At 33.3% G+C, this 112563-nt stretch overlaps 1 protein-coding gene across 1 annotated transcript; it reads right to left on the bottom strand.

Moving 5' to 3' along the window:
- Window positions 1–32910: 32910 nt before the first annotated feature.
- LOC126885033 (acetylcholinesterase-like) lies at window positions 32911–96563 on the bottom strand. Its single transcript, XM_050651450.1, has 8 exons — window positions 95914–96563; window positions 93083–93211; window positions 85620–85959; window positions 72018–72214; window positions 59805–59982; window positions 53035–53198; window positions 47178–47310; window positions 32911–33295 (listed from the first exon to the last, which is right to left on the bottom strand). Exons 1-8 carry the CDS (start codon window positions 96145–96147, stop codon window positions 32979–32981), a joined length of 1692 nt encoding a protein of 563 aa, XP_050507407.1. The 5' UTR covers window positions 96148–96563; the 3' UTR covers window positions 32911–32978.
- Window positions 96564–112563: the final 16000 nt, after the last annotated feature.

Below are 112563 nucleotides of genomic sequence, written 5' to 3'. Positions count from 1 at the left end.
TATATAAGCAAATATAGTTCAGGGAAATTAGGATTTTCTCAGGACACTGACTTACCCAGGTACCTAGGTATCTGACAATTTTTTTAGTTATTTAGGAAAAAAACCTACCTGTTTCGTGCCTAGAGTTCCGAGCCGTTTTTTAATTATTAACTATTTAGTGCTAAAAACGAGATTTTTTCGAATGTTTTCACTCCAATAAAAAGATAAATAGTTGACAAAAAACTGCAAAATTTGATTTTTCAGAACATTGAAAAAGCTTCAATATGCCGATTTTTGAAATTTAAAAAGTCAATTTTGTACTTAGCAAACTGCAAAATAAGTGAAAATCGTTATTTGTTAATACATTTTATTAACACTAAAGTAGAACTTTGGTGTTTCACCCAAAGTTGTGTATTGGGGTACTTAACCAACCCTCAACATTTGAGGCCGATCCATTATCTAGTTTAAAAGTTATTACAAAGTTTACCCCAGAGACGTATTTTTTGTGAGAACATAAAACAGAAAATAATGAAGATAGGGCAATTCTGCAGGTACCTAGTGAAAGTAGAAGACTTATATTATCAATTTGTATTAAAAAAAGCATAAAAAATCACTTATTATAATCAAAAATCCTAATGCCAAATTTTTTAAATTTTGTAGTTTATAAACATTTAGAATAACTTTAAGAGTTACATATTCGCAAAACATATTCATTTTAACATGAATTTTCGAACAAAAATTTTTGCTAATTTTAATTAATACACAGTCTAATTTGTTTAAACAATTTTTTAAAAAATATTTTTTTCAAAAAATCTATTTTTTAATCATATTATCATTAATAATCATAGAAAAAGTTAAAGTACACTTTAATAACTAAATTGTTTTTAATAAATAAGTATTTATTGAAGATAATTTATTTATTAAAGTGTACTTTAACTTTTTCTATGAAGAATAGATAATAATAGTATAAATAAAAAAATGTATTTTTGGGAAAAAATTATTTTTTCAAAAATTGTTAGGCTGTTTATTAATTAATGATTGTCTAGACAAATTGCATATTTTAATGTACACTAAAAGTACATACAAATTAAAAAAAAAGAAAGGTCAAATTCCATTCAGTAGATCTCGAGATATAGAAAATTATTGAGTAGTTTTAAGTTGGTTTTTTTAGTTTTTGAACCCATGGATTTGTAGGCTCCCAACTTCTCCTTCACTTACCACGACTAGTCACCATTTGAACTACATTTTTGAAAATTGGTGTAAAATACCAGCTTTTCAAATATTATGTGTTTAAAAAGATTTTTCTACGCACAATATTTTTAAAGTTATTCTAAATGTTTATAAACTACAAAATTTCAAAAATTTGGCATTAGATCTTTTGACTATAATAAATATTTTTTTAATACATTTTGATAGTATCACTCTTCTGCTTTCTAAGCAGAATTGCCCTATCTTTTACCAATAGCCAACTTTGGGTGAAACACCGAAGTTCTACATTAGTTTTAATTAAAGGTAGATATTAACAAATAACCATTTTTACTTAATTTGCAGTTTGCGAAGCCACAAAAAATTGTCTTTTCAACTTTGAAAAATCGACGTCAATATTCTAAAAAATTCAATTTTGTAATTTTATAGAAAGAAACTACATAATATAGCTTTTTAATGGAGTGCAAAAAATCGAAAAAAATCAGGTTTTTTGCATTAAATTGTTAATAATTAAAAGACGGCCCCGAACTCTAGGCAGGAAACAGGTAGGTTTTCTTACCTGGATTATTCAGTGTCCCGAACATGGACTATTTATTTCCCTGGAGTAATATGGCAAAACAAATGAAAAAGAGTATTGGATTCTTGTTCTAGTATTCGAACAAGTAATAGTAGGGGACTAAGTATGCTAAATTTGCAGTCACTCGAGCGTTATGGGGACCAATTGGATTGTGATTATTTGGTCCTAAAATCAAAAAAAGTTAAGTAAAATTTTCCATTTTAGCGGGCGCTTGTCATTTTTTAATTTAATTTTCCATTTCCAACAATCGTTTTTTCCGATTATAGCGCCATCTATCCATAATTCGAAAAAATGTCTCGAATAAAAGTTGCTTATTTTTACGTAAAGAATCCAAATCTGCAATAAAAATTTGGGGGTCCTATTTAAGATTTTAAAGTAACCCCCCACCCCGTCCCAGTGGGGGGCCGTGTTTGGTACCATTCGATAGATTTTTCAAAATCATTTTGAAAGTTCATTTTGCATTTTTTCGATCTGATGTTCATTTTGCGAAATATCGCGGGGTTTGTATTTAAAATTTTAAATTTACCCCCCACCCCTCTCCGTGGGGGGTCATGTTTAGTACCATTCGATAGATTTTTGAAAAATATTGAAGGCGCATTTTTTAGTTTTTCGATCTGACGTTCATTTCACGAAATATTCGCTTTCCTTTTGTGAAATTTTTGACTCGCCCATTTCCTTACGCCCCGCTCAAATCGTCAGATTTTTTAAATATACACTCTTTTGCATGTACTTAACTTACCTTATCTTAATCTGACAATTTCGGGTATTGTTAACCATAGCTATTTTTTTTCGGGCCCCCCTTAACGAACCTCCCTGTGTTAAGAGCCAATATATGGTAGAGGTACATCTGCAGGGTACCAGGTTTCTCCCATATGATAATCTGACGCGCTCGAGTAACTGCAAAAATCCCCGCTTGGGCTCCCCTACCATAAGATGTGTGCCAAGTAAAATTAAAATCCAGTTTACCTAACCAGTAGTAATTAGTGTATCTAATTTCGGTTTAATAGGGTATTTTAAAAGTGATTTCTGTACAAATTTTTTACGTTTTGTTTTAATTATATTATTAAACCACTATAAATTATGCATATTTAATTTATACAAAGTGCATACCAGCGCAGCGGCTGGCTTCACCAGTCTGCTGGTTTTTGCTGAACATCCAACTGACCTATTAATACAATTATTCTGATAGCAGAAACAGTAGTTAAAGAAGAGACGAGATTATTATCTGTATCTTCAATAGCAGTACAAATGCACACAATAATCCTACTGTTTCTATCTTAACCACGCCCCTTCAAAGTGCTACAAACATTCCAGCAACTACATCCCGCTCATACATCTTCTTCTTACGGTGCCTATCCATTCCGGATGTTGGCGATCAGCATGGCTATTCTAACTTTGCTTGCTACTATCCGAAACACTCCAGTTGTCGAAGTATTAAACCACTTTGTCAGGTTTAAAAGCCAAGATTTTCTTCTTGTCCCTGGTCTCCTCTTTCAAAATACCTTGCCTTAAAGCAGTGGCGTAGCGTGAGTGTCGGCTGCTCGGGGCGGAAGACAATTTTGCCACCCTCTTATTTAGATATTTTAATTTAATATATACTATATAATACAGACATACATTAATTATTATAGAGAACTTTTCGGTGAGAACAGTCATCATGATTTTGCATTATACAGGTTAGATTTTAAATAAAAAAGTTTGTCTAAGTTTTACAATCACGTTTATTAATACAAAAATTCTTTTACTTTAACCAATTAGATACATTGATATAACTTAGGTATCTATCACTTAAAATTAGGTATACCTTGACGATCGACAACATTAAATAAAATAAATTTTTAATTAGAACTAGAAAAATACTATAATGTTATATTTTTATTTTTATTGAAAAGTAACATGAGTATTTGTTAGAATTAAAAACAAAACTTCCGCCTTCAATTAAAAATTTATACGTCTACTTTTTTTAAGAGCAAAGTCTTTTATTGCACCGTCAATGCCAATAGTCCGTATACTGGACCTCACTTTCTATAGGACCTCACTTCAACCCCAGTTTCTTTTGATATGTGGCTCACTTCATACGCTGAGAGTAAATATATATATATATATATATATATATATATATATATATATATATATATATGTATATATATATATGTATATATATATATATATATATATATATATATATATATATATATATATATATATATATATATTGATGTGATCTTGATTATTGATATGAGATAATATTCTTATTTGTTTTCAATCTCAGGGCGAATTATAAAATTAATTACTTACTTACGTGGCTTCTCAGTATTTCTCAATGGTTCCTAATCGGGATAGGAAAGAAAAGAGTAAAATAATACACACATATGGGTTACAATTATAATCAAAATATTGTTTATTTTATTTAAATGGCAATCACTGCTTAATATGTGCTAGATCTTATTATTCTTAAACATAACATTTACAAATGGGAATCTTATTTCCTTTTGGTTTCCAATTGAAAGTTTTTATTAACATTTAACTATTAGGATTTATTAGCAACAATTCTATTTAAGTTTGATGAAGCTTTTCTGATATTATTGATTATGTTCTTCAATTTATAATGTGGTATTTAATACGAAAAACCATACATTCATGTCCAAACAAATGAGACTGACCTTTTTCTGGTGAACTGAGAATGTCTTCACACAAGACCCGTTTCCTGCTATCCTTGGCTGCGATCAAAACCTCGTCCTGGCTTTCAGTAATGTTCTCCTTTGAAGATTAGCTCGTATAGCTCTCGTTCCTGCTTCTGTCGTGATGCTGTGTTCTACCTTTTTCGAAACTGCAATCAGCTACCGGGACACTCTTGGCTCAAGGAGGTTCTTTACTCTCAACCTGGCCTACCTCTCGTTCCACGATAGATCTCCACACTCACGGAACTACACCGGCTTTCTCACTCTCCGTACACTACCGTCTACTACTGGACTTCCCTTCTCGACAGCTCAAAACATTCTGATCTATATTTGTCATTCATTCCCCTACTTTCTAAATATCCCTTCCAGATTCACAAATCAACCTTCCACCACCAACTCTCATTCGCAGTATTCCTCAAAACCAATTTTTAATCTTTCTAAATATGCTTAATGGATTTCAAAAAAAAATAGTTAATTCCCATTCTAAAATTACTTTCTACTATTTACAAAATTTAATGACCTATTATCTACTTCAACTGAGTCTTATTTAGCATAGGCTAATGATCGAACCTTCCGCGAACAACGATAATGACCTATTATTTATTTCAACTGAGTCTTATTTAGCATAGGCTAATGATCGAACCTTCCGCGAACAACGATAATGGTACGCGCCATTCACTTTGTTTATTCTCGGCGCATTGTCCCGAGTTTCGTAAGCTTCTTCTAATCACTTCTTAAAATTAAACATAACAATTTGTTGTATAGAGGTTGTTCTAAATTTATATGCCCGTGGTTGAGAAAATTGAAAATATTTTATATTAAATTGAACTTTGTTTATAATTATCAAAATTTAATTTTCATATCAAATAGAAATATAACAAATCCCCGCCTTGTATTCGATAAAATTTATCTGCATTTTTAAATAAATTTTCTCGAGGCAAAACCAAATCCCTGTATATGTCCTTACTTTAATCTACGTCTTATATCCTAACTTACTATCTACTTCATGTAATTCTGTCTTTTATTCGTGATATTTGTATACATCGTGAATATTATAAATTCCTCGGATCTTTTCCGAGTTCCTGTGCCTCAACTCATAACTATTTATCCCATTTTCATTATTTACGATGTACGGGCCTTCGAAAACAGGCATCAACTTTGCGCAAATGCCCCCAGGAAGATTTGATACTCGTAATGCCCTCACGAGTACTTTTTCACCCTTTTGGAAAGTCACTGGTCTTCTTTTTCTATTTTGTTCTTGTCTTTGGATATATTTTTCGTTGCTTCGCCGTAATCTTCTCTGTACGGTTTCAATCACCTGTTGATATTCTTTTGGCTCTTGGTCTTCCCATGGCCTTATCGGCAGTACACCCTTCATGATGTATTCTGGGGTCTCTTTTGTTACTGTGCTCGGAATTGTATTTAGATACCTTTCTATTTCCGCCATTTTCCTGTCCCAGTGGCGATGTTGACCATCTGTTGCAATGCGAAGAAATTTCGTCACTTACTGTATGAATCGTTCCGAAGGATTACTCTGTGGATGCCTGATGCTGACAAAATTTGTCTCTATTCCTCGTTCTCGAAGTTGTCCCTTGAAACGATCATTTAGGAAATACGTTGCATTGTCCAGTAGAATCTTTTTTGGTGTTCCTACTATGGCTATAAAATTGTCGATTTTTCTTAATATTTCTTCCCCCTTTGTGGTGCGGCAACTATATAATTTTACGTATTTTGAAAACACATCCACCATTACCAGAATATGTTTGTTCCTTTTAGTGGTCATAATTAGATCGCTTAACATATCTATTGCTACAATGTCTAGTTTGTTTCGGGCTTCAATATTTTTGGCAACATTTTCGTTTTTGAAATTCCGACTCTTATATTTTTGACATATATCGCACTTCTGGGTAATTTCCTTTGCAATGCGGTAATCCTGTCGGCTGATGTAATTTTCCCTAAAAACGAGCCAAACTTTTCTGCTACCGATATGCCCATTGTCCTCATGTAATTTCTTTATTATTTTTTTGGCCAATGTCTGTGTCACTAAATATAGTTCCTTTCCGTCTATTCTCTTAAAATATATGTTATTTTCTACTTCCGCTCTTCTTTTCTCTCTTTCCTCTAGGTCTTCCTGGTTTGTCCTTATCTCATTTAACGAATATATCCCTTCTTCTTGTATTAATCTATTTAGTCCCACCTGTAGAGTAATTGTTTCCTTTTTTCCGGTGTCCTCATCCCGTGTTAGAGCGTCGGCTATTATGTTGTCTTTTCCTTTTATATATCGGAACTCAAAATCATACTCCTGTAATAATAGAATGCCTCTATGTACTCTATTATTTACTAATCTATTCTTCATGATATGTACTAAAGCTGCATGGTCTGTTTCGATTGTGAATTTTGCTCACAATAAGTAAAACCTCAATTTGTTTACGCAATATAGTACACTGGCAAACTCCAATTCTGTAACACTATATTTTCTCTCATGTGTTTTAGTCACTCGAGATATAAAACATATCGGCACTTCTTGGTCGTTTTGTATTTGAGACAGAACTCCTGCAAATTTTTGTATGGACGCATCAGTTCGGAGTATAAAAGGTAAATTGTAAATGGGGTGGTATATTTTCGTTCCTTTTGCGAATTCTCGTTTTAATGTTTCGAAAGCTTCCTCCTGTTCTTCTTTCCAATTCCATTTTATTCCTTTTTTAAGCAATTTTATCAGAAGGATTTCCTTTTGGCTCAAATCGGGAATCAGCTTTTTAAAATAATTAATCGTGCCAAGAAAACCTCTCAATGTTTTCAAATTCGTTGGTCTTGGGTATTCATCTATGAGCTTGACTCTGTCTTCGGCTAATCTTACTGTTTTGGTGTCCAATTGAAAACCCAAATAAATGACTTCTTTTTGAAAAAATTGACATTTTTCAATGTTTAATTTCAATCCCGCTGTGTCCAATTCTTCCAGAATTATTTCTATGTGTTCCAGATGACTCTGAGTATCTTGTGAAAAAATTAATAAATCATCGATATAATGAACTATGAAATCTTCATGGCGATTCAAAATGGTATGTAGAGCTCGGACGAGTGCAGCACAAGCACTCTGCAATCCAAATGGCACTACCTTAAACCGGTAGACAATACCATCAATAGAAAAAGCGGTGTAGTTTCTACACTTTTCAGCTAACGGTATCAACCAAAAACTGTGTTTTAAGTCAATTTTCGAAAATATGTGTGACCCGGTGATTCTTCCAAAAATGGCCTCGATGTTTAGAGGTGATTCATATTGTGATACAGTGTGCTGGTTGATATTCCTGGCATCTAAACATAATCTCAATTCTCCATTGCTTTTCTTTACTATCACAATCGGGTTAACATACGGTGAATCACATCTTTCGATGATTTGATCTTCCAACATTTTATTTATTTCTTCTTTCACCTCTTGTCGATACTTGTATGGAATCGGGTAAGTCTTTGATCGAAAATTTCCCAAGTTTTTCACCTCAAATGAATGTTCGTACTTTTTAGCCACTCTGTTTTCCTCATTGATCAAATTTTCGTAGTTTCTTAACATCAACCGCAATTCTTTTTCTTTCCCTTCTCCACATATCAATTTTCTGTCTTTTTTCTCAGATTCTTCACACATGTTTACCGTGCATTCTGCATCCTCGTTTGCATATACCTCCTCTTCAAATACCACTGTTTCAATCATATTCTTTTCACTTTCATTTTTTAGCTTTATTTCTTCTTCTCCTGAGCTCGTCTCTTCTTTTGAGGAATCCCAGGTTTCCTTTGTTTCTGATACTCTCAAATTTTCTTCTTCTGGGCTCAACTCTTCTTTTGAGGAGCCACAGGTTTCATTTTCTTTTATCTTTTTCTGACCTTTTCTCCTTTTTTTTCTTTGTCCTTGCTTCGCTGCCAAATTCATTTCCACTGTTTGTTCTTTACCTGATTCGTCCGTATTTTGTTTCTCATGTTCCTTGTCCTGTTCTTTTTCTTTTTCTTCTGTTAGTTTCATCGTATTATTTTTAAAATCCATCACTACATGTTTTTCTGCCAATTCGTCAACTCCTACTATCATGTCATGTGACATGTTTGGCATTATTACACATTGTAGTGCATACATATTCTTACCCAGTCGTACCATTACTCGTATGCCTTCATTTATAGTTGCTAATGTCCGTTTGTTTGCGCCCACTAAATTTACCCTAGGTATTTTGTAAATTAAATTTGTTAAGGTAACTTCTTCTATTAGTTTTCTGTTGACCAATGTTATTTCAGATCCAGTGTCTATCATAATTTTAATTGGTTTCTCGTTGATAAATCCATCCACAAATTTTAAATTAACTCCATTTTTCTTTTCGTTGTTTCCTGCCAATTTAATAAATTCCTTGGGGTGACAAAAGATTCCTGTTTGATTTTTGGTTTTTAGTGAGCGCCGTCGTGAAAAGACGCCGGTTGCTCATTGTTGTTTATATTTTCGTCATAATGTCTCTCTCCGTCATATTCATCTGTCTGGGTATTATTTACTTCTCTTCTATTTTCTCTTGGTCTGTCGGATCTGTTTCGGTTTTCTCGATATCCCTGTTCATTTTGTCTACCATTATTTCTGTTTTCTTGATTTGAGCGTGTGGTGTTTCTATTCTGGTATTCTCGATTTCTGTCCTCATTCCATTGCCTATTTCTTTGTTCATAATTTCCTCTTCCGTTGTCTCTATTTTCGTTTTCCCTTCTGGGATTAAAATCTCGTCTTGTATAGTCCCTCCTATTTTGATTTCTATCTCTGTAATCTTGTGTTTCTCGGGGCCTGTAATCTTCTCGCGACCTTCTTGATTTTCTTTCTCTTAGACGTGATTCTCTTATTTGTAAGAATTGGCATAGACTATCTATGTCTTTGTAGTTTTGCAATGTTATATGGTCTTCCAGCGTTTCTTCGAAATGTCTTGCAATCAGTTCGACTAATTGTTCCGATGAGTAATTATATTGTAAATGTTTTGCATTATTGTAAATTTGTAAAGCATATGTCCTTTCTGATACCCCCATCCTATCATTGTATTTCCCATTTTGCAATTCCTTGTCAATTTCCAATTGTTGGACTTTTCCCCAGAAATAATTCAAAAATTTTTGTTCAAATTGTTGCCAATTGCCGAATTCTTCTTCTTTACTATCGAACCATAGGCTTGCTTCATATTTGAGATGGTTTCTGATAGTTTCTTTTGCTGTTTCGAAATTTCCGATGTGTTGTATTTTCTTTTTCAGGCTATTTATGAACGGCACTGGGTGTAATCTTCTTACATCCCCGCCAAACCTTATCTTCACGTCATCTGTGCTATGTATAACCATTTCTCTTCTTTCTCCTACATTTTGTTGCGTCCGGTTTTCGGTGACTTGTTTTTCTATTTCTGTGATTCTTTTTTCCACTTCTTCTCTGTCTACTTGAATAGCATTTTCCAACTTATTTTCCAAATTTTCTATTTCCTTTTTCTGGCAATTCGTTATTTCCTTTATTTTGCTTTTGATTTCTTTAATCTCTGTCTCTTGTTGTCCCATATCGTTCTTGATCATTGTCAAACATCCTTTTACTTCCTTTTCATACTTTCCTATGCGTTCCTCCATTTTCCTGTTGTTCTATTCTATTGCTTGTTTCATTTTTTGTTGTGTTTCATCCATTTTTTGATCCAATTTTTGTTGTGTTTTATCCATTTTTTGTTGTGTTTCATCCATTTTTTGATCCACTTTATCCATTTTCTTTGATGCTTCATCCATTGCTTGTTTTGTTTCTCTTTGATTGTCATCCAGTTTTTGTGACTGGAGTTGCATCAGTTGTAATAGTTTATCTATTCCTGATAATTCTTGCTGTTCTGATGCCATGATTGTCGTGTCTAAAATATCTTCTTGGTCTGACTTATTCTCTTGATTTGAATGTTCTTTTTGTTTTTTGTTGTCTTTGCTTTGGCTTCTTGTCACAGACATTTGTTTTCAAGAAGTACTGTCCCCGCCAAATATGAAATTTTACTAGTATGTTACCAAGACGACTTTTTCTCACCCAAATATTATAAATTGTCAATAAATATATCAAATGTAAATATCGTAAAAATAAAATATTAAATCAGTTATGTAAAATTTGTACCTAAAGAGATCTAAAATTTTATGTTATCAAATGTAAGTATCTCACTTTTTACCACAGGCATATAAATTTTCAAATACCGGCTTTACTCTTTCTATCCTTCAAATTTGCCACTAGAAATACTTTTCAATGCCCCACGTTGGGCGCTAGTTGATGTGATCTTGATTATTGATATGAGATAATATTCTTATTTGTCATTTAATTTAATCAATGCATTAATAATAATTTAATTAATTAACCAGATCACATATCAATATGTTTTCAATCTCAGGGCGAATTATAAAATTAATTACTTACTTACGTGGCTTCTCAGTATTTCTCAATGGTTCCTAATCGGGATAGGAAAGAAAAGAGTAAAATAATACACACATATGGGTTACAATTATAATCAAAATATTGTTTATTTTATTTAAATGGCAATCACTGCTTAATATGTGCTAGCTAGATCTTATTATTCTTAAACATAACATTTACAAATGGGAATCTTATTTCCTTTTGGTTTCCAATTGAAAGTTTTTATATTAACATTTAAATATTAGGATTTATTAGCAACAATTCTATTTAAGTTTGATGAAGCTTTTCTGATATTATTGATTATGTTCTTCAATTTATAATGTGGTATTTAATACGAAAAACCATACATTCATGTCCAAACAAATGAGACTGACCTTTTTCTGGTGAACTGAGAATGTCTTCACACAAGACCCGTTTCCTGCTATCCTTGGCTGCGATCAAAACCTCGTCCTGGCTTTCAGTAACGTTCTCCTTTGAAGATTAGCTCGTATAGCTCTCGTTCCTGCTTCTGTCGTGATGCTGTGTTCTACCTTTTTCGAAACTGCAATCAGCTACCGGGACACTCTTGGCTCAAGGAGGTTCTTTACTCTCAACCTGGCCTACCTCTCGTTCCACGATAGATCTCCACACTCACGGAACTACACCGGCTTTCTCACTCTCCGTACACTACCGTCTACTACTGGACTTCCCTTCTCGACAGCTCAAAACATTCTGATCTATATTTGTCATTCATTCCCCTACTTTCTAAATATCCCTTCCAGATTCACAAATCAACCTTCCACCACCAACTCTCATTCGCAGTATTCCTCAAAACCAATTTTTAATCTTTCTAAATATGCTTAATGGATTTAAAAAAAAATAGTTAATTCCCATTCTAAAATTACTTTCTACTATTTACAAAATTTAATGGCCTATTATCTACTTCAACTGAGTCTTATTTAGCATAGGCTAATGATAGAACCTTCCGCGAACAACGATAATGGCCTATTATTTATTTCAACTGAGTCTTATTTAGCATAGGCTAATGATCGAACCTTCCGCGAACAACGATAATGGTACGCGCCATTCACTTTGTTTATTCTCGGCGCATTGTCCCGAGTTTCGTAAGCTTCTTCTAATCACTTCTTAAAATTAAACATAACAATTTGTTGTATACAGGTTGTTCTAAATTTATATGCCCGTGGTTGAGAAAATTGAAAATATTTTATATTAAATTGAACTTTGTTTATAATTATCAAAATTTAATTTTCATATCAAATAGAAATATAACAATATATATATAACTTACTATTCTGATAAGCCTCTGGGAAGTAGGCATTTTCTGAAGGTGACTAGTTAACTAAAATCCGTTGAGATGCTATAAAAAACTTAGCTATCAAATACAATCTCAGTGACCACAAAGATAAGATCGTGAAACCCCTTCTTCTTCTTCTTCTTCTAAGAAGGTTTGCAACCATCATGACAATTCGTACTTTCGATGCCGCTACCCTTAAGAGGTCAGCAGAAGTGCAGTTAAAGCAAGCTCTCAAATTGTTTAACCAGGAGATGTGCCTTCTTTCAAGATTCCTTCTACCCTGTATTCTTCCGTTGTATTATTAATTGCTCGTCCCCCAAGTTTATTAATAAGTTATAATTATTAATAAGTTATAATGCTCGTCCGTCAAGACATGTCCCAGGTATTGAAGTTTTTTAATTTCAATTGTATTTAAAACCTCTTCATCTTTTCCCATTCTCAACACTTTGACATTCGTGACTCTATCTACCAACTTATTCTTAATATCTCTCGGTAGGCCCATAACTCGACGGCTTCTAATCTCTCATCTCTCCGAAACATTTTTCTTTAATGTTCATCTCACGAGTCTTACTTTAAATAAATTGTAATGTCCCTGCTACAGAATACTTTTTTCAGTTTGTTAAAAGCATTTCTTCTTCTTTTTTTTCTTCTACGGCACTACAGCTCAAATTGAGCCTTGGCCTCCTTTATTTTTTGCCTCCACCCTTGCTTGTCTGTGGCAGCTCTTCTCCATACGCACGGACTCCTAAAAGGGCTTATGCGTCGCTGTTTACTGTGTCTTCCCAGCGCTTTCTTGGCTTTCCAACCGGTTTCTTTTTCTGCATTCTAGCATTCAGTGCTCTTTTTGGTAGCTCTCCCATTCTTATCACATGTCCGGCCCATTGCAATCTTTGTATTCTAATGAAGTCTGACAGGGGTGCTTCCTTATAAAGTTGATAAAGTTCGTTGTATCGACTTCTGACGATTCCGTTTTCCCTCACAGGTCCCAGTATTCTCCTCAGTACTTTCCTTTCGAATGTATTGAGTTTGTTTTTGGATGTTTCTTTCAGGACCCAGGCTTCACTGCCATAGCATGTTATTGGTCGAATTAAAGTTTTATAGATTCTCATGGTATTTCGGTGGACACTTTTAGACCGAAATATATGGGAGAAGGCAAAATAAGCTCTGTTTGCTTGAGTTATTCTCTTGTTGCGTTCTCTGCCTGTTGATGTTCTACTCATAATATTAATATCATCGGCATAAGCGGCCAGTTGAACCGTTCGGTTGGTCAGTATAGGTTTCCTCGTCCAGTTTGCATTTGCCTAACCGCATACTCCAGTGTTAGGTTAAACAAAGTTGGGGCCAGCCCATCTCCCTGCTTTAGTCCCTGCGAAATTTTGAAAAAGTCTGTCCGGTGGTTTTGTATTCGTACACATGCCTGAGTTTCATCCATTGTGGCTTTAATAAGTCTTATTAGCTTGTGTGGTATTGCCAATTCAGCCAATATATAGTATAATTTGTTCCTTTTGGCTGAGTCGTATGCCTGTTTGAAGTCTACGAACACGTTGTGACCATCAATGCATGAAAGCATTTCTTGCCTGTCCTATTTCCATCATATGTGTAACCTGTGTAAAATTACAATATTACAGTAAAAAGGAAAGATCTACAATGAAAGATGTGTATTGGAGATGATTCACATAACTAACAGAGGATCACAGAGATCGGTTTCAAAATAAATATTCCCTAAACAAAATACATGACAAACCTCGTGCCCAATAAACAATTTACAAATGCAGAAACACGAATAGAAGTAGAACTTGATAAATACATATATCTTGGACAAGAAATGTGAATAGACATCAGGGACAAGAAAATAGATGAAGTATTAATATTAAGAAGAATAGCACATTGATAGGCAGCACATTGATCTCTTTAAAACGTATTTAAAGAGGGTCTAGCAAGGGCGGATCCAGGGAGGGGGCTATGGGGGCCATGGCCCCCTCCGAGAATTTAAAAAAATAGAAGTTTAAATATTTGCAGTTCAAATATTTTTAGTTTTAAACACATTATTATATATGCAAAAAACAGGGGATACATATTATGTCTTCTGGATTATAATTGAACAAAAGCAGTAACGGAAGCTTCAAGAATGACATAGGATTTTTGGTAAATAAAAATGTTGATCATTTTACAAAGTGCCATTTGTTAGAACGAGTTTGGCAGCCATCAATCGTATCAATTTCAATATTCTGTACACACCAAGATAGTCCAGAAAGGCACTGCGCATCCGCTAGGAAAAATATTCTAATTCGGATTTTTTGCTCAATCTTACTCAAAAAGGACTCCTTTTAACAAATTTGCATGTTGCCAGGACCAAAAGGTGGTCAAAAATTTTTTAAACGTTTTTTTTTTGTTTTTTCCTAAAATTATTTTTTTCGCATGGAAAAAAGTTTTTTTAGGTTTTTTGGATTATTCCAAACAGAAAAGGTCTTTAGTGACTTTTCTCTGAAAATGATAGTTTTTGACATATAAGCGATTAAAAATTGAAAAATTGCGAAATCGGCCATTTTTAACCCTCAAAAACTATGTGAAAAACTGAAAATTTGAATGTTGCCAAGGCAGGTAGATATTTTTCAAACATCGATTGATGAAATCCCGAAGAGTTTTTTGCAATACAATATTCAAAACTCTTTTGTTTTTTAATTGCTAATCAAGCGTGCGCGACACTATTTTCCACCGACATCGACAGTATGGTGCAAATGAAAGGAATAAATTCGTTATTTCGTAAACCGGCGAGATTCAGGAAAAATCCCGAAACAGGTCGATTTTTATTTTTAAGGTATGATATTGTGGTATATATGGTATACTAGTGACGTCATCCGTCTGGGCGTGATGACGTAATCGATGATTTTTTTAAATAAGAATAGGGGTCGTGTGGTAGCTCATTTGAAAGGCTCTTCAATTCTCTATTCAGTAATGTAAACATTTACATAATTATTTATACAGTGTGTCCTTCTACTTTTGTTTTTGTCAAATAATTTAATTTAATAAAAAATTTTTGGACACCCTGTATAAATAATTATGTAAATGTTTATATTACTGAATAGACAATTAAAGAACCTTTCAAATGAGCTAGCACACGACCCCTATTCTCATTTAAAAAAATCATCGATAACGTCATCACGTCCAGATGGATGACGTCACTAGTATACCATATATGCCACAATATCATAACTTAAAAATAGAAATCGACCTGTTTCGGGATTTTTTCTTAAAGTCGCCAGTTTATGAAATAACGAATTTATTCCTTTCATTTGCACCATACTGTCGGTGGAAAATAGTGCCGCGCACGCTTGAATAGCAATTAAAAAACAAAGGAGTTTTGAATATTGTATTGCAAAAAACTGTTCGGGATTTCATCAGTCGATGTTTAAAGAATATGTACCTATCTTGGCAACATTCAAATTTTCAGTTTTTCACATAGTTTTTGAGGGTTAAAAATGGCCGATTTCGCAATTTTTCAATATTTAATCGCTTATATGTCAAAAACTATCATTTTTAGAGAAAAGTCACTAAAGACCTTTTCTGTTTGGAATGGTCCAAAAAACCTAAAAAAACTTTTTTCCATGTAAAAAAAATAATTTTAGAAAAAAAAAACAAAAAAAAAACGTTTAAAAAATTTTTGACCACCTTTTGGTCCTGGCAACATGCAAAATTGTTAAAAGGAGTCCTTTTTGGGTAAGATTGTGCAAAAAATCCGAATTAGAATATTTTTCCTAGCGGATGCGCAGTGGCTTTCTGAACTAAAGAATAAAAAAAGAAATTAAGCGTTACTTGGTTCACCAGCACTTAGAACAAAGGAGTTGTTTGGTACTTTCGCACATTAAAAAAGGGAATGTTTTGCAAGTTTTGCTTTTTATTTTTTGGTTTGCAATTAAAAAATATGGTTACAATAAAGGGATGACAGCCCAAAGCCTTGTCACGAAACCTTTAACATCTTTCGCCAAACTCATGGGCAAAGATGGAGCCATACAAAACCATGAAGTTATCGCAACCCGCAAAAGTCAGATATTAACCAGATAGATCAGATATTAACCAGATAGGTCTTAAATATTTATTTTTCTTGATATAGTAGTCATGTTGTGGTTGGCTGATTGACATAAAGTGCATCCCATTAAAAAAAAAATCAGATAGACTCTCAGAGGTCTAGAAAGATACAAGCAAATAGAGAAAGACACGACCAATTAGAGTCTATAGTGTTCTTAGGTGGACAAATTATTCCTCTAAGAGGCCATCGTGATGATGTCCTTCTGTTTCTGAAAGAAGATGCTGGACCTAGCAATGATGGAATTGTTAAGGTTTAAAATAGCATCAGGGGATAAGACTCTTAAACAACACCTATCCACAGCATCCTCCCGAGCAACATACGTTAGTGGCACCAATCAAAGTCAATTGATAACATGTTGTGGTGAACAAGTGATTGAACAAATAATGAATCAGGTTCAAAGTGCAAATTTTTAACCTATCATATTTGACGAAACGACCGACGTACCCAAAGTGGAACAGCTTTTTCTAAATTTGAGATACATATTATGTAGGAAAAATGAAAGATTACCCATGAGCGATCATATTAAACACATCTGTTCTATGTTTCAGAAAATAATGAACTAGTACCAGGACTATAAGAACAGCTTATATCCGCAGAGAACGGCAGTTCTCACCAGTGGCACACAATACCCCTACATGCGACACTATATATACACGAAATTTTTGATTTTATAAACCTGACTGAATCGAAAATTGGGCCAAATCAAGGGTGTGGATTTTACGGCCCTTCCCATTTAAAACCTGTTTTTCGTTCTCGTCCCCAAAACTCCCAAAAATTTTAAAAATTTAAGCCCGACCTTTGCGGTTTCTAATAGCACAGATAATTACCTTTCCAACGCATGTTTAATTTTGAAAATCGGTTATACCATTCAAAAGTTATCGAGCTTAGAAATATGACTCAATTTTTATTTAAAAAATGGAAAATGTTTGTGGATATGTATGTTTGTATGTATGTATGTATGTGGAAAAGTTAAACCGATCTGAATTTTTTTTCTGTGTTTCAAGAGGGTGTGAGGGCCGATTCAGAACCGGTCTCATTTTTGACTTCTGACTACCCTTAAGCCAGCTAGAGGGCTAGGTAGATACAAAATAGCATATTTTTTGGGCGTATATATCTTAGGTTCAAGGAAAGACAGGAAAACCGCAAATACACCAAATCAATAGGGTTGAGTTAAGCTTTTAAATAGTGCCTAAGCGATCAAGCTGAGACATACACACTGCTCACCATAGCCAAAAAACTGAAAAATTAAATGACTAAGTTTTCACTCTAATGGCATATAAAACAACATAATGCTATTCTACATCCCACCAGAATGAAAACAGTGGGAACCTTCTCTGGTTACACCTCCCACTTAGGTTCCCACGGTTTTCATTCTGGTGGGATGTAGAATAGCATTATGTTGTTTTATATGCCATTAGAGTGAAAACTTAATCATTTTGTAGCAGTTGCCGCTAGGGCATCTATGCCATTTCGTTATTTGCGATCCGGGACTGCACGCTGGGGTTTGTTTTGGTGGGATCAGAGAGAGCAGCATATGTGCCTCCTGATGAGAGACTAATAAGTTTCGAAACCGGTAGGGGTGCTTGCAGCACTCTCTGATTGGACTAGAATATGGTTCGGCTGTGTTTTCGTTTTGCAACGAAATTGAAAATGGTTATTCATTTTTGAAAAATTAAACTTTGAAAATTTTGGTTTTTCGACAATTACTCAAAATTTCAACCTACGATTTGCGCCAATAACTAAGCCTTTGTAGAAGGACTCAGGACGCGTCTAACGGTGTATACCTCATATCTGGGAAAATTCGAATTTTTAAGTTATAGGCTTCATAAGTATGATCAAATCTATTTCTTATGGGAAAAACGGATTTTCAAGCTCAATAATTACTGTAATACGTTCAGTTATCATACTCGATCTTGGATGCATCAGATACTACTTGTCAATACGTTTCAAATTCATGTCTAGTGATTAACATCAGGTAAGCCGTTCAGAAGTTATAGAGCTCCAAATGTATAATTAGTCCAGGAACTGAAATGTTTCACTTCGCAATTTTTACAGAATGGATAGATTTGCTTGAAAATGTGACAATAAGTAGTGGATAGTCCAAGGATCAAAATCTATATGATGCAGAAAGACGCTTTTGCCATGGGGTGGTTGCCACCTCATCTCGAGGGTGGAAATTTTTTATTATATTTTGACCGCAAACGCTGGTAAAAACATTAATTATAAGCAAAAAATGTTCACTATACATTTTTTTGATAAAATTAATAGTTTTCGATTTAGTGGTTATCGAAGCTGTTAGTTTTATATCGAAAAAATTACCAGAGAACGGCAGTTCCCGCCAGTGGCGCAGAAATACACCCCCTACACGTGACACTATTATATACACGAAATTTTCAATTTTCTAAATCTGACTGAATTGAAAATTGTGCCAACTCCCATCTTCAAGTTCAGAAAAAGACTCACCCATTCATATGCCAACCATCCACTTTGGTCCAAAGGTGTCGATTTTACGGCCCTTCGTATTTAGGGTCTGTTTTTCGTTCTGGTCCCCAAAACTCCCAAAAACTTCGAAAATTTAAGTCCGACCTTTGCGGCTTCTAACAGTACTGATCATTACCTTTCCAAAGCATGTCTAATTTTGAACATTACCAGATAACGGCAGTTCTCGCCAGTGGCGCACACCCACACCCCCCTACACGCGACACTATATACAGGGTGTCCAGAAACTCTACCGATAAACGAAGACAAAAGATTCTTCAAATAATTCTAAGACAATTTAACCCTATTCACTTAGTCCGAAAATGCTTCCTAAGGGAGCTAGAGCTCTTTGAAGATGGCGTCTTGTAATGAGTTTTTCTTAAATACCTCCAGAACGCTTCTATTTAGAAAAACAAAAATTGGTACGCGTATTTCTCTTCCAGAGATAAATCTATTCCATTCTTTGCGAATTTTTTGTACCGATCATAGGCGTCCGTTTTGGGCAGGGCAACGGTTATTTTATCGCATAACTTTTTTGTCTTTAATTTTTAAGCATTTTTGACACTGCATTATTAAATTGTGAGGTATTCTAGTGCTAAAAGGTACTCTTGTTTTAAGTCGGTAGGACACACCGTTTTCTAGAAAAATCGATTTGAACATTTTTCGTTCTTTAAATTTCAAAAAAAAAAATTCCAAAAAAACCTTTTTAGAAAGACGAAAACTGGTACATTTATTTATATTCCAGAGATAAATCGATTTCATTAATTGCGAATTTCTAGTACCGGTCATAGGCGTCCGTTTTGGGTAGGTCAACAGTTATTTTATAGCGTAACTTTTTTGTCCTTAATTTTTAAGCATTTTTGACACTAGATTATTAAATTATGAGTTATTCGAGTACTAAAAGTTACTCTTGCTTTAAGTTAGTAAAATACATCGTTTTTTTTTGAAAATTTTTTTCCATTTTTTTCAAATTCCCAAAACGAAAAACTTTCAAATCCATTTTTCTAGAAAACGGTGTGTCCTACCGACCTAAAGCAAGAGTACCTTTTAGTACTAGAATACCTCACAATTTAATAATCCAGTGAGAAAAATGTTTAAAAGTTAAAGACAAAAAAGTTATGCGATAAAATAACCGTTGCCCTACCCAAAACGGACGCCTATGACCGGTACTAAAAATTCGCAATAGATGGAATAGATTCATTTGTAGAAAGTAAATAAGCATACCAATTTTCGTTTTTCTAAATAGAAGCGTTCTGGAGTTATTTAAGAAAAACTAATTACATGACGCCATCTTCAAAGAGCTCTAGCTCCCTTAGGAAGCATTTTCGGACTAGGTGAATTGGGTTAAATTATCTTAAAATTATCTAAAAAATCTCCTGTCTTCGTTTGTCGGTAGAGTTTCTGGACACCCTGTATACACGAAATTTTCGATTTTCTAAATCTGACTGAATTCAAAATTGGGCCAACTCTTATCTTAAAGTTCAGAAAAAGACTCACCGATTTATATGTCAACCATCGATTTTGGTCCAAGGGTGTAGATTTTACGGCCCTTCCTATTTAGGGTCTGTTTTTCGTTCTCGTCCCCAAAACTCCCAAAAACCTTAAAAATTAAGTCTAACCTTTGCGGCTTCTAATAGAACTGATCATTACCTTTCCAACGCATGTCTAATTTTGAAAATCGGTTATACCATTCAAAAGTTATAGAGCTTAGAAATGTGACTCAATTTTTATTTAAAAAGGGGAAAATGTTTGTGGATATGTATGTATGTGTGTTTGAAAGTGAAACCGATTTGATATTTTTCTGTGTTTGAAGAGGGGGTCAGGGCTGATTTAGAACCGGTGTAGTTTGTGACTTTTGACCACCCATAAGCCAGCTATAGGACTTGGTAGGGACAAAACGGCATATTTTTTGGGGGTATATAAATTCGGATCAAGAAGAGGCAGGAGAACCGCAAATACATCAAATCAATAATGTTGACTTAAGCTTTCAAATGGTGTTTAAGCCGTCAGGATCAGACATACACACTGCTCAGTATAGCCGAAAAACTGAAAAACTAAACTTTGAAAATTTTGGTTTTTCGACAATTACTCAACATTTTAACCTACGAATTGCGCCAATAACTTAGCGTTTGTAGAAGGACTCAAGAAGAATCTAACGGTGTATACCTTATATCCGGTAAAGTTCGAATTTTTAGGTTATAGGCTTCATAAGTATGATAAAATCTATTTCCTGTGGGAAAAACGGTTTCACAAGCTCAATAATTCCTTTAATAGCTTCAGTTATCATACTTGACCTTAGATCCATTAGATACTACTGGTCAATACGTTTCAAACTCATGTTTACTGATCAAAATCGGTTAAGCCGTTTAGAAGTTATTAAGCTACAAATGTTTAATCCAATTAACGATTATTACCGAAATGGTTTATGTAGTTGTAGTGGTTACGACGCTAAATTTGATCTGGCAACGGGCAATCCGACTTCATTTACCGGCCATCTAAATATTTTTGTTTCAATCTATTTCGAATAGAAAAAAGTCTAGTGTACATTCGATGGAAACTAGATCATTTGGGATATAATTCAACAAAGGTGACCATTTATAAAGCTTGACGTGTAATAGGGGAACATTGCATTCAACTTCATACATTTAATTTATAAATAACTTTGAAAAACTCCTGATACAAGAATAAAAAACCGCTAAACGCCGTAAAAATGAGTGGCGCATAAAATATTCCAGCTACAAAAGATCTGATATGAAAATTACGTGGCGCGAAAATGTATTTTCATTTTGATGCAAAACAAAATTCTAGTTTTATTTTAAAATATTTTTCCATAATATTTGCTAAATTTGAAGTAAACGCGCCACAAAAGAGTTTCAAAATTCAAACTGTATCAAAATTACTCTTTTGTGGCGCGTTTACTTCAAATTAAGCAAATATTATGAAAAAATCTTTTAAAATAAAACTAGAAATTTGTTTTGCATCAAATGAAAATCCATTTTCGCGCCACGTAATTTTCATATCAGATCTTTTGTAGCTGGAATATTTTATGCGCCACTCATTTTTACGGTGTTTAGCGGTTTTTTATTCTTGTAAGTATTATACATGTAATTGCGTTGGCCAATTTTTTTTTGTGACACGGCGACAGAAAAATACAGATCGTTTTAATGTTCGTTCATGGGTAATCTTTCATTTTTCTATCTGTACAAAATAACAACATTCGCGAAGACTTTGTCAAGTTCATTGAAGATTATGAGAAGATAAAATAATTAGTGAAAATCAAGAATGAGGGGAAGAAGAAGGCCTGACAGGAGAAGCATTGGGAAAAATAGTAATAAACTTGTTGAAAGAACTGCACTTGGATCCGAAAAAATGTGTAGGAATCGGTACTGACTTTAATAATACTTTAAAAACGATAAGTTTTGAATATCTTTATGGCACTCAATAGTGTGTGAAAAGTGCCTTAAGTACTCACTATTGTAACCCAAATTTTTTAAAAGCCCTCCAGTTCATCGCCGTCAATTCATCGCCGGCCGATTCATCGCCGGCCGATTCATCGCCGGCCGATTCATCGTCAGTCAGTTAATCGCTAACTAATTTATTTCCGAATTTCCGACCAATTTTCGACAGTTACATTTATTATTTATTTTTAATATTAATTAGGAATTCTAGGAAAAACCTAACCTAACCTAACCCAACCTAATACTACATAAATTTGAAATATACATATTATTTCTACAAAGGCCATTTAACACTACAAATTTAGTACTATTTAGTATAAAATTTAAGGGAAGTAGAAATAGAACAGTACCTAAATATAATAATATTTTTTATCTGTTTAATTGACAGATAAAGTTTTGAACTGAATTTAACCTCGTGTCGAGTTATCTCCCATAATACAAAATCAACTGACTAACTGGCGATTAAACGGACGGCGATGAAATGGACTGACGATGAAACGGACGGCGATGAAATGGACTGGCGATGAATCGGCGGCATCGAAACGGCAGCGATGAACCGGCGGCGATGAAACGTACCATTCCGTTTAAAGACGATTAATCTGAAGCGGAAAGTCTTCGACCAGTGAATTGTGACAGTAATAACAATAACCTACTGGCAACGGGATAAGACAGGGAGATACCCTGAGTCCTTTATTGTTCAACCTGGTCATGTCTCTCTCTTGTCGTTTCCCCATTACTGAGGATCGTGATTTTTTCCAATATTCTTAACAATTTTTTCTCGATTGGTCTCTATCTTCAGCTGCTCTAAGAGCTTCGCAGAATGAGTTTCCAGCTGAATGCTTTATTTGGTCAGACCATCTAGTTGGTGATCGTCCTCTTGATCTTCTCCCCGGAACGTTTCCAGAAACAATTAATCTCTCCAAACTGTCGTCACCTCTGCGAACCACGTGACCAAAGAATTGCAGAATTCGTTGCATTAAGAGCCAATATAATGGTAAAGGTAATCTGACGAGCTCGAGTAACTACAAAAATCCCCGCTTGGGCTTTCCTACCATTGGTTTGTTTATTTCCAGTGCATCTTTATTGTGATTTTAGTACAAATATACAGGGTGTAACAAAAATACAGGTCATAAATTAAATCACATATTCTGGGACCAAAAATAGTTCGATTGAACCTAACTTACCTTAGTACAAATGTGCAAATAAAAAAAGTTACAGCCCTTTGAAGTTACAAAATAAAAATCGATTTTTTTCAATATATCGAAAACTATTTCAGGTTTCCTATTGAAAACGGGCATGTTGCATTCTTATGACATAATAATCTTAAAAATAAATTATGGTGAAATTTGTGCACCCCATAAAAATTTTATGGGGGTTTTGTTCCCTTAAACCCCCCCAAACTTTTTTGTAGGTTCCAGTTAAATTATCATTGTGGCACCTTTAGTTAAACATAATGTTTCTAAAACTTTTTTGGCTCCTAGTACTTTTTCGAAAAGCTAGTTTTTATCGAGATATTTTGAATATTTTTCAAATCCACCACATATTTCTATACTGTTACGTACAATTAAAGAGACCTGGTAATAATATGAAATTTTTTTTATAAATTACAGTTTAAGGTATATTTTGAACCATATTAGAAATAAAGCCACATCTCGATAAAAGGTGTTTTATCGGAAAAATAATAAGAGGGAAATTTTTTTTTAAAACACTGTGTTTAACTAATGGTACCGCAATAATAGTTTAATTGGAACGTATACAAACATTTGGGGGGTTTAAAGGCACAAAACACCCATACAATTTTTATGTAAACATATTAAAAAAGAAGCCGCATCTAGATTAAAATTGGTTTATCGAAAAATACTAACAGGCAAAAAAGTTTTAAAAACATTGTGTTTAACTAATGGTACCACAATAATAATTTAATTGGAACGTACATAAAAGTTTTAAAATTTTTGTGGGGTGCACAAATTTCACTATAATTTCTTTTTAATATGTTCCTGCCATAATAATACCACATGTCCATTTTCATTAAATAATCTCTAATAGTTTTCGATATATCGGAAAAATCGATTTTCATTTTGTAACTTCCAAGGGCTGTAAATTTTTGTATGTGCATATTTATACTAAGGTAAGTTAGGTTCAATCGAATTATTTTTGGTCCCAGAATAATGCGATTTAATTTATAACCTGTACTTTTGTTACACCCTGTATAAACATACATATACTTATTAGAAAATAGATTTTAGAAGTAGCTATCCCCTTGAAGTGGTACATGTCAAGAGACATTTCTCGGCCGTCTGTTTGAGAATTATTGGTATCAGTCCACTTCTCTGACGATGCAGAGATATGCTGAAACAACTTTGTGGGACCCTATTGATACAGAATTCACATACAGAGGCTTTGATGAACTGCGCTCTTGCGCCTTATATTTCCGTCTGATTTAAGAGGTAATAGAAACTTAAAAAGACAGTTTTTAATAAAACTCGAATTTTTTGTGATAAAGTAAATATATTGCAACTAAATATATAGGTCTGGATCCCGCGTATGAAAAAAAAGTTGATTAATACCAAGCTGAAAATTTGTTAATAGCTTAAGGGTGTCTAGTCGGACAAACTTTGATATATGGGAACACTGGAACAGGGGAAGTTTTAATTGTGGAACAGGTTAAAAATTTGGAACATTCAGACCACGAAAACGGAACATGTATTTTGTCCGACAGAACAGACTTAAACTCTCCAAACAGAGATTAAACTCTCATGCAAAAATCAGACTGCTATTTATCACCAAATGGGCGTTTTAATGAGTGGAACATGTAGAATATGTCAAATGACAGGAATTATGACAGGTGATAAATAGCAGTCTGATTTTTGTATGAGAGTTTAATATCTGTTCGGAGACTTTAAGTCTATTCTGTCGGACAAAATAAATGTGCTGTTTTCGTGGTCTGACCGTTCCAAATTTTTAACCTGTTCCACAATTAAAACTGCCCCTGTTCCAGTGTTCCCATATATCAAAGTTTATCCGACTAGACACCCTTAAGCTATTAACAAATTTTCAGCTTGCTATTAATCAACTTTTTTTCATACGCGGGATCCAGACCTAATAGTATGGGCCATTTCACGAACATACGCCTGTTTTGGATTACTTCGACAACGAATATTTTACTGTGCAACATAAGAAATAAGAAAGTAAATGGCGCTAATAATTATTCCAATAAACAACAATGTAATTTGCAATTTACTTTCGTTCTTCTTATTTTGCAATTTTTTCAATATGTAAAATATTTGTTGTCGAAATAATCCAAAACAGGTGTATGTTCGTGAAATAGGGTATACCTACAGAAGAGTATTAGGTACATACTATTAATGTTACAGGGCTGTAACACCCACTTTAAAAAATGTACTATCTTAGACTATGAGTATTTCTATTATAGTCTAAGAGCTGGGAGAGGATTTTGTGCGTGATAAGTAATATGTAAAAACTATACGGGGATATGTTAAATTAGTTGTGTACATGACTTTCCCCAACGGCCGGAAACCAGAGTGGGGGACGAGGATAGTTATAAGGGGTCAAATTCGCGGTTTTTATTATTTGTTTTGTGACGCTCATGATCGAGATAGTGCACCAAAATTTGGGAATAAGTAGGTCATGACGTAACTAAGTAAAATCTCTAGGGGCGGAACTCTGCGTGGCCGACAAAGGGGTGGAGCTAGGGGTGAATATAAACAATATAAGGGGTTTTTTGCGACGTTCGTGATTGAGATAGTGCAACAAAATTTGGGAATAAGTAGATCATGACCTAACTAAGTAAAATTTCCAGAGACGGAAACCAGAGTGTGGGAGGAGGGTAGTTATAAGGGGTCAAAGTCGCGGTTTTTATTATTTTTTGTGACGCTCGTGATGGAGATAGTGCACCAAAATTTTGGAGTAAGTAGGTCATGACGTAACTAAGTAAAATCTACAAGGGCGGAACGCTGCTTGGGGTACAAAGGTATGGTAGGCAGGGGTGAGGATTTTTTTGCCGTTAGTTATCGAGATAATGCACCAAAATTTGGGAATAAGTAGATCATGACGTCACAAAAAAATAATAAAAACCGCGACTTTGCCCCCTTATAACTACCCTCGTCCCCACTCTGGTTTCCGGCTCTGGGGATTTTACTTAGTCATGTCATGGTCTACTTATTCCCAAATTTTGATGAACACGATTAATCTCAATCACAAACGTCGTAAAAAACCTTTATATTTTTTATATTCACTCCTACCCTTTGTCGGCCACGCAGCGTTCCGCCCCTGGTGATTTTACTTAGTTACGTCATGACCCACTTATTACCAAATTTTGACCCCTTATAACTACCCTCGTCCTCCACTCTGGTTTCCGGCTCTGGAGATTTTACTTAGTTATGTCATGGTCTACATATTTCCAAATTTTAGTGCACCATCTCAATCACGAATGTCGCAAAAACCCCTTATATTTTTTATATTCACCCCTGCCTCACCCCTTTGTCGGCCACGCAGCGTTCCACTCCAGGAGATTTTACTTAGTTACGTCATGACCTACTTATTCCCAAATTTTGGTGCAGTATCTCGTTCATGAGCGTCACAAAAAAAATAATAAAAACCGCGACTTTGACTCCTTATAACTACCCTCCTCCCCCACTTTGGTTTCTGGCTCTGGGGATTTTACTTAGTTATTTCATGGTCTACTTATTCCCAAATTTTGGTGCACTATCACAATCACGAATGTCGCAAAAAAACCCATTATATTTTTTATAGTCACTCCTACCTCCACCCCTTTATCGGCCCCGCAGCGTTCCGCCCCTAGAAATTTTACTTAGTTACGTCATGACCTACTTATTCCCAAATTTTGGTGCAGTATCTCGTTCATGAGCGTCACAAAAAAAAATAATAAAAACCGCGACTTTGACTCCTTATAACTACCCTCCTCCCCCACTTTGGTTTCTGGCTCTGGGGATTTTTCTTAGTTATTTCATGGTCTACTTATTCCCAAATTTTGGTGCACTATCACAATCACGAATGTCGCAAAAAAACCCATTATATTTTTTATAGTCACCCCTACCCCCACCCCTTTATCGGCTCCGCAGCGTTCCGCCCCTAGAAATTTTACTTAGTTACGTCATGACCTACTTATTCCCAAATTTTGGTGCAGTATCTTGTTCATGAGCGTCACAAAAAAATAATAAAAACCGCGACTTTGACCCCTTATAACTACCCTCGTCCCCCACTCTGGTTGTTGGCCGTTGGGGAAAGTCATGTACACAACTAATTCAGCATATCCCCGTATAGTTTTTCCATATTACTTATCACGCACAAAATCCGCTTCTATCTCTCCGACTATAAAATACTGATATCGACAACGTGTATTTCGGCCTATATTTTACCCGCGGCAAAACCCGTTTTGCCACGAAAATTTATAACGTTTGAAAATCTATAGATACATATAAATACAGTAACTGAATACAATAATAATTTGGATTGGTTGATACATACTTAAAAGTTGAGCCAACGGCGGATCCAGCAACCTTGCAAGGAGGGGGCAATGAAATAAAAATTTTCTCGTCACTCGCGTACGCAGGAGTCTTTTTCGGCTGTTACTTTATTTTTCTTCATGTACCATGTCCTTTCAGAACGTTGGTTACTATCATAGCTATCTTAATTTTATTCACTGCCACCCTAAATCAACCACGAAATGCTTTTTCGTCCTGGACTGCGTTTGCCTTCTATTTTCACTTGCATAATATTTTGTAGCAACCTATATTTGAAACTTCTCATTACATGTCCAAATTACTGCACTTTTCTCTTCTTGATGCCTTCTATAATCTCAGTAGTCTTGCTGAGACATTCTAGTATTGTGGAGTTTCGAATCTTCTTCACCCAAGATACTTTTAAAATTCTTCTATAGAACCACATTTCGAAAGCCTCAAGGCGATTAAGGTAAGTAGATCGATTTTATTCACAGTCCAAGACTCGACACCAAGCAGTAAGACCGAGAACACGTACTTTGGAGAAGGAATTCTGTTTTATATTTCATCCCGTTATTCAGTTATCAACAGGACACAAAACTCACTATTTATTTTCAATCGTAATTATCTCTTTCTTAAAAAAAGGCGACACCAGGCGACGTCTCAACTCAGCAAACAGGTTTGAGCCCAGTTACGTGATGATTACGTTAAATTTACGGCAAATTTCAACGAATACGTAACTCGGTGATTTCTGACGAGAAAAAAACGTATTTCAGTGCCAAATCATTCACCTATATATTAGTTCCTTTATACATGTTTGACATTAGAATAATATAAAATCATAATGACGAATATAGTACATGTTTTTTATAATAGGTGTGAATGTCGGTTACATCGCAAAGGTACGTTTATTTCACGTAATAATCACAAAACAGAAATAACTTCCTTTGGTTAAATTTTGAGAAATATTTTGGAAAACAAAATTTTACAACGGTATTGGTTAAATACGTATCGCTTGAATTTTACTCACTGTATTTTATGGACTTCGAAAAATTAGATGTAGGTATTTCACGTAAAAGTAATGTAAATACTACCAATATTTAAACAAAAAGTTTATGATTTCGCTTTTAAAATCATTTAGCATAACTATTTCAATCCAAAATTGATTTGACGCTATTTTTGCTATTTTTTCTTTAAAAATATCACAGGAGCTAAAATCTAATTTTTAAATCGCGCGCGGTGATGACGTACTACCAAGACTTTCTCCTCCTTTAAATACATGACCACGGTAAGTGACTAACATAGTTGGTTCGAAAACTAAATTAATCGATTTATCGAATAATAGATACGTTTCGATAGGATTATTTTTTTTTATATTATTCTGGTATTGAAATAGATTTTTAGTAAGACCAATTAGTTAATAGTAGAAGAAAAAAAAAACAAAAAGAAAATACGTAATACAAATTTAAAGTAAGTAGAATAGTTTAACTGTAATTTAAAAATAATCGATTTTTATAATCGATGATCATAAAATCTAATATCAGCTTCTCACCATAGCTTCTCAGATTTCTCACAACAAAAAGTGAAACGTGAAGAGCTTTATTTCCCTCGTTTTATTTTAGGCGGGTTTGTGGGTTTATTATTAGGCGAGCAACCACTGCTCTAGGGTTGAAGTGCCGATGATGCAATTAGAAAAAACAAGAAAGTGTCGAAGTGTCCTCCTCGAAATAAAAAGTGACCTGTGTTGCGTTTTGTGTTGGCAAATTTTTTAATGTGTCTTTAGGTCGGTACCATTTTTGGTTCATTATCTTGTAGAATAATTATACAAGACACATGTTTTAAAGTCTCTAAATTCTACTAAATAAATACATTGTTAATACTTTATATACTTGTTTTATTTATATCATTAGTGCAGTCAATGGAGGTGGATATGAGCTATTACCTCCGATTTCGTTGAACCTCCATAGATTTGCATGAAAATTGGTGAGTGGTTAGAGGATATCTCAAGAAACAGAGGTGACATGGTGCCAACTTGCGCTTTTACCCTGGGGGTGGATGCCACCCCTTCTCGGGGGCGAAAATTATTTTATTGAAAATAACCCCATAATTCGATAGAGGGACAAATTCTAAGCAAAATTTGTTATATAAAGTTATTAAAATAAATCAAAACTTTTTGAGTTGTTGAATATCAAATAATTAAATTTTTGTTGTTCTGAAGCTATTTCCTTGTGGCATTTTTATGATTAATTATTTATATGGGAAATAAGCCACAATTAAAATGAAAAAAATATAATTTTATTAACGTTTCGACGCCCAAATCGGGTGCCGTTGTCAAAATACAAAATATTACTAAAATAAACTAAAGTGTTGTTGCTAAGCAAAAAAATTCTTCTAATAATTTATTTAATCTCACTCATTTATATTGGCAATTCAGACATATATTATACATTTTAAAGTAGAAGACTTTAAAATGATATTGCCAATATTTATGAGTTGCGTTCCTGGGACGACTTACTGAAAGATAGTTCATTCGATTACATGAAATTAACCCCAACTCAAGAATATCCGTCATAAAAAATTTATAGCATGTGATATGTCTTTAAAAAGACAACCAAATGCAACGACAGTAAAATTCTCGCGTTAGAGACTTCATAGTAAATCAACAGATATATTTTATAGAAAACCAACACACACCAACAGATATCTCAATTACAAGTCAAATCACAACATCAACGTTAAAAAGGGAATCATTAAATCCTTATATGATAGAGCCAAAATTACTTGTTCTAACGAAAATTCCTTTTTAGCAGAAAAACAATTGTTAACATCTGTTTTATTAAAAAATGATTATCCTTTATCGTTTATAAATAAGGAATTGTCAAGATTGGATCGAATGGAACAGAACAACTTAGAACGGGATCCTACAACATTCACCAGAAATAATACGAGGAAAATATCAATACCATATATAAAAGGACTATCCGAGAAACTTAAAACAATAGGAAATAAATTTAACATTTCAACAACATTCAAAACAACAAACACATTGAGATCTATTCTATCTAAAACTAAACCTAACAATGATCAAAAAAGAACAAAGAATTGCATTTATAAAATACCTTGTGAATGCGAACAATTTTATTTAGGTGAGACATCAAGACCATTAGACGTTAGAATAAGTGAACATCAATCTTATATTAAAAATAGAGAATTTGAGAGATCTCAAATATGTCAACACGCATGGGATAATGAACATAGAGTTCAGTGGAGAGATTCAAGTATAGTCCTGAAAGAATCAGATAGTAAAAAAAGAAAAATCAAAGAAGCGGCTCTAATTATGCTAAATGAAACCAATTGTGTCGCAAATTCCTCGGTAGAATGCAGTAGGATGTGGTTACCCATACTGAAAGAGGAAGTCAATAGAAAGAAAATACCAAGATTAGTAAGTCAATAATATCGAGCTAGTACATATTTTATATTTAAATAATAGCCCCCGAACATGTTGATAGCATTAAAATTTATGCACCAAAACTTTTTCAAAATTTATTTTTTTTTAATTATTCCAAAAATGTTACTGTTTTTTTTAATAACTCCGTTTATTTTAAAGATATCAGGTTTACCTAAAAACCGTTTGGAAGTTAATTCCACGGGCTATTTAACCATGTTGAATTTAGTCTTTTAGACCCCTCAATTTTTTTTAAATAAAAGGTTAAATGGCCCCGGTTGCATGGTTTTCACAGCAGAATTTAAGATTTAAACGTTTCTATCTCGGTTATTTATTACCCTCTGGAAATAGTAAAACAGGCAAAATATTTGGCACAGAATAAACTAAAATTTGGGTATGTATCATTTTTTACGTATATTGAGTATTTTTGGAGTTGTTATCAAATAATATGAAAATTACAATAATTTTAAAAATTATGATTTTTTTAAATTATACCTTTTTTTCAAAAATATGCATTCCAAACCGGTCAAAATTATTGAAATCATTATTTATGCTAATATAAAGAAGTTATATTTTATTATAAATTTTAATTTTTGTGAAAATGGCGTATGTTTTATTTTTAACTTTTTCCTAAAAACTTCGAAAGGGTTCTTTTATTTTCATCATAACTTGCTTAATTTTGACGCTATTAACTTGTTTTGAAGCTCATTTAATAGGTATTCTGAAGTACGTTGACAAATTATAAGCAGGTATATTTTATACATTGCATCGTTTTCCCGTTATTTAAGCTTGAATACTTAGATTTGAGTACTCTTCGAAAAAAATACACATTCAATTGCCGATAACTCACTTTGAACTAACATTAGTTCAGTTCTTTAAGTAAGGAATGTATTCAGTTTTTTATTATCATCAATTTCAGTAATAATAACTATTTTGTAAAACCTTATAGTTTTTGAGTTATACGTGAAAAACCGATTTAAAACATGCATTTTTGTTACGAAAAAAAATCTTTGGTCTTTAATAACTCAAAAAGTGTTGATTTATATTAATAACTTGATATAATAAATTTTACTTATAATTTGTCCCTCTATCGATTTATGGTATTACTTTTAATAAAATAATTTTCACCCCCGAGAAGGGGTGGCATTCACCCCCAGGGTAAAAGCGCAAGTTGGCATTATGTCACCTTTGTTCCTTGAGGTATTCTCTAATTACTCACCAATTTTCATGAAAATCGATGGAGGTTCAACGAAATCGGAGGTGAAAACCTTCAGTGACTCCACTACATATGAGATTAATAATTACGTTATTCATAAAGTTAATTAAGGTCGAATTATTTACGTGAACGGAGGACGTATTTTTCACGTGAATACTAATATATACATTCCCTAAAAGATACGTTAATCAACACCAACACGTATTTCCCGAAACATTTTATTGCTATTTAAGGTAAATAACACGTCTATTGAAGACGAGTTATTCACGTAATTTAAAGACGTATTTTCAATGTGACATTCCAACCAAATTTTCACGTGAAATTCACGTAAGCAATTTACGTATATTGGTGACAAATGTACCCAAAATTCACGTAATTAACACGTTGGTCTGTTTGCTGGGAAGGAGGGGGCAATTGACCCCATTGACCCCCCTCCTTGAATCCGCGCCTGAGTTGAGCAAATTATAAGCGTCTCATCCTATGGCCCAAGAAGTTATAAAAATAGCTCTTACTTCGTAATTATGGATGCATAATGGAAAGATAGGTAATTTTCAAGAAACTGAATTTTTAATTTACGTAAAACAATTAAAAAATATATGTTTTGTGTAGTAACTTTATTTTAACTTAAATAACATAAAATCAACAGCAGTAAGTGCCAATATATATCAATAAGTAGTAAATGGAGGTCTTCCATATTCCATATACAAACTGTCCCAAAGTAAAATCTTGTCAGCATTTGGAAGACCTACCACTTTTAGATCTTTGTTAATTTCAAAAAATTTCAAGTTTTCAGGCTTTATGACAACAGAATTTGCTGGCCAGGTGACGTTCTGTAATAATAATTCAGGCTTTGGGGTTGGGTCGCCATTTTTAATAAAGTTCGTCCATAGCCTCACCATTCGTTCTCTTGTCAAGTAATCTTCGTTACTTCCTGTTATATTATAGTCAAATAAGTAGCCCAAATCTTCACTATGACCAACACCTAAAACCAAAATGTATATTTCAAACAACACTAATGGTAGGGGAACGCAAGCGGGGATTTCGCGCGTTACTCGAGCGCGTCAGAAAATCACATGGAGAGAAACATTGTACCCTGTAAATGTACCCCTACCATATTTGGACTCTCAATACACGGGCGTGCGTTGGGAACAGTCCGTAAAAAATCTATCCTTAGAAAAACTCGAAAACGTCAAATTAAGACAAGGTAAGTTAAGTACATGAAGAAGAGTATTTCCGTATTTTGAAGTAGGTATATACAGGGTGATTGAGTAGTGGGGCAAGTCTCAATAGATCCGCTAGAGTGATAGATAGCAATAAAAGTTAATAACAAAAATTGTAGACAACTTTGAGCTTCACATTACAAAATTAGTTAGAATGTTACAGGTTGTTCGATAATACAGTGGCAGACCAAACTTATGTTTTTTTAAATGGAACACCCTATATTTCATTTTAAGTCGAATTCCTGTTAACTTCTCCATTACAAAAATATAAAGGTTTGTTATGTTATACAGAGTATCTACAAATTTATAACCAATTTTATATGAAAATCGTAACAAGTTCAACTCCCTGTATAAATAAAAATAAGCAAAACAGCAGTGGTTTATTAATGCCATATTTTTTTACGTATTGTCAATATTGCTAATTTTCTTTATATCAAATACAGGGTGAGTCAAAACGCAAGTACATAATTTTCTCAGTAATTTTAAATGGAACGTCTTGTATTTTATATCATTATTGAAAAGTAACATTACCGTACTTTAATTTTTATATAACATTCCCTATGTCCAAATTAATTAGTTTTCGAGATATTTTAATTTTTCAGAGCGAATTATTTTAGGTGTCTAAATTTATCTAAATTTTAAATAAGCCATGACTGAATTGACAATTGATGATTACTGATTATAATCCTATATATTACTGATTGATAATTATCAATCCGGTAATTAATGTAACAATGTAGCAAATAAAGAAATAAAAATAATTTATTAGTAATACATTTTACAAAAAAAAACACAACCACAACATGCAACATTTTTGAAACAATTAAAAGCTACTTTTTATGTAAATGTAACAAATAAAGAAAGAAAATTAGTAATAGATTTTACAAAAAAAACACACACACAAAATACAACATTTTGTGAAGACAATTAAACATTACTTTTGTATGTAAATGTAACAATGTAACAAATAAAGAACGAAAAATAATTTATGAGTAATAAATTTTGCAAAAAAACATGTTTGAAAAAATTAGAAGCTACTTTTACTAAAATATTTTTAATATTTAATTACATAAGGTGTTCAAAATTACCTCCTAACACATTTATGCACGCCTAAAAACGATCATTGAATGAGCTACTTACTCTACGAAGCATTTGTAAATTAACACATCGAAATACACTTTGTATTCTATTTTTCATCTCATCCCTTGTTGGAGGTATTTTACAAACTTAATTATTAACGTAACCGCAAAAAAATCAGTCCAGTTTATTAAATTCTGGTGATTTGGGTGACCACGCTACTGGTCCATTGAAATATGAAAATATCTCGAAAACTTAGACATAGGGAATGTTTCTAAAAATTAAAGTACGGTAATGGTACTTTCCAGTAGTGATATAAAATACAGGGTGTTCCATTTAAAATTACTGAGAAAATATTGTACTTACGTTTTGACTCACCCTGTATTTGATATAAAGAAAATTAGCAATATCAGTCATTCTTGAAAATTTCGACAATACGTAAAAAATATGGCATTAATAAACCATTGCTGTTTTGCTTATTTTTATTTATACAGGGAGTTGAACTTGTTACGATTTTTATATAAAATTGGTTACAACTTTGTACATATCCTATATAACATAACAAGCCTTTATATTTTTGTAATGGAGAAGTTAACATGATTTTGAATTTAAAATAAAATATGTTTCATTTGAAAAAACATAAGTTTGGTCTGCCACTGTGTTTATAGAACACCCTGTAACATTCTAACTAATTTTGTAATGTGAAGCTCAAAGGTGGTTAAAATTTTTATTCTTAAGTTTTATTGTTATCTATTAATTACTATAGCAGATCTATTGAGCTTTACCCCACTAATCAAACACCCTGTATTTATTGTGTATATTTCAAAAACCTGACGATTTGAGCGGGGCGTAAGGAAATGGGGGAGTTACAAAGATTTATAAAAAAAAACGAATATTTCGAGAAATGAACATCTGATCAAAAATTTGAAAAATACCTATTCAATATTTTTCAAAAATCTATCGAATGATACCAAACACGATCGACCCCCACGGGGGTGGGATGGAGGGCTACTTTAACATCGTAAATAGAAACTCCCATTTTTTTATTGCATATTTGGATTCCTTACGTAAGAATAAGTAACTTTTATTCGAGGCATTTTTTCGAATTATGTATAGATGGCGCTATAATCGCAAAAACGATTTTTGGAAATGGAAAATCCCCACTAAAATGGAAAGCCTAACTTAATCTTTTTTGGTTTTAGGACCTAATCTTCACAACCCAAAAGGTCCCCAAGACGCTTTAGTAACTGCAAATTTAGCATCCACGGCTCCCCTACTAGAATAGTCAAAGGGCCCACAAATTGCGTTATTGCTCGACAGTTTTGTTCGACAGGCAAGTCTATTTGAACAAAAATGACGAACACGAGTTGCACACACACTTCAGTTTTGTTTATGGTAGGGGAGCCCAAGCGGGGATTTTTGCAGTTACTCGAGCGCGTCAGATTATTATATGGGGAGAAACCTGGTACCCTGCAGATGCACCTCTACCATATATTGGCTGTTAACACAGGGAAGTTCGTTAAGGGGGGCTCGAAAAAAATCTATCCTTAAAAATACTCGAAATTGTGAGATTAAGATAAGGTAAGTTAAGTACATGCAAAAGAGTGTATATTTAAAAAATTTGACGATTTGAGCGGGACGTAAGAAAATGGGGGAGTCAAAAAGTTTCACAAAAAAAGCGAATATTTCGCGAAATGAACGTCAGATCGAAAACTAAAAACTACGTCTTCAATATTTTTGAATAATCTATCGAATGGTACTAAACATGACCCCCATGGAGAGGGGTGGGGGTAAATTTAAAATTTTAAATGCAAACTCCGCGATATTTCGCAAAATGAACATCAGATCGAAAAACTGCAAAATACACTTTCAAAATGTTTTTGAAAAATTTATCGAATGGTACCAAACACGACCCCCCACGGAGGCAGTGTGGGGGGTTACTTTAAAATCTTAAATGGGACCCCCAAATTTTAATTGCATATTTGGATTCTTTACGTAAAAATAAACAACTTTTATTCGAGACATTTTTCAAATTATGGATAGATGGCGCTATAATCGGAAAAAACGATTGTTGGTATTGGAAAATTAAGTTAAAAAATGGAAAGCGCCCACTAAAATGGAAAATTTTACTTAACTTTTTTTGATTTTAGGACCTAATAATCACAACCCAATAGGTCTCCATAATGCTCGAGTGACTGCAAATTTAGCATACTTTGCTCCCCTACCATTAGTAATTTGTCCGAATATGAAACGAATTTATTTGTGTGCAGTAGCGACGGTGTTTGCCATAAAATCAAACGAAAAACTTAAACAAAATGGACGGCAAAATGGCTCTTGATGAAAAACCAGTTTTCTCATGTAAACTTGTTAAAGGGATTAACATTGTAACGTGATGACTATGGTCCGAGAGCTGTTAGACATTTTGAGTAGGTATTTAGGCAATCTGAAAATTTTTCAGGTGAATCTTCTATGATAACCTAATACAAAAATGCCAGTCTGGCTGAAGGGTAGCGGTTATTTTCCTCAAAAATCCCATCCAAATTTAAAAAAAGGGTAAAAATTGTTTTTGCCCAAAATATCATTGACGTGACTTTAAAGTAAATTTAAATGATAAAGTTTTTTAAAAGATAAAAGATAAAGTTTTTCAATCCTAATAGCAACATTAATAATTTTGAAAAATATTAAAAATATTACTAAAAGATTTTTAAATTGAAAACTTATTGGTACATTTCCCTGGTGACACCTCCAAGGCTTCTATAATTTGCAAGCCAAATGGATGCTGCAGTGAAGACAAAAGGGAAGGAATTCTACACTATGCAATTCACAATCCCCGTCTGCAGCTTGGTAAAGTTCCAACGGAAAATGCAACTAGTTACTCTACGGAGTAATACTACTATAAAATAAAAATGTATACCATTTTTATTCAGTTGCAATGCGAAGCCAAAAATGTCTTAATTTTCACTTAGATTAGAGAGCGCAACCAGCACTCTTATCGACGATTTCACCTCTTGTTAGAGGCTCTTCAGAGAATGCATAGGTTACTTTCTCTAATCCAGTAAATTTTTCGACATATATTAGTCCCACACTGCAACTGACGTGAATGGATTAGGTGACTAGCGTCATCTGGCAATTGAAAGATAAAGTTTTTCAATCCTAATAGCAACATTAATAATATTGAAAAATATTAAAAATATTACTAAAAGATTTTTAAATTGAAAACTTATTGGTACATTTCCCTGGTGACACCTCCAAGGCTTCTACAATTTGCAAGCCAAATGGATGCTGCAGTGAAGACAAAAGAGAAGGAATTCTACACTATGCAATTCACTTCCCTTTTGTCTTCACTGCAGCATCCATTTGGCTTGCAAATTGTAGAAGCGTTGGAGGTGTCACCAGGGAAATGTACCAATAAGTTTTCAATTTAAAAATCTTTTAGTAATATTTTTAATATTTTTCAATATTATTAATGTTGCTATTAGGATTGAAAAACTTTATCTTTCAATTGCCAGATGACGCTAGTCACCTAATCCATTCACATCAGTTGCAGTGTGGGACTAATATATGTCGAAAAATTTACTGGATTAGAGAAAGTAACCTATGTATTCTCTGAAGAGCCTCTAACAAGAGGTGAAATCGTCGATAAGGGTGCTGGTTGCGCTCTCTTATCTAAGTGAAAATTAAGACATTTTTGGCCTCGCATTGCAACTGAATAAAAATGGTATACATTTTTATTTTAAATTTAAATATTCAAATATAAAGAAAATAAACAGGCCAGGTGATTTTCGAGAGATTTTAACTCTGGAGGCGCCCCAGGATTATTTTCAGGGGGTGCAACTGAACTTCCGAAGATTGCATCTGAATCTGCACATACTATTAACCAGTATAAAATATACAACTATATATTATGCATAACTATGTAACTTCTTTCAGGATACGGGGGTGCAATTGTTATTTGACAGGGTATTTTTAATATTATAAATATTCTAATAAAACAGACAGGTTCTTTTTGGTGAAATTTTCTAACTATCAGGTGATCAAATAAATTACGCGTGCATGTGAATGAAAAGCGCTGTAGGTAAGCAGCAGTGTGAGAAAGAGCTTATTATACCGATGGCTGTTTGCGTCCTCTATCGGGGCGAATTCGTTCGCTCGAGCAAAATCACGTGACCTGATGATACCCTTTTAAAAATATTGAAAAAGTGTGATCCATCTACTTTGCCTCCGTGTAAACCCGAATTGAGACAACATCTGCTAAAGAACTCAGTATATCACGAGCGAAACGCATATTTGCAAGTCCCCAGTTCTTTAACACCTAACGGAAATGGATGGATACTAAATATGGATAAATTGGATTTTAATTGGTTTGAGGGAGATTGTTTGCCGTTTATGATCAGCTTATGATGGTATAGTTCATCAGCAAACCAAAGATAATTTCAGAAATATTGCTGAAGGTAAGCTTACATGTTCTTTTTATAACTGAAATCTTTTTTTTAGTTAATTTAATCTTCTTCTTCTTCGTGTGCCTCATCCTTTCAGGACAATGGCGATTATAACGGCCCATTTTATTCTGTCTGCACAGCGATTGTGAAGAGTTATATTGTTGTTTTTACACTCCACTACTTTAAAATTTTCAAACAGGATATGCATCGTCTTCCCGGTTCTCTTTTTTCTTGCACTTTTTCTTATATAACCAATCACATCACGTTTTTTATATTTCTTAGTATGTGACCAAAGCAGCTCATTTTTCTTTCCTTCATTGTGTTGAGTATTTCTTTTGCCTTTTTCATCTTTCTTAATGTTTCCGTGTTTGTTACGTGTTGTGCCCACGATATTTTTTACATTCTTCGATAACACCACATCTCAAAAGTCGCAAGTCTTTTTTCAAATGCGCCCGTGATTGTCCAGGCTTCGACTCAGTATACAAGGACAGAGAATACGTAGTAACTCAATTAATTAATAACCAATTAATTTTTAGTTAATTCTAAACGTGAATTATATATTGTAAAATTCCCTCATCTTCTTTAGTCTCAGCATCCATTATGGCTTCCAAATTGTAGAAGCCTCGGAGGTGTTACCAGAGATGGTTTTCATTGTTTTCAATCTGGTAGGACGTAGAGTAATATTTTTTATGTTGTTTTATGTGCTATTAGATTGAAAACTTAGTCTTTTGCTAACAGTTGCCGCTAGGGCATCCCTGCCATTTCGTTCATTGCAATCCGAGACTGCACGCCGGGGTTTGTCTTAGTTGGGTCAGAGAGAGCAACATATGTGCCTCCTGATGAGAGACTAATAAGTTTCGAAATCGGTAGAGGTGTTTGCTGCACTCTCTGATTGAACTAGAATAATGATGTGGCTGTAGTTTCGTGTTGCAATGAAATTAAAAATGGTTATTCATTTTTGATTTACACGTTTACTCTGATTCGAGTACGAAGGAAACCATTCTCGTTAGAACTTTACCACGCTGAGCAGATGGAACGTGAATTATAAATTGTAAAATTCCCTCATCTTCCTTAGTCTCAGCATCCGTTATGGCTTGCAAATTGTAGAAACCTCGGAGGTGTTACCAGAGATGGTTTTCATTGTTTTCAATCTGGTAGGATGTAGAGTAATATTTTTTGATGGTGTTTTATGTACTATTAGATTGAAAACTTAGTCTTTTAGTAAAAAGTTATTTAAAATCTAAAATATATAATAATTACTCCAACATCATCGCCAGGTCACGTGATTTTGCTCGAGCGAACGGACTCGCTGCGATAGAGGACACAAACAGCTATCGGTATACGCTCTTTCTCACACTGCTGCTTACTTATAGCGCTTTTCATTCACATGCAAGCGTAATTTGTTATGGCAGTTAGAGAATTTCACCAAAAAAACCTTTTTTAGAATATTTATTTTTAATATTAAAAAATACCCTGTCAAAATAACAACTGCACCCCCTGTCCGGAAAGAAAGTACATAGCTATGCATGTATAGTTGTATATTTTATGCTGGGTAATAAGATTCAGATGCACTCTTCTGAAGTTCAGATGCACCCCCTGAAAATAATCCTGGGGCGCCCATGCAAAGTTAAAATCTCTCATAAATCGCAAGGCCTGTTTATTTTGTTTATATCTGAATATCTAAATTTACTTTAAAGTCACGTCAATGATATTTTTGCAATAATAATTTTTACCATTTTTTTTTACCTTTGGGGAGTATTTTTGGGGAAAATAACCGCTACCCTCCAGCCAGACCGGCATTTTTGTATTAGGCTATCATGGAAGAGTCGCCTGAAAAATTTTCAGATTGCCTAAAATACCTACTTAAAAATGTCTAACAGCTCTCACGCTATTAGTTTAATTATTTGAGAATGAATTACGAAACTTATTGAACCCTTTTAAAATTAGTAATTTCCCTGACCGTCAAACAAAACACGCAATTGAAAAGAGCTATTACACCTCATGAGTGACTTTAAAATTTCCCGCTACCGGCAGACGTTACGACGATTTAAAATTTTCCTATGACATATAATCATAATACCACAGATTTGGTACATGCATACGCCCTCACTTCCAGCACCGCTAAGTTTTGATTTATTAATTTTTTTTAATCCCTTCTGTATCCTGCTCTTAATAAATCAATATTTTTCTTTACTGCTTCTTTTGTTGCAACAACATCCACTTTTTTTAACTTTGCTAATTCAGTCCCGGATTAAGAATCTTGAGGTCCCTAGGCAACCTAAGCTATGAGCCTCTTAAAGCCTTCTCCCTCCAAAACCACCTCGGTTAACCCCTCCATCTCCATCCTCCATCCGCAGTTTTAAGTGCAATCTCTTTTCTCTGTAATGATTTACCGACAGAGTTGATGCGTTCTAAAATGTTGCCCAAAATGCCAAAACTCATTCATTACGAAAGTTTATTTTTTGACATTTCTTTGAACCGGGCCTTAGTCTATTGAACTATTTCATCCTTTTGATTAGAGTTTTCAGCAAGAGAATGCACAGCACAGCAGATTTAAAGACGTTGTAACCTTTAGACAAAACTCTTATTACGTCAACCTTTGCACTTCATCGAATGGTGCTTGTTCTTTTAATAACTAGATCGTGGCAAATGGGATCGCTTAGTGGAGTTTCATTTAAGCATTTGATCATAACTTTCCAAAGGTGGGTAGAGGCTGAAAAAGTTGTACACGGACTGAACAAACCCAAAATACGATATTGCTCCAGCTCCAATACAACTTTCAGCAGCACTTACTCCAACTAAATTATTTTAAACGAGTGTGCGGCACAAGGAATGTAAATTGCAAGTTTGTTAATCTTAGATAAATGAGCCTTAAAACCATTATATTTGACTGACATGTTTGTTGAATGATTGTCCCCTCATGTCGTTTACATCAATGCAACAGTCGTTTTTAAAGATTAAAACAGCAAAATAAAGATTTTTTCCAGTATGGCTACTTATGGGTATGTCTATGAGAAAACCCTCATACACTTTACCATCAGCTGGATTTACATATCTTAATAAATGGTCCTGGTCAATATGAGACAAATCTGAAATTAAATCGACACTTAAGGAGTAGTATTTGGCTTCCTTAATTTCTTTAACAATTGTATTCAAAACGTGTTTTCCCATTACCTCTATTATTTCTTCCCAGATCTTTGGAGATAAGTGAGAAGGCTTTCCAGTACTCCTATTGCCATACTTAGCTAAATGAGAGCTTAAAGAGGATCGTATTCTGCAAGTACTTAACTCAAAAATGCCTAAGTAGTTCCCATTATTTTCTGAACGACGAATGTCTGTATCACTTCTAAACGCTAATCCGCGAGGAGATAGAAACTTAACCACAGATACTACTCTTTTCAGAACTTGAATCCAATTGTAATCTCGTTCTTGATTAAATTCAATTTCCAAAGAGCTGTCAATTCGACCATAAAGGCGCTGCCTGTCGATGAGTGTTCGTCAAACGTTCGCCATAAAGTATACATGGAGAGCAGTAAACATTTCCATTTGAAGAAGAGTACGTTAGCCAATCTCTTGTAATTTTTGTTACACTGATATATTTTCGAAAAACCATAGGTAAAAATCTTGTAATGCGCTCAAAATTGTTTTTGATGCTGAGAAACTTCCATCAAGATTGTTACATTCTGAAGAACCTTTCCCAATACAAAATTTCCATATTTCTTCAGTTATGGTATTCCATAATCCTATGTTGTTTCCGAATTTTGGGCCCAATTTACCTTTAACTTCAATTTCTAACTTAGTTTCGGTTTATGGTTCTTTTTTTGAACTGGAATATAACTCGTCATTGTATGATTTTTCATCTTCTTCAGTTACGGAAGCGATGTTTCCCTCAGCTATTTCTATTTCATCACGTGCATTTTCATTGGTTGCAGCTTCACTAGCTGTGGATTTCCGTGTGAAACCAAGTTTATGGTATTCCGCGATATTAGAATTTGTCATATACCGGGTGTCTTGTATATCTAATTAAGGTAATAAGGTTGATAATTGACCAATTTGTATCTAAACTAATAATCCACATGTGTGAATATAAAAACAAATAAATTCGTGCGATCTACTGGGTGATATAATTATTCTGTTCAATATCGGATATGAATTCTGAATATTTGTTATTGGACACCCATTTTAACTGCCTATAACTTCTAAACGGCTCAAGATAGAAATATGCGGTTTTCGCTGAAATGTTTTATTTTAGTAAAAGTTTTGTATGAATGGATTGAATTTTTTTTATCGCTTTCAAATACGAAAAAAAAATGGCGGATTTTTGAAAAAAACGTTGTTGACTTTTTTTTAATGGAACACCCAGTAGGGGAAAGGCGGGCAAAACGGGGTAGCTGCCTAAAACGGGGTACCCCCTTTTTTTTCAATATCACTCGCTCCATCTATACGACGTTAATGAAATTATATTATAGACGCCTGTTTACGGGTTCTGTCATAAAGCAGATATAATTAACTGTTAGTCGATTGTTGTGAAGAGTACATGTGCGTTTTTAGTTAACCAAGTTATAATATCGGCCGAAAAATAATCCATCGTTAGTATTACTTAAACAATTTATTATTTAATATCATTACGTCCAACTAACAGTGAATGTGTTCTAGAGTATTCGTTTGTCATTATGTTAAAAAATAAAAACTTGTAATAATTTAAACAGGTCATAATCTCAAAATCTGCTCTTTGGGCAAAATGGGGTACCAATAGGTAGGGTAAAATGGGGTAACCTTTTTACCATACCTATTGGTAGTCTTTACCCTTTTTACCATACCAAGTAAGATCAAACCAAATCACAGACGAGTAAGAAATCGCAATTGAATAAAACTAAAAAAGTAGAGTCAGATTCAGAAGGCGAAGATAGTGACACTAACTGGTTCTGTGGAAACTTTTATTCAAGTTCCACAGAAGGATGGATAAGCTGATCCAGTTGCCTTAAATAGGCTAAAAATTCATGTGCAGGTGTAGAAGATGAGGATGATGAAGTAGCGAATGAAGTAGACTTGTATGCGAATTTTGCCAATAGGCTTTTCTTGGTTTCAATTTGGTACCCCATTTTACCCTATACGACGGGCATAATGGGGCAATTTACATTAGTTTCTGTTTTTTAATATAATAAAAAAACTTTAACTTTTTTTTAATTTAAATTATATTAATAAATAGTTACTACTACAACAAAGATATTTGTCTTATTTTAACACCTTAAAAGTTACAGATTTTTTTTAAATCCCAATTTAAACCTTAAATACCCCATTTTGCCCGCCTTTCCCCTATATTTTTTTGTAAATTGAAAGAAAGGTCATTCACCTATCCAGCGATATAAAGTTTTTCAAAATTGGTTGTCAGATCACTGAGTAATTAATTTTTAAAATGAGGGGTGCAACGTGGATATCACATACCTAAATAACACAACTGAGCAAAATGATACATACTCGTATTATGTGATTTCCACATTGCATCTCTCATTTTAAAAATTAATTGCTCAGTCAATTGGCAACCGATTTTAAAAAAAATTATATCGCTTGATAGGTAAATGACCGTTTTTTCAAGATACAAAAAACTATACTGGGTGTTTTAATAAAAAAAGTCAACAACGTTTTTTTTTCAAAAATCCGCCATTCTTTATTTAAAAGCGATATAAAAAATGGTCACTTACCTAAAAACTTAAAAAACCGGTGATTTATCTATCCAGCGATATAAAAATTTTTAAAATCGGTTGTCAAATGACTGAGCAATTAATTTTTAAAATGAGAGATGCAATGTGGAAATCACATAACTTAGTTATGTTATTTAGGTATGTGATATCCACGTTGCACCTCTCATTTTAAAAATTAATTACTCAGTGATTTGACAACCAATTTTGAAAAACTTTATATCGCGAGATAGGTAAATGACTTTTCTTTCAATTTACAAAAGAATATACTGGGTGTTCCATTAAAAAAAAGTCAACAACGTTTTTTTTTTTCAAAAATCCGCCATATTTTATTTCGTATTTGAAAGCGATATAAAAAATTCAATCCATTCAGACAAAACTTTTACTAAAATAAAACATTTCAGTGAAAACCGCATATTTTTATCTTGAGCCGTTTAGATGTTATAGGCAGTTAAAATGGGGGAAAATATAAGTGGACACCCGGTATATGATTTATAGTTTTTATTTCTGACTAGTAGTTTCTAATTATTATTTTTTCGTTTTGAGCCCTACGGAGCCCCCTTTGGGGCCGAGGCCCCTAGGCATCTGCCTACTTTGCCTAATGGTTAATCCGGCACTGTTGCCAATAGACTCCCATATGCTTTGTCGATCACTGTACTCGCACTGAACTCGAAAACGTCGATACAGTTCTATAAATTCTAATAAAAACTTTCTATTTATTTGGCGAAGATACGCCATATTGAAACAATTTGTTGTGTATGCCGTCTCAAGTGCCGTCTCCTAATCGGAGGTTGGATATCATCATCACTATCTTTACTCTATCTACCGCTGCTCTAAAGAGTTCTATAGAACTGCATTTAAACCAGTCCCTTAAATTCTTCAACCATGACACTCTCCTTCTTCCTATACTCCTTCCTCCTCTTATCTTTCCCTGTGTGATGAGTCTTAGCATTTCATATCGCTGTCCCCTCATTACGTGTCCCAGATATTCTAACTTTCTTATTTTTATTGTGTTTATTATTTCGCATTCTTTACCCATTTATCGCAATACTTCCGTGTTGGTTTTCTTCTGTGTATATGCTATTCTAAGCATCCTTCTGTAACACCACAAGTCAATGGCTGTAGCGTATTTATGTGTTCTTGCGTTAATCTCCAGCTTTCAAGTCCATATTGCAGTATCGAGAACACGTAGCATCTCAAAGCTGTTACTCTCAGTTCTAAGCTAAGGTCTTTGTTGCAGAGAACTGTTTTAATTTCTACAAACGCATTTCTTGCTATTTCTATCCTGGTTCTTATTTCTGTTGTTTGATCATTTTTCTCTGAAATTCAGGTTCCCAGGTATTTGTATTTATCAACCCTTTCTATCGGTACATTTCCCAAATGTATGCTTGTTTGTATGCTTGTTTCCTTAGTTATTATCATGTATTTGGTCTCTTTTATATTCATTTTTAGTCCATATTCTTCACAGAAATTGTTTGTTTTGTTTAGTAGAAGTTGGAGTTGTTCAGCAGAGCTTGCCATAATCACGGTGTCATCTGAATATCTTATGTTGTTAATAGATCTTCCGTTAATTATTATTCCTTCACTTTGAGATAGCAATGCTTCTTCAAAAATGGCTTCACTATATGCATTAAAGAGTAATGGAGACATAATACATCCCTGCCTAACTCCTCTAGTGATTTCAATTTCTGGACTGGGTTCGTTATCTATTACAATTTGTGCACTTTGATTCCAGTAAAGGTTTGTTATTATTCGTAAGTCCCTTTTGTCTATGTTTTTTGTCTTTAGAATTTGGACTAATTTTTCATGTCTTACTTTGTCAAAAGCTTTCTTAAAATCAACGTAACAAACATGCACATCCACATTCATGTCCATGCATCTTTGAGCTAACACATTAAAAGCAAATAACGCCTCTCTGGTTCCTAGTCCGTTTCTGAACCCAAACTGACTATCATTTATTCCTTCTTCTAGTTTTTTATTTATACGACCATGTATTATTTTCAAGAATAATTTGAGAACCTGACTTATTAATGATATTGTTCTGTATTCACTGCAATCTTTAGCGTTTGTATTTTTAGGGATAGCACAAAAGGTTGAGAGTAACCACTGTTTTGGTATGTTTCCTGTTTTGTACAATGAAAGCGCCACTTATGGATAAACAGTCGATTTTAAATTTTGTACCCGCACATTCGTTTCAGATTTGCTCGAATTGAGGTGCTTATCGAACAAGTTCGACAAACATAATCAAGCTGATCCTGATTATTCCATTATTTTTGCACGCGACAGTTTCCAACCCACACACTTCCGTTTTGCGTCATTTTTGTTCGAACAGATTTGCTCGTCGAACAAAACTGTCGAGCAATAACGCAATTTGTGGGCCCCTTAACACGCAGTTTGATTAGTTTTAATAATAATTAATACACACTTACCGTGAAATTCGCGATCTATGCGACCCCATAGTGGTCCTTCATAGGAAAAATGATAAGCATACACTTTTGTGTAAGCGGAATAAAGTCTAATAGCTTCATGAATTGGTTTTTCAAATTGGGTGTCTGCGATATACTAAAAAACACAAATCAAGTTATGTTATGTTATAATAACTTTGAAGAACAAAAGTGCAGTAAGCATAATATAGTTTACATCTACTATTAAAGAAGTATGTTTTCTAAAGAAGGCTAATGGAAATTTTATAGGTACTAAAGAGGAACCAACATAGACCAAAGGGCGACTCGGTCAAGATATATAGTATAGATTAGTTTGGCCAAGTCCATAAGACCCAGCAGAATTAGATGGGCTATAAATATATTTCAGCCATATAAGTCTCCAGTGACAAATAACATATTGATACCACACATGTGCATTGAGCAAGCTCCTCAAAGCCAGTTTAGCATGGAAGTTATTATCGGAAATATGGCAAAAGGTTAAAGACATATACTTGCCTGAGGTAAGTCAAGTATCAGACCTAACACCAAAGTCATATAGACCAATTAGCATATCGTCTTTTCTATTAAAAACTGCTGGAAAGGCATCTGGATAGGTACATAAGGGACGAAGTGCTAATAATACGTTATAAGATAATAGTAATCGTCAATATGCTTACCAATCGGGTAAATCGACGGATTCGGCATTGAATGATCTAAATAGGTTTATCTCAACATCAACGAAGGACAAAGAGTTAGAAGTGGAAGCTTTTTTAGATATCGAAGGGACCTTTATTATTGTGACTACCAACTCTTTGATTGAGGCAATGACTAAACGAGACACACTTGCGGTAATATGCAGATGGATAACGGCATTCCTGGAAAATAGGATAGTACCTAATATCCACTCTGGGTAAACCAACCATCAAAGCACGAGCAAGTGGAGGCTGGTTATCAAAAGAAGTCATGTCACCTCTACTTTAAATAATTTTGGTAGATGATCTTCTCAAAGATCTGTCCACAAGACTTTCACTGTCTAGGATACGCTTATGATATTGCAATTGGCGCCCTATTGCAAGTAGTAGCCCTAAATATAGTTGATAACTGGTGTGATCAAGAGAGACTAATAATCAATGTTTAAAAACCACAAATCGTAAACTTAACAAAAAAGACATAATTGCAAGACATAAAACTATCGATACTGTGGTTCAGGAACAGAGATTTCATTTGTTGTAGAAACAAAATATCTGGAGCCATATTTTAATCATCAGCTTACATGAAATACGGACACACTGAAAACCATATAGAAAGCTACTTTGTCCTTGGACAGAAGAATGTGCGATAAAAATTGAGGCCTCAGCCCCAAAATGACTCTATGGTTATACATAAGAGTTGTTAGACCAATGATAACCCATGGGTTTGTGACGTGGTGAACAAAGTCGCAGAAAGTGGAAACAATAAGGCTGCCAAGTCCTGCTGAATGTACCACCAGTTTATATCTTTATACAATAAAGTGTGAAGCCAGATTCACATAATTAAATACAGTGTGTCCGCGTAACTTGGAACCATATGAGGAACTTTTTTATTATCAACTTTACGAAAAAAAAAAAAAAAAAAAATTCTTCATAAAGTGGTCTGCATGATCTAAACCCTAAGATTCAATTATCAGATATCAAATTTAATCAACAGTGTACGAGATATGTCAAAAATATGAATTTTTCCGTGTTTTCGTTTTGCAACGAAATTGAAAATGGTTATTCATTTTTGATTTACATTTACTCTGTGTGGAGTATGAAGGGAACCATTCTCGTTGGAACTTTACCGCGCTGAGCAGATGGGACGTGAATTGTAAATTGTAGAATTCCCTCATCTTCCTTAGTCTCAGCATCCGTATGGCTTGCAAATTGTAGAAGCCTCGGAGGTGTAACCAGAGCAGGTTCCCATTGTTTTCATTCTGGTGGGATGTAGAATAGCATTATGTTGTTTTATATGCCATTAGAGTGAAAACTTAGTCTTTTTACTAGCAGTTGCCGCTAGGGCATCTATGCCATTTCGTTCGTTGCAATCCGGGACTGCACGCTGGGGTTTGTTTTGGTTGGATCGGGGAGAGCAGCATATGTGCCTCCTGATGAGAGACTAATAAGTTTCGAAACCGGTAGGGGTGCTTGCAGCACTCTCTGATTGGACTAGAATATGGTTCGGCTGTGTTTTCGTTTTGCAACGAAATTGAAAATGGTTATTCATTTTTGATTTACATTTACTCTGTGTGGAGTATGAAGGGAACCATTCTCGTTGGAACTTTACCGCGCTGAGCAGATGGGACGTGAATTGTAAATTGTAGAATTCCCTCATCTTCCTTAGTCTCAGCATCCGTATGGCTTGCAAATTGTAAAAGCCTCGGATGTGTAACCAGAGCAGGTTCCCATTGTTTTCATTCTGGTGGGATGTAGAATAGCATTATGTTGTTTTATATGCCATTAGAGTGAAAACTTAGTCTTTTTCCCCAGTAAGTATTTCTAAGGGTGTCAAAACTTTCCAGACGAAAATAACAGGAATCCATTACTGCGTGGAAGAAATAGAAAGGCAGAAAAGAACGAACTGTTCAATTGCCATCTTCATAGAAAGCCAGGCAGCGATTAAGGCACTAAATTCCGTAAAGGTGAACTCTAAGGTAGTATGGGATTGTGTGTGTGCCCCAAATAAACTAAGAAATCGTAGCAACGGTACGGTAGCCTGGGTATTGGGGCACGAAAGTCCTGAAGACAATGAAAAAAGCGGATAAAATGGCCAAACAAAGCTAATCGATGCCATTCATCGGACCGGAACCCTTGTACGGCGATGCAAAGACAAAAGACAATAACCAGTATAAGGCTGAATAAAAGAGGGTACCTCACAAATCTCTGCAATGGTGGAGAAATTCACCAGGACAAAGACAGGTGAAACAGTCTATTACAGAACATTCGTCAAAATTTACGCGAGACCTAATAAGCAAAGACAGGAAAACAGTCAAAGCCGTAGTAGGTCTGCTGACAGGGTATTATTAGACTTTTTTATTAGGCGAAGAAAAGCCACTGGCAAACAGCTACATGGAAGGTTCAGTCCTGAAGTTATTAGACTTTGTAAAAAGAGTTAGGCCAGAGAATGTAACCTAAGTTAGGTTAGATCGTGATATCTTTGACCATAGAACATATGAACGGAATAATATTCTGGGCTGATTATCGGAGAATAGGCCATTTTTGGGAAAAGTTATTTACCAGCAATTTTATTGCTGGAATCGAATTATAAGATCCTATATATTAATAATATAGGTATGGAAAGTCCTCAGATAGTGTGCTACTTTTTTTATAAACAAAATGGCGCCCGAAAATCGTGTTTTTTTCAATTATTGCTCTATAACTCCGAAGATATTAACTTTACAACAAAAACACTCAAATAAAAATTCACCGTGATTACATTCTGCATAGAGACGTGTTTTTCCCGAGCTGCTCCGACGAAAATTTTCCTCGGAAAATGCGGGTTTTCCCAACAAAATCTTTAATTTTCAAATAAAGTTTTAGATAAGTAATTATTTACCAATGATTAAATAATTTGATGAATTAAAAGCCTTCTTGGTTTAGATTATAGTTCCAGAGGCTGGTGAAAATTAAACGAATATTTTAGCAACAATTCAATTGTTAATTAATAATTTACGGTCGCAATAATAACCAAAATAATTATGATACACTGATCAAACTTTGAAATCTTATAAAGATGAGATGCCTATTTAACATTTTGTCGACAAAATATAAATTTTTTATTTTGTTTTGCATAATCTTTAAATGTTTAAAAAAAATAGTTATAAACAAATTAACGTTTCTCAAAAAGTTTTTATTATATTATAATTTTAAAAAATAGCTAAAATGCGCATTTCAAATATCTTGAAAATGAATGCCTTAAAACTTTTCTGCAACCATTTGCAAAAAAGTTATGAAACGGCAAAGTAAACATACGATTACTAAGGTGTTTATAATTCTTTTTAATTCTTTCAAAGCGTAGAAGTGAGTTTAAAGTACAAGCTAATTATTTATAAAAAATATCGATTATCAGTTTAATGGTTATACTGTAATTAAAGATTATAAATATATTTTTTTGTAATTTACACGCGCGAAAGTAGAATAATACAGTACCGTAGCTACCCGCCCACATACACAACTCGCGCGAGTTTAAGCGTGTCAGTCGCTTCGAGTGAACATTTTATCTCCGGCTCTGTATCAAGCCTACTTCCGCGCTAAAAATTACAAAAAAAAAGTATTTTTAATCTTTGATTAAAATATAACCATTGCACTAATTTTTGACATTCTTTGTGAGTAATTAGATTGTACCATAGACTCACTTTTAAGCTTTGAAACAATTAAAACAAATTATAAACAATGGAGAAATCGTATATTTATTTTGCTGTTTCATAACTTTTTTGCAAATGGTTGGAAAATTTTTTTAAAGCATTCATTTTCAAGACCTATGAAATACGCATTTTAACTATTTTTTAAAATTAGAATATAATAAACAATTTCTAAGAAATGTTAATTTGTTTATAACAATTCTTTTTAAACATTTAAAGATTATGCAAAAAAATGAAAAATTTATATTTTGTCGACAAAATATTAAATAGGCATCACACCTTTATAATCTTCCTAAGTTTGATCAATGTCTCATGATTATTTTGGTTGTTATTGCGACTGTAAATTGTTAATTAACAATTGAATTGTTGCTAAAATATTCGTTTCATTTTCACCGGCTTCTGAATTTATAATCTATACCAAGAAAGCTTTAATTTCACCAAGCTATATAATTATTGATAAATAATTACTGGCCCAAAAAATTTATTTGAAAATTCGAGATTTTGTTGGGAAAACCCACATTTTTCGAGGAAAATTTTCGTCGAAGCAAATCGTGAAAAACATGCCTCTATGTAGAATTAAATTGGGGTGAATTTTTGTTTGAGTGTTTTTGGTGTAAAGTTAAAATCTTCGGAGTTATAGAGCAATAATTGAAAAAAATACGATTTGTCGGTGCCATTTTGTTTATAAAAAAAGTAGCACACTATCTGTGGACTTTGCTTACCTATATTAATAATATATAGGATCTTATAATTCGATTAAAGCAATAAAATTGCTGGTAAATAACCTTTCTTTGTACTTTACTAATTAGACCAGCGTATTATAACTATTTTTTTTTCAAAATTTAAAGATTATGCAAAAAAAAGAAAAATTTATATTTTGTCGATAAAATATTAAATAAGCATCTCATCTTTATAATCTTTATAAGTTTGATCAATGTATCATGATTATTTTGGTTATTATTGCGATCGTAAATTGTTAATTAACAATTGAATTGTTGCTAAAATATTCGTTTAATTTTCACCGGCTTCTGGAATTACAATCTATATCAAGAAAGCTTTGATGTCACTAAGTTATTTAATTATTGATTAATAATTACTTACCTAAAACTTTATTTGAAAATTACAGTTTTTGTTAGGAAAACCCGCATTTTCCGAGGAAAATTTTTGTCGGATCAAATCGTGAAAAACATATCTCTATGCAGAATTTAATTACGGTGAATTTTTATTTGGGTGTTTTTGTTGTAAAGTTAAAATCTTCGGAGTTATAGAGCAATAATTGAAAAAAATACGATTTGTCGGCGCCATTTTGTTTATAAAAAAACTAGCACACTATCTGCGGACTTTGCATACCTATATTATTAATATATAGGATCTTATAATTCGATTCCAGCAACAAAATTGCTGGTAAATAACTTTTCCATGAATTTTGCTAATTAGCCCAGAGTATAAGTACACAGTTAAAACTATTAATATGGTGCGTTGACTTACCCTCATGAGTTTTTCTGTACTTAAAGAAACTGGATATATATCAAAATATGTATACTTAATACTTTCTGCTATAATAGTTTCTGTAATTGGAAGCAGGTTCATATCATTAGGAACAAGTTGTGCATGATATAAATCATATTTCGCTATCCATAGTCTAAAGAGTGCTGTAAAAATATAATATCAATTATAATTTTATATTTCTTGATCACAATGTCTAAATTTTTTATTAAAACTTTTGGTATATCCTATTTTTTGTATACAGGGTGAGGAAAATAAAGGGCCTATTAGAAATATCTCGAGAACTAAAGGCAACAGAATCATGAAAATTGGAATAAAGGGGTTTTGAAGGATGATCTATTAAGTGAAAATATTTTCATCTCTTTGCAACTTCCGGTTATACCGGAAGTTGCTTATAACTTCGTTTTTTTAAATGGGACACCCTGTATATTTTTACATTTTTGGATTCTCTTCGATGTCTTCTTCCTTAAAATATGAGGTTTTGTAATATTATACAGGGTATTTTAAAAGTTAATTACGTTTTTTTATTAATTTCGTAGCAAAATTAACACCCTGTAGAATTGTAGTAGTTTGACACCTAAAACTCTACTTACATTCAAATGATTTTTAATATACTCTACTATTATTAAGAATCATTAGTATAGCTAAATTTTTAATTTTAGTATACAGGGTTGGTAGAAACTCGGAATGAGTATTTTCTCAGTTTTCTTAAATAGAACACCCTGTATTTTAGTATTGTAATGAAATGATATTTTACGGTACTTTTTTATTTCTTAAGCATTCCCTATACCTAACTGCTTTAATTTGTGCTTAATTGTTAATCGCACCAACAATCTTAACTAAGTAGGTATTTCGATTGCTAAACCATTATTGGTAATTTTAAGGACCAGTCTGGATTAATATGTATTTATTTCTGAAAAATTATTTGGGATTGAGTATTTTCACGGCCAACCTAATAAAATTTTTCGTATTTTTTGTTGCAATTAATGTTTAGCTTGAATCACCAATAACTCACAAATTAAAGCAGTTAGGTATAGGGAATGCTTAAGAAATAAAAAAGTACTATAAAATATCATTTCACTAAAATACAAAAATACAGGGTGTTCCATTTAAGAAAACTCAGAAAATACTCATTCCGAGTTTAGACCAACCCTGTATACTAAAATTAAAAATTTAGCTGTACTAATAATTCTTAACAATAGTAGAGTATATTAAAAATCATTTGAACGTAAGTAGAGTTTTAGATGTCAAACTACTACAATTCTACAGGGTGTGAATATTGCTACGAAATTGATAAAAAAACGTAATTATCTTTTAAAACACCCTGTATAATATTACAAAACCTTATATTTTAAGAAAGAAGACATCGAAGAGAATCCAAAAATGTAAAAATATACAGGGTGTCCCATTTAAAAAAACGAAGTTATAAGCAACTTCCGGTATAACCGGAAGTTGCAAAGAGATGAAAATATTTTCATTTAATAGATCATCCTTCAAAACCCCTTTATTCCAATTTTCATGATTCTGTTGCCTTTAGTTCTGGAGATATTTCTAATAGGCCAGTTATCTGCCTCACCCTATATACATTACCTATTTGTCGTAAGATATACGAATCAAAAATTATTTAGATCAAAGTTAAATATACATGACCACCCATATTGATAGGGTGAAACAAATTTATCTTTTTTTTTAATGGAACACCCCATATATTTTTACAATTTTAGGCTCTTCTCGTTTTGCAATATAAGGTTTTGCATTGGTATACAATGTAGTTTAATAGATTAAATATGTATTTATTATTAATTTCCTGGCAATACAAGGTAACACTCTGTAGAAATGAAGAGATTTGACACCTAACAATCCATTTGTGTTCAAACAATTTTTACTATATTCTACTATTGTCCAAAATTATTTATACAGCGAAATATTTAATTCTGGTATACAGGATTGGTTGAAACTTGGAATGAGGATTTTCTGAGTTTTCTTAAATGAAACACCCTGCCGACCCTGCATTGTAATGAAAAAAATATTTTATGGTATTTTCTTATTTCTTACGCATTCTCTATAGCTAATTGTTTCGATTTGTGAGTTATTTGTGATTCCTTCTGGTCTATGTAAAGTGTTGTTTTTAGCTATGGTCACAATTGCGTTGGTAGCAGTGGCGGATAGACGGGAAGGAAAAATAGGAAAATTTCCCCCCACCAACTTCCAAAATTTTTTTTTCAGCTTTTTAGGATCAAAATTGACCACAGAAATTTTTTTTTAATTTTTCAGAAGTTTTTTAGGTTATGTAGGTAATTTTTGGCTAGCTGACAAATAATTATTTTTAGTGTATTTTTTCAATCCGACACCTGATAAGGAAGGGGAGAAAGAAAGTGTATTTTTTCCATTCTTTTCCATATTCCTCAAAATTCGAAAAAACCCATTTTTTTTTATTTTCGCCCCTCATATTTTTAGCGTTTACTAAGCGATCCTTTGCTTTGAAAAATCTGAAAAATTATGAACATACAATGTTATGCCAAAAACATACTGATTTTTTCAGATTTTTTAGATTAAAATTGAGGCCAGAAATAATTTTGTTAGTTATGTAAGTCATGTTTTTTTTGGCAAACTTCGAAACAATATTTACATTTTCGTGTATTTTTTTTCGTTCTTTTGAATGGCTGGATTAGATTTGCCATTTTCGCTCCTGAACTTCCTCACAATTAAAAAAAAACACTTTTTTGATGTTTCCCCTACCCCATATTTTTAGCACATAAACTGCATGTCAATAAATAACGAATTTTAATTTTTTGTTTGTTATTTCTAATGACAAGATCATCGTTGCCATTTTTAGATCAAAACTTGATTAAATAAAACAAACGCTCTGTTTTGATATTTTCTCCAACATTTTAAGCACATAATCTAATCTATACGTGACAAATTATTTTTGTCCCCCGCCCTCTTATTTGAGTGGTGATTATCATTTAAATAATAACATTTATTACATTAATACATATATTTAATTTCATATTGAACCTTTTTTTGCAATTTGTATTAATAATAACGAAATATAAAATTGCCAAATTACAAAATAGTAAAAAATGTTCTAACTTACATTACAATACTTGTTTTAGTCTTCGTCACTATCTTCGTTTACTACGGGGTAAGTATCTGATATGATAAACAAGTCTAAAAGCAATTTTTCTAGTCTAATAACTTTTTACTTATACCTAGCATTGTTAAGATAAAATAAATGATGGTGGCAATGTAAGAACAGGACTCTACACTCTACTGCTCTTAATCCGTTGGCACAGTCACAAGTAAGGGGTAAAATCAGGGCCGTAACTACCATTGGGGCGACCGGGGCAGTGCCCTGGGGCCCCCTACCAACGGGGGCCCGTGCATAGATTTTAACGAGGAAAATAAAAATATGTATTTTAAAAGCCGATCGCAACGAAATATTTTCAACTGACACAATTTTAAAAAGACCGCAACATAGTTTTAATTTTTCACTGGGGAAATTAGTCTTTTAGACTAAAATGCAATTGGAACAAAACAGGGCCCCTGAGGCCTGAGCTAAGCTGGGGCCACGAGACCTTAACATAAAAATTTAAATTATTACTTAAGAAATTAGTTATTTCGGCGTAATAACACCTAAAATGCCATTGGAAGAGGGGGGCCCGGGCTAAGCTGGGGCCCCCGAGACCTTTCGTAAATATATAGATTGTGACTGACGAAATTAGTTATTTTGGCGAAATAAAAACTAAAATGCAACCGGAATAGGGACTCCAGGTCCCAGCTACTTTGTCTTAATCAATTTACCCCAGACCACATCTTGGTACGTGAAAGGAACCACATATTGAAAAGAATGGTATACATAAGATAAAATGAGCACATTAGGATCAGTCCCACCAGTACACTGACCAGCTTCACTCAGTGTGCTTGGCTCACACTGCAGTAGCTTAAGGCACCTTAAGGTGTTTTTAAATCAAAGTGAACACGAACGAAGGAACGAATTCGTAAGTGTTAGCTTGGTTATTCGTTCAGTACAAAGTAAGACCATTTACATTGTAGCGAACGAATGCATTCGTTGATAATCCATCCGCAATGTCAGATACAGATGAAGCTGTAATCATTAGCGCTGCTAATTTTATAGTTATTGCAGGACATGCTGAAAAAAAAAAGAAAGGAGAGAGTCTGGTGTTCACATAGGAGAGAAAATGCGCTTTTAAGGGGTTAAATTATCAAACATTTTCCTGACCCCCCTTGCGCTGGGGGTAAATTTCCCAGACCTCCCGGTAGGGGGCCCCCAGATCACATTTGCCCCGGGGCCCCCAACATCGTAGTTACGGCCCTGGATCTCCGTGCCCAATTGAATTAGGTTGGTATTCGACATAACATTAATTTATAGGTCATACTATTTATGTGTCTTGGTCTAATCAAAACTTTAATGATAAACCTACTCCAAATTGATATTAGCATTGTCGTCAATCAGCTCAGCTAAGCAGCAAATGCCTCGAACTACCTGGTAGGTCCCTGAAAAAAATACTTTCAGATCCCTTTCATTCATCTCTGGAAAACTTCAGTTTCTTGAGCTGTTAGTTTTACTGTAGTAGTGGGCCACCTGGACTCCATCTCTGCCTCAACTTTTAATGCTAAATTATTTTCATGCCATCTTAGCATATGAGCCATCTTTTGGTATAAGTTTATTGACCAATTGCTGGTGGAGGAGCTTTTATTATTTACTAGGGATGCCATGAATTGCCTCTATGGCTCATCTCTCAGTTTTGTGACGAAGCAAGATTTATTTGCTTCAATCGCACTTAGATTATACCTTTTTCCTTTAAGGCAGGCATAAGAACCTTGAATCCTTGACTTTCTAGGTATGGTATCAGATCCCTAAAACCTCTATCCACGACGTAAATATCAAAACCTACCTTCATGATTATCATGATAGTTCTTATACCAACTTGATTATCCATTACTTTTCTCATAATAATTGCGTCGTTTTCCGTGACTAAAAAAGTACCAGGGAGATCTGCCATGAATCCGTCAGTAGTACAAATACTGAACGATTTTAACAGAGGACACTTGTTTATGACTTAAAATCAAAGCAAGTTCATTCTCTAAATTGAAAAGCTTTTTTTTTTACAAACTGACGTGGGGTTGCTTATTAAATCATCCATTTAATAAATCGCATTTTATACTAAAATCATAATAAAGATGCACTGCAAATAAACAAATGGAAATAAACAAAAACCAAACTGGAAATAAACAAAAGACACTTGAATGTTACAAGGAGCACTCCCTAATCATGATTTACAATGTATAAACATTTTAAGTAATGATTTGGATTGGTAAAATGTATTTACATTGTAAATCATAATTTGAGAGTGTTCCTCGTAACATTCAACGTTTCTTGGTTTGGTTATTTCTAGTGCATCTTCATTGTGATTTTAGTACACAAGCATTGGATATATATTATGTCCATTTAAATTACGAACGGAATTATCAAATAATCTTATTTTATCTGTTTTCGAATTAAAAAATGAAATAAAAGTTTCAGATTTTGTGCATAGTCAAACTCATTTGAAAAATATGTTTTACCAAAATATTTTGGAATAAAAACGTATAAACTCGACTAAACAAGTAAAAAGGGTCACGTATAAACTAGATTATATGCTTAAAATATGAGAGATAATGTCAAAAAATAGCGTTTGTTGTATTTTGAGCCTGTTTTAGTATGAAAATGGCAAACCTGATCATGTTATTAGAATTATTAGAAATAACAAACAGGATACTAGAAATCGTTATTTATTGACCTGCAATTAATTATTGACATGCAGTTTATGTGCTAAAAATATGGGGAAGGGGAGACATCAAATAAGTGTTTTTTTTTTTTCGAATTGTGAGGAAGTTCCGGAGAGAAAATGACAAATCTAACCCTGCCATTCAAAAGAACAAAAAAAAATACACGAAAATATAATTATTTCGAAGTTTGCCAAAAATGACTTTCATAACTAACAAAAAAAATCTTTTGAAAAATTCAAAAAAATTTTCTGGCCTTAATTTTAATCTAAAAAATCTGAAAAAATCAGTATGTTTTTGGGCATAACAATGTATGTTTGTAATTTTAATTTTTTAAAGGAAAGGATCGCTCAGTAAACGCTAAAAATATGATGGGGAGGGGGGGGGAGGACACACCAAAAAAATGGGTTTTTTTTTCAAATTTTGATGAATTTCCGGCAAGAAAATGGAAAATCGGTCATAGCCATTCAAAAGAATGGAAAAAATACACTAAAAATAATTATTTCGCAGCTAGCCAAAAATTACCTACATAACCTAAAAATTTTTTGAAAAATTTAAAAAAATTTTTCCTGAACTCCATTTTAATCCAAAAAATCTAAAAAAAATCAGTGTGTTCTTTGGCATAACAGTATACATTCACAATTTTTTTTTATATTTCTAAAGCAACGGATCGTTCAAAAAAATTTTTTGAAAAAGGCGTTTTTTTCAAAAAAAAAACACCTTTTTTACGATAAAGGACACCTGGGTCCACATAGGGAGCTAAAAATTTGGTTAGTGGGGTTTTTAAATACGAGTATGTACTTTCGATTGCCAAATCCCAAGTAAGAATCCAGCTGAGTGCAGATTTTACCACCTTATCCCGCTATAGCCTTTCTCATTTCGTTTTCTGACTCGTCTAATATACATGTGGATTTCTTTGTATTAAAAAAATGTATTGTAAATGTAAAAATAATTGTAATTACCTTCTAATTCATCGAAATATCCTTCCAATGAATTATATCCTGCTAAAATGGGCACATGGTGAAATTTCCCTTCTGTTAGTAGTCCGTAAGAATATTCAGTTATTACAGCACCGTCGTGATCTGGTTCCATTACCGGGGCAAAAACCAAACCTTCCAATGGATTACGTAAGATCGTCAGCTGAAAGAAAACAAATAATATGCTATAATATACATAATAATATGTTACACTTTAAGATTCCGCGGGAGCTAGATGTGCTTTCCGTAGTTTTCCGGGTTTGACTCCGCGATGAATAATTTTGGCTTTTAGAAAAACCATTATTTTGACGGCAAGGTCTCACTTGTAACAGGTACGAAAGTCATTAACGTTTTCGAATCCCTAGTATTATTTTTGCTCCACCCTGTATACTAAGTCCGTTAATCATGTGTTGTATTTCGGAGTATTATGTAATTCGTTTTCTCACTATGTTGGATTAATTTTACGTTCTCAGGATTTTTAGCGTGAATATCATATCTGTTTTCGTCTGAGGGACCTTGTTGGGTCTAATTTATCTTATACCGAGAAAGAGTATGTGTGTGTTCGGCTAAGTATCAAAAGGATTTAATGACCTTTTGAGACAAGAGTCTGGAAATTGTTTATGTTAGAGCTGGAATGTCGACATAAATAACGTCTATAGTATTGATAAAATTCTCAAGCGTCTGAATTCTCAAAATTAGCCGTTAGAATAGAGTCAGCAGTTTTGGTGAGAGCGAGAGGTCTGTTTACGTAAATGAGCGATTTTTCATTGGTTAGTAAGAAGAATTATAGCTTCAGTAGGATGTTCTTATTATCATTCTCTCGCTATCTTATTGGCAGAAAAAATGTTTGGTTTATTCTTATTCGATAAAGTATCTGATGGTTGCCGAAGTGGGAGGTGAATTATTTTTTTGAGAGAAGGAACCTGGGCTTGAAGGATAACTAAAAGAGTTAGTTAAATTTTGTATAAGAGCTATCGATAAGTCGATGCGGTTGTCGGCAAAATTAGTAGTGAAGTTCCAGTTTAAGTTTGTGCAATTTTATTGCATAAGTTCTTGTGTTTGGTTAGAGTTTGTTCCAGTATGGCTTAAGCAATCTGCAGGCCACTGCGTTCAGCTGTTTTTAAGCGAACGCGATATTTTCATACCCCTATTGGTACCATCTTTCTTGAAATGCAAACAGAAGTAGAAGTTTTCTTTTAAAGCATGAAGATGATTTTATTTTTGTATAATTTTGATCCCGTTTAATGAACTAGAAAACAATTTTTAATCATTATCAATATTTAATCATTTTTAATATTTTTGTTAGAGTAGTGCTAATTTGTTTTTGAGAATGCTGAATGCATACAATGCTGAATTTTTCTATGAACTATGGTTTCATCAATTATGTACTGTTGCTGTTGCTGTCTCTATTAATATTGTGGAGTGACTTTAGTGAAGTGAAATCACGCCTTGGACTTAACAACCACAAAGAAGAATCAGGACAATGATTGTACAAGGTATTATTTTTTGTTATGTAAAACTTTTCTTTCATTTTTTTTTGTTTGGTAATCTCGATCTCGATTTGTAACACCGTGAGATCACAGATTCATAAATTCATTTTTTGTTTTAATAAATAGTGTTTGATTTGCAAAATACAAATTTATTATTTCTCTTTGCCTTCTCTCTTGTATCGTAAGAACAATAAAGAATTGGCTGAGTATAGAGTAGATAAGGTAAGTTACATTATAAGTATTTTATATATTGTGTATATTCTGTGTGACTGTTTTTTTTTGTTTAATTTTTTTGATTTAGATATCTTTCCTTTTAAGTTTATATTTTGTATAATTTTTAGTTCCCTTATCCCTTAAAAATCCGCCCCACATCTCTTCCGATTCTGAGCTACTGAGGCCATGTTCTTCATTGCGTAACATCCCCTTTTTATGACATATCAACATCGCGTCAAATTCTATTCCCCTTTCTATTACATAAGTAGTCCTGTCGCCAGGGGGGGTACAACGGCCTCGTTAATTCAGATGGACTTACTCAAGTTTTTTTTATGTATTTTGACCCGTAGAACACGAATTTTTTGGGTAACAGTTGATCCGGATGTCGATAAGATTGTTATAGACCAAGAACTTGAGGAATCAAATAACAGCGATTTTTGGCAAAACAAAACAATATTTTGTATTTTTTGGGCCATTTTAAAAAAAAAATATTTCTACAAGTTTTTTCGTAGGATGCACAGTTTTCGAGATAAACGCGGTTGAACTTTAAAAAAATCGAAAAATTGCAATTTTTGAACCCGAATAACTTTTGATTAAAAAATAAAATAGCAAGTCTGCTTACCGCATTTGAAAGTTTAAGTCAAATTATATCGGTTTTGATTATTTGCATTGGTAAAAATTTATTTTTTTATTGTTTAACAAAGCTATAAACACGTAGGGTTTCCCGTGCTTTTACATGCGTTTTAACGCATGTAACGTAGAAATAGTCTTGATTGCACTAGTACCTATTCTACCTACTCGTTCGATTTTAAATGAGAAATCATAGAAACATCACTCACGCACTAGTTGTTTGTAGCTTTGTTTAACAGTAACACAATAAATTTTTAGCAATGCAAATAATCAAAACCGACATAATTTGACTTGAACTTTCAAAGGCGCTAAGCAGAATTGCTGTTTTACTTTTTAATCAAAAGTTATTCGGGTTTAAAAATTGCAGTTTTTCGATTTTTTGAAAGTTCAACCGCGTTTATCTCGAAAACTGTGCATCCTACTAAAAAACTTGTAGAAATATTTTTTGCTTAAAATGACCCAAAAAATACAAAATATTGTTTTGTTTTGCCAAAAATCGCTGTTATTTGATTCCTCAAGTTCTTGGTCTATAACAATCTTATCGACATCCGGATCAACTGTTACCCAAAAAATTCGTGTTCTACGGGTCAAAATACATAAAAAAAACTTGGGTAAGTCCATCTGAATTAACGAGGCCGTTGTACCCCCCCTGGCGACAGGACTAAAGTGTCGCCCACCGTGTTTGGAGCATTACACATTTGCCATTGTCAAGTTAGATAGTTCCGCCTCTCGCTCGAACTAAACTGAATATTTATTCGCGATACGGTTACTTATACAGAGAGAGTCTGTAACTTGGAATAAATTCAATATCTCAAATACTAATGGATTTTTTGAAAAATGCTCAGACCCGTCGATTAGTATTTCAAATTATCCTTTTTGACATACAATAATAATGTATACAGGGTGTCCCAATTTAGAGATATGACGTCATCGTTGATTTTCTTAAATGGCAACACTGTCATTTTAATAGCTATTTTGATAGTGTGTGTAAAGTTATACATAACTGCAAAATTTCAAATTTTTATTCCCTACCATTTACAAGATAATAAAATATAACAAAGGTATGAAAAACAAGTAATCAATTAATTGAATTTAATTATTTCAATTAAGCAAATGCTCATAATGTTGTCCATTGACTATTTGACAATATCCTAAACGCGATCGAAATTCGTTTTGAATATTGCTAATGATTTGGGGTGAAATTAATCTGCACTCATTTCTTATTCGCGCTTTTAGATCCTCAACATCTGTTGGCTTGGTCTTAAAAACTTTGCTTTTCAAGTACGCCCATAAAAAAAGTCCAACGGATTGAGATCTGGGGATCTTGGTGGCCATTCAATTGGTCCCCTTCTACCTATCCATCTGCCTGGAAATACGGCATCGAGATATTCACGAACCGGTCTTGCGAAATGGGGAGGCGCACCATCTTGCTGAAACCAGATGTCTCTATTTGGAACATTAGCGTGTACAGGGTTAGGAAACAAATTAACCAATTGCGGTATTAATTCTTCTTGCAAGAATTCTAAATATCGTGCTCCATTGAGAGTTTCAGCAAAAAATATTGGTCCTATAATTTGATTTCCTACGATCCCTGCCCACACATTCACTTTTTCTGGTCGCTGCGTATGGCCTTCCCTCATCCAGCGTGGGTTCTCATCCGCCCAATATCGACAATTTTGTCGATTTACCTCACCATTTAACATAAACGTACATTCATCAGAAAATATAATGTTTTCTACTAGAATGTTGTTCGTGTCTAGTTGATTAATCATATGTTCACTAAACAGCAGTCTTCTCTCAGGATCATCTTCCAGTAATTCCTGCAGGATTTTAAGTTTGTAAGGATGCAATTTATGTGCTTTAAGAATTCGTGCTACTGACGACTGGCTAATTTCAAGATCATTAGATATCTGCCTGGTAGAGGTATTAGGATTTTCTTGAACAGATAGTAGTACATTCATTTTGATATCTTCACTAAGAGCAGTTTGTCGAGGAGTACTGGTTTTTCTTACATGCCCGTTTTCCCTAAATTGTCTTTCTATTTTACTTACAGTACTTTGCGATATCGGTGGCAGATCGGGATATTTTTCTCTAAACAGATGCGTAACTTCCATTCGTGTTCTTGCTCTATCTCCATATCCAAGCATTTGTAAAATTTCAGTCTTGTGCTTTTCAGTTAAATAAATCATATTTAACAATTTCTCCAAACGAACTGACTTGCTAATAATCGATATTTTTAAACGTCAAAATATTTGACAACTTGCTAAAAACCATACCAACACAACCTTTTTGTTTAATAATATCTAGATTGCTGGATTTTTCTTAAAATGATTATGAATACAAGTTTTTAATTTAAAATAAATTCAATAGTTCAAATACATAGGTACAGCGAGTCCCAATTTTAAGGACATTTTAAGATATTGTCAAATAGTCAATGGGCAACATTATGAGCATTTGCTTAATTGAAATAATTAAAGTCAATTATTTGATTACTTGTTTTTCATAACTTTGTTATTCTTTATTATCTTGTAAATGGTAGCGAATAAAAATTTGAAATTTTGCAGTTATGTATAGCTTTTCACACGCTATCAAAATAGCTATCAAAATGACAGTGTTGCCATTTAAGAAAATCAACGATGACATCATATCTCTAAATTGGGACACCCTGTATACATTATTATTGTATGTCAAAAAGGACAATTTAAAATACTAATCGCGAGTTTGAGCATTTTTCACAAAAACAATTAGTATTTGGATTATTGAATTTATTCCAAATTACAGACATAACTTTGTTATTCTTTATTATCTTTTAAATTGTAGGGAATAAAAATTTGAAATTTTGAAGTTATGTATAGCTTCTCACACGCTATCAAAATAGCTATCAAAATGACAGTGTTGCCATTTAAGAAAATCGACGATGACGTCATATCTCTAAATTGGGACACCCTGTATACGTTATTATTGAATGTCAAAAAGGACAATTTGAAATACTAATCGACGGGTCTGAGCATTTTCCCAAAAAACAATTAGTATTTGAGATATTGAATTTATTCCACTTTACAGACTCTCTCTGTATAGTCGATTGTGGCTCGGCTCGATCGGTTCCTGGCTTTTGTTATTGGCCTTGCATAGGTTGGAGGGGCAGAAGGGGTAGGTAATATGCGTCGATGTCGCTGCCTGCTTTATTTTGGCTTTTTTCTTCAGTACCGTTTTTCATGTTGTAAGACGCCTTTGAGTATCGTCTCTTTGGTTTAGACTGTTAGGATTTTTTTCTTTTTCTATCGATTCTCTGATTTCACGTTTTCTTTTGATTTCTATGTTAGTTAGCACCGTCGTTTGGTTCAGGTTTATTGTATGTCCTGTATTTGCGACATGTTGTGCAAGGGATGACGTTGTTTCTCTCCTTTCGGTACCATTTCGGTGTTGTTCTCGTCTAACATGGATTCTTCGATTGGTCTGCCCGATGTACGACTTTTCACAATCCCTAAATGCAATCTTATATACTCCTTAATTTTCTAACGATATTTTGTTTCTGCTGTTGGTAAATTAGTTGAGATTTTTCTGCCCGTGTTAAATATCGTTTCTATTTTGTGTTTTCTCAGCAAGTCTCCTTATTTTCTCTGTTGTACCCTTCACATGTATATGGTAATGGTTTTACCAATCGGTTTTTCGTCTTCTGTTGGGTCCTTAATTCTTCTTCGAATATTTTGAGCTTTTCCGATGGTGTATGTTGAGAAGCCGTTTTTTCTTAACGCTGTTTTCACATTATGCATTTCTTCATTTTGATGTTCTTGGTCTGTCAGTCTTTTGAATCTTGTTATCAAAGTTTTGACGATTGAATGTAATTGTGAAGGATGGTAACGTGAAGCAGCAGTTACTTATCTTTCGGTATGTGTCGGTTTCCGATACACTGTGTGGCCTATGTGTCCGTCTTGTTTCTTTATTATTAACACATCTGAGAATAATATTTGATCATTTTCTTCCAGTTCCACAGTAAACTGAATTTTATGGTGGATATTGTTGATGTGTTCTGAAAATACCTTTAGTTTTTCTTCTCCGTGGGTCCAGATGATAAAAGTTTCATCCACGTATCTAAGCCAAAGTTTGGGGTTTGTATTCAGCTTTTTATTGCCACCTGTTCTATTTCTTTCATAAATAAGTTCGCTATTACTGGTGATAGTAAGGAACACATCGGTGCTCCTTCAACTTGTTTATATCTTTGTTTCTTATAGATAAAATATGTATTATTTAAGCAGAGTTTGGTTAGGCTTAGAGTATCCTGTGGTATTGGATACTTTTTGCTTATGATGTCCTCTATATGAACATTCCTGAAGAGTGAGACCACATCGAAGCTGACTAGCAAATGTCCCGGCTCAAGAGTCACATCTTTTATACGCTCGATGAAGTGGCTAGCGTTCTTGACGTGAATCTGCTTCCTATACGTATATGGTTGTAGCTGTTCAGCCAGAAATTTTACCAGTGGTTTTAGATGAGATCCGATGTAGCTAACAATTTTGGCTGCAGTGGTAATCCTGCCTTATGTACCTTGGTTAGGCCGTAAATTTTTGAGCATCTTGACGACTTCTCTCTATGTACGAGATGGAACTGTTGTTCTTTCTTGATGTCTGAGACTTTGATTATGACTTTTGTTATTTTATCTAGATATGTTGTCGGGTGCGACGAGATGCTTTGATATACTGTATCATTTAAGATGTTGTTAATGTTTGTTTCGTAGTCTTGAATATTAATCACTACCGTAGAGTTGCCTTTGTCAGCTGCAAGAAAACAATTTCTTTTTTCCTAAAACACTGATTTCTTTGAGCCATCTTTCTTAAAAGTTAACATATCATATTAACTTAAACATACCGGTTCACATATTATAAAGAAACGATTTTTTTAAACACAACTCAATAATTTCTTACAGATAATTTCTTCAATACTAAGAAATGCTTTAATAGTCCAGAGAAGTAAGGTTTTTGTCGGGACACTTGAGCAGCCAGGTTGCAAATGGATTTTTTGGGTATTATATACCTAATACATTATAAATACAAAAATGACCGTCACAGTTCGGACGAGAAACTTAGTTATTAACAAATAAGGGTCAAAAATGTCAAAACCACATGCCAGAATAATAGTTATATCTTTAAAGTATTGAACAAAAATATTAAAAAGTCGTTTTTATCACTCCGAAAAAAGTTTAGTAAAATCGTTGATTGAGGTATGGTAAAATAGAGTCTTTTTGGCTTCTAAACAATTTGAATAACTTTGTTAATACTGACTATAGAGTAAATCTACTTTAGGATTTCAAAAGCTGGTATTTTTATACGAATTTTCAGAAAAAAAACTTTTTGCCTAGGTTAATTAGGTTCAAAAGTTAGCCACTTTTATTAATTAAATCGCAGTTACAGTCGAAAAAATGAAAGAATACCCATGAACGAACATATAAAACACGCTGTATTTTCCTGTCACCGTGTCACACAAAAAATTGGCAAGCGCAAGTACATGTAATAATAATTATTACATGTACTTGCGCTGGGCAATTTTCTTTGTGACACGGTGACAGGAAAATACAGCGTGTTTTATATGTTCCTTCATGGGTATTCTTTCATTTCTCCGACTGTACTTCTATATACATCAAATTCTCCTGTAACAGTGTTAGTTACCATACTACTCCGAAACGGCTTGGCCGATTTTTATAAAATTTTACAAGTTTATTCTGTAAGACGTTGAAGAGGTTTTAATCTATTTCTTATACCCATAAGTTATAAGGGGGGTTGCCCCCCTGACATTTTTTTTCTATTTTTTTGGACAAAATTATCTACCTTAATTTTATATGATGTAGAATTAAAAAATACATACAACCCTTAATTTTCATTCTTATATCACCAACCCCTATTTGTTAATAGCCATCTATATATTTACATCTATAAAATTCTCCTGTTACAGTGTTAGTTTCCATACTCCTCCGAGACCGCTTGACCGATTTTTATGAAATTATATATGTATATTAGGTAGGTCTTAGAATCGGCCGTAATCTATTTTTCATATCCCTGAGTGATAAGGGGAGTTCCCCCTAACATTTTGTAATGTTAGGTGGGGTTGTGTGTACATAACGTCATCTATAAGACTACGAGTACATACAAATTAAAACAATTATGATCAAAATCCATCAACAAGTTCCAGCGATATTAATCGCAGCATAATATGTTTGCAGAATCAGTTTCATTTTTTGAGAGCACGTATTTTAATAGTTCCCCTCCACCGACCACGAATTAATTCCATTCGGACGCCATTTTTAAAGCTTTATTATCCACTCTGTTGAGGTTCAAAGTTTGCTCAAACTTTTACACATAACTTGTATATCTTCAACTTCAAAATGGCTCTCGTTAGGTTGCTTAATTGTTATAAGCAAAGTAGCCGTCAATTAAACAAAAAAAAGTGGCTAACTTTGACCGTAATTAACCTAGGCAAAAAATTTTTCTTTGAAAATTCGTATAAAAATACCAGTTTTTCAAATTCCATTGTAGTTTTAGCCTACAGTCAATATTAATAAAATTATTCAAATTTTTCTAAGCCAAAAATGACTCTATTTTAGTAAAATGTTCTCTGAGTGATAAAAATTACTTTTTAATGATTTTTTAAACGCGTTTAAAATATGACAATTCTTCTTTCATGTTGTTTTCACAGAATTGCTGTATCTTTATTATTTTCTGAACAATAACATTGCGAAAAAAAAGCTCTTTGGGATAAACAAATTGAATAAAATTTAAACTAATTGACGCATCGTCTTAAAATTTTTTGTGCATTGTATGGACTGTTTGACTCAACTTTTCATGCAACATGAAAGTCCTAAATTTATTTTCGCAAAAGTTATAGCAAATTTTTTATTTTAGAAATTTTAGTTTTATTTTGCAATATCCGAAGCAACAAATAATCGGACCAAAATTCAAAAACGCTATTTTAAACCTTGGCTCATCTACTAAAAGAAAAATATTATAAATAAGACATTTAATTATCCTATTTTTACCTGTAGCGATTTAAACGAAAAAACTCTCACTTTTGACCCTTATTTGTTAATTACTAAATTTCTCGTCCAAACTGTGACGGGCATTTTTGTATTTATAATGTATTAGGTAGATAGTACCCAAAAAACCCATTTGCAACCTGGCTGCTCAAGTGTCCCGAACATGGTATATTTTTGCCTTATTTCCCTGGTGTATAATAGTTACCTTAAAGTTTTTGTTTCTTAAATTGAAAACTACAAATATTTTGCAGTGTAAGAAATATAATATTAGGTTAATCCATATTTATATTTGTGAACAAGAAATTTTCTTGCAATCAAATAAATATTTTAAACCATAAGAAATAATTCTTCGGAAATACCCTCGGTAGTAAATGTGGCTATAAAATAAAAACTTTATCATTAAGCCGAAATGTTACTTGCAAAGAGATTTTCTTCCACAAAAGAATTGCGCAGATTAACTATTTATGATTTAATCGCCAGTGTTTGTCAAGATGGCGTGATATTAGTTCATGCGTTCATATAGATGAATTTTTGATTTGTTATTGTTGTTTAAAAATTAACGGATATTTTGAAGGTACGTACATATAGGTATTAAATAAAAGTAAATTGAGTAATTTAAGATGGAATAATAATGTTGTTGCGTATCCGAACGGTTATAAAAGAAACGTAATAGCAAATTTATATGCCTTTTAGGTATAATGATGGACAACTCTGAAAGAAAGGAGCTTATTATTCTAACTGGGAAATAAGCCACAATTTAAAACTGGGACAGAATATAAGATATAATATGTAGCTTCAGAACAATATTAAGAAAGGAGCTATTAACCAACTGCGGGGCCTTCCAGAAATGGTAGAAAATTATACACGTAAGTACCTTTTTAAAAATGTGTATACTTATGTATTAACTATAATAGGTTTCTTGAATATATCGTCTTCTATAAAAAATTTACAATACAACGCTATATCAAACATGTCGGGTGCAACGCTGAGGATGTTTTCTGTTCATTTATTTGTGATAAAGAAATCAGTTAGCCTAAAAGAAATATTTTAATAGTTAAGAAATTTTATTGCCGAAAACTGTGAATTAGCTAATATGTATTAAATGACAGATGTAAACTAATAATACTTTCCCGTAATAAAATTTCTTAATGATTAGGTATGCTGTCTCTTTTAGATTATAAAAATAAAGAAAATTACATATTATGTCGGCTTAAATGTTTTACACTGGTTGTATTTTCCCTCTTGTTTTAGCTAAACAATGTTTATTGTGTGACTTAATATTATACAAATAAATAATTAATGTTTCATTAACAAGAAGAAAAAAAAGACAAAGATGTGTAGGTTAAATAATGCCATGTTTGAACTAAATATGATTGATTATTATTAGTATTAATAGTTCTTATGTGGGGCCGTGTATGTTTTTTTGTATTTCTTAAATTTGTCAAAATAAATATCTATATCTTTATAAAGGAAATCTTTATTAAAACAAGTTTACTCTTTCTACATAACGATTTTGTTTTGGTAAATTGCTGATATACAAAGTGCTATTAACAAAAGAAGGAAAAATTGAGGAAGTTGGATTTGCCTCTCCATCCTTTTATTGTTGTGTGGAAGCCAGTGATTTAAGAGTGGAGAAAATATTTGTATGTAATAATAACGTTTTATATCTTGTTTTTATTAATAAATAATGATTCTTAACACAATGATTTATTTCGCCGTATGTAATATCACACTATTTTCAAGAAATATTAACTTACTTCTAAATATGTAGGTATACAGTATACGATTATATCTGCGAAATATATTTCTTAACATTAAATATATTAATTATTAATAGTAAGATAATAATATTCACGAGGAAATACTTATTTTCTTTTTTTTTTCTTTTTTTCCCTCTTTTATCACATTTTAACTATTACATCAAGTTTATTTTCATTCTAACAGATTATTTACCACAGTGGGAGCGACTGTTTTTATTGTTCGTAATTTAACAAACTTTACAATAAATTTCACAAAACTAACAGGGAAATTTTAACTTCCTGTGGAACTGTCATTTCCGTCATGTCATCATTTAGAATTTCCGCTATCAGAGCCAATTGCTACCATAAAGTAATGATGTGAACAAGTCAAATTCGAGCTCAATGGTACCTAGAGCATGAAACATTGGATATTTTAAACATCCATGTTTAAATTCACATCTTATTCCTATGTTCCTATGACGGTTAGCATGTTAGATTCAAGTGAGTATAACCTATAACTTTTAAGATCGTAGTCAAAATTTTAAATACTTTGCATTATTTTATCAGGTTATACACATTTTAGGCAAACACTGATGATGATCGGTCAACCGATTGAAAACTAGTTATGTTGTGATGTAGCCCTGTATAGGGATTTTAACAAATATACCTTATATAAAGGATTTTATGTTTTTTTATGATAATATTCCTTACTAAGAAATATTATTGCTCAGAAAGAATAGTTTTGTAATGTCAAGAAAATATATTCTTATGACTAATAAAATCAATTAACATCAAGTGTAATTTCATTCTGATAAATGGGTTTGAAGTTTGCCAGAAAGTGATAGTTCAATCATGTTTAAGATATATTTCTTTGGCTATAGTAAAATGTATTTGAAATATTTTAGAAAATTATATATTACATACAAAGATATATTTCTTAGGAAATATGCCAAGTCGATATTTCTTAAATATAAATAAAGTTTCTTTATGTCAAGAATTTTTTTCTTTCGGTGTGGACGCACGATGATATCATTGTTGTTCTTCAAATTATGTAAGGCTTCTTTCTCTTCACGTGTTAAATTAATAATAATAATAAACTTACCTGCTGATTTACAGAATTCACTGCATCTTGCAATTTTGTGACATCGACTTTTCTTAATTCTCTTAGAATAGCTGAAGATGTTAAAGCAAATATGTTTAACTGTATCGCCACTTGCCTAGTGGCCTCTGGAAGACCTTTTGCCAACGACCAAGGGCTTAAACTAGATCCAGAGTTAAGAATTGCTTTACTAAACAGGCCTATAAAGAAAAATATACATATAAATGAAAAGTGCGACAGCTTGGGAGAATTCTATCAGTCACATGAACATGTAATTACTAACGCTTGGTTTAAACTACCACCAAGAAGATTATATACCTGGAAGTCCCTACAGGATAGAGTACATAACATTGTCCGCAACCAAATTGACCTTAGTCTTGTCAATAAAAGGTTCCGAAAATCTTTCAAACGCGTTAAAACTTTTCCCAGTAATGACATTGATTCCTACCATAATCCAGTAGTAGTGCAGATAAAAGTGTGATTAACAATAATCTGTAAACGACCACAAAGGAAAACTATTAGACATATAAAGACATCACAACAACTCAAAGATGAAAAAAAGGAAACAGAAGAGCAACTGAACAACAAACAAACAAATTACCAACAAAGAAGACAGAATTCAAGATATAAAATAGAACTGGGAGAAAATCAGAATCGCTCTTGCAACGACAACTGAAGCCATAAAATATAATAAACCAGCATTTCTGCGTCTGATTGACTTAAAAAAAGCATTTGGCAGAGTAAGAAACAAATACGTAACCTATATTTTATATAAGAGATAAGTTAACACAGATATCACATTATAATCTATTTAATCTATTTAAAATTACCAACACAACAGAATAGAAGTCAGAAGGAGAACTTACAGAACCTATAGACATAGGCAACGGAATAAGAGAGGAGAGTAGTGTAACGATATGATGCCGCGGCAAGCGATGAGCTGATCTACCAGAGACGACCGGAGGAGTGTCCGTGTTGGCGCATTCCTTCTTCATAGCACCGCTGGGGGAAACCGAAGGAGAGGGCATCGAGAGCATATTTAAGACGAGCCAGGAGAATGAGAAAATCAGTTGTTGCTAGCGTGTTGAACTAGCAATAGCTCGATTGGCAGAGATGCACCGTATGTGAGGTGGAACTTTGCCTAGGTGGACGCCACAGTAGTGACGTGGAGTCTTGCCATGACCGTTATCGCAGTGGGCGATAGTAGCGAGGAACGAGTGACTGCATGCCGCGGTTCAGCCGTACCGCATTGAAGTGAAATGTGGTATCTCCGGATCAGAATATATGGCTATGTTGATTTAACGTAGCGAGGTTGTTATTGTATAATATATTGTATTATTTATCGTATCATTTTAATATTACTATTATGTTCGGATGACAGTAATGAGTATAATAATATTGTTTTTCCTTTGCAGAAGTTAAAATTATATTTTACTTTATTTATTTTAACTGTATATAATTATCTTAAATATATTTACTTTATTTCTAAGCTGTTTTTTACTGAGTCTGTCGTCCTGAAAGAGCTGCCCGTTACAAAATGGCGCCCGAGCAGAAAAAAAGCTACGCAGTTTGTAACTACTCGTTACAAATTGGCACCCGAGCAATAATTAGACACCATACAAGTAAACGTCACAAATTGACAACAGGCAAAGACACAGACTCAGTAACAGATCCACGTCGTATGGAACCCGTTCAAAGATGATTAAGCTTCTTTGTTTTCAGATTTTTAAGGAACCGAAAATAAACCGAACCGAGAATGATCTGAAAATAAACGTCGCCGATGCAACGTGCAGGAAGGATGCGACCATTCGCTGTAGAAAAGCCTTGGCACACTGTCCCAATGGAGTTGAGGGGATCACGCCCAAGATCTACAGAAGGAAGCACCTTCTAGCCAGTCATCCGAGACCAATTTACGAATCTCCGAAAAAGACGACACTGTTGATGGAACCACGACGGGTAAGAAAATACCTTCTACCGTCGAAGATGATGCCAGCAAGAAGAATGTGACCATCTGCTGTCTGCTGTAGAAAAACCTTGGCAAACTGTCCCAGTTAATTTGAGGGGACCACGAACAAGATCTACAGAAGGAAACATCTTCTTGACAATCATCCCGGACAAGTTTTCGAAAAGAAAACGGACAGAAAGTATATGCCTTAAGAGTAAACCGTCGCAGATGCAGCCAGCAGGAAGAATGTGCCCATTTGCTGTAGAAAAGCCTTGGCACACTGTCCCAATGAATTTGAGGGGACCACGCCCAAGATCTACAGAGGAAAGTATCTTCTTGACAGCCATCCAGGACCAGTTTACGAAGTAAGGAAGAACCAACCAAGACCACACCGATGATAAGTCCAAGCTGTGTAGCATACACGGCACAAAAAAATGTATGCTACATTTTTTTTGTTTTCCAAAGAGAAGGGGGTGTAACGATATGATGCCACGGCAAGCGATGAGCTGATCTACCAGAGACGACCGGAGGAGTGTCCGTGTTGGCGCATTCCTTCTTCATAGCACGGCTAGGGGAAGCCGAAGGAGAGGGATCGAGAGCGTATTTAAGACGAGCCAGGGCCTCGATGAGAGCTGAGAGATTGAGAGCTTGGTTTAATTGCACTTCTGCTGATCTCTTTAGTGCAGCGGTATCGAAAGTGCGAATTCCCGTGATGGTTGCCAACCTTCTTAGAGGAGATGGCACATGAAGAAGAAGAAGAGCTTCGATTTTTGACCCTTTGCTTCGTTATCGAACGTATTCGCTTCGTATCTGTTTAGTATACGAAACGAATACGTTCGATAACGAAGCGAATGGTCAAAAATCGAGGCCCAGGAGAATGAGAAAATCAGTTGTTGCTAGCGTGTTGAACTAGCAACAGCTCGATTGGCAGAGATGCACCGTATGTGAGGTGGAACTATGCCTAGGTGGACGCCACAATAGTGACGTGGAGTCTTGCCATGACCTTTATCGCAGTGGGCAGTAGTAGCGAGGAACGAGTGACTGCATGTCGCCGTTCAGCCGTGCTGCATTGAAGTAAAATGCGGTATCTCCGAATCGGAATATATGGCTATGTTGATTTAGCTAGCGAGGTTGTTATTGTACATTGTATTATTTATCGTATCATTTTAATAGTACTATTATGTTCGGATGACAGTAATGAGTATAATAATATTGTTTTTCCTTTGCAGGAGATAAAATTATATGTTACTTTATTTATGTTAACTGTATATAATTATCTTAAATATATTTACAGTAGAACCCCGCAAATCCGAACCCCGCTTATCCGAACGTTTGGCAAATCCGAACCAACAGAAAGTGAAAACTAAATAAATAAAAAATTCAAGACAAAAACTTAAAAACATGTCTATTATACAGAGTAAAGCCAGAAAATTGAACACTGTAGGATTAATAGGACTCTGACTTATAGTCTGTCTGTAGTGCTTATAAAGGTTAAACATAAAGTTAAGTCGGTTCTCTTGTATACAACTTGAGTCCAAAAATATTGCCCATACTCTTACGAGAACGTTTGCAGCCCTAAGGCTCATTCTTAAAGAAGTCTGTCACTTTCTTCTGATGCATGGAAGTGTAGCGACTTGACGTAGCGATGTTGAACCATTACCTACGCATAAACACTACATCGACTGGTAACGCAGCAGTGTTCTCCTCCACGTAAAGTAGAGTCACATCCAGAGCTTTAGTGGCATCTTCAAAGTATCCTAGGAAGTATCCGAAAAAATATCCGGATACTTGTATCCGAATACATATTTAAATGAAAGTATTCGTACTTTTTTAAAAAGTATCCGGATACATTTTGAGTATCCGTATCCAGTATCCGGATACTTTTTTTCAGTATCCGACCCAACTCTGCAGGAATCCACAAAAAAAATCAGAAAATTTGTCATTCTTTATAAAATTAAATCATCAGTGAGAAAAATGACATTTTTTATTATGTACAACCTGTCTGATGTTTGGAGTGAGTTTGGTGCAACTGATTCTCATTGGGGAGTGGAGATATTTATCTGTTAGCTGAGATCTGTACCGATTTTTAATAAAGTTCATTCTTGATAAAGCTGCTTCGCATACGTAAGTTGATTCAAACATAATATACAATTTCATGGCCAAACATTTTCAAAATTGCCAAACGCTATATTCTGAATTTAATGAAGGTCCGCACAAAAGTAGCGCACGGTCCGGATGCGGACCGCGGTCCGCTAATTAATGACCCCTGTCACTAGAGTATAATAGACCAGCATTTTTATGTCTGATATACTTGAAGAAAGCATTTACCAGAGTAAGACTCAAAGGTGGAATCCATCGTCTGTATAATAGAGAAGTCCCCATAGATATAACAAAGCTATTGAAAACATCTGCCAAGAAAACAAAATGGAAGTCAGAATAGGTGGACAACATAAAGAACCTATAGACATAGGCAGCGGAATAAGACAGGGAGACTCATTAAGTCCTATGCTTTTTCAATTTAATCATGGATGAACTCATCAAAACCGTCAACAAAGGAAAAGGATACAGAATAGGAAACAAAGAAGTAAAAATACTTTGTTACGCAGACGACGCAAGACTGATAACCCCAAGAAAACTAAAACAATAACAATCAATAATCGCTATATGGCGAAACCGACATGTTAACACTGAGACGAAGTCAAGAATAAAATTTATAAAGCCAGTGTAAAGGCAAAAAAATGCATAGTGTCATACACAGATACAAGAAACGATATCAGAAACGATACAAGAATTTGAGTCAGACACAGATTCTTGTACAAGAACTGCGCCAATTTCTGCGCAAAGAGCAAAAACGTAAAACCTGCTGGTAAAACATCTAAAATGTCATAATTACTTACTCATAATGGCGGCTGAAATGAAAATGGGATGATGTATTGATGAATTTATTTGTGTTTTTGTAGGTATTATTTATAAATCTTATATTGATACTTAATATACCGTTTGGTATGGACTACTGTTCTACTAATAACCATATATTTAGCTCCTAGTAAAGTTCAAACTATAAATTTGGGTTTCATGGTGCATAATTTTTTACAAAATACAATAGCTCCTAATTTGGATCAAACTGAAGATAATTCTAATGCAAATATTTTAGCACAAATATATCAAAACAAAATAAAAACACAAATAATCAACCTCAAACAGTCAACGTAAAATTCTGGTTAACATTAAAATGTTAATTAAAAGTTTATAAATTTTATAAAATCCTTAAAATCAGCTGTAGATGTAGATGCAGTACTACCATAACGTGACACGGGGTGACAAACAAAATATCGACCAATCACGTGCCGAATTTTATACAATTTTCGATACAAGAACTTGCATAGTGTCATACAGGGCACAAATGTACGTACAAGAAATGATACAAGAAAATGTATACAAGAAACGATATCAGAAATGATACAAGAAAATGCATAGTGTCATAGAGCCTTCACTCATAATGGCGGCTGAAATGAAAATGGGATCATGTATTGATGAATTTATTTGTGTTTTTGTAGGTATTATTTATAAATCCTTTATTGATACTTAATATACCGTTTGGTAATATGGACTACTGTTAAGTATGTCTACTGTTAAGTATGGACTACTATACTAATAACCATATATTTAGCTCCTAGTAAAGTTCAAACTATAAATTTAGGTTTCATGGTGTATAATTTTTTAATAGACGAAAATACAATAGTTCCTAATTTGGATCAAACTGAAGATAATTCTAATGAAAATATTTTAGCACAAATATCAAAACAAAATAGAAACACAAATAATCAACCTCAAACAGTCAACCTAAAATTCTGGTTAACATTAAAAATTAAAATGTTAATTAAAAGTTTATAAATTTTATAAAATCCTTAAAATCAGCTGTAGATGCAGTACTACCATAACGTGACACAGGGTGACAAACAAAATTTCGACCAATCACGTGCCGAATTTCATACAATTTTCGATACAAGAACTTGCATAGTGTCATACAGGGCAAAAATGTACGTACAAGAAATGATACAAGAAAATGTATACAAGAAACGATATCAGACACGATATTAGAAATGATACAAGAAAATGCATAGTGTCATACAGCCTTAAGACCAATAATGATATATCCATCAGAAACAAGACCCGATACAGCCACAACACAAGACTACTGGAAACGGCAGAGATGAGAAGAATTACAGGAAATACGGTGAGAGATCGAAAAAGGAGTGAAGACATTAGAAGAAAATGTAACGTACAGTGTATAAACGAATGGACAATAAATGTACAATAAAAGATGGAGTAACAACCTTGCTTAGAGGTATCAATCCGAAAATGAATAATACGCCAGAGAAATATGACAAAAATATACCATGTTCGGGTCGCTTAAGCAGCCAGGCTGCAAATGGGTTTTTTGGGCACTATATACCTAATACTATACATTATAAATACAAAAATGCCCATCACAGTTCTGAAGAGAATTTTAGTTATATTAATAAGGATCAAAAATGGCACTTTTTTCGTTTAAATCGCTACAGGTAAAAATAGGGTAATGAAATATCTTACATATAATATTATTCTTTTAGTAGAAGCGCCAAGGTTTAAAATGGCAGTTTTTGAATGTTGGTCCGATCATTTGTTGCTTCGGAAATTGCAAAATAAGACTAAAATTTTGAAAATTAAAAAAATTGCTATAACTTTTGCGAAAATGACCTTAAGACTTTCATATTACATGAAAAGTTGAGTCAAAAAGTCCATATAATGCACAAAATTTTTTAGGACAATTCGTCTATTAGTTTAAATTTTATTCAATTGTTTTATCCGAAAGAGCTTTTTTTTCGCAATGTTAGTGTTCAGAAAATAATAATACTATAGCAATTCTGTGGAAACCACATGAAAGAAGAATAGTTATATTTTCAAAGTATTGAAAAAAATTATTAAAAAGTCATTCTCATCACTCCGAAAACATTTTATTAAAGTAGAGTAATTTTTGGCTTATAAACAGTTTGAATAACTTTGTTAATATTAACTGTAGGCTAAAACTACAATGGGATTTGAAAAGCTGGTATTTTTAAACGAATTTTCAAAAAAAAGACTTTTCATCTAGGTTAATTACGGTCAAAGTTAGATACTTTTTTTATTTAATTGACGGCTACTTTGTTTATAACAATTAAGCAACCTAACTAGCGCCATTTTGAAGCTGAAGGTATATAGTTTAAGGGTAAAAGTTTGAGTAAACTTTAAACTTCAGAATGACGTCCTAACGAAATCGATTCGTGGTCGGTGGAGAGGAATTATTAAAATCCGTGCACTCAAAAAATGAAAAGCGATTCTTGAAACATATGCTGCTATTAATATCTCCGGAGCTTGTTGATGGATTTTGATCATAATATTTTTAATTTGTATGTACTCGTAGTCTTATAGAGTACGTTATGTACACTTATCCCCACCTAACATTACAAAATGTTAGGGGGAACCCCCCTTATGACTCAGGTACATAAAAAATACATTACGGCCGATTTTAAGACCTACCGAATGTACATATATAATTTCATAAAAATCGGTCAAGCGGTCTCGGAGGAGTATGGCAACTAACACTGTGGCAGGAGAATTTAATAGATGTAAATATATAGATGGGTATTAACAAATAGGAATTGGTGATAGAAGAGTGAAAATTAAGGGTTGTATGTTTTTTTATTTATACATCATATAAAATTAGGGTAGACAATTTTGTCCAAAAAAATAAAAAAAATGTCAGGGGGCAACCCCCTTATAACATAATATGGGTATGAAAAATAGATTAAAACTAAATAGATTAAAAACATCCAGCCGTACAAAAAGCCGGTTCGGAGTAGTATGGTAACTAACACTGTTTCAGGATGATTTTATGTATATAGAAGTAACTGTGAATTAAATAATAAAAGTGGCTAACTTTGACCGTAATTAATTTAGGCGAAAAGTTTTTTTTTGAAAATTCGTGTAAAAATACGAGCTTTTGAAATCCTAAAGCAGATTTACTCTACAGAGAATATAAACAAAGGTATTCAAATTGTTTATAAGCCAAAAATGACTCTACTTTAGTAAAATGTATTCGAAGTGATAAAAATGATTTTTTTAATATTTTGAAAATATAACTATTTTTCTTTCACGTGGTTTCCACAAAATTACTATATCATTATTATATTCTGAATAATCACATTGCGAAAAAAAAGCTCTTTGGGATAAACAAATTGAATAAAGTTTAAAGTAATTGACGAATCGTCTTATAATTTCTTGTGCATTATATGAACTGTTTGACTCAACTTTTGCAATACTGTGCAATATGAAAGTCTTAAGATCATTTTCGTAAAAGTTATAGCAAAGTTTTTATTTTCGAAACTTTAGTTTTATTTTGCAATTTCTGAAGCAACAAATGAGCGGACCAAAATTCAAAAACTGTCATTTTAATCCTTGGCTCTTCTGCTAAAAGAAGAATATTATAAATAAGATATTTAATTGCCTGATTTTTACCTGTATCGATTTAAACGAAAAAACTGCCATTTTTGAGCTTTATTTGTTAATAACTAAAATTCTCGTCCGATTTGTGACGGGCATTTTTGTATTTATATTGTATTAGGTAGGTATATAGTGGGGTGTATTCTGTAACACTTCCGTTAAATTTTAGTGGCCTCTAAAATTTTAGCGCCCGCTAAAAATATTTTGGTATTCTGTAAATCATACATCCGTTAAAATCATAACCTAAACCGTTAAAACTCCCTCTAAATAAAAATATTTTAGAGGATGTCAAAACGTACCCGCTAAATTTTTAGCAGTCCGTTAAATGTGGTTTGATTATTTTTGTTGGGTTATGTTTGTATGAATAGTACTTTGTTATTCTTGTATTATACTGGAGATAAATATTTAAAAATGGAAAATGGCTTTTTATAATGTATTTGGTGAAGAAGTACTTAATAAATAATAATGAAAGGTAAGTCTCATTTTTACTTTACAATTGACACACTACACCTATAAGTAAAAAAATTCAAATGTTTGTTTCTTTTTGTAGAGCTGATTTCAGATTACAACATAAACACAAAGTAAATAATTGACCTGAAAGTAAATAACTACAATTACCATTTCAAAGGAAGTAGGTAATACCTACCTAAGTACCTAGAAATGTTATTGAAAAAGTGTTGGAAGTCAAAGATGTTTGTCAAAGCAATTAAATCCTATTAATGCAGGTAAAATTATTTAAAGTTATTGTGGAACATTACAAAACGTACCAAATGATTACAAAGGTAAAGTTTCAGAAGGTTTATAACCAGGGCCCTGATTCTAAATCAAATTTCGACACTAAACAAGTCGCTTTCAATATGGCGACGGTTGAAATGCGATTGTGCGAGCCTTGTGGATTTTAGTTGAACTAACGAAGTGACGTCATGAAATAGCGACTATCGAAATTAATAGCGACTTTAAAAAGGGTGTTGATATTATAATTTCGACTGTCGAAATTATTTGACACGGAGATGAATGATTGGCCAAAAGCGAGGTTAGGTTTAGTTTAGATGTGTTTTGTTTATTTCTTGCAAGGAAAACTAAAGCAAAAGGTATTATAATATAGCTGGGTTTAATTGAAATTTGCTTGTTTTGAGGAATTAGATAGAATAGTATTAAATTAGAAATATAATAATTGAGAATGTCCACAACATGAATCATCAACTCAATGAAAGATGTAAGGTAATAATCTGGGAAAATTAGTAAAAAACAAGAAAAATTAATTACCAGCTATTTTATTGCTGGACATGCTGAAATCAAATCTTAAGACTTCCTATATTAGTAATATAGCTGTGCAAAGTCCACAGAAAGTGTGCTATTTTGTTTATAAACAAATTAGTGCTCCGAAATCTTTTTTTATTATTGCTCTATAACTCCGAAAATTTTAACTTTAAACCAAAACACTCACATAAAAATTGACAGTAATTCTGCACATTGATAATTTATTCCAATTTCCTTCGACGGAAATTTTCCTCGGAAAATTCGGGTTTTCCAAACAAAATCTTTAATTTTCAACTAAAATTTGAGGGAAGTAATTATTTATCAATAATTAAATAATTTGGTGACAGTGACATAAATCTTTTTTGTTATAAGTGTCTTGAAGATATGAAAATTTGTATGTACAAAGAGGACCGGAATTAAAAGGTATCTAATGGTTCAAAGATTAAAATCCTGTTGTTTATAACTCTGTCGCAAATGCCGGTCAAATTTGACCGGTTATACCTGGAATCACTCCTCGCAATTCAATTTGTTTTTCTTCGTAAAGGACACAGAAGCCGTGCCCTTTTCAACAGCGTTAACTTAATTTAATTAAATCTAATATTTTCTGAGGGGTTCTATTTGTTTATAAGCCAAAAAATTGTTTCTTTATAACATTCCTGAGACCGCTCAAATGGTCCAATTTCAATCCTGTAAGGAACGTTGAATAGGTATAGTGCTTTTTTATACGAAAATCGTAGTTATTCTGGTGTATCATAATCTTTCTGGTTATTATTTCGACCGAAATTTTTTAATTAACATTTTAATTATTGCTAAACTATTGGTTAGATTGTCGCCGGTCTCCTGATATACAGAGAGGGGCTAAATTATGGAATAAATTCATTTTCTCTAAAATGGACGATTTTAGAGAAAAATCCCGAAACAGGTCGATTTTTATTTTTAAATTAAATTTCTTGGCATATATTTCAAACTAGTGACGTCATCCATCCGAGCGTGATGACGTAATCGATTATTTTTTTTAAATAGGAATAGGGGTTCGTGTTGTAGCTCATTTACAAAGGCGTTCAATTATCTATTCAGTATTGTAAACATAATATCATTATTTATACAGGGAGGCCAAAAAAATTTTTGAATTAAATTAATTGACGCAAGAAGAAGAATGCATGTAATTTATTTAACTCAAAATACATTCTATTGCTGTCAGAAAATAGAAAAAAATGTTTATTTTGCAAATAAACATTGCTTTTAGCTTAAATTAAATGTTCAAACTGCCAATAGGTAGGAGGGAGGCTGTTTGTGATTTAATTTAAGCGAAAAGAAATGCTTATTTGTGAAATAAACCTTTTCTTCTATTTTCTGACAGCAGTACAATGTATTTTGAGTTAAATAAATTACATACATTCTTTTTGCGCCAATTAATTTAATTCAAAAATTTTTTTTGGCAACCCTGTATAAATACCTAATGATAATAATGTTTATATTACTGAATAGAGAATTGAACGCCCTTTCAAATGACCTACCACACGACCCCTATTCCCATTAACAAAATTATCGATTACGTCATCACGCTCAGATGGATGACGTCACTAGTAAGAAATATATGCCAAAAAATTGTAATTTAAAAATAAAAATCGACCTCTTTCGGGATTTTGCTCCAAAATCGTCCGTTTTAAAGAAATGAATTTATTCCATAATTTAGCCCCTCTGTATAATCTACTATAATAAATCTTTCATGTCATCAATTATTTAATTATTGATAAATAATTAGGTACTTCCCTAAAATTTTAATTGAAAATTGCAGATTTTTTGGGAAAACTCGGATTTTCTGAGTAAAATTTTTGTTGAAGGAAATCGGAAAAAAAAAATAACTTTGTGCAGAACTAAATTACGGTGAATTTTTATTTGAGTGTTTTTGGCTCAAAGGAAAAATTTTAGGAGTTACAGACCACTAATTGAAAAATAAAGAAGATTTAGAAGTGCTAATTTGTTTATAAATAAAATAACACACTTTCTGCGGACTTGTCATACCCCATATTACTAATAAAGTAACGCATAAATTCGTTATTTCGTAAAGTGGTTACTTTAAGGAAAATTCCCGAAACACGTCGATTTTTATTTTTAAATTACGGTTTTTTGGCATATATATCATACTAGTGAAGTCATCCATCTGGGCGTGATGACTTAATCGATGATTTTTTTAAATGAGAATAGGGGTCATATGATAGTTCATTTAAAAGGGTATTCAATTCTCTATCCAAGAATATAAACATTAACATAATTATTTATACAGTGTGTTCAAAAAACATTTTTTAATTAAAATAAGTGAGACAAAAAGAAGAATATAATGTAATTATTTAATTGAAAATACATTTTACTACTGTCCGTAAACAGAAAAAAATTTTATTTGACAAATAAACATTGATTTTCGCTTAAACGAAATGTTCAAACTGCCAAGCGACAGGTGGGTGGCAGCTTTAACATTGAATTTAAGCAAAAAACAATATTTATTTCTCAAATAAACATTTTTTTCCTGTTTTCTGACAACAGTAAAACGTATTTTGAATTAAATAAATTACGTACATTCTTCTTTTTGTTTCAATTATTTTAATTAAAAAAATGTTTTTTGAACACCTTGTATAAATAATTAGGTAAATGTTTATATTAGTGAATAGAGAATTGAATACCCTTTCAAATGAGCTATCACATGACCATTCTCATTTAAAAAAATCATCGATTACGTCATCGCGCCCAGATGGATGACGTCACTAGTATGATATATATGCCAAAAAATCTGAATCTAAAAATAAAAATCGACCCGTTTCAGGATTTTTCATTAATGTCGCTGGTTTACGAAATAATGAATTTATGCGTTACTTTATGGACGCACTGTATATGCAATCTTAAGATTCGATTTTAGCAATAAAATAGCTGGTAAATAATTTTTCCCAAAAATGGCATTTTTTCGATAATTTTCCCAGACTATCAACAAGTTCCAATAAACGGGAGCGCCAACCCAAATTCTGAGCAGTCTCAACATGATAAGATTAATATCCCCAGTTGTAACTAATATCGAAATGAATAAGAATCGCTATATTCTGCGGCTGTCATGGCGGTGTCGAAATGAAATTGCGACTGTCGAAATGAATTAGAATCAGGGCCCAGATGCAGATTAATAAGATGACCTTAATGTTATTGAAAATAGACCATTTGACCAAAATTGGTGTCGAAGGGGAGAAGAAAAAATAAGATATGCATTTTTTCAGCAATATTTTAATGTATAACTTTATAAATAAAAATGTTTAATTGGAAAATATGAGTTTTACTAAAAAATAATTAAATATAATAAGTATTATTTTCTAGGAAACTGTCATTTTCTTCTTCTTCTTAAGGTTTTTGGCCTCTAACAGTCAGTTTTCGGTCAATTTCTAGGTTAAAAGTAGTTCAAAACGATCAACGTGCGACGTTGCCGTATTTGTTCCAAAACCTTTTAGAGGATTCCTCTAAAATAATATTATTTTAGCGGTCCTCTATAATATGTGTTTACAGAATGACAATCTAACCGAAAAGTTTTAGAGGACCGTTAAAAGTTAAATTTTAGAGGCCTCTTAAATTTAACGGAAATGTTACAGAATACACCCCAGTACCCAAAAAACCCATTTGCAACCTGGCTGCTCAAGTGTCCCGAAAAAAAATCTTATTTCTCTGGACTATAAGCAGAATTGCTTATAAAAAGAAAGACGAATAAGAAGAAGCAGAGGAAAATAAGTACATAATGATTAAGAGAATAAAATTTATATTTGAGAAAGTAGAGAAATGTGAATATTACTTTAATTTTTAATGTGAGTTTATTATCAACGTAAAATAATATAATATAAACCCACCTTTTGTTTGGTTAGTCTGCAGTAAATAAGCCACAGAAGCGGCTCCGGCGCTTTGGCCCCAAACGGTTATTTGGTCGGGATCTCCTCCAAAGTTCCTAATGTTTTCCTTAATCCATTTAAGCCCTAGTATCTGGTCCTTAATTCCATTATTTCCTGGAGCTACAGTATCTCCAAGCGACATGAAACCCAAATATCCAAGTCTATACTGAATAGCTGCCACGATTACATTTTCATAAAGAATGAAATCAGGTCGGTGATCGTCAAAATCTGCAGAGCCTTCGAAGAAGGCTCCTCCGTAAATCCATACAACTACTGGAAGATTGAGGTCTTTGTTTGGTTCCTAATATAAAAATAAAAAGCTATTAAGAGGCTACATCAGCGCGTCATCAATACGAAAAAGGCGTTCCAAGAGTACAGCTAACTTTGAATATTTTGTCGAGTTATTTGGTACACATCGCCGCTTCGCAAGAACGTAGGCTTAAGTCAAAATTTGACGAAATTGACATATTAATTAGTCCAGGGCGCATCTGTTTTGAGATGGACGTTGAGAGGTGGCTCATATTTTTTTGCAGAAATTTCCTGGAACTAACTCCTATAATAATAATTGAGTTATCCTCCCACTCAAAAATGTCCGCAACATTGTTTAAATAATCAGAATGTAAAAAAATGAAGGAAAAATTCGATTATTTTCTTCGTTTTTTGATTATAACTTTCAAAGTATTTACTTCCGAGAAAAGTTGTACTAATATAAAAGATGCGTAATTAAATTTTCTATAACACAGGATTAGTTACAAATTTTAAAATTGTTACCCTTGTTGCAAAATAGCAATAATTGCGAAAAAAACCATAAAAAACAAGTATTTGCATTTTACGTTATTCGACCATTTATGCTATACTTAGGACCTTCATATTTACCCAGAAAAACTCTATGATATCGTAAAACCACACAGTGAATTTCATTAAGATCGGTTCAATCGATTTTGCAAAATAAATTTTTCATTCCAGCTTTTGCAAAAAAAATCATTTTTTCTAAATGTTACATGACTGAAAATAAAGCAGATAGTAAGTTGAAATTTGTTTTGCGTATAGAAGAATACTGTACCTTTCATTTGCAATTTTTAAAATTAAAATCCATTAACTACCACGGCGTCAGGAATTTTTTTAAATAAATATTAATTTTTGGTGCTACGCGCAGGACAGCGGTGTTCGATTCACACAAGTTGATTTCCACCAAAATTTCTTCCAATCTTTATCTAATATATTATTTTCTTACTCTATATTTTGTTGTACTTTAATATTTTAACTCCACAAAAATATTATAACTAATTTGATTATTGTTTGTGAAATATTGTTTAAATAATTGCATATGTTTAAAAATAATAAACTTTTATTCTCTAACTTAAAATATATGAACAAAGTAAGTTTTTGCCAAAAAAAGTATTATTTCAAAGGACAGAGTATGTGTTTTTATTTTGCAATTAACAAATTTATTTATTTATATCGAAATGTACTAAAAATTAAAATTTATCAATCATTATCAAAGGTCATTGGAATGCCCAATCAGAGGAAACTATCCGCTGTCCTGCGCGTAGCACAAAAAAATAATGTTTATATAAAAAAATCCTGACGCCGTAGTGGTTAACTCATTTTAATTTTGCAAATTGCAAATGAAAGGTACAGTATTCTTCTATATGTAAAAAATAATTCAACTTGCTGTCTGCTTTATTGTCAGTCCTGCAACATTTTGAAAAAATGAATTTTTTTGCGAAAGCTGGATTGCAAATCTATTTAACTGATCTTAATGAAATTCACAGTATTGTTTTCTTATATCATAAAGTTATTCTGGGTAAAATATGAAGGTCCTAAGTGTAGCATAAATGGCTGAAAAACGTAAAATGCCAATACTTGTTTTTTTTATCGTTTTTTCGCAATTATTACTATTTTGCAACAAGGGTGACAATTTTTAAAATATTTAACCAATCCTATATTGTAGAAAATTTAATTTCGCAACTTTTATGGTAGTACAATTTTCTCGGAAATGAATACTTTTAAAGTTATAATCAAAAACCAAGAAAAATATCGAATTTTTCCTTCATTTTTGACATTTTGATTATTTAAACAATGTTCCGGACCTTTTTGAGTGGGAGGATAACTCAAATATTATTGTATGAGTTATTTTCAAGAAATTTCTGCAAAAAACATGAGTCACCTCTCAACGTCCATATGTAATAATATTTTTACAGATGCGCCCTGGTCTAAATGTAAATCTACTAAAAATAAAAGTATAATATAAAAGTATCGCGTGAATAAAGACCTATGACGTTAATAATAATAGTTGCTAAGAGATGACATCAAGTGTCTATATTTGTTTAGCGCGAAATTAGTTAAATACTTGAACATTTTCGTATGAATGCAGACCCAAGTTAGTTACGTCGCAGAATAGCGCAGAATCACGCAGAATGTGAAGCAATTTGTGTTTACTTCTCGTCAAGGACGACCGATCTTATACTTACGATTAGTTTTTGTGAAAATTCTCTCTAAAATAAGGACCCTTTTTTAGTTAGGTCAGCGTTTTAGTTGAAGTAAATGTTTCTGAGGAAAAAAGACTCAAATGTAATAGGGGTTAACAAAAACACTATAAATTTATCTAGTTATCACAGTTTGTATAATATATTTCTAACAAAATTGTATAGGTAATTGCTTTAAAGTAACAACTTATTCGGAGTTATGCTCATAATCATATCCATAAAATTTTAAAATGCCTCTCCTCTAAAATCGTCTTTTTTGACTTAAGCCTATGTTCTTGAGAAGCGGCGACATAAATATACAAAGGGCCTAGCCGGGTAAGATGATAAAAACTGACCCCAACTCGATTCGAATTCTATATAGGTCACCATTTACCACATATAGAGAAACTCACTTTCTAAAATTTTTAGCCCCTAGGTGGTCACGTGACCCATCATCATCATCATCATCATCATTTGGCTCTGCAACTCTATGTGAGTCTTGGCCGCGTTTACTATTTCCCTCCATTGTTGTCGGTCCTGAGCAGCTATTTCCCATTGCTTTACTCCCATTTTGCGTAGATCGCTGGCTACTGCGTCCTTCCATCTCTTTCTTGGGCGACCAACTGACCTTTTTCCATCGGGCCTTTCCCAGAATGTGGCGTTTAGAAGTCTTTCGTCACTTGATCTTAGTACGTTACCCGCTCATCGTATTCTGTTTGATTTAATGTAGCGTACTATGTTTTCATCTCCGTATATTGTCTGGAGTTCATCATTGTGTCTTCTTCTCCATTCTCCTGTTGTCTCTTCTCTGCAAGGCCCATAGATAGTCCGCAGTATCTTTCTTTCAAGTACCAGTAATTTTGTTGTTTCCCGCTGATTCAGAGTCCAGGTTTCGCTTCCATACGTTATTGTGGGACGAATTATTGTCTTATATACTCTTATTTTTGCTGGTCTTGAGAGTATTTTTGATTTAAGTAGGGTCCTTAACGAGTAATATGCCCTGTTTCCTGCAATAATCCTGGCTGCCACGTCCTTTTCATAGTTATTTTCAGATGTTATGATCGCTCCCAAGTTCTTAAATTCTTGACGACTTCAAAATTGTATTCATTAATTGTTACGTTTTGTCTAACCCTTGGTCTTGGGTTCTTCGTAACCACCATGTACTTGGTCTTGTCCTCGTTGACCTTAAGACCAACTTCCTTGGCTCCGTTCTCGAATAGGGTGAAAACTTCTTTTGCATCTCTGGTGGATTGTGCAATTGTGTCCATGTCATCCGCAAAGGCTAATAGTATTTTTGATCCTTGGGCGGCAAATCCGTTTGTCAGTTGTGGCTGAGCTTTCCTTACTGCATGTTCCAGTGCGAAGTTAAACAGCAGGGGGCGAGAGGATCCCCTTGTCTAAGTCCGGTGTCAATGAGGAATTCCTCCGACGTGTTGCTGACCTCACGTGACCCACCTAGAGCCTAATTAGGCTTTCTATGTTTTTATTTTTTATCTCAGCCGCATCGAGAGCTAGCGAAAAACTTTAAATAAAAAAGTTGTAAGTTTCAAAAAGTTCTATCCGAAAATTTTTTTTTTAATTTTTGGGGGAAATTTAAATTTTAGGACGATTTTAAAATTTTAAATGAGTATAAAAAATAACTAAGATATTCGTTTTCACGAAAAAAGTTTATAACGTGTGTTTTTGCATATTGTTTGACCCTGAATTTTTTCAGATTTTTAAAATTGATGAAACGGACTTTTAAAAATAAAAAAACCGCGTTTTTTGTTTTTTTTTTGCTTTTTGATACAATTTGATACACGGTGTTTAAAAAAAGGTAATAACACCGTCACTAGAATTGATAAAAAACTGAAAAACAATTGGGGTTTGGTTATTAAAAAATTTTTGTAATGCCATCCATTTTCAAGATGAAGAAGAAAACAAAATTTTACACATTTTTTACGATTTTGCCGAAACTACTGGCAACAGTGTAATAAAATTTGGCAGGTTTTAAGAGGTAGTTATTGTGCATTTATTGACATAGAATTAAAAATTTTATATTCATCATTGGTGCTCATACGGGTAATGGTCTGAACTTTTTAAAGAAAAAAAGATAGTATGCCACTGACATATTTCAAATTAACAATCATTTTTGAATTCTTCGTTCCATTTGTGACAAGAAATCCATCTTCCCTTTTTTTTTCATACGACGCCGACGACGCGCCGTTTTCATGCAAAAAATAAAATATCTTAAAGACCGCGTCCCACCATCAAATAATTTGATCAAACTGGTTTGAGCAAACTGAAAGTGACAGTTAGTGACATCACATCCTGAGTGTTCATTATGGATAATAACGAAAAATTTTAATTTTAAATAAAGTACAAAACAAGTTAAGTCGACTTTACATTACATGATTTATCATGTGATTTGTCATATGATTTGGTCATGGAGTGAAATTTACATGTTTACACTGTGTGATTTGTCATATGATTTTGCATTGTTATACGGCTCGTTTTGTCATAAGCATTGTCATGCGGCTCGTCATGGGAAAAATCATATGACAAATCACATGATAAATCATGTAGTGTAAAGTCGACTTTAGACAACTCAATACAAAAAATTTGATCAAACTAGACTGATAGTGAGAGCACAGATTTTTAGAATTTCAAAAAAACTGCAATTGTGACGTCACTTTGACGTACTTCCTCAAGTACGTCAAGTTTGCTCAAACTGTTTGATCAAATTATTTGATGGTGAGACGCGGCCTTAATAGGGCTTTTCATCGATTGTCATTTGTTTCGAGCTTCTGTCATATGTTGTATAATCTGTATTTAATATTAATATACACGGATTATACGACATATGACGGAAGCTCGAAACAAATGACTGTGAATGAAAAGCCCTATACTTCCAAAGTATTGGAATTAAGTTTTTATGGATGTACGAGTTGAGTATAATTTAGATCAGTGGTTCCCAACCTTTTATGTCCGGCGACCCACCTTCTGATGTTTTTTCATATTCGCGACCCATCTCTCACCCATGATGATAGAAAAAATAAGGAACACGGTCACTGTACGCTACATAGCTACTGTAAGAGCCATACCGTGACCCACTTAAAATCCGTCCGCGACCCACTAGTGGGTCACGACCCACCGGTTGGGAAACGCTAATGTAGATTGTATAGAAACTTAACATATGTAGTGGTTCGAATACTTTGTAAGGGATAAGATATTTTATTTCTTGCATAAAAATTGCGCGTCGTATGAAAAAATGGGAAGATCGATTTTTTGTCACAAATGGAACGAGGAATTCAAAAATGATTGTTAATTTGAAATATGTCAGTGGCGTACTATCTTTTTTTCTTTAAAATTTCAGACCATTACCCGTATGCGCGCCAATGATGAATATAAAATTCTTAATTGTATGTCAAAAAATGCACAATAACTACCTTTTAAAACCTGCCAAATTTTATTACAATGTTGCCAGTAGTTTCAGCAAAATCGTAAAAAATGTGTAAAATTTTGTTTTCTTAATGTATCTTGTAATCTTGTAATTTATATCTTGAAAATGGATGGCATTACAAAAAATTTTTATTAAGCGAACCCCAATTGTTTTTCAGTTTTTTATCTATCTTAGTGACGGTGTTACCTTTTTTTAAACACCATTTATAAAATTGTATCACAAAGCGAAAAAAAAAAAACAAAAAAATGCAGTTTTTCTTCGTGAAAACGAATGTCTTTATTATTTTTTTATACTCATTTAAAATTTTAAAATCGGCCTGAAAATTAAATTTCCCGCCAAAAATTAAAAAAAAAATTTCGGACTGTACTTTTTAAAACTTACAACTTTTTCATTTAAAGTTTTTCGCTAGCTCTTGATGCAGCTGAGATAAAAAATAAAAACATAAAAAGCCTAATTAGGCTCTAGGTGGGTCACGTGACCACCTAGGGGACTAAAAATTTCAGAAAGTGAGTTTCTCTATATGTGCTAAATGGTGACCTTTATGGAATTCGAATCGAGTTGGGGGCATTTTTCATCATCTTACCCGGCTAGGCCCTATATCGAGTTATTTGGTACGAAGCAAATTCGTTTCATTTTGATTCAGAGGCGGGCAAACATCTGCACTGATAAAGTTCATAACAGAAACAGCAGCTGTCTGTAGATTATATCTCGCCTCTGAATCGAAATTAAACATAAATTGTCTTTAAATTCACTTCTATCTTTACTCAGATCGTGAGTACTAAGAATCTTTTCTCGTACCTTATCCTAGAATAAAAACGGAATGTGATTGCATATTGTAGAATCCTTTCCGTTTTCTATATTCGTCGTCTCTATGCCTTGTAAATTGTGGAAGGCAGAGATTTAGGATGTTAACAGAGGAAGGTTCTAACAAGGGAAGTCTTTAAATTTAAACTAGTGTATATTATTATTTTTAATAATGTATTCTGTATATGGGACTTTCCTATTTTCTTTAATAGATATCGCGACAGCGTTCTTATAGTAGATTTCAATCTATTTTTGAAATTCTCCTTAAAAAGGCAATTTCGTTTCGTTTTGATTCAGAGGCGGGCAAGCATCTGCACTGATGAAGTTCATAACAGAAACAGCAACAGATTATGCCTTGCCTCTGAATCGAAATTAAACATACATTGTCTTTAAATTCACTTAATTAAAATTAATCAGTTTATCCACTTCCGGACTTATTTTGAACGAATGTTTTTCACCCTCGAGAAGCGGTTGTAAACACCCCCAGGCAAAATCACACATCGGCAAAATATTACTTTCTTTGTCTTTGACCAGTTAGCTATGCGTATGCCAAATGTCATATGTCATATCCAATCGGTTCTTTAAAATTCGGAGGTTTTGCAATATTTTACCGTAAGTGATGGACTATTACCAATGTGCAATAAAAATCTCTCAGATACACGGTTGCACTATAGAATAGTTTTTTCGTAAATTAATTAAGAGGTACTTACGTGAGGGCTGTATATTTTTACATACAAGCAATCTTCACTACCGGCTACAGGTGAAGAACCTTGAATACATTCCGAAGGACTATATCGTACATCTAAAACTCCTGACCAATTGGTTATAGGTACAGGTGCCTACAAAAATTATATTGGTAAAACTGGCACCCTTTTAAGGTTTTTTGACTTTAGCCTTTTATTCCTACATTTAATCCTTCATATATTATTATTATCCTCTTAGATAAAAAAAGAGTTGTATGCCTTAAATAGACAGTAAGACACTAAGGTAGCCTTTTATCAAGATCTAGAACGAATCTATGACTCAATAACAGGAAACGACATTAAAATGGTGATAGGAGACACAAAAAATCGTAAAAGAAGTAGAGTACTTAGGGGTAATAGAGAAACATTCATAGTCTATATACAGAGATAAATGAGAATGGTCAGTTTTTTAATAGACTTCGCAACTGGAAATAATATGATTACAGTTTGACATGCTTCCCACATCGGGACATACATAAGGGCACTTGGATATCACCTGACAAAAACACAACAAACCAAATACACTACGTATGTACATAGGTACTCAAGAGCAGATAAACTATGTAGACAGAAAAAAAGTACGAAAACCAACGGATACTAAAGGATAGAGAGGGAGTTTAAGGAAAACGAAACACGCAGTGCAATTTATCAAACATTTAAGACAGGGACACAAACCGAAGACTAGCCTATGCAAAAATAAGAAGGGTGAAATAATTAATGATATGGACGAAATTAAGAAAACTTGGAAGATGTATATCAAGGAATTATTAAACGAAAGGGCACAACCACAATTACAACAAAAGCGACAGCAGCAGGCACAAAAAGAAGCACAACAACAAGTGCTGGGGGAAGATGGAGAAAAGAATGGATTAACTATACTAAAATCACAATAAAGAAATAAACAAACTAGAAACAAATACACTGGAAATAAACAAGCCAAGATACTTTGAATTTTACGAGGACCACTCCCAAATAATAATTTACAATGATACAATGACACAATGTATAAGTATACATTGCAAATCCAAATCCCAAATCATGATTTACAAAGTTTATATATTGGAAATCATGATTTTGTTTGTTTACTTCCAGTGTATCTTTATTGTAATTTTAGTATAGACCTCCAACACTAGAGGACGTCTGAATGGCAATCCAAATACAAAAAAATGCATAAAGCGCCGGGAATAGATAAAATACCGGCAGAATTACTTAAGCAAGGAGGAAAAAATTTGACATGACAGATGTACCAGCTAATACAAGAAATATGGAGTGAAGAAAAAATCCCCCCACAATGGAAGAAAAGTATGATCTGTCCTATTCATAAAAAAGGACAAACTGTTATGTCAGAATTATAGAGGCATTTTTTTAATTTTTTAGAGGAATACAAAATATTCACTAACATTCTTAATCCAAGACTTCAACCTCTTACTGAAAAAATCATCGGGGAATATCAAGCAGGATGAAAATAGATCTCCCATCGGCCAACTATTTACTGTTAAACAAATACATACTAGCCAAAGCATGAGAATATGACATGGACGTTTACAATCTCTTTGTAGATTTTAAACAAACCTATGCTTCAATAGAAGGTAGAATAATTCTACCTAATATATTGCAAGAATTTGGCATACCATCAAAATTAATGCGACTAGTGCAAATGACAATGACAGAAACAGAAGCACATTATGTATTCAAGGACAGATCATTGATGCGTTTATGATAACGCAAGGACTGAAACAAGGTGACATGACGGACTGGCTTCAACGTTTTTTATCTTGTTCTTGAATATGTAATTAGACGGTTGACGGTGATCGAAAATACATACTTACAAATAAATCTACCCAATTAGCAGTATACGCAGATAATATAGGTAAACACAATGAGCAGAACAATGAATACGGCGGAAGAAACCTACGTTGAGTTGAAACAGAGTGAGAAAAATACAAATAAAACAAAACTACTCATACAAACCAGATCAAATAGACCGGCGTAACAACAACACTGTATAGACGATATAGATCATGTGAACAGATTCACGTACCTAGGAATGGACCTGGTCACAATGAAGAAGAACCGGAAATAAATAGAAGGCTTATGCTGGCAAGTGGCAAATAAAGCCTATTTCGCGAGAGGCCACATATTCAAATCGAGAGACATACACCAGAATGGGGTGCATGTCTAGCGGGATCTCAAAACTCGGGGTCTATCAAACAATAATCAGGCCCATAGTAAGTTATGGTTGTGAAACATGGGTTGTGACACAGAAATCAGACAATTCATTAGACGTGTTTGAAAGAAAAATATTACGTAGGATACTTGTCCCAATAAGTGAAAATAACAACTGGCGAATAAGGTATAATAAAGAAATATACGAACAATATAGCGAATCAACTCTAGTACAATATCTACACTAAACCACACTAAACTGCAGAGATTACGGTGGACAGGACAGGTGGTCCTCATGCATGAGAATAGAATCGCTAGAAAATTTCTAAATGCTAGAATGCAAGGAAAAAGATCAGTTGGAAAACCAAAAAAGAGATGGGAAGACCAAGTAGATGAGGATGCCAAAAACCTTCAAAATACGCGTTCATGGAAAAGAACAGCAGTAAATCGAAATGATTTGAGAAGCTTGCTAAAGGAGGCCAAGGCCTGGTTTGGGCAGTAGTGCCATTGGTTGGATTATGATTATGTTTTATAAAAATGTTCTAGGTCTTAACGGTCTGTTGTGTGTATAAATAAAATTAGAAACAAATCATATAGTAACTCTCAGCAAAAGTAAACAATTGATAACTTACAGCAAATCTTAAATCTCCAACTGGAGGTACGGCATATGGAATACTTCTAAACCAGTATAGAATTTGGGATCTATTTGCATGTGATCTAGCTCCAAAACCACCCATTACTGGTCCATTAGTGGTGTTCACTATTACGGTATTATCATCTTCTGAAATAACAGATGATTCTACACAGTACGCGCCTGCCAGCAATAGCAGTACAATACCTAAGATTTTTAACATTTTTGGAGTCATTGAATATCATTCGCAAGATGTATAATTTTTATATTCTTTTTATATGCTTATTAACATTTATCTCTCTTTGAGATAAACAATCCAAAGATTTGATTAACCTTTATCATGTGAAGTTTAATGATAACACAGTCCAACAAAAAATTTTGGTTGAAAACTTTTTTGACTTTATAGCTGATTTGTATCGATTTTTATGTGCTGAAACCAAATCTGATCTTAGTTTTTTCGTATCACCTACAGTTTCTGAGTAACCTGATTTTTGTTAGTATTTTTTTTTAATGATATCCCAATTTATTACAATCTGCCGTTTTTTACAAAGTAATAAGCATTAAGTAATATTTTAGGCGGCTGGCGAACATACCCATTAATATTAATATGCCACTAATATGCTAATAATATGTTAGTCTACTAAACTATTACTGGTTCTGGGAAAACATAAATAAGCAATACACTTGTTTTTAGCTCACACTAGATCACTAGTCACTTTACGTTTTAACCTGCGCACTGTACACATCTGCATCAAATTCCTTGCTAGGTGGTTTGGCTTTTCCCGCAATCGGTCCTTGTATTTTTTTATTCGATATGTAATTTCTTCCTTTACATAGGTTACCTCTGCATCTCGATGTATGGCGTTGTTGGTGATATACCACGATATATTTAAAATCATCCTTAGTATTTTGGATTGAAACCTTTCTATAATTTCTATATTAGAATTTGCAGCTGTTCCCCACAGTTCTATCCCATAGGTCCAAATTGGCTTCAACACCGCTTTGTATAGGAGTAATTTATTTTGTATTGAACACTGGGATTGTTTTCCTATTAGCCAGTATATGTCTCTTACTTTATGGCCCAGTTGTTTTCGTTTGAAAAATATGTGTTTTTTCCAGGTCAGTTTTCTATCCAGGTAAATCCCAAGGTACTTTACATCATCTTTCTGTGGTATTTGTTTGCGGTTAATACATACAGGTGGACAGGTTCCTCTACGAGTTGTAAATGTTACATGTATCGACTTTTGCTCATTTGGTTTAATTCTCCATTTCTGTAACCATTTTTCGACTTCAGTTATGTTATTTGTAACTCTAAAGCGTCTATTTGTAAGGTATGACTTTAGTAGTGTGTAATAATTTAGAGGCAAACAACTCCTCAGCTTATAGAGCAACCCCTGGTGCCATACCTTTTCAAACGCTTGTACTATGTCTATGAACAGGGCGGAGCAATATCTGGATGCTTCGAGGTCTTTATTGATTCTGTTTACTATTCGATGTACATGTTGAATGGTAGAATGTTTCTGCCTGAATCCAAGTTGGTGAGTTGGAATTATTCCCTTGTCTTCTAGGAGAGGCGTTAGTCTTGTTAATAAAATTGTTTCAAACACTTTGGATAGCACTGGTAGTAGACTGATGGACCGGTATGATTCTACCCTTTTAGGTGGTTTGCCTTTGTTTTAAAATGGGTGTTATTTCTGCTACTTTCCATTGTGGCGGGAAATAGCTGATTTTCATGATTGAATTGAATAATTGTGTTAGATATGTATATCCTATTTCCGGCAGTTCTTGTAATATTTGTCCTGTGATTAGGTCGTACTCTGCAGCTTTTTTAGGGTTGGCATTAAATCTTATTCTGTCCTTTATTTCACTTTTCTTGAATCTTTTTTCTGCTAATTCTAGCTGGTATGATTCTTCAAGTGCTTGGTTCATTGCTTCCTCTTGGTTGGGGTCAGTTATTTCATTGGGAATGAACACAGTTCTTAGGTAGTTTGCAAATGTCTCTGCTTTTTCCTTTGGTGTTTTTAACCAACCGAATTGCTCTTTTTTTAATGGTGGTATATTGTATTGGGGTCTTTTTAATTTTCTAGTAGCCTTCCATAGGGAGTAGTTTGTTTGTTCAGTTGTATCTAGTTGTTTTATGTGTTCACTGAATTGTAGAATCTTTTCTGTTGCTATCATTTCTTTTAGCTCCTTGACAGCATTGTTTAACTGAGTTTTTATTTGTGGTGCTCTAATTGTTTGCCACTGTTTTCTGAGTTTGCTTTTCTGGAGTATATTTTCTCGTATTGACATTGAAGTGTATTCACTCTTCATTTCATTGTTGATGGGTGTCGTTGAGTCCCATGCAGCTTGTTGTATAACTAAGTTTAGGTGTTCTACTGCATATTTTATCTCCTCATTGGTCTTTAGGGAAATGTTTAGTTGAAGTCGCTCCTCCACCAGTTGTTTAAAGATGTTCCAGTTTGTTTTTCGGTTGTGCAATACACATGGTTTTTCCCTGTGGAGAATTTTTTTATTTAGTGTTATAACAACTGGCGAATGATCGGAAGAAAGTTCATAACATGACTCCCGCATGCATATAGTTCCTGTTAATTTATTTAGTTATGCTAAAGTCTAGAAGATCGGGTGTTTTATTTAAGTTGGTTGGCCAGTACGTTGGTTCTCGTGTTGTTACTACTTCTAGATTATCGTTGTTTATTGCTTTGTATAGCTCTCTTCCTCGGGTCGTATCTAGTCTAGAACCCCAACTCTGATGCTTGGCATTATAGTCACCGCCACAAATGAATCGGTTGCCTAGTTCGTCGAAGATCTTTTTAAAGTCTTCTTTTGTTATTTTGTGCTTTGGAGGGCAATAAACCTTAAGATAGAATAAGTCTTCTACAACTATGTTTGTGGCTTGTATGTATTATTTTGCAAGACAAGTTGCGAGATGATGTTTGATTGTGTTTTTAATAATGATTGCAGTGCCACCGTGGGCAGTTCCATCAGGATGCATGGTATGGTAAACTATATAGTATGGAATTTTTAAGACATTCTTTTTTGTGAAGTGCGTTTCTGATATTAATATTAGATCAATTTTATGACTTGTCAAGTATAAACTAAGTTCATGTTTGTGTTGGGCTAATCCATTCGCATTCCAGATCATAAATTTTAGTTTGTCTGCCATCACTTCATCTTTGCTACGACGGTGTTAAGAAGGTTGAGCATGGTGCTCATCTGCTCCATGAGACCCTTCATCATTTGTTTTAACTCTTATATATCAGATGGTTATGTAGTAATTTGATTCAGTTGTTGATTATTATTTGCGACTTGGCTGTATGGTACTACGGCTGTTGGCGACCTGGTACTATGTAATTTTGGTATACTCCACTTTCTTCGGACTCCTTCTTCCTCAGCGGTAAGTATTTTTCTTTCTGCAATTGCTTGTATACAGTGCACCCTCTGTAGTTGGCAGGGTGATTACCATTACATATTAAGACACATATGACATTTTCTGTTAGATGTTTGTGTGTGCATTCTTTTGTTGGGTGGTTTAACGCACATTTTACACATCTGGGTTGCCTGACACAGAAGTTCTTCGAATGCCCATGTCTCTGACATCTTTGGCATTGTGCTAGATCTCTTACAGGCCTTGGTGGTTCAAATTTTACTTTTGCATTTTGTAGTGAGTCTATATCATATAATATTTCTTTGTTGTTACAGCTTAATTTTAGATTCACAAAAAATAATGGAAGTGGGTTTTTTGTTATTATATGTCGTATGTTAGTGATCTGGTTCTCAATACGCCTTTACCTGTTCTAGGTTGGTTGTTGGATGTAGATGTCTTAGAACGACTCTGAATGATCTATCTACTTTGATGTATTCAATTAACTAGTTTTGATGGGAAGTAAGCCATAATTTAAAAAAAAATACAAAAAATATTAATGCCGTCGCCAAAATACAAAAAATATTAATATTTTTTGTATTTTGACAATGACACCCGATTTGGGCGACTAAACGTTAATAAAATCATTTTTTTTGTAAAATTGTGGCTTATTTCCCATCAAAACTAGTTAATTGCAAAAATGCCACAAGAAAATAGCTTCAGAACAACAACGTGTGGTATTCAGTTTTCTTTTCATCTAATGCTAATGCTTTTATAATGATGTTATATATTTCAATTGTTTTGGCTTGAACTTTCACTTGGTCATCGATTAGAACCTTGATTGTGTGGTTTTCTTTCGCTATGCTGTTTAGTAAGAGGTTTAGTGGTATTATATCTTTGACACCTGCAATAAATATTGGAGGAGGTTTTGCTGTTGTAACATTTTCTTGTGTCTCTTCATCGCGATTATTGGATTCTTCATTTAAAAGATTGAACCGGTTTGACGTTGACTTAGTAGGTTTGAGCTAGTAGTTGTCTATTTTCATCTGTTTTAATTTGTTTTGGTAATTTTCTGGACTATTTCTGTTGCGTTTTCTATTTTCTGCAATTTTTTATTCTTCATCTTGTCTGGAAGTGCTCGGTCATGTTTGGTACTTTGGTGGATAAAATTGTTGATTTCCCTCTGGTTGTTCTTGTTGAGCAGTGTATACTTGTGGGTATTGTATAACTGGTGGTGATATTTGTTGTATTGTTTGCGGTGTCATAAATGAATTAATTTGTCCTATTCGTACGTATTGGGTGTTCGGATCGACATGCAGCTAGGCACTGCCTAGCTGCATATGCATATTAGAGGAATTAAATCCACTTGTCATTTTCTGTTTGTTATTTATATGGATATAAAGAATGTACTATCGGCACAATCTGGCAACTCTGTAAATTGTGAAGTGAGGCACGAATACGTCAACGCCGATCGCCGATGGCAGCAGAGTTGTTAACCCTACGGATTTTTCCGTAGATCTACGGATTTTCGAAATTATTTCGGATTTTCGGATATCGACCACATTTCTACGGATTTTTTAGCTGCAGCCATCAAGAAGCTAAAATGGGGAATTTTTTGCTCTTTAAGTGTCATTCTGCTTCTTTTTGGTTTGTCGAGTGATAGTCGTCTTCTTTTTTGGTGTGATTCGTCTTCTTCAGAATAAAAGATAGTAAATATTTCTCAAAACTTGATACTTCTTCTGGATTTTATCAGATTCGTTTAGACCCAGAGTCTCAACCCCTTACCACATTCATAACTCCCTTCGGTAGGTATCTATTCACTCGAGTTCCCTTCGGTATCACTTGTGCACCCGAATATTTTTCTATATTGTTAAACAAAATATTAGCTGGTTTGGACGGTGTAATTAGTCACATAGATGATATCTTAATCCATGCTCCAACACTAGAAGAACACAACAAAATTCTGGATGAAGTATTATCCAGAATACAAGCTGAAGGTATAGCTCTAAATAAAGATAAATGTGTGATTGCTGTTCAAAAACTCCAGTATTTAGGTCACGAAATCTCAAATGAAGGAGTGTCAATTGCACCTGAAAGGATTTCAGCATTTGTTAACTTTTCAGAACCGACTAATAAAACAGAATTACTACAGTTTTTAGGTATGATAAATTTTTCATGTAGATTTATACCTAATCGCTCTGAAATCCTAGAGCCCCTTACGTCATTACTAAAAAAGAGTGTCACATTATCTGGGACAGTCCGCAGAAACAAGCCTTTGTAAGAGTTAAGGAATTACTACAAAAAAGTCCATGTTTAGCTTACTTTGACCCTACCAAACAGATAGCAGTTTCAGCGGATGCCTCATCATTTGGATTGGGAGCATGTTTGATTCAGTTTAATGAGGGTAAAAAGGAAATTGTTGCCTATGCTTCTCGTTTGCTTTCTTCCACTGAAAAAAGATATGCCCAAATAGAGTGGGAAGCCCTAGCTCTGACATGGGCTTCTGATAAGTTTCAAGAATATATCACTGGGATACCGATTGTTTTAGAGACTGACCACAAACCGTTGGTCCAAGTACTAAAATCAAAACCCATCGATGAGCTCACACCTCGCTTGCAAAGACTCAGAATTAGATTGATGAGATATGATTATGAGGTTCATTATACTCCAGGCAAAGAGCTGGTTGTAGCGGATGCTCTTTCACGTCGGTTCGATGAGAATAGCAGTGACCCAATTGAAGATGAATTAGCAAGCGAAGTAGAAGCTCACGTACCTACATCTTATAGTTAGTTCGGTTCAAGTAAAGCCGTATTTTATTGAAGAAATTAAGGAAGAACAGAAAAAAGATCCCATTTGTTTAAAATTTAGAGAATATTGTACGTCGGGTTGGCTTGAACAAAACATTGCTCCCGCTTCGCGTCGTTCGGCAAACTGCAGTCGCGTGCGGAAAAGAATGACTTTCTGCACTTGTTAGGAAAATAACTATTTCTACGCACAATATTTTAAAGATATTCTAAATGTTTATAAACTACAAAATTTCAAAAATTTGGCATTAGGTCTTTTGACTATAATAAATAATTTTTGAATACATTTTGATAGTATTACTCTTCTGCTTTCTACGCAGAATTCCCTATCTTTGGCCAATAGCCAACTTTGGGTGAAACACCGAAGTTCTACATTAGTTTTAATAAAGGGTATTAACAAATAACCATTTTTACTTAATTTGCAGTTTACGAAGCCACAAAAAATTGTCTTTTCAACTTTTAAAAATCGACATAAATATTCTAAAAATAAAATTTTGTAATTTTATATCAACTACATAATATAGCTTTTTAATAAAGTACAAAAAATCGAAAAAAATCGCGTTTTTTGCACTAAATTGTTAATAATTAAAAGCCGGCCCCGAACTCTAGGCAGGAAACAGGTAGGTTTTCTTGCCTGGATTTTTCAGTGTCCCGAACATGGACTATTTATTTCCCTGGAGTAATATGGTAAAACAAATGAAGAAGAGTATTGGATTCTTGTTCTAGCATTCGAACCAGTAAGATGTGTGCCAAGTACAATTAATATCTAGTTTACCTAACCAGTAGTAATTAGTGTATCTAATTTCGATTTAATAGGGTATTTTAAAAGTGATTTCTGTACAAATTTTGTACCTTTTGTTTTAATTATATTATTAGACCACTATAAATTATACATATTTAATTTATACAAAGTGCTTACCAGCGCAGCGGCTGGCTTCATCAGTCTGCTGGTTTTTGCTGACCATCCAACTGACCTTTTAATACAATTCTGATAACAGAAACAGTTAAAGAAGAGACGAGATTATTATCTGTATCTTCAATAGCAGTACAAATGCACACAATAATCCTACTGTTTCTACTTTAACCACGCCCCTTCAAAGTGCTACAAACATTCCAGCAACTACATCCCGCTCATGCATCTTCTTCTTACGGTGCCTATCCATTCCGGATGTTGGCGATCAGCATGGCTATTCTAACTTTGCTTGCTACTATCCGAAACACTCCAGTTGTCGATGTATTAAACCACTTTGTCAGGTTTTGAAGCCAAGATATTCTTCTTCTCCCTGGTCCCCTCTTTCAAAATACCTTGCCCTGCCCTGAAGAATGAGATGCAACAAGCCATATCTCTGTTCATTCCTCATAACCGATAACAATACCAAAATATTACATATCCACGGTAAAATCTACACAGAAATTATCTCTTCAAAAAAAAAAGAACAGACGATAGTTCTCCACGCAGACGAAAACCTTAAACTTCTACTCTACGTTGAAGCCATTGGTGACATCATCGGACCAAAAAATATTTCCTTTACATCCAGAATATGTAATAATAGGATCTGCATATATCTAGCGAACTCAAATCTCATTGATGAACTTCTGAAATCCTACCTAACTATCCAAATCGGATCTCTCATTATAAGTATTCGGAAAACTTCTTTCCCCAACAAAAATAATATTAATCTCGAATATCTCTCCTCACATCCCCCATGAACTGGCAGAAAATGTAATTAAAAACCTTGGTCTCCTAATAGCCTCCCCTGTATCCTTCCTAAGGGTAAGAACAGAACAAGTGGGTCGAGGTGGAGGTGTAGGCCGCGATGGATGCTACTAGTTAAGTCGTGGTCGATGTCGACAGCACATAGCAAGGAGGTTACCTGCGCTGTCAGTCGAGCTAGAACCACTATCAAATGAAGTAGTTTAATGAAATTTGAATGACAAAAAGACTGTGCTTTTACGATGTTGTGTCAGTCAAGTGATGATAGTGCATTCACTACAATGTGTTTGTTTTACATGGATATCGACATCGACATCGACCGCGACCTCCACCTCCACCGCGACCCACTTGTTCTGTTCTTACCCCTTAAAGAAGGCATTCCAGATGATAAAGTCTCTAACATCCTCAGTTTCCGCCGTAAAGTGTATATTATTTCACCTTCTGATAATTGTGAGCTTCACACCTCCTTGTTAATTCCTTTTAATGGCAATGCTAATATGTTATCGAATGTTTCGTGTGCAAACAGTCAGGACATGTTTCTTCTAATTATGTACTCCAATACTTTATCTAACAGCTTTTAATCTCAAGATTCTACTCTTTCTCATGACCTAACTCCCATTATCGAATCGACGTTACAGCAACAGAATATATATCATAGTGAACCGTGTGGTACATTATTATGTAGAAGGTTGAAGAATTTAAGGGATTGGTTTAAATGCAGTTCTATAGCACTCTTCAGAGCAGCGGTAGATAGAGTAAAGATAGTGATGATGATAGCCAACCTCCGATTGGGAGACAGTACTTAAAGAAGAAGAAGAAGAAGCTTTTAGCGGAAAATGTTCATATCTCCGAGTTTTAAAACTTCACCATAGGCCAGTTCTTTCTGCACCAATATCGATCCCTAGCTCTACTGTCTCATTAATCTCATTAGTAACACCACCTTTCTAACCAAGAAGCATGGAACATCATATTTTAAATCGCCAAATATCATCCAACCAGGGCTGCTTTATCCATTAGGCAATATTTATTTATTTATTGATTTATTAACCATACAGACTAAATGTCTCATTACATGGCTAAAAAAAATATATATTCATTTACAATTCTATATTGTTAAATAGATGACTTTCTGAGTTATATAAAAATTATACAAATTATCTCTTTATAGTCCATGCTTTCACGGTTTTTGCTCTAAATTTTAAAGAACCGCTTGGATTGACATGAAATTTGGCATACATATAGCTTACATGTCAAAGAAAAAAAGTGATATTGTGCCGATGTGTGCTTTTGCAATGGGGGTGACTTTCACCCCTTCTTGGGGGTGAAAAAATATATGTCCAAAATAAGTCCGGAAATGGGTAAACTGACTAATTTTAAGTAACTTTTGTTCTATAGTGCTTTTTCGCCAAGTCAACACTTTTCGAGTTATTTGCAAGTGAATATGTTGATTTTCCAACAAAATAACCACATTTTTAGACGGTTTTTCGCAAATAACTTAAAAATTAAGTATTTTGAAAAAAGTAAAAAAAAAATGGTGTACGCGTTAGGTCTCTGGATCTCGTAGAGCCAGAGTTATAGCCAATGAAAAATAGATTCATATTCACCAAATTTCAAATACAATATTTCGACGTGAAATATCCAAAAAATTAAGCACTTTTTGGGGAAAACATATTACAGCTTTTTTAAAGTGTTTAAAAAAAGCTTTATTTTTGTTTTTACAAAAAATTTCTAGCATTAAATTTAAGCAAGTTACGCTCAAAAAAAAGTTGGTCCCTTTTGTTTTTGCAAAAAAAATCGGGAAGACCACCGCCTAATTAGCAACTTAAATTAATTTAATCGTTGCCGCTCCACAAATTATTTTACTTATGTTGTGTTTATATGATCTGTAAGTTTCATCGATCCAAAGTGCTTATTTTTGAAAAAATTTGGTTTTAAAGTAAAATTTTTAAAAATTTAAATTTTGAAAAATATGCTTTTTTTCAAAATAACTTAAAAATTGTTAGAGATACTAAAAATCTCGAAAAACAAAAAAAGTTAGATTTGCTTTTCTGAATATCATGTATTTTTTGTTTTTCTGTTGGACAAAAATTGATTAAGATTTGGTGTTTCAAAATTTGCATACATTCGTGATCAGTGACTCGTTTAACCCCTTTTAACTACAGCCCTTTCAATAATAAGGACTTTGAACCGATGAAACTTACAGATCATATAAACAATATATACAGGAGTCAAGAAACTTATGCAGTCGTACCGATTAAGTTCATTTAAGATACTAATTAGGTGGTGATTTTCTCGATTTTTTTACCGAAACCAAAAGGGACTAACTTTATTTTGAGCGTAACTTGTTTAATTTTGATGCTAGACATTTTTTTTATAAAACAAAAATGAAGCTTTTTTTAAACACATTAAATAAGTTGTAATGAGTTTTCCCCGAAATGTGCTTCATTTTTGGTTATTTCACGTTAAAATATTTCATTTGGAATTTGACGAATATGAACCTATTTTTCATTAGCTATAACTCTGCTTCTACTAGGTGTAAAGACGTGATGTATACACCATTTTTTAAATTTTTTACAGGCTATATTTTTGCTAAGAATGTTTTTTCGACAAAATACTTACTATTTGAGTTATTTGCGAAAAACCGTCTAAAAGCGTGGTTATTTTGTTGAAAAAATGAACATATTCACTGCCAAATAACTCGAAAAGTATTGACTTAGTGAAAAAACTCTATAGAACAAAAGTTACTTAAAATTAGCCAGTTTATCAATTTCCTGACTTTCCTTGGACGAAAATTTTTCACCCCCAAGAGGGGGTGAAAACCACCCCCAGGGCAAAAGCACATATCGGCACAATATCACTTTTTTTCTTTGACTTGTTAGCTATGTGTATGCCAAATTTCATGTCAATCCAAGCGGTTCTTTACAATTTAGAGGTTTTGCAATATTTTACCGTTAAAGAACGGACTATTATCATTTCCAGCATGTAGAGGGGGTCCCGGTGAATTCGTAACTATTTTAATCCCCCATCCTAATTACAGGCCAACTGGTAACCCTGCCGCGCAGGTACTATAAAGGTACTGGTAGGTACCGGTACTGGTAGGTAAAGGTAGGTATTGTAAATTTTCGGTAACCCATCAAGTACCGGTAACTTTCTTTTCTAAGTAGTTACTAACGATGTTGATAAACTACACTGGTATTTCAGGTATGTACTTGTATAAATTACCCTCTTTGAAGGTGGTGTAAAAGTTATTCATCATTTATGTGTATTGTCTCCTGGACGAGTTACATGAGAAAGTCGAAATTATTTTTTTTTTAATTAAATTGAGACAAAAGAAGAATGTAGGTATATAATTTATTTAATTCGAAATACATTTTACTGTTGTCCTAAAACAGACAAAAATGTTTTATTTGATAAACAACTATTGTTTTTCACTTAATTCAATATTAGTTGCCACCCACCAGCCTCTTAGCGGTTTTAAGATTTAATTTAAGCGAAAAGCAATGTTGATTTGTCAAATTCAAAGCTATTCAAATTCAAGCTACAGATATACAAACTAAACTGATAATTTTTGATAATTTCCCGTCGTCAAGTATATTACGTCAGATGCCCTTGGTTGCTATGAAAAAAATACATTCAGTGACATTAATGACAATTAATGTTTTAACAATTATAAAAATGATTACTTTCAACCGTCAAATACTTATAATAACTGTGTGTTTAATTGAACTAATTTGTACTTACATAAATAAATTACAATAAAATTTGCACTCGATCTCTAAAATTAATATAGAATTTTTGCCCTCGTGACACTTCGACATAATTTGAAATTTAACTTTTAATTATAATTTTCGACATAATTTTCAAATTAAAACTGTCAAAGTATCACTCGGGAAAAATTCAATAATTTTAGAGCTCTTGTGCAATTACTACTGATAATTCGATGAAATAAAATTATTTTGACATAATATTTAAAAGTCAGATCAGTAGACAATTACAATGGTTTTGAATCGTCGTCAACCTTGTCAAATAATTAATTTGTGTATTTTCACTTATAAACAAAAATTGATATAACTCTATTTTTTGTGGCTTTTTTCCAAACGTACGGCCCTAAAAAAAATATTGTTCCTAACTCATGCGTAAAGTGTCTTCACCGCACTCGACTGCTTGCCCGAACTCCGCTATCGCGTCGTTAGGGTCAACGGTAGTCTCGTGCGTAAAGCTATCACTTTCCGCACTAGTTAGGAAAATAACTATTTCCACCTACCTCTACCGAAAGTAAACTTTTCCGGACCTGATTGTGGGGAGCAAAGTTGTACTTTTCCTCCCTAGGAAGAATATCTATTTTCTATTACGTAAGTATACATTTTAACGTTTATTTATAAAACACCCTGAATTTTGCAGAATGGTAAAAAACAGTAAATTGTTATTTTGATTTAACAATGTTTACATTAATAATTTGACTTATATTTGACAGTTGACAGTTATATTGTATCTACTTGTTAGTTTTAGTTTTAATAAATTTTGTTGGTTAGTTACATAAATAAATTAAGTAAAAATGAAAAATTACTTGTTATTAATTTGAGGAAGGTGGAAAAACCATAAATATGTATAACATGGGAGTAAAGTGCCTTTTCCTCCCTTGAATTATTACAGTAAACTTCATTCTCGGAAGGAAAAGTAGCACTTTCCTCCCTTGTTATACAAATAGCTATTTTGTCTTAATTAAATTAATTCAAAAAAATTTTTTTTGGCGCCCTGTATAAATACTTATGTTAATGTTTATATCAGTGAATACAAAATTAAATAGCCTTTAGAATGAGCTACACACACGGCCTCTATTCTCATTTAAAAAAAATGATCGATTGCGTCATCACGCCCAGATGGATGACGTCACTAGTATGATATGTATACCAAAAAAATAGAATTTATAAATAAAAATCGACCTATTTCGGGATTTATCTCCAGAGACGCCCATTCTCCAGAAAATGAATTTATTTCAACTCAAACGTCCTCACTGTATTTGTTTATAAGCCAAAAAATTGTTTATAACTTTAAAACAGTGCTCAGGCCGCTTAGATAATCCGATTTTAATTTCTTAAGTGTATTAGATAGGTAGAGAGCCTCTTTATATGTGAAAAAATTAGCAAACTTCTAAATGGTCTACTTTGTGTTAAAAAATTTGAACTTTTTTAAAAAAATTTAGATTGCAAAATTATTATGCAAAATCTGTCAGGTCGATTTTAATGAAATTTGGTGGACGATTTAAGTATGTTATAAGGATCTTCTATGCGAATTACGAAGGTTCTAAGTGCAACCAAAGTTGTTGAAAAACACTGAATAAAAAGAGCCTTATTTTGCCCCCTTATTTTGTATTTATTGCTATTTTTCAGAAAGGGTAATAATTTAAGACATTTTTAGCTAGTCATATACATCATATATCATACAAAATTCAATTATCTTTATTTTATTTCCCTACGACTTTGCTCCAAAATGAATCGTTTTAAAGTTATAAGCAAAGAAAGTAGAAAAATCAATGTTTTTCGAAATTTTTAAATATTTTTATTTTTTTTATTAATGTTCCGGGTATATTTGAGAAGGAGCATAAGTCAGTTATTATTATTGAAGTTGTGACCTAACTTTATCTGCAAAAATCCGAATGCCACCTCGCACATCCGCAAATAGACGTTTTTTTACAGATCCGCCCTGGTATATACAAGTGAAGTTTCTAAGTCCAAGAACAACGTTTTTAAAAAGAACTTTATTGACAAGGGACTACTTACTACAGTTAAATGCAAAATAAGAGTGACGCTATACAATGCAAAAGTTTATTTATAAGCTCGGTGACGCCGAGGTGTGGTCGAGGTGAAGCTTGCTGACGCTGTCCTTTTATTATTGGTGATTTAGCAGTTCTGGTTTCTTAACTCCTCCGGGGCTAGATGAGAACTATGGGGTAGCATAGTTCGAAGAAATGGAAAATTTTCTGGTACCTTCTTTTCTTGTTCTGTGGATTCCTTTGGTGATTCTGGATTCGTATTTTTTCTGTATATTTGCCAAATGGTGTAGACAAGGAAGATGATTGCTATGACATATAAAATTATGGTATAAAAACTGACATGTTGAAAATGAATGGGAACTGTGTCTAGATTGTCTATTTTGTTTTCTTGATCTGCTAAAGTACTTTGAACATTATTTAATTCGTCTAATTTTATTGAGTCTATTTTTATTGTTTTAAAGTTTAGATCACTGACCGGGGTTTTTAGTAACACTTCTAAATTTGGCAGTTCCATTTTAACAAAGTTTGGAGTTTTTAGTTCAAATGATTTTAAACGTAATTGTCTATATAAATTTCGCACGCACTATTGAGTTCGATTAAGTAACTACCGTTTAATGGAATATTGTCCGAATTTTTGTCGCATTTTTGAATACTAATCACTTTGTTTAGAGTTATTACGATCCACTTATTGTTTTCAAGTTTTTGAATTTTTATATTGTTAATTTCTGTTGGCACTGATTGACATTGATTTACAAATTTTGAGTAGGTACTGTATTAGTTGAACTTCGCAAGGGGCTGTTGGTGTTACTTCAATGGACTGGACATCGTGGCATAAATATTCTTCTTCTAACAATTTTTGACATTGAACGTTGGCAAGTGCATATTGGTATCGATTGGAAAGTAGGAACTTGGATTTTGGAATAATTGTTCTAAAATGAGTTTGGTATCGGGTCGGAAAGGAATAAAGATGATAATAATCATAGTCATTGATCTCAACAATGGGTAATTCAAGTACAAAAATTATTTGATTTGCTTTACTATAACTTTTTATTTTTATTATTTTTTCGAACAACAAAATATTTTGCAAAGATAATTCAAAAGGGAATTTGTTATTTTTAAGGAATTTACTAACGTTTAAAATTTCGAGAAATAGTTCATCTGGGTCGGCTATCGAATTATGAAATGTATTTAGTTTCGAAAAGCTGATAGCAACTTCGATTTTTTCTAGTAGATCATAAATAATTTGGAAACTAGTGTAAAATTGTGACACAAGTCTTTCTAGTGCAAAATAATGAAATGTCTCAACTTTTTCTATCTTTATATCTTTAATTAAGTTTTGAACTTCTGTTATGCGTGAACTTAAAATTAACTGGTTATGGGCTAAGATTTTTGTATTATTTTCAAAATTCTTTATTGAAGACCTTAATAAGGTGATTTGATTTTTAACTATAGTTTTAATATTATTTTGATTATTTGTTAGAGTTGATATAGCGTCGTCGTAACGTTTTGCATCGTTTTGGTCTAGGTTTCCGGTTATAAATTTTATTGCGGAACCTACACCATCAAATAGAGATCTTTTAGATCTGGTATTCCAAAAGGGATTTAATTGTCTTAATTCAAGATAAATTTTGTTTTCTAAAATTTGGATTAAATGATAGGAGTCTTGAAATTCTTTATTAAAGCTTAGAATTTGAGAAGTATTTGAAAGGGTATTTATCATGGAATTATATTGATTTTGTAGAGTAAGGAAATTTGTAGTAATGTTTGTAATGTCATAGATATGTATAAAAGTCCAAACATCTTTCTGAATTCGGGCTGTGCCTAAATGAAGGGGTAAAAGTCCGGGATTGTCGTTTAAGTTATGGAATTTGGATGTGTCTCGTCTTGCGTCGACGTTTGTTGTCCAGAGGGTGAACCTGCAACGGGAGGTTTCTTTAGTTCTTTAATATGTATAATTTCTGTCTGGTTAATGTCTTTTTTATATTTAAGTCTTTGTCGTACAAGTTCTACTCGGTTTCTGTCAAGAATTTTGGTTATTTTGTAGGGACCTAAGTATGGTTGATGTTTTTTGTTACGTTTTTGGGTATTAACTTTATAAACTACTTGTCCAATTTTAAATTCTGAATTTATTTTTCCTTGATCGTTTCGTTTATCAATTACTTTAGTTTTATTTTGTGTTAGATTTTCATGTACATTTTGGTAAACGTGTTTTAATTTGTCTTTATGATTATTTATATATTCTGAATAGAAATTTTGGGAAAGAAATAGTTCGTTGGGGTTTCTAGAATCTGTATGTCCGAAAGTTAGTTCAAATGGGGTAAATTTTGTGGAACTATGAATAGAATTATTGTAAGCTATAAGAGCATAGTCCATTAGGTCATCTTCGTTAGGATACGTTTGTTTTAGAAGTCTTAAATGTTCGATTAGTGTAGAGTGTATTCGTTCAGCTATTGAATTTGATTCATGGTGACCAGGAGTAGTAAAATGAACTTTGATTTTGTGAATTGCTAATAAATCTTTTATTACTTCATTATTAAATTCTCTACCTTTGTCTGCTACTATTAATTGGGGAATGCCGAAAGAAGTGAAGTATTTTATTAAGGATTTCGTAATGTGAATTGCGTTTTTACCTGGAATAGAATAAGCTTGAGCAAATTTAGTAAATGCGTCTGTGAGGGTCAAATATTTGTTACCGTCATATGTAAAAATATCTATATGAATAATTTGAAAAGGTTTGCTGGCGGTTTCCGTAAGCATTAGTGGGACATAAGCGGTGTGTCTACCATATTTATTTTTTTGGCAAATAGAACATTCGTTAATGTAATTAGTAATAGTTGTCTTCATATTTTTCCAGTAATAATTTTGACGTAATTTTTCAAATGTTTCGTTAATTCCTCTATGGTTAGTTTTTCCTTCGTGGTAATTTTTTAGTAAAATGATTTGTTCCTCTTCGTTTGCTACTGTATTAATTAATCTAGTGCATTTAATTAGTTTCG

Source organism: Diabrotica virgifera, chromosome 5 (assembly GCF_917563875.1).
Source record: "Diabrotica virgifera virgifera chromosome 5, PGI_DIABVI_V3a".
Taxonomy (NCBI): Eukaryota; Metazoa; Arthropoda; class Insecta; order Coleoptera; family Chrysomelidae; genus Diabrotica; species Diabrotica virgifera.
The sequence above is the reverse complement of the archived record's forward strand: the minus strand, read 5'-3'. Positions and strand labels throughout refer to the sequence as shown.

Bases quoted from the DNA above. Each gene is read 5' to 3' on its own strand.
- LOC126885033 (XM_050651450.1), bottom strand. From the start codon at position 96,147: ATGACTCCAAAAATGTTAAAAATCTTAGGTATTGTACTGCTATTGCTG. The intron at 72,215-85,619 runs GTGGGTTTATAT...TTTTCTTTATAG, and splicing joins GCAGACTAACCAAACAAAAG to GCCTGTTTAGTAAAGCAATT. The intron at 33,296-47,177 runs GTAAGTGTGTAT...TTTTGGTTTTAG, and splicing joins CATAGATCGCGAATTTCACG to GTGTTGGTCATAGTGAAGAT.